The sequence below is a fragment of the Zingiber officinale genome, chromosome 7B, assembly GCF_018446385.1.
Source record: "Zingiber officinale cultivar Zhangliang chromosome 7B, Zo_v1.1, whole genome shotgun sequence".
NCBI lineage: Eukaryota > Viridiplantae > Streptophyta > Magnoliopsida > Zingiberales > Zingiberaceae > Zingiber > Zingiber officinale.
The window spans coordinates 103,153,501-103,297,679 of NC_055999.1; the positions used below are offsets into that span (position 1 = coordinate 103,153,501).

Consider the following 144,179-nt stretch of genomic DNA (forward strand, 5'->3'; position numbering starts at 1 on the left):
CGCGACACCAGGACTTTCCACCTAAGGTTACCCCCCCCCCCCCTTGGACTTTTGCTTGAAGCACTCGACCCAGCAAGACTTTCCGCATAGGGTTACCATCCCCTATGACCTAGGGTTACCACCCCCTAGGGTTTTCATTTGCCTAACCATAGCTAGGACTTTTCCTGAAACACTTAAACAGACTTGTTAGATCACAATATAACCATAACTTTGAATCTTTTGCCATTATCAAAACTTAGGTTCGATCGTCGGATGCTTCCCGCACCAACAATATGATAGCAATTGTTGGATCGAAAGCGCTAGAGGGGGAGGGGTGAATAGCGCTCGTGGCTTTCACTGTTTCGAATTCGTAAAATTATCGAGTTATAAAGCAGCGGAAATAAAAATGCACAAACACACAAAAGACACGAGAGGTTACTTCGTTCGGAGCCTATCTCGACTCCTACTCGAAGGCCCGCGGTCGTTGACCGCTTTCGGTGGGCAAAAACTATAAGTTCGAAAATACTACAGATTAAGTACAATAATCAGAAGTTAAAGTATACCGACAACACTTAAAAATAGCGAATTTGGAGTTCCGGGTCGTCGGGATGTTGCTACAGCACTTCGGGGTCGTTGAGTTTGCAGCTTGTCGTAAGAGAATCGCTTAGGAGCCGTTGTTATGAGCTGCTGGTCGAGTGCTGCTTATAAAGGGTGTTCAAGGCGCCTTGAAAGTCATCCAAGGCGCCTCTAGGATGGCCGAGTCGTCCGCATGGATCAAGCCTGAACTGGTCTTGACTTATCCCTTCAAGGCGCCTTCTGTGCTCTCCAAGGCGCCTTTAAAGCCCGGTCCAAGGCGCCTTCAAAGCCCGGTCCAAGGCGCCTCCGGTTTGGACCAAGGTGCCTCCACTGAGCTGCACTGGCAGAAGCTGGCTCGCACCCGAGGCGCCTCCAAGCCCCATGGAGGCGACTCGGACACTGTACATCCGAGCTTAGCTTGTGTTTTTTGGTACTTGCAAAATGCGTTAGTCCAGAGTACCTACAACACAGAGTTAGTGCACTATAATAATAATGAATTAAAGTTTGACAGTCTCCTGACTGTCCGAGTCTGACTTCAAATTGCCGACCGGAAACCCTAGGTCGACCCGACGCCTACTGTTCCCTCTACGGGGAACGCGTCCTCACCTACTCCACTCAGGAGATTTACCTGTTGCCAGTGCGATCCTCCAAATCGACTGGACTTTTGCTCGGTGCTCGATGCTTCCGGACTTTCTGCTAGACTTCCGCTTCCCGGCTGGTCCAGTCTTTCACCTGGTCCGCGACACCAGGACTTTCCACCTAGGGTTACCCCCTAGGACTTTTACCTAACTTTTGAAACGCGGCCACACTTCATCAGTACATCGATGGAGTGAAGTGTCGGGTATTTCTCACTACACTCTTCGGGTCGACACAACATTGGTTCGATAGATTGTCAATCGGCTCAATCCACAACTTCAAAGACTTCCGAGTGTCATTTCTACACCACTACGCCAGCAACCATCACCATCAGAAGGCGGGCGTGAACTTGTTCTCGCTGAAGCAGGAGGTCAGGGAAGCATTGAGAACCTACATCCAGCGCTTCAATCAGGTAGTCATGGATATCCCAACGGTCTCCTCAGATGTATTAGTGAACGCCTTCACTCAGGGTCTCACCGAAGGAAAGTTCTTCTGATTGCTCATTTGGAAGCCGCCGAGAGACTTCGACCACTTGTAGAGGAAGGCAATAGAATATATAAATTCGGAGGAAGCCCAAGTAGCCAGAAGAAGGGAGGGACCGATCGAAGCCGCAGCATAACCTGAGCGGCGACTGCTGAGCGGCCATCAGCTACCCAAGGGGCCTCGATCGGGGGGAGCCTAGCCACACCACGAGCCTAGGACGCATGTCGTACAACATGTGGCAGCCGGTCGCCCAAAGGCTACTAAAGGCAAGGTGTGGACACCAATGTAATACCCCGGTTCTGAGATTCTGGTTAAATATGACTTAAAAGGTTAGATGATACTATCCATATCACCAAGGTGCACCTTCCTTTTCGGGAGCCCAAACTTAAGAACTCCAAAGTTAAGCGTGCTTGGCTTGGAGAAATATGAGGATGGGTGACCTCCTGGGAAGTTTTCCAGGGTGCGTGCGAGTGAGGACAAAACACGCTGAAAGGACCTTCGGTGGTCTGTGGAGCTAGTCATCAACCCGATGAGTAATTATGGTGGCGTTCCCAGTTCAGTTTGGGTGGAGCCGCTTGGGCCGGGGCGTTACAGATGGTATCAGAGCAGGTATACGATACTTGCTATGTTTTTTGGATTTTCGAGATTTATTCTGATACCAATTTGATGGTATCAGAGCAACCTTGCGACCGTGAGTGCGCCTGTGGCAGGAGCACCAAGGGCACCACCTAGAGAGGGAGATTCTGGGATTTGTCTGTGGTGTGATTTGTGGTTACACAACGAGGACGTTGTGTCTTTAAGTAGGGGTGATTGTAATACCCCGGTTCTGAGATTCTGGTTAAGTATGACTTAAAAGGTTAGATGATACTATCCATATCACCAAGGTGCACCTTCCTTTTCGGGAGTCCAAACTTAAGAACTCCAAAGTTAAGCGTGCTAGGCTTGGAGAAATATGAGGATGGGTGACCTCCTGGGAAGTTTTCCAGGGTGCGTGCGAGTGAGGACAAAACACGCTGAAAGGACCTCCGGTGGTCTGTGGAGCTAGTCATCAACCCGATGAGTAATTATGGTGGCGTTCCCAGTTCAGTTTGGGTGGAGCCGCTTGGGCCGGGGCGTTACATCAATGTTTTGCTCTTTCCACCAGTCACCAACACACAACATCCGAGACTGCTACGACGTGACGCCGCTAGATAGTCGGTCAGGCCAAAGAGGATGTCATTGCCGATTACCATCTCCTGATCAGCAACGCAGGCACCGATCAGCCGGGTGAAGGGAGGAAGAAAGTGATAGGATCGTTCGTACTCGGCTAGAGAGGGGGGGTGTGAATAGCCGCCCCAAATTCTCGCGTTCTTCCTACAGTTAGGGTTAGTCGCAGCGGAAATACAAGGAAGAAACTAAGGAGAAGAAAAATAAACCGATGTAACGAGGTTCGGAGATGAACTCTTACTCCTCGGCGTGTCCGTAAGGTGGACGAAGCCTACCAATCCGTCGGTGGATGAGTCCCCGGAGAACCGGCTAAATATAAGCTCCTTATGGGTGGAGAAACCTCGCCACAACTACTTCTTGCAACAGCAAGATAAGGAGTACAAATACAAGAGAAGCAAGAAGTAAATACACAGCAAATGTAAACAACCCTTGCCTTCTCGTCGACTGTTGAAGAAGCAACAGCTTCTCAGACGCCAACCACAGCAGCAGCTCAGTCGGAGTCCCAGCCGAAGGAAGAAGCTCACGCGAAGCTTGCGAAGAAGAGCTCAACAAAGCTCAAGCACCAGAACAGCAGCTCTGTAGCAGAAGAGATGAGGAAGAAGCAGGTAGCACAGAAGATGCCCTCGTATCCTTTATACCTGCGAAGAAGAAACAGCGAAGAAACTAGCCGTTGCGTTGCAACGGCTAGAACCCTGATCGATGCGTGGACCGATCGGGCCCTACGCGATCGGTCCCGACCGATCGGTCGATAGAAACATTCATGCGTACTCGATCGATGCGTGGACCGATCGAGCCTGGATCGGTCGCCCACGGCCGTCGAAACTCTGATCGGTCCACGGCCGATCGGGCATCTTTCTCGCGACTCGATCACCTTCGATCGGTGCGGACCGATCGATGCACCTTGATCGATTCTTGATCGGTCACGGACCGATCGGATAACTAATGACTTGGTTTTGCCCAAACCAAGTCCCAAGCCTTCCAAACCAACATTCGGTCAACCTCGACTGTTGGTACTTCATTCCTAGCATCCGGTCACTCCCTTGACTGCTAGAATTCCCCGCTGTCGGTCAATCCCTTTGACCTACTTGGACTTTCCTCAACACCGATGTCCGATCACTCGATCCATCTGGATTTTCCTTGCCCGGCTTCACTCACCGGACTTTCACCGGCACTAGGATTTCCACACTACCTAACATCCCGTTAGGACTTTCACTACCAGCTTCACTCACGGGACTTTCCAAGCCTAACATCCAGTTAGGACTTTCCCACCGCCTTCACTCACCGGGACTTTCCACACCGCCTAACATCCAGTTAGGACTTTCCCACTACAGGCTCACCAGGACTTTCCACCTAACATCCAGTTAGGACTTTTCCTGCGAGCTCCCTACTTGGACTTCTCCGTGCCAAGTCTCCATACTTGGACTTTTCCAGTGCCAAGTCTCCACACTTGGACTTTTCGCGTGCCAAGCTCCCTGCTTGGACTTTTCCAGTGCCAAGTTCCCTGCTTGGACTTTTCCATTGTCAAGTCTCCATACTTGGACTCTTTCCCGAATCAGGTCAACCAGGTCAACCTTGACCTACGGTTGCACCAATAATCTCCCAAACATCTATTCTTGTCCCATATCAAGAATACAACTCTTCCACGAGTGTCAAACATCAAAATACAACTCAACTAGGTCAACCTTGACCTAAGGTTGCACCAACAATCTTCCTAAGTCAAACATCAAAATACAACTCGAGTCAGGTCAACTCGAGTCAGGTCAACCAGGTCAACCTTGACCTAAGGTTACACCAACAGAAAGGACGATGGCTGAGCCACGCCCTCATCACTCTCTAGGGAGGGACGACCAGGCCTATCCCCGAGCCTCTATCGAACGGAGCAGACCTTCGGCTCGAGAGGAGAACAGGAGTAACGCGGCTCAGGGAGAGATAAGAATGATCACCAGTGGGCAGACCGGCGGCAATTCCAACCGAGTGAGAAAGTCACACGCTCAGTGACTTGGGATCCATGTCGTTGGCTGCAGCAAGGAGAGGGACGAAGGACCCGAGATCAGTTTCGATATGAGAGACTTAGAGGGGGTGGAGATCCCTCATGACGACGCGCTAATCATCTGAGCGTTAATCACTAATTACACTATTCACCGAACCTTTGTTGATATAGAGAGTTTAGTGAATATCATATTCAAGAAGACATTCGATCAGTTGCAAATCGACCGGAGCGAGTTGCTACCTATGACGCCTCCGCTCTACGGATTCACAGGCAACGAAGAGTTGCTAATCGGCCAAGCACGACTAGCTATTTTGTTCAGAGAGGAACCGCTTAAGAGGACTAGGACGATGAACTTCATTATGGTAGACGCGCCATCTGCCTACAACGTTATACTAGGAAGACCAGCCCTCAATGAATTCTGAGCGATGGTGTCCACCTTCTGCTAGAAGATTAAGTTTCCGGTGGACAACGAGGTAGGCATTGCCAAAGGTGACTAGTTGGCAGTTCAGCGATGCTACGTTGAAATGGTCAAATCCGAAGCAAGGGTCGCTCGGAAGAACCAGCGCTTAGAGGTGAATGCTATCCTAAAAGAAAGCTAGATTAGCCCTGGAGCATGAACCATCTTCGGCCCTATAGGGTCGGGTAAGAGGTGCGTGGGTAAATATAGATATACCTGTATAAGTGCATGTATGTCTTTTGGATGCATGAAGAATATGAATAAAAATCCCAAGTGTTCCAGACTCTTTTGCCGAGCGGCCAAGTTAAAAGTCGAGTGACGACTATAAACCCTAGTCTTCATTGATGATCGAGCGACGACCTTAAACCCACATTTACGTCAACGGTCGAGCGACGACCTTAAACCCTTATCGTCATCAACGGTCAAGCGGCGACCTTAAACCCTCACCTACGTCAGCAGTCAAGCGACGACCTTAAACCTTTGTCATCATCAGCGGTCGAGCGACGACCATAAACTCTTATCGTCATCAGTGGTCAAACGGCGACCTTAAACCATCGTCTGCGTCAGTGGTCAAGCGGCGATCTTAAACTCCCGTCTTCACCGACGGTCGAGCGACGACCTTAAATCCTTCTCGTCATCAGCGGTTGAGCGACAACCTTAAGCCCTTGTCTTCACCGACGGTCGAGCGGCGACCTTAAACCCTTGTCGTTATCAGTGGTCGAGCAGCGACCTTAAACCCTTGTCGTCATTAGCAGTCAAACGGTGATCTTAAACCCTTGTCTTCACCGACAATCGAGCAGCGACCTTAAACCCTTGTCATCATAAGGAGTCGAGCGATGACCTTAAACCCTTATCGTCATCAGTGGCAGACAATGCAACAATAGATTGTATCATATATTTTCAACAAACAGGTCCTCCTGTCACAGTGAATACGTATCCTGTAGTAGACCTCCTGTTATCTAAATCTCCCGTATAGTCTGCATCTATGTACCCAGCAACTGAAGGATCTTCCGATTGTCTACTGAATATGATGTCATAATCAGTTGTATTTCTCAAGTATCTGAAAATCTATTTCACTACATCCAATATGGTCGACCAAGATTTGAGAGAAGCTTGCTCACCATACTAACTGCTTGCGCCAAATCTAGTCTCGTGTAAACCATGACATACATCAGACAACCAACTGCACTGGCATAAGGAACCTTTGACATCTCTTGGATCTCATTATCCGTCTTTGGACACTGTGTACTGGATAACTTGAAGTGATGCGCCAGGGGTGTGTTCACCAAATTTACATTCTTCATGTTGAACATATCCAACACCTTCTCCACATACCTACATTGAGACAACCATAATCTCCCTGCAGCTCTATCTCTGTGAATCTCCATCCTAAGAATCATCTTGGCCTCTCCCAAATCTTTCATGTCAAATTCCTTGCTCAGTAGTCTCTTCAATTTGTCAACTTCTTTTATCTTTCTCACAATAATGAGCATGTCATCTACGTATAGTAGTAAGAAAACCAGTGATTCATCTTCAAGGCTCTTCACATATATGCAGCAGTCATATTCACATTTCCTATATCTGTTTTGAATCATGTATAAATCAAAATGTTTATACTATTACCTAGGAGATTATTTCAATCCATAGAGTGATTTCTTCATCTTGCAAACCAACCGCTCTTATCCGGGCTGACTAAATCCCTCGGGTTGTAACATAAAAAACTGCTCCTCCAAATTTCCATGAATCATAGTCAATCGTGATATACCACTAAAGCCAACATCACTCTAATTGACATATGTCTTACCACCGGAGAGAAAATTTCATCATAGTCAATCCCCTTTCTCTGTGAATACCCTTTTGCTACCAACCGAGCCTTGAAATTCACTTCTTCTCCCTTTGACATTGCTTCTTTCTTCTTGAATATTCAATTTCACCCTATAGCTTTCTCTCTTTTAGAAAGTTCCACTAGATCCCACGTTTGGTTCTTATGCAATGACTCCATCTCCTCTGCCATAGTGCCTGCCCACCTGTCCTTCTCGGAGTTGTGTATCGCCTCTTAAAAAGATATAGAGTCTCCACTACTAGTGATAAGTGCATAGATATCAAGTCTTCGAATCCGTATCTAGTGGGTTGTTTTATGACTCGTCTCGTTCTACCACCAGCTATAGTGTGATGCTCTGTGTGCTTTGAGATAGAATCGAAGTCATGAGTCTCTAGCTCCACCTGCATAACATCTTTCTCCATGTTGCTTTATGGTGTTTCCTTTCTTTCTTCCTGAGTACGTTGTAACATAGTTTTCTGGTCAAACACCACATCTCTGCTGATCACCACCTTGTTTGCCTTAGGATCCCACAGCTTGAAGTCTTTAACTCCTTTCTGATACCCAAAAAAAATGCACTGATTTGACTTCATATCCAGCTTTGATCTTTCCATACTAGATATGTGCATATAGGCTGGGCATCCAAAAACTCGAAGATGAGAGTAATCTACTTGATTCCTTGTCCATACTTCCTCTGATACTTTGCCTTCTACTGTTGCCCTTGGTGATCTATTAATGAGATAACATGTCATGTTAACCGCTTTTGCCTAAAAATTCTTTGTAAGCCCTGCATTCAGCCTGAGACATCTTGCCTTCTCAATAATTGTCATGTTCAACCTTTCTGCTATCCCGTTCTGCTGAGGTGTCATGCGAACCGAGAAATGTCTCATTATCCCATGTTGCTCACAAAATTCCTAAAACTTTAAATCTGTTTACTCAGTTCCATTATCTGACCTAAGGCATTTGATCTTTCTTTCGGTCTGGTTCTCCACTTTAGTTTTCCACAGTTTAAACTTTGTAAAAGTTTTTGGCTTATGACATATAAAGTATACTCAGACATTTCGTGAGAAATCATCAGTAAAACTCACAAAATACAAGTGCCCTCCACGTGATGCTACACTGGTTGGTCCCTAGAGATCCGTGTGTACGTAGTCTAGAATCTCCTCCGTCTTATTTGTTGCCGTCTTGAATTGCACTTTGCTCTGTTTCCCAAGAACACCGAATTTATAGAATTCATGCTTACACGTCTTGACACCCTTCAACAAATCTCTCTTGTGAAGTTCTAGCATCCCATGTTCATCCATATGTCCTACCCGCATATGCCACAAGATTCAGACTCCACTGAGGCGGCTCCACCTACAACTGCAGTCCCTATCAACTTGTAGATGTTTCCTGCTACCTTTTGTCCTTTCATTACCGTCAGAGCTCCCTTACTGACCTTCATCACCCCGCTCACTGATTTTGTAATTACAATCAATATCATCCAGTGTGCCTAGTAAGATCAAGTTCTTCCTTAGCTCTGGAATATATCTGACATCACATAAAGTTCTGATCACACCATCAAACATCTTGATTCTGGCGTTCCCTATGCCGATAACTTTGTATAACTCATCATTTCCCATTAACACTGAACCAGAATCCACTGCCCTATAGGTGTCAAACCACTCCTTGTTTAGAGTCATGTGATATGAACATGCTGAGTCTAAGATCCATACATCTATCAGCTGCTCTGAACTCGACATAACTGATAGCATATCTCCATCATTGCTCTCTGAATTTTCTTCTTCAACTATGTTTGCAGATTTTGCATAACTATCATTGTTCTCTGCAATATATTTCTTTATCTCTGGACAATCTCTCTTGATATGACCTTTGTCTCCACATTTGTAGCACGTGATCACCTTCTTCCTTCTCAATTTAGAATGAGCCTTGTTGTTGTTACCCAATCCATGTCGAGATTTACTCCTACCGGACTCTTGGTTGCTATTTACCACAAGTCCTTCTCCCTGAGAAACTTTATCGCTTGTTTTCTTCCTTTGGTGAAAACCTAGCAACGCACCTGTGATCTCCTCCAATTTGAGAGTTTCCTTACCCCACATCAAAGTAGTAACCAAATTCTCGTATGTAGGAGATGAAGGTAAAGAATTCAATAACAGCAGCGCCTTGTCCTCGTCTTCGATCTTCACATCAACCCGCTTAAGATCGCTCACAATCTGATTGAATACATTGATGTGCTGGCTCAGATCGGTTCCTTCTGTCATCTTCAGGCCGAATAATTACTGCTTAAGATACAGCTTGTTTGTCAATGACTTTGACATGTACCGACTTTCCAGCTTTTGCCAAACTGCCACCGGTGACTCGTCGTCCATGACATGGAACATCACACTATCCATAAGACAATGCCTGATTGTTGCTACTGCCTTCACCTAAAGTTCTTCCCAATCTGATCTCTCAATGCTTTCGGGTCTTCTTTCTCCTAGTGCCTTCACCATGCCTTGTTGCACCAACAAGTCCTTGACCTTTCTCTGCCATAATCCAAAGTTTTCGGTTCCGTGAAACTTCACCATATCAAACTTCACAGAAGTTGTCCCCGACATATTGAAGAAATCCGTTAAAACCTGTATCTTTGATACCAATTGTTGCGCAAAGAGAGGGCAACACCTCTCAACCTCTAAAACGCGGAAGAAGAGGAAGAGATAAAAGAGAACGCGTGGAGCAACAAGACAAAGACGTACAAAAAGAGAGCAAACACGAAGAAGAGAAAGAAGAAGAGTTATCGTGGTTCGGCGATGTGCCTATTCCACAAAACGGCCGAAGTTTTATTAGAATTCTCTATACAAGAGAATCATATTACATGATTCTTGTGATTGTTGTTGTATAATAGGTTTACAATGATCTCTATAAATAATGCTAAACCCCAGACCTGGTAAAATCGTAATAAAATTTTGTCATGAAAAATCACAATTAAATTCTGTTATATAAAATCTTAACAGAATTTTATTACAAAAAATCTTAACAGATTTTTCTTTCTTAACATCCTCATATTAACCTTCATCCAAATTTGAACCACCCGTCAACACAACTCATAACATGTCATTTATCCTTAAACAACAACTGGAACGTAGATGAAATACATGGCCAAATATAAACCACATGAACTATACAAATTAGAAGAATAGAAGAAATTCAAGGCATGTGAACGGATGGACATGTAAAGGATTTATTGAGCATAGAAGTGAAATGCGCATTCATTATCTTTGATTCAAAATTTAAGAGCAAGATAATTTTTGTAAAATGAATAATAAGATAAGCACAATGCTAGTAAGATCATATAAGTGCAAATCATTTAGAGAGTAAAAATATATATATAACATTACCTTTTCACATAACAGGAAAGAAGCAGAGGAAAACCTGAACTGGGTCAAAGTAGGAGTCACCGGAGCCGGAAAGAAGGAGATTTCGCCAAAACAAGGAAGATTCGTGGTGGCGTCGGAGTAAAAGAAGAGATCGCACACCCTAAACCCTAAAACTTGATCGTGGCAGCGTCAGAGGAGAAGCAGAGAGCACACGAAGAAGAAGGAGGAGGATCGCGACAGCGTCGAAGGAGAAGCAAAGAGCTCACGGAGAAGAAGAGAGCGCACAGAGGAGAAGAAGGAGGATTGCGGCAGCGTCAGAGGAGAAGCAGAGAGCGTACGAAGGAGAAGAAGAGGATCGCGACAGTTTTAGCTTTGGGAAATAGGGCACAGATTAACGACGAATTTGGACCTTTGGCCACTAATACTTATTATTTGCAACGACAATAGGAAACTTGCCGCTAATATATTAGCGGCGAATATTCCGATTCCAATTTCGCCGCTAATAATAAGGATTAGCGGTAAATTATTTAATTTCATCGCAAATAAATAAGGGTTAGTGGTGAATTTCTAATTTCACCGCTAACCCTTATTAAATAACATACCCATCTAATAAACAGCGATTAGCTTAATTCACCGCTAATACTAAACTTTTAGTGACAAATATGCTAAACTCGTCGCAAATTTTAATGACATTATGAAAAATTAAATTTTTAATATTATTATTAGTGACGAACTTGTATTTCGCCACTATTAATCTGATTTAGCTACAAAATACAATTTCGTCTCTAATATTTCGTCGCTATTTTATTATTTTCTTGTAGTGTACCTTCATATACTCAGCCACATGGACTGTTTCGATAGTTGTGCAAAATACTTATCCAATTAGTCAGCTTACACCATCCTTCGACTATATTTAAAAGGGATGTTTGTGATGTGAATGATAATTATGGGTCAAGGTGGTAGGCCCTTGATCCAATCAAATTGAGAGTGTGGGTGGCATCCTCCAGGATTTGGTCAACATAAGAGTTATGTCGCAGTATCTGATCTTTCGAGCCGATTTGATCTTTTGAGTTGGTTCGATCATCCGATCGAGTTATCAACTCTTCAACTTGTTGACTCAGCTAAGTTCCCGACCTTCAGACCTCTCGAGCTCCCGGCATTTAGTGGTTAATAATATTAAAGGATACAAAAATTACAAAGAGGACCCTTGAATGAGGTATTAAAAGGGCATTAATGAGGTCTTCTTCTTCATCCTACATAAGGGGGCTCTCTATCTCAATTGTCATCTTTTTTTTTTTTTTTACTTGTCCCCTCTATTATGAAAATACTAGACTAATTTAGATATCGGAGTGGATTTACCGGTACTATACCCAACAAACCCTTTGATATTTGTTATTCTCCCCATAAAATCACCGTGCTACATAAGGAAATCTAAAAGAATATCTTAACGTTCTTTATATATATATCGAAATGAATTTCTACTACTTCGTTAACCTGGTGAGCTCTTCAAACCATAATAACCTGAATTATTAAAAAAAATTAGTAGAGTGAAGGAAGTAAACTACAATGGTTAGATATCAAGCTTAAATAATGTCTTCTTGAAAGAAACAACTTTCACATTTTGACAACAAATGATGACATTTCATATTTATTTTTTTCCTGCAGTCTATACAAAATTGAGAATTTATTCAGAAAAAAATGTGCCTTTTAGAGAGTGTGTATTTTAGTGAATTATGTTTAATATATTTACTTATAATTTAGTAGAGAAATGGCTTCGCGATCGGTGCATTGAACCTGGACGCTTTTCTGTGTGTTCGACGCACCTAGCTGATAATTTAAAATACTAATTATTTAAATTTGTTTACTATTTTTTTAATTGATACTTAATCGACATAATAATTGTAGCTAAAAAACTTGCCATTTATTAAATTTTCTATAAGCATCACCTGTGTATATATATATATATATATATATTAAAAAAACTTTGTAATAAAGATATATGATATCAATTTCGATATGAGATTGATACATTTAGTACATAAATTATTAAAAATAATAATAACAAAATTTAATACGTGTCTCTATATATGAATTAACATAGTTCATACTTGTATATAGTGTTATTGTCACGATATCAATTGTCAGCAAAATGTATTACAGATCCTCAGGTAAAAGATCACTGTGCTAGATAAATCCTCAGTAATTTAATACGCGTGAAAAATAAATTATAAACATGAAACTCCGAGCATCATGCTTGTGCCGGAGAATATGCCATCGCAGTACGGAATACAGATTGCATCCGGACTAGAACATTAGCATATTCGTCCTGTGGGTCGGTCTTTCCACTAATTTCGTTTTTTTTTTTTTTTTGCTTTTTTAAAATTTATATATCAATTGAATTTAACTTTATTTTAAGTTTGGTATCAACATTAAAAAAGAAAAGAGAAAAACCGCATTAATCCTCGAATATTCTTCTTTCTGCACCATTTCTCGTTTATTAGTTATCCTTCTTATCTTCATAATTTTAATTATTATGTCTTAAATGCATTTGCTAATCGTGACGACATGCCTTCCCTTTTCGTGTCTATTTAGCACCTTCACGATCTCTTCCTTCGATCCCAAATCAAGAGCTCCAGCCATGGCGGTCATCGTCCGGGCCAAGCGAGCCACCGCCGCCCTCGGCGAAGACGCTAAGGCCCGCCTCGTCGCCGGATACGCCTGCAGCAGCACCAGCAGCAGCGGCAGCGAGCACGAGGCCGCCCTCTCCTCTCTCGTTCATGCCTTCTTCGACTGCGACTCCCATGACGACCGTGACTCCGACTCCTCGTCGCCGTTGGATGAAACCGACGACCCAGTTGATGACGGATCCGACCACCGAGATCGCTCGTACCTCCGCGCAGCCGCTGAGGTAGCGGATCGCGTCCGTGGGTGGACTAACGGGGATGACCCGTTCCGCCTCCGCCTCCTCTGCGACGTCTCTGTTTCCGCAGAGGAACTGGCCGCCCTCCGCCCACTCGGCGCCGCCTACCGACGCGCCGTGATGGCTCGGCTGAGAGAGATGGGCTACAATGCTGGCGTCTGCAAGGTGCGGTGGGAGAGCTCCAGGAATCTCGCCGCCGGAAGTTACGAGTACCTCGATGTGGTGACGGAGGAGGATCAACGGCGTTACATAGTGGAATTGAGCTTCGCGGAGGAATTCGAGGTGGCGCGGGCGGAGAAGGGGGGCTACAAGGAGGTGATCGCGGCGCTTCCGGAGGTCGTGGTGGCGCGGCCGGAGGAGTTTCGGCAGGTCGTTCGGGTGGTGGGGAAGGCGGCGCGGCGATCCCTAAAGGCGCAGGGCCTTCACGTGCCGCCGTGGCGGAAGGAGCGGTACATGGTAGCCAAGTGGCTGGGACCTTACCGGAGGACTACGAACGACACCCCGCTAAACGCCAGGGGACCACCGGTGTTGGACGTTGGCGAGGCGAAGTGCCGGGCGGTCGGATTCGCGGCCGCCGCCGCCGCCGCTACGAGCGTGCAAGGGATAGAATACGCGGCGGACAGGCGACAGCGTATAGCTGTCAGTGAACTCCAAGACAGCAACGTGGCACATTCTGTGTGGATACTGTGATGTATTGTAGCAGGGCCTGTTATTTGACTGTAACATTATCGATCGCATAAGATTTCTTTTGTAGTTTTGTCTTATAATATTCGGAAAGTGTAATAAAATAAAATTTTCCAATCATTATTTTTTTTGGTTCAGTGATAATCAATTAAATTCGGATCATTTTTCTAGAAAAATAAATTTTAAATTAATATAATGATGCTATTAGAAAATTATTTAACTTATTTACTTCCGCTAGATTATTCCATAGTCAAAGATAAAGAAATAACTTCTTGCAATTTTTAAAAAAAAAAATGGTAAAAGTAAATCTATTCACGAAAAGATTCTTGTTTTCAACTTTATCATATTTTAAACAAAGTATTATTGCTACAAAAATTTATATAAAAAAAGTGAAGATAAGAGTTTTGTTAGAATGAAGTGACTTAATTTAGATTACCAAAAACAATAGAATTTGTCTTGAAAAGAATAAATTAAATAAATAAATATTTTGAAAAACTGCTACTTAAAATAAAAATATATTTTTGTTTTAAAAAATGAGTTAGATAGCTGAGGTTTACTTAATCAACTAAACATCTAATTTATAAATTAATTAAATTATAAAATTCACTTTTTTTCTTTTTGACTTATTAGATTACATAAAAAGGATAGAATTTGTCTTTAAAAGGTTAAATTAAGTAAATAATTAAATAAATAAATCTGTTACTTAAAACTAAATATATATTTTTCAAAAAACAACAAAGAGTTCGGTCGAGTTGGGTCAGATAGTTCAGTCTTTTCTTTTTATTTTGCCTCAGCCAATTATATTATACCATGGGATGATCTAAATAATCAACTAATTAACATCTATCATCTATGCAATCTAATTTATCCCCACGGAGGTCCCCGGAGCCATGATACAACGATAGAATATCTAGATTATTATCCAGATATCTACGATTCTAACTTCAGTTATAGCGTATTTATAGGAATTTTTCCTCTAAATGGGGAGCGTAATCAAAGGATGTTGGGCTTCTGGGTTAGTCGTTGCGTGCGCTTCACGATTTATCCTGGTGACCGGTGGAAAACTTCCGTGGACCAGACCGATCACCCCCAAGGATAGACAATAAAGCTAACTGGGATTATCATTTTTAGCCCCCGAGACTATGGTGCAGTGGTAGGGCATCCAGGTTGTCACCCAGACACCCGCGGTTCGAGCCCCAGCTATGGTGAATTTGTAGGAATTTTTCCTCCAAATGAGGCACGTAACTAAAAGGATGCTGAGCTCCTGGGCTACCCACTATGAGCGCTTTCCGATTTACCCTGATGGCCGGTGGAAAACTTCCGTGGGGCTGGGCCGATCACCCTAGGGTCGACGTTACCCAACCTAGTTAATCATTTTTTTAGTTTGTCCCCACGGAGTGCCAAGTTAATTAAAGAGTGTTAACTTAATTATAATAGGACAAAGAGCTAATTTTTCGATAGACGCATATCCTCGGAGAAAAAAAATATCCTCCTTTCATATAATCTAAGGATAGGATGTGAGATGGTAAGTGATGGCATGCTTGCTACATGAGGTCGCGGGGTCAAATCGCAGGGTTGTCGGTGCGTAAATCCTCGGACCTTGTGCAACTCACCTCATCACCACTTTCCCTCTCGTTTGTTGTGATTTACCTCTCTTGTGATGACCTGGGGTCGGGTGCGGCGGGGGCGCTGGGGGCAAGCGATTTCGCCTTTTGCCACATAAGGATAGGATGTGCAAGACGCATAGAGTGAGCATAATCACCTTTGATATAATCTTTATAATCTAATTAAAAGAACATGAAGGAAGGGTGCAAAGTTGTTTCCCAAACATCCATGGTTCGATCCCTAGTTATGACGTATTTACAGAGATCTTTTTTCAAATGGGGCGTAATCACAGGATGCTGGGTTTTTATGTTGTCTACCATGAGTGTTTATTGATTTACCTTGGCTGTCGTTGAGAAACTTTCGTGAGACTAGGTCAATTAGTCCAGGTTCGATGTTACTTGTTTAGAATGTATACTAAAAGTCTAGCTTTTGTATAAATATTTATTTAGAAATAAGAATTACATTGGTCAAATGTCTACATTTATATGCTAAGTGTAGTTGTTCAATTAATTTATATTGTAGATAACATGGTGTGTGGTGTCACACACATAAGATCATGTTATCAGTGCTTTTTAAATTATAAACAGTTGCTTACGACTAAGATGGATAGGAACAAACCATTGGAGTAGTCGTAGTGTAATTTGGTATTAGTTTATCTTGACTAAAAAATTACACTAGTACACTTTGAGTGTATTGAGCAGGATCATTTAAGGTAAGTTCTTTTTATACTGACTATATAAAAGAACAAGACCTTTGTTATTATGGAAGTGTGTGCTCTTAATCATGATATAATAATAAGCACATATACTTAATATTCTTTTCTTTAATTTATTAAAGGGTGTGATTTAGTTCGATAAATCAAAATGCCCGATAAGTTGGGAAATGATATTATTTATATGGTGTGTTGTTGATTATAGAATGAAATTGTGTTCTAGTGATCTAGGTTGATAATGTCCCCAAGAGGATCTCATAAGGATTGTCATGTATGTTGGTTGCTATGCGGAATATCATACCGGTTCCCATATACAAAAATTTTGTACAAGTCCTGAACTTTTACTAACAACCTATTGTGTTCTTTAGAAACTAAATTAGGAATCGCAAACGGAACTTAACATTATTGATTCCAAATTTAACTTATCTGTTCTTAATGGTTTAAACTTAGATCGCAAACGATGCTTAACATTATTGATCCAAATCCACCCATATTATAAATTCAATTAAATATTAATTTCTAAAAGCAGCTTCCAGGTTAAACATGGCAAGGCACTAGGCATTCTTGGGTATGGGAGCATCCACCACTTCCTAGACAAAGTCTTTCAAAGAAATCTAATATTTAATTTCCTTATACAACCCTAGGTTTAACCAAAAGGAACAATCGAATCACAAATTCGAAAAACAAAAAAAAACACAAACTCAAATCACAAATTCGAAACCTAGAATCATATGCCTCTTGTGTTTGGTATTTCAAAATCTATACAAAGAAAACTAGTTGATGCGGAAAACAATTACTAGTTATACCTTTCTTTGTAAGCAACAACCTCTTGATCTTCTATCGTATTCCTCTTCTTATCTCGGACGTTGTGTGGGCAACAATCTACCAAGATGAGAACCACCAAGACAACTTCCTTCTTCTATATTTCAGCCACCAACCTTCAAGCTCCAAGGGATGCAAGAGCAAAGCCTCCTTTCTCTGCTTCTCCAAGCAAAATCCGGCCACCACAAGAGCTCCAAGAGATGTTGAGGTTCGACCACAAGAAGAAGAAAGGAGAAGAGAATAGGGCCGACCACACCAAGGAAGAAAAGAGAGAGGAATAATAGAATATGTGTTGTAAGGTGAGACACCTCTACCTTCTCTTTTATATTACTTGGTCTTGGTAAATAACGAAATTTAATTATAATTAAAATCTCCTTATATTCATTGCCATAGGTTAATAAGGAAAATTTAATTAAAAATTCCTTTTAACCCATGCTATGGCCGACCACATCACATGCTCCAAATAAGGCAAGTTTTAAACACAAAATTAAAAGTTCCTTATTTGTTTCCGAAAATTTTTAAAATAAAAATTTCTCTTCATTGTTGGTTATAAAAGGAAATTTTATAAATTAAAATCTCTCTATTAAAATATGTGGATGATTTCTAAAAAGGAAAGTTATCTTTAAAATTAAAATCTTTCTCTCAATCTACAAATAAGGAAAGATATCAAATCTTTTCTTAATCTTTTGTAGAAACTATAATAGGAAAGATTTAATTTTAAAACTCTCTTTTAAATTATTAAGATGGTTACAAAAAAGGAAAGTTTTATCAAAAATTAAAATCTTCCTTTTAACTACAAATAAGGAAAGATAACAAACCTTTACTTAATCTTTTGTAGAAAGCTATTGATCCAACGGTTAGAACAGGAGACCCCCATTCTGAGGGGTCAATGCCATGTGACAGTCAAAAGGCCAGGCGGCCGACCGGAGAAGGATGGGCCGACCTCCCGGGCGGCCGACCGGTGAATAACTGACAGCAAAAGGCGCCCCGACAGAAGTCGGGGTTCCGACGCTCAATTGAACAGTAGCGAAGAGCCGAGCGGGAGGCCGAATACAAGGTGACATACTGCTAGCAGTCCCCACAGCACCTTACCGAGGATCTACCCAGCATACTGAGGCATACGAAGAGCCGGACGGGGTGTGATTAGTTTTGGTGTGGAGTAAGATGAGTGCCGGCCGGACGGCCACCTCGTCATGGGGTAGGGAAAGGACAATTTATATCTTATGACAGCGGTCAAGTCCTATGACTAGGCCATACTCCTAATCTGGCAACGAGGTGTTCTGCTGTCCCATCGAGAGCGTGCTTGGACTGTAGCAGCATGGTGTCAGGTAAGCTCTCTGACAAACACATACCGAAGTATGGGCTAAGAACACGTGTTTACCTCGATTGGTGTGCATGAGTTTCTTTCGGCCCTATATAAGAAGCCTTATGCTTCGCCGGAGAGGGGGTTTTTTTCAACACCTTTGGAGCCACTTTTTTTACTACTTGCTTGCCTGACTTGAGCGTCGGAGGGTCGCCGCCGGGAACCTCTTCCCGGCCCGACTTCTGTGCAGGTTCGCCGGAGGTTCGTGCAACCAGTCGAAGATCCACGTCAGCAGCCGGGGAGCGCCACGTGCCCAGCGTCCGTTGATTCATCATTCGGACAGGATCAGCTATAAAGGAAAATTTTAAACTCTCTTTTAAAACCATGATATCCACATAAGAAAAGATTTTTTAAAAAATAAAATCCTTTTCTTGTGGTCGGCCCACCTAGCTTGAGTTTCAAGCATTGGCCGGCCACCACAATGGCTCAACCCTTTGTCTTTAGCCGACCCAAGCTTGGACTCCAAGCTTGGCTTGGCCGGCCACCTAAGGGTGGGTAGGAAGTAGGTATTTGGTGGATATAATTCTCTATATATAAAAGGCTATGATAGGGACCAAGAGGAGGAATTGGTTTTGGTTGCCCGATGAAATTAAGCTTCCCGTGTTCGCACTGAACACCCAACTTAATTTCATCAATAATAATTCATACCACTAAAGAATTATTAGTGAACTACCGCACCAATCTCAAATTACATTTTGGGCTCCTTCTTATTATGAGTGTGTTAGTCTCCCTGTATTTAAAATATCGAATGTCCACTAATTAAATGAGTTACTGACAACTCACTTAATTAATATCTAGCTCCAAGAGTAGTACCACTCAACCTTATCGTCATGTCGGACTAAGTCCACCTGCAGGGTTTACATGACAATCCTTATGAGCTCCTCTTAGGGACATTATCAACCTAGATTACTAGGACACAGTTTCCTTCTATAATCAACAACACACACTATAAATAATATCATTTCTCAACTTATCGGGCCTCTTGATTTATCGAATTAAATCTCACCCATTGATAAGTTAAAGAAATAAATACTAGATATATGTGTTTGTTATTATATCAGGATTAAGAGCACATACTTCTATAATAACAAAGGTCTTGTTCTTTTATTCAATCAATATAAAAAGAACTTACCTTAATTGGTCCTGCTCAATACACTTAGAGTGTACTAGTGTAATCCTATAGTTAAGATAAACTGATATCAAATTACACTACAACTATTCCAATGGTTTGTTCCTTTCCATCTTAGTCGTGAGCTACTGTTTATAATTTATAAGGAATTGATAATATGATCTTCTGTGTGTGACACCACACACCATGTTATCTACAATATAAATTAATTGAACAACTACACTTAGCATATAAATGTAGACATTTGAACAATGTGAATCTTTATTTCAAAATAAAATTTTACAAAAGGCTAGGCTTTTAGTATACACTCTAACAATATAAATCCTGCAGGTGGGCTTAGTCCGATATGACGATAAGGTTGAGTGGTACTACTCTTGGAGCTAGATATTAATTAAGTGAGTTGTTAGTAACTTATTTAATTAGTGGACATTCGATATCTTAAACACAGGGAGATTAACACACTCATGATAAGAAGGAGCTCATATAATAATATGGGATTGGTGCGGTAGTTCAATAATAACTCTTTAGTGTAATGAGATATTATTGATGAACTCGAGTAGGGTATTCGGGACGAACACGGGAAGCTCAAGTTCATCGGGAGACCAAAATCAATTCCTCCTCTCGGTCACTATCGTAACCTCTTAGTTATAAAGTATTATACCTACCTATACTCACCTTCTTACCCACCTTAAGGTGGCCGACCAAGCCTAGCTTGGAGCCCAAGCTAGGGTCGGCCAAACCAAGGTGAGTTGGTTTAAAGAGGTGGTCGGCCCTAGCTTGAACCCAAGCTTAGGTGGCCAGCCACAATAAATTAAAAGGATTTTATTTTTTTTTTAAAAATCTTTCATTATGTGGAAGCTATGGTTTTAAAAGAGAGTTTAAAATTTAAAATTTTCCTTTTATAGTTTTCTACAAAGGATTAAAAGAAAGGTTTGATATCTTTCCTTATTTGTAGCTAAAAGGAAGATTTTAATTTTTGATAAAACTTTCCTTTTTTGTAACCATCCTCGCGATTTTAAAAGAGAGTTTTAAAATTAAATCTTTCCTTTTATAGTTTCTACAAAAGATTAAGAGAAAGGTTTGATATATTTCCTTATTTATAGATTAAAAGGAAGATTTTAATTTTGAAGAAAACTTTTCTTTTGGAAATCATCCACATGTTTTAATAGAGAGATTTTAATTTATAAAAGTTTCCTTTTATAACCAACCATGAAGGAAATTTTTTAAAAGAGAAATTTTTATTTTAAAAATGTCCGGAAACAAATTAGGAAGTTTTAATTGTGTGTTTAAAACTTTCCTTGTTTGGAGGAGATGATGTGGCCGGCCAATAGAAACAAGAAAAGGAAATTTTAATTAAATTTTCATTTCATTGGCAAGGAAATTAAGGAAGTTTTAATTAAACTTTCCTTATTTGCCAAGACCAAGGAATATAAAAGAGAGGGTAGCGGTGCCTCACCTCATAACATAACAATCTATCTTCTATTATTCCTCTCTTCCTTGTGGTGGCCGACCCTAATCTTCTTCCTCTCCTCCTTTTCTTCTTCTTTGGTGGCCGGCAACATCATCTCTCAAGGAGCTTGTTGGTGGCCGAACTTTGCTTGGAGAAGAAGTAAAGAAAGGAGACTTTGTTTCTTAGCATCCCTTGGAACCTGGTTGGTGGCCAAAAGTTCTTCATCTCTTGAAGATTGGTGGTGGCCGAAACTTGCTTGGAGAAGAAGGAAACTTGGGTGGATTCTTGTCTCGGTAGATCGTCGCCCACATGACATCCGAGATAAGAAGAGGAATACGGCAGAAGGTCGTGAGGTCTATAAGCTATAAAATGTATAACTAGTTATTAGTTTCCGCATCATAACTAGTTCATCCTTTTATTTAGATCTTGAAATACCAAACACAAGAGGCTAATGGATCTAGGTTATCGAATTTATGTTTTCAATTTTGTGTTTCTTTTGTTTTTTGAATTTGTGATTCGATTGTTCTTTTTGGTTAAACCTAGAGTTACTATGAGGAAATTAAATATTGGTTTTCTTTGTAAGGCTTTGTCTAGGTAGTGATGGATGATCTCATACCCAAGAAGGTCTAGTGCCTCGCCACGTTTGACCTGGAAGCCGAACTTTGAAATAAATATTTAATTGAATTTGTAACATGGGTGGATTTAGATTAATAATGTTAAGCATTGTTTGCGATCCAAGTCTAAACCTTTAAGAACAGATAAGTTGAATTTGGAATCAATAATGTTAAGTTCTATTTGCGATTTCAAATTTAATTTCTAAAGAACACAATAGGTTGTTAGGAATGGTTCATGACTTGTACAAAATTTTTGTACAAGGGAACCGGTACGATATTTCATATAGCAACCAACAATTTGTATCAGAGTTAGGGTTTACCTCTGTGTGTTTGGTTTTCAGTTTAATTATGCATATGTCATATATATTTTAGGCAGGATAATAGTAGGATATGCTAACTCTGTGGTTGCAGGCTCCAACTATTATGGCTTAATGAGATTGTGTGTGATTGGACCATTGGACATGTCAAGGGCATTTTATGTGTGTGCATGATTATATTTATTAAATACAACAGGAGCTGTATTAGCCCTAGGATTTTACTTTTTTGATCGATCTAGACTTCATGTACATTCCCTTGTGGAATATATGATCGATATATGTAAAATTCTATTTTTGTCGCGGATCGTATCCTTGCAAGGCGTGTTACTATTGGAGGACCTGAAGCGCAGCAGAAAAGGAAGCTCGATAGACCTGACGACATGAACCCTAGGGCTGGCAGCACACGGAGGACAGTGATGGAAGAAGCCATAATAGTTGGAAAATTAATTTCCATATTTATTGCTTTTATTTACTGTGATGTGTGTGTGCATGTGATGTGTGCTTGCATGAAAAATTCCTCACCTTAAATAACTAAGTGGGAGAGTGATTTTAAATAAATTCTACGATCTCCATTACTGGTTTGTAAGTGATGCAACAAACTTGCGTGTTGGCTCTGAGTGCCTCCCTCCACAACGGATGAGTTTGTTTGCGGATCACTAGATCAAACTTCCTTTATGGATGATTATAGAAAATTATTTAGGATGTGTGTGATCTTCTCCAACTGAAGGGGCACAATTCTATTTAATGGACTAAGTATCAAGTAATGGTGTACACTTAGGCGCATTTAATAGTATCCTCCCCAACGGAGTCACTGCTATTATTTGTGTGACCAAAGGAAAACCAACTATTAATTTTATTTGTCATAAATTTAGGATGATAAGATAATAAAATTAATGGGTAAAACCTCCTCTTACAAATGTTGAATTTGTATACGTCCACACTAACGTGACATGTAAAATTCACGATGTTTTGAGGTGTTGGTAAATTTAAATAATATTGTTTGAGGAATCAATATTATTCTAAATTTAGAGTCTTGACCAAAAGTTTATTTTGTGATTCTTAGGATGTCTTTCAACCCACTGGCTATTATACTGAAAGAGAATAAATTTATTGGTCCCAATTACAAAGATTGGAAAAGAAACCTGGACATTGTCCTAACTGCTGAAGGCTATAAGTTTGTACTGATGGAGGTCTGCCCTAATGTGCCTAATAACGATTCTAGTGAAGAGGAGATTGAGTATCATAGGAAATGGGTCTAGGCAAATGAGATGGTGCGGAGTTATATTTGGCTTTTATATCAAATGTGCTACAACATCAGCATCAGACCATGCCTACTAGCCATGACATGATGTACAATCTCAAGGAACTCTTCGGACACTAAATCGGGCTGACAGACAAGACTGTATGATCTTTAGGTATTGGACTAAAAGCAGGAATGAAGAAGCCGAAAGACAAGTGCTTCATTTGCAAGTAGTCTGGACATTTGTAGGCGGACTATCTTCGTAGGAAGAGAACAATATAGGTATATCTTATTCTTTAGTAGTTGAAACATGTTTAGTAGTGTTATATACCGGTACCTGGCGTATAGATACGAGAACCACTGATCATATCTACAAATCATTGCAGGGGTTCCAGGAAACCCGACAACTACACGAAGGAGAAATCACTGTTTACATGGGCAATGCTACAGAAGTAGCAACTATTGCAGTGGGAGATGATTATAGGAATAAATATTGGTTTTGAGAAATTGTCTTTACGTACTAAGTTTTAGAAAGAACTTGATTTCAGTTTCTAAACAATACAAGGATGGATATTTTGTCTATTTTAATAACAAAGGTGTTATCAAGAAAAATAAGGAAGTTATCTGTTCTGGTATGTTGGTTGGCAATTTGTATACTCTAAATCCAATAACTCCCACGATACAACAAATAGAAATTAATAACACATCTTCTAATTCTAATAAGAGAAAGTAACCTTCGGATATGAACCAAACATATCTTTGGCATCTAAGGCTTGGTCATATAATTTTAGTAGGATTCAAAGGCTAAAAGCTGATGGACTCTTGGGGTTCATTAGTGTTGGAAAACTTTCTAACTTATGAATCTTGCTTGGAAGGTAAAATGACCAAGAAACCTTTTAAGGCCAAGGGGTATAGAGTCAAAGATGTGTTAGAACTGGTTCATTCTGATTTGTTTGGTCCTATGTCTATCCAAGCAAGAGGTGGTTTCGAATATTTTGTCTCTTTTATAGACGATTATTAGATATACGAGTACATTTACTTGATACACCGCAAGTCTGAGTGCTTTGATAAGTTCAAAGAGTACAGGGTTGATGTGGAGAAATGTCGTGGTAAAAGTATCAAGACACTACGGTCTGATCGTGGTGGCGAATACCTCTTTGGAGAGTTTAGGAATTACTTATCAAAGACCGGGATTCAATCCTAATTGTCTGCACCTGGTACACCCCAACAGAATAGTGTGGCAGAACAAAGAAATAGGACTCTTATGAAAATGGTTAGATCGATGATGAGTTATTCAGAATTACCAAATTCGTTTTAGGGATATGCTCTAGAAACAGCAGTATACATTCTGAATATAGTACCTTCTAAATTAGTACCCTTTACTCCCATCGAATAGTGGAATGGGCGTAAGCCTAGTCTGAGTCATATTCGGATATGGGGTAGTCCAGCACATGTGCTGAAGGGAGACACTGACTGTTAGGATCCTTCGTACGGAGGCTAGAGAGGGGGGGTGTGAATAGCCGACCCCAAATCGTCGTTTCTTTCTACAAAACGTGTTAGCGCAACGGAAAATAAACACAGAAACGAAAGGGAAAGAAGACAAACCTCAAACAAACCGATGTAACGAGGTTCGGAGATAAACTCCTACTCCTCGGCGTGTCCGTAAGGTGGACGAAGCCTATCAATCCGTCGGTGGATGAGTCCCCGGAGAACCGGCTAATAAATGCTCCTTGTGGGTGGAGAAACCTCGCCACAATACTTGTAACAACAAGAAAGGAGTACAAGGAAAGCAAGAACCAAATACAAACAACAATATGAATGCAACACTCGCTTGCCTTCTCTGTCGACCGGAGGCGATGAAGCAACAACTTCACAACCCAACTGCAGCAGCTGATCGACGACTGGAAGCTCACGCGAAGCTCAAAAAGCTCAGAACCTCGAGCACGGAGCAGAAGCTTCAATCCAAGGAAGAAGAAGAAAACTAGAATGTAGAAGCTCTCGGCCTCCTTTTATACTGCGGAGAAAGAAGCACGAAGAAATCTGGCCGTTGCGTCGCAGCGGCTAGTTCCCGGCCTACGGACCGATCTCTCCACCCGTCGTGAAATCTGATCGGTGCGGGGACCGATCAGGCTTTGTGTGATCGGTCCCCAGATCAGCCCCTCTGCGCCTCGCTCTGTTCGGCTCGATCGACTCACGATCGGTCACCGACCGATCGGTTATCACTGATATACTGATGTGTTCGATCGATCACCGGCCGATCGAATATTATTGTATCCTTGGATCGATCACCAGATCGATCCAGCTCATGGTTTTCGCCCAAACCAAGTCCAAACCAACATCCGGTCAATCTTGACCTGTTGGTACATTGCGCCTAGCATCCAGTCACTCCCTTGACCTGTTAGGACTCCCCGCTAAGTGTTCGGTCAATCCCTTTGACCCACTTAGACTTTTCTCTCCGTACCAAGTAATCGGTCACTCCTATGACCTACTTGGACTTCCCATCACCAGATGTCCGATCACCCTTGATCCATCTGGATTTTCCCTTGCCCGGCTTCACTCACCAGGACTTTCACCTAGCTTCACTCACTAGGGTTTTCACCTGGCTTCACTCACCAGGATTTCCAATCTGCCTGGCTTCACTCACCAGGACTTCCCACATCCGGTCCAGAGAACGAGCTACCGAGCCCTCTCTGACCATAGTCCGGAGAACGAGCTACCGAGCCCTCTCCGTCTTTCCATGTGCCAAGCTTCCATACTTGGACTTCTCCGTGCCAAGTCTCCATACTTGGACTTTCTCCCGTGCCAAGCTCCCTGCTTGGACTTTTCCGAGTCAGGTCAACTCACCTCGGGTCAACCAGGTCAACCTTGACCACGAGTTGCACCCACAATCTCCCAAGCTTGTATCCTTGTCAAACATCAAGATACAACTTTTTTGTTCACGTCAAACATCGTCAAACATAACTCGTCAAACATCAAAACATAACTCGAGTCAAGTCAACTCGAGTCTGGTCAACCAGGTCAACTTTGACCTAAGGTTGCACCAACAATCTCCCCCTTTTTGATGTTTGACAAAACCCATAAACAAGTTAGGTTAACCCGATAACCTAACTTAGGTTTTCTAAAACATTCTCCTATTCTCCCCCTTGGGACATCTCTCCCCCTTTTTGACACACATCAAAAAGAGGGAATCAGGGTCAAGAGTTTCTTCCCAATGAAAGTCCCATACCTTTCATTGAAACCCTTAATTTCCCCCTTGATACTAAACTCAACACTCAACTTAGTGACAATTCCATATCACTAATCCTCAAAAGTCTTAAGGAGTAAAAACTCCCCCTTGACTAATAGGTAAAACTCCCCCTAAAGGCCAACTCCCCCTTGACCATTGCACCAACAATGTCTTGGAGAGTTTCAATCCTTTAGAGATCCGAAACTCAACTCCCAAAAACTGAAATTTCAGACACCTGCTGAAAATCAGAAATTCGGCACGCACTGATCGGTCCCCAGACCGATCAGGAACCCCTTGGATCGATTCCCAAATCGATCCTCGCTTTCTGGATCGTCACTGATCGGTCACCAGACCGATCAGGACTTCTCTGGATCGGTCCGGTGACCGATCCAGCCTCTGAAATCAGAGATTTCTGATTTTTCTCCCCGGGAGAAATTCAGAAACTCACAGAAAATTACAGAAAATTTCAAAAATCGTAAAATTTTGAGGATACATTCCTCATACCATATACTATCATGGAAAAATAATTTTAGATGAAAATAACTTCCATTTTCAAATCTTGATACAAAGTTCAAAAACTTTTGAAATAGTTCAAAGTTTAATTCATCTTTGTATCATCTTGCTCAATGATGAATGCTATCACTAGAAAAGCTTCATCAAGGTTTTTCAAATCAATTTTAAAATGATTTTAAACCCTTTAATTTATGACCATAATCTTAGGACTATATGTACATGACTTGTACACAAGTTTTCCCTATGATCCTCCAATCTCTTGAATTAGGCTCATCTAGGTACAAGAACTATGTACCTTGATCCTAACTCATGATCCTAATATCTCACACACATCTAAAGTGTATCAAACACATCCAAGTCAATTTTGATGTGAGATATGGGTTTAGGTTATCTTAGGCTAAGTTCTCATGCATTTTCTAAACACCAATTTGATCTCAATATCAAATTATGTTTTTATCCTTAAATCAATTTCATTGATTATTAATGCAAGAGATGATGACATGACATAAAGTATAAAACTTAAAATAAGCATGACATATAATTAGCCTAAGCATGATCATGACATTTCGAATGATAATAAGTTAAACATGATGTCATGGCATGGCATATGGCAAACAACCATGGTAAGTTAGCACAAATAAAATACCTAGATTACCTATCTAAGTATCCTTAACACCTTAGCTAACTTAAAATCTAAACCTAGATTGCTCAAAGTGCTTCAAGAAAATGTCCAAACCTAAGTTGGCATTCCTATTTTTCTTGATTAATTTATGCCACTTAACATTAAGTATATCCTCAAATATTGGCATATTTCATATTTCCTCAAGAATAGCACCTTTTTAATTAAGGCCTAGATTGTCTTAAATTCCTAAGAGAGTACCAAGACCCCAACTTGGTATTTCTCTAGGTTTTCCTAACTTGTGCCAATAAAGATTAAAGTCGATATAATTTTTTTTTCAAATATGGCACAATTTACTCTTCAAGGAGTAAATGATAAATCCATTTCATTTTCAAAGGTTTACAAAACCTTGAAAATGTTCCTTGAGTGTCAATTTCCTCAAAGTTGGGTTAACTACCCTTCTAATCGGAGTTGACACTTTCTAACCCATCTATGGGGTAGAGAAGATGCTCCTAGGAACCCAATACCTATTAGAGCTCATTGGGTTCACTAAATATTCACTAGGGATAACTTCCCTAGCAACCCTCCTAATGACCCTCTTAGGCTTTAAAGCCTTGGCCATTTGGGACTCATCAAGATCAACTCTAGGGGTGACTCCCCTTGTAACCTTGGTGTTGGTCTTCCTAGCCCTAGGTTCTGTTCCATAATCGAATGGAACATTATGATAGGTGGGCTTGACCATTTGGGACTTAGGTTTGTGACCCAAACTTTTCTTGTCCTTGGGCTTTGAAATTTGACCCTTAGACCCTAGAGTTGACTTCTCTAAATTCTTTAGGGTCTTTTCTAGAGTGTCAAGTCTTGACCTCAAGACTTGATTTTCTTTCTCTAAAATCTCAAATTTTAATTTATCATTCTTTCTTGAGGTGTTCCTAGGCATATGTCTAGTTGTCTTGGGGTTTCTACCTAGGTTCTCCTTAGCCTTAGATGAGTTAATCCTAGGGTTGACATTTCTAGTATTATCCTTATCTAAGCTAACATGTTTAGCACCTAAGCACACATATGATTTTCTATTATTAACATGCTCATCATTATTTGCAATAGCAATAAAACTACTAGCATGTTTCTTATTTGAATTGCAATAGTGTACCTTAAAAGGTACCTTAGGGTTTGCCTTAGCTCCCCCTATCGATGTGCATCCCTTATCCTTATGAGGTTGCCTCCCCCTTGGACATTTACTCCGATAATGTCCCCTTCACTTGCATTGGAAGCATACCACGTGCTCCTTGCCTTTGCGTGTCGGGACTCCGGCTCCCTTGACCTTTGGTGTCGGTGGAGTCTTCCTAACCCTCCTTGGACACTTACTCTTGTAGTGCCCAAATTCCCTACACTCAAAGCATATTATATGTAACTTTTTTGAAATTACGATGCTTGAGTTACCTAGGGTTGAGGATGGATGAAGGCTCTCTTCCTCATCCCTTCCGGAGGTAGATGCTTCTTCTTGCTCCGATCTTGAAGAAGAGACCTCCTCCTCTTCTTCCTTAGACGTTGAGTGACTCTCAACTTCTAATTCGCTCCCTCCAGGATGTGAGCTACTTGGCTCACTTGACTCCTCTTCATGGCTTGAAGTGGAGCTCTCCTCATGAAACTTGGCCAAGTTATTCCACAACTCCTTGGCGTTGTTGTAACCACCTATTCTACACAAAATGTCATTAGGTAAAGAAAATTCAATGATTTTCGTTACCTCATCATTGATGGTTGATTGGTGGATTTGCTCCTTGGTCCACTCCTTCTTCTCTAGGGTTTCTCCTTTCTTGTTTCTTTCTACAAAACGTGTTAGCGCAACGGAAAATAAACACAGAAACGAAAGGGAAAGAAGACAAACCTCAAACAAACCGATGTAACGAGGTTCGGAGATAAACTCCTACTCCTTGGCGTGTCCGTAAGGTGGACGAAGCCTATCAATCCGTCGGTGGATGAGTCCCCGGAGAACCGGCTAATAAATGCTCCTTGTGGGTGGAGAAACCTCGCCACAATACTTGTAACAACAAGAAAGGAGTACAAGGAAAGCAAGAAGCAAATACAAACAACAATATGAATGCAACACTCGCTTGCCTTCTCTGTCGACCGGAGGCGATGAAGCAGCAACTTCACAACCCAACTGCAGCAGCTGATCGACGACTGGAAGCTCACGCGAAGCTTCGGAAGCGAGCTCAACAAAGCTCAGAACCTCAGAGCACAGAAGCAGAAGCTTCAATCCAAGGAAGAAGAAGAAAACTAGAATGTAGAAGCTCTCAGCCTCCTTTTATACCTGCGGAGAAAGAAGCACAGAAGAAATCTAGCCGTTGCGACATCTAGCCGTTGCGTCGCAACGGCTAGTGCCCTGATCGGTCTGTGGACCGATCAGGGAACCTACTGATCGGTCCACAGACCGATCAGGGAACCTACTGATCGGTCCACAGACCGATCAGGGAACTTCCTGATCGGTCTGGGGACCGATCAGGCTTTGTGCTGATCGGTCCCCAGACCGATCAGCCCCTCTTGCGCCTCGCTCCTGTTCGGCTTCTGATCGACTCCTGATCGGTCACCAGACCGATCAGTTATCGATGTGTTACTGATCGGTCACCAGACCGATCAGAATATTCGCGGTATCACTGGATCGATCACCAGATCGATCCAGCTCATGGTTTTCGTCCAAACCAACATCCGGTCAATCTTGACCTGTTGGTACATTGCGCCTAGCATCCGGTCACTGCTAGGACTCCCCGCTAAGTGTCCGGTCAATCCCTTTGACCCACTTAGACTTTTCTCTCCGTACCAAGTATTCGGTCACTCCTATGACCTACTTGGACTTCCCATCACCAGATGTCCGATCACCCTTGATCCATCTGGATTTTCCCTTGCCCGACTTCACTCACCAGGACTTTCACCTAGCTTCACTCACTAGGGTTTTCACCTGGCTTCACTCACCAGGATTTCCAATCTGCCTGGCTTCACTCACCAGGACTTCCCACATCCAGTCCAAAGAACGAGCTACCGAGCCCTCTCTGACCATAGTCCGGAGAACGAGCTACCGAGCCCTCTCCGTCTTTCCATGTGCCAAGCTTCCATACTTGGACTTCTCCGTGCCAAGTCTCCATACTTGGACTTTCTCCCGTGCCAAGCTCCCTGCTTGGACTTTTCCGAGTCAGGTCAACTCACCTCGGGTCAACCAGGTCAACCTTGACCACGAGTTGCACCCACAATCTCCCAAGCTTGTATCCTTGTCAAACATCAAGATACAACTTTTCTGTTCACGTCAAACATCGTCAAACATAACTCGTCAAACATCAAAACATAACTCGAGTCAAGTCAACTCGAGTCTGGTCAACCAGGTCAACTTTGACCTAAGGTTGCACCAACACTGACAAGTTAGAATCACGTACAGAAGTTTGTCTATGGGATATCCTAAGGGAACGAAAGGTGGTTTGTTTTATAATCCTAAAAATCAGAAGATCATTGTTAGCACCAATGCTCGATTTTTAGAGGAAGTCATGAGTGAAATTGTTCTAGAAGAAATTTGAGAGAACACGTCTAGTCTAGTACCAACAGTACAAGATGAAATATCATAAGAAACTGCAACACGTATCACAAATGATACACAACCACTGATAGTGTCTCGTCGTAGTGGGAGGATTGTGAGACAACCTGAAAGATTCATGTTTTGGGAGAGTCTTCAAACTTGATCCCTGGTAAACATGAATCTGATCTCCGGACATATGACGAAACACTCTAAGATAAAGATGCAGTATCTTGGCAAAAAGCGATGAATTCTGAAATAGAATCTATGTATTCTAACAAAGTCTGGGAGCTTGTAGAACCATCAAATTGTGTAAAAGCTATTGGATGTAAATGGATCTACAAAAGGAAAAGAGGGACAGATGGGAAGGTAGAAACCTTCAAAGCAAGACTTGTTGCGAAGGAGTATACTCAAAGAGAGGGAATCAATTATGAGGAAACCTTTTCACCAGTAGCTATGCTTAAGTCTATCCGGATACTCTTATCTATTGCTGCTCATATGGATTATGAGGTTTGGCAAATGAATGTCAAGACAACTTTTCCTTAACAGAAGTCTTGAAGAAAACATCCATATGAAGTAGCCAGAGGGGTTCATTAAAAAAGGTAAAGAGCATCTAGTGTACAATCGGTCTATTTATGGACTGAAGCAAGTTTCAAGGTCTTGGAACATCTGGTATGGATTTATTCAATATCCGAATGAGTCTTGTGTATACAAGAAGTGTGATGGAAATGTGGTGGTATTTCTTGTACTATACGTAGATGACATTTTGTTAGTTGGAAATAATATCAAAGTGTTATCGGAAGTAAGGGTATGGTTGTCCAAACAATTCGATATAAAGGACTTAGAAGAATGCACACATATTCTTGAGATCAAAGTAATAAGGGATCGCAAGAATAGAATGTTGTGCTTATCCCAAGCTTCATAGATCGATACAATCCTTGCTCGTTTTAGCATGCAAAACTCCAAGAAAGGTTTTCTACCTTTTAGGCATAGAGTAGCTTTATCTAAAGAAATGTCTCCGAAGACATCAAAGGAGATAGAAGAAATGAAGGTAGTTCCTTATGCTGTTGGAAGCCTAATGTATACTATGCACTAGACCGGATATCTATTTTGCCAAGGGTATGGTTAGCAGATATCAAAGTAATCCTGGATCAGGACACTAGACTGCTGTAAAACATATATTAAAGTACCTGAGAGGGACTAGAAACTATATACTAGCTTACAAGGCAGATGATTTGCTCCCTGTGGGTTATACGGATTTAGACTTCCAATCGGATAGGGATAATAGTAAGTCAATCTCGGGGTTTGTGTTTACTTTAGGAGGTGAAGTTATAACTATGGAGGAGTGTTAAGTATAGATGTTTTTCAGACTCCACCATGGAAGCTGAGTATGTGGCAGCCTCAGAGGCAGCCATAGAAGCTGAATGGCTTAGTAACCTCATGATGGACTTAGATGTGATTTCGGGTTTGCCCAAAATTATTTGGTGCAGTAGCAAACTCGAAGGAACCATAAGCCCATAAGGCAAGTAAACACATAGAGCGCAAGTACCACCCAATACGAGACATCGTATAACGAGGAAAAGTTGTTGTCGCTTAGATTGCATCAGGAGATTGTTAGGATCCTTCGTACGGCTAGAGAGGGGGGGTGTGAATAGCCGACCCCAAATCGATCGCGTTTCTTCCTACAATTCGTTAGCGCAGCGGAAAAACAAACAAGGAAACGAAAACAAGAAGATCAAACCTCAACGCGTCGATGTAACGAGGTTCGGAGATGATACTCCTACTCCTCGGCGTGTCCGTAAGGTGGACGAAGCCTCTCAATCCGTCGGTGGATGAGTCCCCGGAGAACCGGCTAATAATATACTCCTTGTGGGTGGAGAAACCTCACCACAATCTTTTGCAACAGCAAACAAAGGAGTACAACAATAGAGACAACAAACAAGAACAATAGAAATTGTAAAACACTTGCTTGCCTCTTGTTGTCGATTGGAACCTTGATGAAGCAGCAGCTTCTCAGATCCAGCAGCTAGAACACCAGCAAACTCACGCGAAGCTTCAGTGGCGTAGGGAGCTCAGAAAGCTCAAACACACACCAAAGCTCAGCAAGAAGAAGAAGAAGAAGAGAGTTAGCCACTGAGAAGCCCTCAGCCCTTTATACCTGCGAAGGAGAAAGACAGGCAAACTAGCCGCGAAGTAGAACCCCGATCGGTCTACGGACCGATCGGTCAGCCTAGCACGCTACTGATCACTTTCTGGACCGATCGGGACCTGGATCAGACCGATCCCAACCTCAGCGACATCGTCTCTGATCGGTCCCAGGCCGTCGGGACATAACTGATCGATGCGTGGACCGATCGACTGCCTCTTTCGCCTCTGTTAAGCTGGCGATCGGTCACGGGCCGATCGATGCAACGAAAACTTCTGACCGATATCGATCGGTCACGGACCGATCGAGCAAACATATCCTGGATCGGTCCGGTGACCGATCCGAGCTTTTTTGCCCAAACCAAGTCCCAAGACTTCAAACCAATATCCGGTCAACCTTGACCTATTGGTTCATCATGCTTAGCATCCGGTCACTCCTTGACTGCTAAGACTCCCCACCAGTGTCCGGTCAATCCTTTGACCTACTTGGACTTTCCAACACCGAAGTCATCCCCGATCCATCTGGATTTTCCAACACAGTCCGATCATCACCCGATCCATCCGGATTTTCCTTGCTGGTTTCACTCACGGGACTTTCCAACCGCCTAACATCCAGTTAGGACTTTCCCAGCTTCACTCACGGGACTTTCACATTGCCTAACATCCATTAGGACTTTCTCATTGCCTAACATCCCGTTAGGACTTTCTCATTCGCCTAGCTTCACTTTCTTTCCGCCTAACATCCCGCTTAGGACTTTTCCTCGTGCCAAGCTCCCTGCTTGGACTTCTCCGTGCCAAGTCTCCATACTTGGACTTCTCCAGTGCCAAGTCTCCATACTTGGACTTTTCCCGTGCCAAGTCTCCATACTTGGACTTTTCCAGTGCCAAGCTCCCTGCTTGGACTTTTCCGTTGCCAAGTCTCCATACTTGGACTTTTTCCCGAATCAGGTCAACCAGGTCAACCTTGACCTACGGTTGCACCAATAATCTCCCAAACATCTATTCTTGTCCCATATCAAGAATAGAACTCTCTCACAAGAGTCAAACATCAACATGCAACTCAACTAGGTCAATCTTGACCTAAGGTTGCATCAACAATCTTCCCAAGTCAAACATCAAAATACAACTCGAGTCAAGTCAACTCGAGTCGGGTCAACCAGGTCAACCTTGACCTAAGGTTGCACCAACAATCTCCCCCTTTTTGATGTTTGACAAAACCATAATCAAGTTAGGTTAACCCGATAACCTAACTTAGGTTTTCAACCATCTTCCAATGTCCAATGTTCTTTCCTTGAACATTCTCTGGACATTCTCCCCTTAGGTTAACCCGATAACCTAACTTGGGTTCTCCAATAATTCTCCCCTTTTTGACACACATCAAAAAGAATTCCAATGTTCTTCCTTGAACATTCCTTGACATTCTTCCCCTAGCTTAGGTTAACCCGATAACCTAACTTGGGTTCTCCAATAATTCTCCAATGAACACTCTCCCCTTTTTGACACACATCAAAAAGAAAAAGGAGAGTATCAAGATCAAGAGTTTCTTCCTAATGAAAGTCCCATACCTTTCATTGAAACTCTTAATTTCCCCCTTGATACTAAACTCAACAATCAACTTAGTGATAATCCCATATCACTAATCCTCAAAAAGTCTTAAGGAGTAAAAAACTCCCCCTAAAAGTCAACTCCCCCTTGACAATTAGATAAAACTCCCCCTAAAGGTCAACTCCCCCTTGACCATTGCACCAACAATGTCTTGGAGAGTTTCAAACCTTTAAAAAATCCACAAAACCCAATTTTCAGCTGAAATTTCAGACCAACAGTCGAAAATCAACGGGCACGCACTGATCGGTCCCCAGACCGATCAGAATCCCCCTGGATCGGTCCCCAGACCGATCCACGCTTCACTGATCGCACTGGATCGTCACTGATCGGTCACCAGACCGATCAGAACTTCCCTGGATCGGTCCGGTGACCGATCCACACTCTGAAATCAGAGATTTCTGATTTCCCTTCCCGGAAATTCAGAAACTCCTAATAAATTCCAGAAAATTCCAAAAATCGTAAAATTTTGAGGATACACTCCTCATACTATATACTATCACGGAAAAATAGTTTTCTATGAGAATAATTTCTATTTTCAAATCTTGATACAAAATTCGAAAACTTTGAAATAGTTCAAAGTTAAGTCAATTTTGTATCACAATGTCCAATGATGAATGCTATCACTAGGAAAGCTTCATCAAGGTTTTTCAAATCAATTTTAAAATGTTTTTAAAACCATTTGAATTTAGGACCATAATCTTAGGGCTAAATGTACATGACTTGTACACAAGCTTTCCCTATGATCCTCCTTTCTTGAATTAGGCTCATCTAGGTACAAGAACTATGCACCTTGATCCTAACTCATGATCCTAATATCTCACACACATCTAAGGTGTATCAAACCACATCCATGTCAATTTTGATGTGAGATATGGGTTTAGGTATCTTAGACTAAGGTCTCATGCATTTTCTAAACACAACTTTGATCTCAATATCAAAATGTGTTTTTCATCCTTAAATCAATTCAATTGATTATTAATGCAAGAGATGATGACATGACATAAAATGGTATCATAAATGAAAACATGTGCCAATGTCATGATGTCATGGCATAAAGTTTGAAACTTAAATAAACATGACATAAAAACTAGCCTAAGCATTATCATGACATTTCAAATGATCATAAATTAAATATGATGTCATGACATGGCATATGGCAAACAACCATGGTAAGTTAACACAAATAAAATACCTAGATTACCTATCTAAGTATCCTTAATCACTTAGCTAACTTAAATTCTAATCCTAGATTGCCCATATATCCTTAAGAGAAAACCAAAATCCCAATTATGGTATTTCTCTAGGTTTTCTTAAATTTTGCCAAATAAGATTAAAATCGATATTTTTCAAATATGGCACAATTTACTCTTCAAGGAGTAAACGATAATTCCTTTTCATTTTCAAAGGTTCACAAAACCTTGAAAATGCTCCTTGAGTGTCAATTTCCTCAAAGTTGGGTTAACTACCCTTCTTATTGGAGTTGACACTCTCTAACCCATCTATGGGATAGAGAAGATGCTCCTAGGAACCCAATACCTACTTGAGCTCATTGGGTTCACTAAAAATTCACTAGGGATGACTTCCCTAGCAACCCTCCTAATGACCCTCTTAGGCTTTAAAGCCTTGGTCATTTGGGACTCATCAAGATCAACTCTAGGGGTGACTCCCCTTGTGACCTTGGTGTTGGTCTTCCTAGCCCTAGGTTTTGTTCCATAATCGAATGGAACATTATGATAGGTGGGCTTGACCATTTGGGACTTAGGTTTGTGACCCAAACCTTTCTTGTCCTTGGACATTGGTTTTTGACCCTTAAACCCTAGAGATGACTTTCCTATGTTTTTAAGAGCCTTTTCCAAATTATCAAGTCTTGACCTCAAGACTTGATTTTCTCTCTCTAATACCTCAAGTTTTAATTTGTCATTTTCTCTTGAGATATTCCTAGGCATGTGTCTGGTCTTCTTGGGATTTCTACCTAGGTTTTCCTTAACTTTAGAAGCGTTAATCCTAGGGTTGGTATTTCTAGTGTTAACCTTACCTAGGCTAACATGTTTAGCTCCTAAGCACATGTATTGGTTCCTAAAGTTAACATGCTTATCATTATTAACAATTGCAACAAAACTACTAGCATGAGTTTTATTAGAATTGCAATAATGAACTTTAGAGGTTACCTTAGGGTTTGCCTTAGCTCCCCCTATCGTTGTGCCCGGTCTCTTGCCCTTGTGAGGTTGCCTCCCCCTCGGACAATGGCTCCTATAGTGTCCCCTTTGCTTGCATTGGAAGCACACGATGTGCTCCTTGCCCTTGCGTTTTGGGACTCCGGCTTCCTTGAACTTTGGCGCCGGTGGAGTCTTTCTTACCCTCTTTGGACACTTACTCTTGTAATGTCCATGTTCCCTACACTCAAAGCATATTATATGTAACTTATTTGAAATTGAAATGCTTGAGTTACCTAGGTTTGGGGATGGGTGTGAGCTCTCTTCCTCATCCCTTCCGGAGGTAGATGTCTCTTCTTCTTGCTCCGAACTTGAACAAGAGGAACTCTCCTCCTCTTCTTCCTTGGATGTTGAGTAGCCCTCAACTCCCAATTCGCTCCCTCCATGATATGAGCTACTTGACTCACTTAGCTCCTCTTCATGGCTTGAATTTGAGCTCTCCTCATGGAACTTTGCCAAGTTGTTCCACAATTCCTTGGCATCGTTGTATCTACCTATCTTATGCAAGATATCACTAGGTAATGAAAATTCAAGAATTTTCGTTACCTCGTCGTTGATTGTGGATTGGTGGATTTGCTCTTTCGTCCACTCCTTCTTCTTGATAGGTTTTCCTTCCTCATCCATCGGTGGGGAAAACCCTTCTTGTACACAAAACCAATTTAACATATTAGTCCTAAGAAAATACATCATCCTTACCTTCCAATATGTGAAGTTGTCGTGAGACTCGTAGAAGGGTTGAATCGTGACATCTTCTCCATAGAGATCCATCTCTAGCTTGTGCTCCCCCGGGTGTTGATCCGATGAAGAGGTGACCGTGATACCACTGTTAGGATCCTTCGACGGCTAGAGAGGGGGTGTGAATAGCCGACCCCAAATCGATCGCGTTTCTTCCTACAATTCGTTAGCGCAATGGAAAAACAAACAAGGAAACGAAAACAAGAAGATCAAACCTCAACGCGTCGATGTAACGAGGTTCGGAGATGATACTCCTACTCCTCGGCGTGTCCGTAAGGTGGACGAAGCCCTCTCAATCCGTCGGTGGATGAGTCCCGGAGAACCGGCTAATAATATACTCCTTGTGGGTGGAGAAACCTCACCACAATCTTTTGCAACAGCAAACAAAGGAGTACAACAATAGAGACAACAAACAAGAACAATAGAAATTGTAAAACACTTGCTTGCCTCTTGTTGTCGATGGAACCTTGATGAAGCAGCAGCTTCTCGGATCCAAGCTAGAACACCAGCAGGAAACTCACGCGAAGCTTCGGAGCTCAGGAAAGCTCAAGAGCACACCAGCAGCTCAGTCGAAGAGCGAAGCTCAAGAAGAAAAGAAGAGTTCGCCTGTAGAAGCCCTCGCCCCTTTATACCGCGAAGGAGAAGCGAAGAAGATAGTGGCAAACTAGCAGCGAAGAGAACCCGATCGGTCTACGGACCGATCGATCGATCTACGAGCCTCATGCGTACTACGTCGATGCGTGGACCGATCGGAACCGTTGGATCGGTCCACGCACCGATCCCAACTCCGTGCTTCCGCGACATCGTCTCTCGATCGGTCCCGGACCGATCGAGGACATAACTGATCGGCGTGGACCGATCAGCTGCTCTTTCGCCTCTGTTTCGGTCACGGACCGATCGATAAGAACGAAACTTCGATATCGATCGGTCACGGACCGTCGGAGCAAACAAGATCCCGGATCGGTCCGGTGACCGATCCGAGCTTTTTTGCCCAAACCAAGTCCCAAGACTTCAAACCAATATCCGGTCAACCTTGACCTATTGGTTCATCATGCTTAGCATCCGGTCACTCCCTTGACTGCTAGAATTCCCCATCCATCCAATCCTTTGACCTACTTGGACTTTCAACACCAGAAGTCCGATCATCGATCCATCGGATTTTCCAACACCGGAAGTCCGATCATCCCCGATCCATCTGGATTTTCCTTGCTGGTTTCACTCACCGGACTTTCCAACGCCTAACATCCCGTTAGGACTTTCCCATTCGGCTCACTCACCAGGACTTTCCACATTGCCTAACATCCCAGTTAGGACTTTCTCTTACCTAACATCCCAGTTAGGACTTTCTCATTGCCTGGCTTTACTCACCAGGACTTTCCACACTGCCTAACATCCCAGTTAGGACTTTTCCTCGTGCCAAGCTCCCTGCTTGGACTTCTCCGTGCCAAGTCTCCATACTTGGACTTTTCCAGTGCCAAGTCTCCATACTTGGACTTTTCCCGTGCCAAGTCTCCATACTTGGACTTTTCGCGTGCCAAGCTCCCTGCTTGGACTTTTCCGTTGCCAAGTCTCCATACTTGGACTTTTTCCCGAATCAGGTCAACCAGGTCAACCTTGACCTACGGTTGCACCAATAATCTCCCAAACATCTATTCTTGTCCCATATCAAGAATAGAACTCTCTCACGAGTGTCAAACATCAACATGCAACTCAACTAGGTCAATCTTGACCTAAAGTTGCATCAACAATCTTCCCAAGTCAAACATCAAAATACAACTCGAGTCAAGTCAACTCGAGTCGGGTCAACCAGGTCAACCTTGACCTAAGGTTGCACCAACAATCTCCCCCTTTTTGATGTTTGACAAAACCCATAATCAAGTTAGGTTAACCCGATAACCTAACTTAGGTTTTCCAACCATCTTCCAATGTCCAATGTTCTTTCCTTGAACATTCTCTGGACATTCTCCCCTTAGGTTAACCCGATAACCTAACTTGGGTTCTCCAATAATTCTCCCCCTTTTTGACACACATCAAAAAGAATTCCAATGTTCTTCCTTGAACATTCCTTGACATTCTTCCCCTAGCTTAGGTTAACCCGATAACCTAACTTGGGTTCTCCAATAATTCTCCAATGAACACTCTCCCCTTTTTGACACACATCAAAAAAGAAAAAGGAGAGTATCAAGATCAAGAGTTTCTTCCTAATGAAAGTCCCATACCTTTCATTGAAACTCTTAATTTCCCCCTTGATACTAAACTCAACAATCAACTTAGTGATAATCCCATATCACTAATCCTCAAAAAGTCTTAAGGAGTAAAAAACTCCCCCTAAAAGTCAACTCCCCCTTGACAATTAGATAAAACTCCCCCTAAAGGTCAACTCCCCCTTGACCATTGCACCAACAATGTCTTGGAGAGTTTCAAACCTTTAAAAATCCACAAAACCCAATTTTCAGCTGAAATTTCAGACCAACAGTCGAAATTCAGCTTCTGGCACGCCCTGATCGGTCCCCGGACCGATCAGGATCGGTCCCCGGACCGATCCACGCTTCACTGATCGCACTGGATCGTCACTGATCGGTCACCAGACCGATCAGAACTTCCCTGGATCGGTCCGGTGACCGATCCACACTCTGAAATCAGAGATTTCTGATTTCCCTTCCCGGAAATTCAGAAACTCCTAATAAATTCCAGAAAATTCCAAAAATCGTAAAATTTTGAGGATACACTCCTCATACTATATACTATCACGGAAAAATAGTTTTCTATGAGAATAATTTCTATTTTCAAATCTTGATACAAAATTCGAAAACTTTGAAATAGTTCAAAGTTAAGTCAATTTTGTATCACAATGTCCAATGATGAATGCTATCACTAGGAAAGCTTCATCAAGGTTTTTCAAATCAATTTTAAAATGTTTTTAAAACCATTTGAATTTAGGACCATAATCTTAGGGCTAAATGTACATGACTTGTACACAAGCTTTCCCTATGATCCTCCTTTCTTGAATTAGGCTCATCTAGGTACAAGAACTATGCACCTTGATCCTAACTCATGATCCTAATATCTCACACACATCTAAGGTGTATCAAACCACATCCATGTCAATTTTGATGTGAGATATGGGTTTAGGTATCTTAGACTAAGGTCTCATGCATTTTCTAAACACAACTTTGATCTCAATATCAAAATGTGTTTTTCAGCCTTAAATCAATTCAATTGATTATTAATGCAAGAGATGATGACATGACATAAAATGGTATCATAAATGAAAACATGTGCCAATGTCATGATGTCATGGCATAAAGTTTGAAACTTAAATAAACATGACATAAAAACTAGCCTAAGCATTATCATGACATTTCAAATGATCATAAATTAAATATGATGTCATGACATGGCATATGGCAAACAACCATGGTAAGTTAACACAAATAAAATACCTAGATTACCTATCTAAGTATCCTTAATCACTTAGCTAACTTAAATTCTAATCCTAGATTGCCCATATATCCCTAAGAGAAAACCAAAATCCCAATTATGGTATTTCTCTAGGTTTTCTTAAATTTTGCCAAATAAGATTAAAATCGATATTTTTCAAATATGGCACAATTTACTCTTCAAGGAGTAAACGATAATTCCTTTTCATTTTCAAAGGTTCACAAAACCTTGAAAATGCTCCTTGAGTGTCAATTTCCTCAAAGTTGGGTTAACTACCCTTCTTATTGGAGTTGACACTCTCTAACCCATCTATGGGATAGAGAAGATGCTCCTAGGAACCCAATACCTACTTGAGCTCATTGGGTTCACTAAAAATTCACTAGGGATGACTTCCCTAGCAACCCTCCTAATGACCCTCTTAGGCTTTAAAGCCTTGGTCATTTGGGACTCATCAAGATCAACTCTAGGGGTGACTCCCCTTGTGACCTTGGTGTTGGTCTTCCTAGCCCTAGGTTTTGTTCCATAATCGAATGGAACATTATGATAGGTGGGCTTGACCATTTGGGACTTAGGTTTGTGACCCAAACCTTTCTTGTCCTTGGACATTGGTTTTTGACCCTTAAACCCTAGAGATGACTTTCCTATGTTTTTAAGAGCCTTTTCCAAATTATCAAGTCTTGACCTCAAGACTTGATTTTCTCTCTCTAATACCTCAAGTTTTAATTTGTCATTTTCTCTTGAGATATTCCTAGGCATGTGTCTGGTCTTCTTGGGATTTCTACCTAGGTTTTCCTTAACTTTAGAAGCGTTAATCCTAGGGTTGGTATTTCTAGTGTTAACCTTACCTAGGCTAACATGTTTAGCTCCTAAGCACATGTATTGGTTCCTAAAGTTAACATGCTTATCATTATTAACAATTGCAACAAAACTACTAGCATGAGTTTTATTAGAATTGCAATAATGAACTTTAGAGGTTACCTTAGGGTTTGCCTTAGCTCCCCCTATCGTTGTGCCCGGTCTCTTGCCCTTGTGAGGTTGCCTCCCCCTCGGACAATGGCTCCTATAGTGTCCCCTTTGCTTGCATTGGAAGCACACGATGTGCTCCTTGCCCTTGCGTTTTGGGACTCCGGCTTCCTTGAACTTTGGCGCCGGTGGAGTCTTTCTTACCCTCTTTGGACACTTACTCTTGTAATGTCCATGTTCCCTACACTCAAAGCATATTATATGTAACTTATTTGAAATTGAAATGCTTGAGTTACCTAGGTTTGGGGATGGGTGTGAGCTCTCTTCCTCATCCCTTCCGGAGGTAGATGTCTCTTCTTCTTGCTCCGAACTTGAACAAGAGGAACTCTCCTCCTCTTCTTCCTTGGATGTTGAGTAGCCCTCAACTCCCAATTCGCTCCCTCCATGATATGAGCTACTTGACTCACTTAGCTCCTCTTCATGGCTTGAATTTGAGCTCTCCTCATGGAACTTTGCCAAGTTGTTCCACAATTCCTTGGCATCGTTGTATCTACCTATCTTATGCAAGATATCACTAGGTAATGAAAATTCAAGAATTTTCGTTACCTCGTCGTTGATTGTGAATTGGTGGATTTGCTCTTTCGTCCACTCCTTCTTCTTGATAGGTTTTCCTTCCTCATCCATCGGTGGGGAAAACCCTTCTTGTACACAAAACCAATTTAACATATTAGTCCTAAGAAAATACATCATCCTTACCTTCCAATATGTGAAGTTGTCGTGAGACTCGTAGAAGGGTTGAATCGTGACATCTTCTCCATAGAGATCCATCTCTAGCTTTGCTCCCACGGGTGTTGATCCGATGAAGAGCGGCCTCGCTCTGATACCACTTGTTAGGATCCTTCGTACGGCTAGAGAGGGGGGGTGTGAATAGCCGACCCCAAATCGATCGCGTTTCTTCCTACAATTCGTTAGCGCAGCGGAAAAACAAACAAGGAAACGAAAACAAGAAGATCAAACCTCAACGCGTCGATGTAACGAGGTTCGGAGATGATACTCCTACTCCTCGGCGTGTCCGTAAGGTGGACGAAGCCTCTCAATCCGTCGGTGGATGAGTCCCCGGAGAACCGGCTAATAATATACTCCTTGTGGGTGGAGAAACCTCACCACAATCTTTTGCAACAGCAAACAAAGGAGTACAACAATAGAGACAACAAACAAGAACAATAGAAATTGTAAAACACTTGCTTGCCTCTTGTTGTCGACTGGAACCTTGATGAAGCAGCAGCTTCTCAGATCCAGCAGCTAGAACACCAGCAGGAAACTCACGCAGAGCTTCAGCAGCGATGAGAGCTCAGCAAAGCTCAAGAGCACACCAGCAACTCAGTAGTCGAAGAGCAGAAGCTCAAGAAGAAAAGAAGAGTTCGCCCTGTAGAAGCCCTCAGCCCCTTTATACCTGCGAAGGAGAAACAGCGAAGAAACTAGCCGTTGCGTCGCAACGGCTAGAACTCTGATCGGTCTACGGACCGATCAGGACCTGTGCTGATCGGTCCCCAGACCGATCGACCAACTCTCTGTGAGTAGAACGGTCTGTGGACCGATCAGGGTGTACCTGGATCGGTCCACGGACCGATCCCAACTCTGGCTTCCGCGACATCGTCTCCGATCGGTCCCGGACCGATCAGGACCTTTGATCGATGCGTGGACCGATCGGCCGCTTCTTTCGCCTCTGTTGCGATCGGTCACCGTCGATGAATCAACAGAGCTTCGATCGATCGGTCACCGCGCCGATCGAGCAAACATATCACCGGATCGATGCGGTGACCGATCCGAGCTATTTTGCCCAAACCAAGTCCCAAGACTTCAAACCAATATCCGGTCAACCTTGACCTATTGGTTCATCATGCTTAGCATCTGGTCACTCCCTTGACCTGCTAAGACTCCCCACCAGTGTCCGGTCAATCCTTTGACCTACTTGGACTTTCCAACACCGAAGTCCGATCATCCCCGATCCATCTGGATTTTCCAACACCGTAAGTCCGATCATCTCGATCCATCTGGATTTTCCTTGCTGGTTTCACTCACCGGACTTTCCAACCGCCTAACATCCCGTTAGGACTTTCCCAGTCTGCTTCACTCACCGGGACTTTCCACATTGCCTAACATCCTTAGGACTTTCTCATTGCCTAACATCCAGTTAGGACTTTCTCATTACCTTTACTCACGGACTTTCCACATGCCTAACATCCCGTTAGGACTTTTCCTCGTCAAGCTCCTGCTTGGACTTCTCCGTCCAAGTCTCCATACTTGGACTTTTCCAGTGCCAAGTCTCCATACTTGGACTTTTCCCGTGCCAAGTCTCCATACTTGGACTTTTCGCGTGCCAAGCTCCCTGCTTGGACTTTTCCGTTGCCAAGTCTCCATACTTGGACTTTTTCCCGAATCAGGTCAACCAGGTCAACCTTGACCTACGGTTGCACCAATAATCTCCCAAACATCTATTCTTGTCCCATATCAAGAATAGAACTCTCTCACGAGTGTCAAACATCAACATGCAACTCAACTAGGTCAATCTTGACCTAAAGTTGCATCAACAATCTTCCCAAGTCAAACATCAAAATACAACTCGAGTCAAGTCAACTCGAGTCGGGTCAACCAGGTCAACCTTGACCTAAGGTTGCACCAACAGAGATAACATGGATCCTTTCACTAAGACCATTAAGGCAAGAGCTTTTGATGGGCAGGTTGAGGGGTTGGGAATCAGATGTATGGCGGGGTATATGGCAGCATAGTCTTTTAGTATAAGTGGGAGATTGTTGGAATGTATACTAAAAGCCTAGCTTTTTGTATAAACATTTATTTAGAAATGAGAATCACATTAGACAAATGTCTACATTTATATGCTAAGTGTAGTTGTTCAATTAATTTATATTGTACATAATATGATGTGTGGTGTCACACACAGAAGATCATGTTATCAGTGCTTTTAAAATTATAAACAGTTACTCACGACTTGGATAGGAACAAACCATTGGCGTAGTCGTAGTGTAATTTGGTATTAGTTTATCTTGACTAAAAAATTACACTAGTACACTCTGAGTGTATTGAGCAAGACCATTTAAGGTAAGTTCTTTTTATACTGACTGTATAAAAGAACAAGACCTTTGTTATCATGGAATTGTGTGCTCTTAATCATGATATAATAACAAGCACATATACTCAATATTCATTTCTTTAATTTATCAAAGGGTGCAATTTAGTTCGATAAATCCAAAGGCCCGATAAGTTGGGAAATGATATTATTTATATAGTGTGTTGTTGATTATAAAAAAAGTTGTGTCCTAGTGATCTAAGTTGATAATGTCCCCAAGAGGAGCTCATAAGGATTGTCATGTAAACTCTGCAGGTGGACTTAGTCCGACATGACGATAAGGTTGAGTGGTACTACTTTTGGAGCTAGATATTAATTAAGTGAGTTGTTAGTAACTCATTTAATTAGTAGACATTCGATATCTTAAACACATGGAGATTAACACACTCATGATAAGAAGGAACTCGTATAGTAATATGGGATTGGTGTGGTAGTTCAATAATAACTCTTTAGTGGAATGAGATATTATTGATAACTCGAGTAGGGTGTTCGGGGCGAACACGAGAAGCTCAAGTTCATCGGGAAACCAAAATCAATTCCTCATCTCGGCCCTTGTCGTAGCCTCTTAGTTATAAAGTATTATATCCACCTATACTCATCTTCTTACCCACCTTAAGGTGGTCGGCCAAGCCTAGCTTGGAGCCCAAGCTAGGGCCGGCCAAACCAAGGTAAGTGGGTTTAAAGAGGTGGTCGGCCCTAGCTTGAACCCAAGCTTAGGTGACCGACCACAATAAATTAAAAGGATTTTATTTTTTTAAAAAAATCTTTCATTATGTTGAAGTCATAGTTTTAAAAGAGAGTTTAAAATTTAAATCTTTCCTTTTATAGTTTTCTACAAAGGATTAAGAGAAAGGTTTGATATCTTTCCTTATTTGTAGTTAAAAAGAAGATTTTAATTTTTGATAAAACTTTCCTTTTTTTTAACCATCCTCATGATTTTAAAAGAGAGTTTTAAAATTAAATCTTTCCTTTTATAGTTTCTACAAAAGATTAAGAGAAAGGTTTGATATCTTTCCTTATTTATAGATTAAAATGAAGATTTTAATTTTGAAAAAAACTTTCCTTTTGGAAATTATCCACATATTTTAATAGAGAGATTTTAATTTATAAAAGTTTCCTTTTATAACCAACCTTTCCGGAAACAAAACAAATTAGGAAGTTTTAATTTTGTGTTTAAAACTTTCCTTATTTGGAGGAGATGATGTGGCCGACCAGAAAAGGAAATTTTAATTAAATTTTCCTTTCATTGGCAAGGAAATTAAGGAAGTTTTAATTAAACTTTCCTTATTTGCCAAGACCAAGGAATATAAAAGAGAGGGTAGAGGTGCATCAGCTCATAACATAACAATCTATCTTCCATTATTCCTCTCTTCCTTGTGGTGGCAGGCCCTAATCTTCTTCCTCTCCTCCTTTTCTTCATCTTTGGTGGCCAGCGAGATCAACTCTCAAGGAGCTTGTTGGTGGCCGGACTTTGCTTGGAGAAGAAGTAAAGAAAGGAGACTTTGTTTCTTTGCATCCCTTGGAGCTTGGTTGGTCGCCAAAAGTTCTTCATCTCTTGAAGATTGGTGGTGGTCGAAATTTGCTTGGAAAAGAAGGAAGCTTGGGTGGATTCTCGTCTCGGTAGATCGTCGCCCACATGACGTCCGAGATAAGAAGAGGAATACGGCAGAAGATCATGAGGTTTATAAGCTATAAAAGATATAACTAGTTATTAGTTTCCGCATCATAACTAGTTCATCCTTTTATTTAGATCTTGAAATACCAAACGCAAGAGACTAATGAATCTAGGTTATCGAATTTATGTTTTCGATTTTATGTTTCTTTTGTTTTTCGAATTTGTGATTTGATTGTTCTTTTTGGTTAAACTTAGGGTTACTATAAGAAAATTAAATATTGGTTTTCTTTGTAAGGCTTTGTCTAGGCAGTGGTGGATGATCCCATACCCAAGAAGGCCTAGTGCCTCACCACGTTTGACATGGAAGCCGAACTTTGAAATAAATATTTAATTGAATTTGTGACATGGGTGGATTTGGATCAATAATGTTAAGCATCGTTTGTGATCCAAGTCTAAACCTCTAAGAACAGATAAGTTGAATTTAGAATCAATAATGTTAAGTTCTATTTGCGATTTCAAATTTAATTTCTAAAGAACACAATAGGTTGTTAGGAATGGTTCAGGACTTGTACAAAATTTTTATACAGGGGAACCAGTACGATATTCCGGATAGCAACCAACAACTTGGTTTATCATTTTTTTAAATTTAAAGAATATGAAATATCATATTTGCCCCGATACGGTGTAGTGGTAAGGGGTGGAATGAACCCCAGGTAATAAAGGTTCAAATCTCGCTCGAGGCATATTAAGTCGAAAAAGTTGTAACGTTTGACCGTCCATCAGTGCTTTTTAATTTATTTTGATGACCAATAAAAAAAAATTATGGAATTGAATTGGCCATATTCAAAATTAATCATTTTATAAGAATCGGATACTCGTATTAGGGATGATAATTTTCCTCATAAACTCAAAATATCATAGGGAAAACTCGAAACGAGGATGGATTCGGAAAGTTTTTTCGAGTATGAGTTTGATTTGGAGATTTTTTAAATTCCTATAGTTGAACGGTGATAGATATGAGGATACTATATCTATCGTTGAATCCACCCTAATAATAATAATGATGAAATTTGATCTTTTGTGTTGATTAAATAACGAATTATTAATGTTATTATATATATATATATATATATATATATATATATATATATATAATGTTGAAAATTGAAAATCTGTTTATTTAACTCAATGGATAATGACCATTCAAAGTAGGGATAGAGATAGATATAAAAATTATGGAGATTGAGATTAGATCGAAATATCAAGCGTGGGAATTGGGATGATAAATCTGTCCTCTCTTATACCGCCCCCATTAATATCTCTAACCTGGATTATCAAGATGGTCTTAGGGTAGATCACTAAAATGACAAATTCTATTTTTTACTATCATATAATTTGAATTATCAAAAATAAATTAAATAAAATATCATATTTAATTAGAGCATCCACATTATTTACCTATCCAAAAATTTTACTTTAAATTTTAAATAGAGTAGGTAAAAAATTTTTTACATCAGTTAACTTATTCATTTCTTAATTTTTATATTTATGAATAATATTTTTCTGAATTTATAAAATAAATTTCATTATTTAAATATTATAAAAGAGAAAGAAAAAAAATAGAAAAACTAATATATATATATATATATATATATAGTGGAGCAAAAAGTAAATATTCAAATTTAATATGATAATTTTTTTATGATAAATTATATATTTTAAATAAGAAAACTAATATGATATACAGTCCTCTAATCCGCTTTTTACCTATCAGAAAAAGAACAATTTATATATATATTGATGGAGAATAATAATCCTACTTATCAAATAGATAGAATAATATATATGCAAGTGATCCGTGTTAGTCTGCAGGATCTGGTCTCTATGGTATGAATGCTCGAAGTATTGAATTATTTGCGAGGACGAAGATTTCTTTCGACACCTGTTGAGAATGACTGACAGCAATTTCCCTGGAACCTGTCTCGTCTCTCTGTTGACATGACTTAAAGAAATCAATTGCGTTGCAAACTACTCCACGTATCCTTTTCAGAAGCATGGAGGTACCCGATCATGGTTTTTGACGGTTCGACCATTTATAAAATCATCGATTCGCCGATTCTAAATCCTTAATCTGGAAAGTCATTCCAAGATACTTATGAGAGTAAAGGTGTTATCATTCTTCCTAGATTGATCTAATATTATTTGTGTAGATAAATCATGGGAGTTATTTAGGGGCATAATTTAAAATCGTTGATTACGATTGGATATACACGATTCTAAATTATTATTATTTATTAAAAAATAAAAATAATACATTTATTATTAAAAAAAAAAGAGAACGTGTACTCATTTAAATTGCTTAGTATCTTTTTAAAGTGGAAGGGAATCAAGACCTTAATTTGCATATATTTAAAATTTAAAAAAATGATGTGGTTACCCACTCCCATGTTTTTATCCCATAATATTTTATCCCATAATATTTGTTTCTTTGGTACCACATTGAAGACTTTTACTTACTCCTTGCTATAAGTTGCATTCTTTATATTCTTTTTTATGCTATTTATCCAATTAAGGATATCAATTTGGATAGGATGGGTTGGGTCAAGTTAGGTCGGATTCATAATTTTTTTAAAAATCTTAATTCTAATCCGAATTTAACTCGAAACTCTTCAATCTGAAAATAAATCCACTAATCTGAATTCGACCCGAATAATCCGAAAACCCTAAAAATCTTGATTCAAACTGAATTTTTTATTATTTTTTCTATAATTTTTTATTTTTATTTCAATATTTCATAATTATCATACTAACATTGATATTAATATATATAAAAATATCAAAAATTTTAAAATAAAATTTAATTTAATCCTGAAAAACTACTAAACTCTTAATTCGGATTAACCCAAACTCAATAAAAAAAATTTCAACCCTAAACTTTTAAACCTGAGCTCAATTTTTTTTTTTTTTATAGATTCAAGTCGAATCGTCAGGTCGGCTTATCTTTATCATCCCTATGTCTAGTTATCATGTACTATTGTGTTTTCAAAAAGTTTGGAGATTAAGTAATTATCTTTTATCTAATATATTATTTCGAGAACTAAATGTCTATTTTACAATAGCTATTTTATAATTACAGTCAATATGGGATAAATTAGAATTTCTTTTATTATGATAGAGAGGATAGGAGGATTGGAAAACTTAGTATTATGTGATTATCATCATGGAAATAGACTCAACTTAAGGCATAGGTCATTAAGGTTTATATCTAAGGCTCCAATAAAATTGAGACCCATTATTATTAAAAAAAAAATAGATTTAATAACTAAAATTTACCTCTCGACAGAACAACACAGTTACGCTTCGACTTCCACTCCAACACTCCTCATTTACCCATTCCAACAACTCCAATTAATTTCATATTAATAATAATTATTATATTCTTCTCCAATTCTATCTAAAGCTGCCACCTAATTTTAATTTTTTGTCACATTCAGTGATTAACCGATTGTCTCATATTCTCATCGATCTCTCATTCTTTATATGTTTTCTCCCTAGTCGATGATTCTCTTAGTCTCAAACGAAGTTCTTCGCCTCCCTCACCTGATAATATTTTTTCCGCTCTTTTCTTCTCCCTCAAAATATTCTTTATGGTTCTATATAGATAATAAATTATGGAAGTAATTGACCCAAACATCATTAGAAAATTTTAATTACTTAATATAAATAAGTATGATAGAAAATATGATTCTAGATATATAAAACGTATAAAAAAAGGTAGATCCGTTACCTTAGCGGCCCCCCTAGTGCCGGCCCCACGATATGGAGGGAGGTTCATGCAGGTACATAGGCCATAGGCGCATGGCGGGGTAAACCCCAGGTCGTCAGTTCCTGAGAATCGACCTATATAAAACGTATAAAAAAAATACAAGAATTTTGTCAATCTCAAACTGCACTTGATAAATATATTATTAATAATCAAAATCAAAATTTAGAAAATAATACAATTGTAAATTAAAAACAAAACTAATTAAATTTTCATGAAAAGATAATACTTACAAAAAGAAATCCGTCCAAAACTTTTTAATGATCACAACTATAATTCATCAAATATTAATATTAGCGAAGAAGATAATAGTAATTCAGAAGAAGATAATGAATTAATAGATTATGGAGATAATTTTTTTAATAATATTGATAAAATTATTATTCAAAAGATATATGATCCAACATAATGAAAAAATATAAATACAAATCTAATAGATTTATTAGTTGAAAAAGATCCAATTAGAGAAATAAATATTTATTTTCCAAATGAACACATTCGAAAACTACCAAATGGAGAAAAACATGATAAAAAATGGTTAATATATATATTCAAAAGAATTAGATAAAGTATTTTATTTTTGTTATAATTATTTAGTCAACACTGCAAGAAATTTGAGATTCAACAACGATTTTTCACCGTTATTGTAGGTCATAAAAAACTGTTATTAAAAATCATGTTGTTAATGGGAGTGCTCAAAGATATAGTGAAAAATCATTGTCGTTGATGAATGATAACAGTGAAAAACCGTTATCTTTTTACTTGATCGACAATAACTTAACAATGGTTTTAAACCATTGTCTTTGGGTGCTTTAGACAACATTTGGACAACGTGTTTAAACCGTTGTCTTTGGGTGCTTTAGACAATAGTTCGACAGCGTGTTTAAATAGTTGTCTTTAGGTGCTTTAGACAACAGTTTGATTATATGTTTAAACCGTTATCTTTGGATGCTTTATGATAAAAATAAAGAAAATTGAGAATAATTATTTTTGGATAGATTTATTGATGAATATAAAGGGCTTGTTATATAAATTATCTAACTAATAATGATAATATTAAATATGGCATGCAATAATAATAATAATAATAATAATAATAATAATCATAGTAGTGAATGTAATAAATTTAAAAATATTATATTTTGCTGTCGATGTTTGATTACAATACCAAGTATGATAAATCTCGATTGATTAAAATCAATTCGAGATTATTGTATAATTGTTTTCTTTGTTGTCATTACCTCCCAACAAACTCAATGGGAGTGCCTGAATGTTGAGTCTGACTACTAACTTATGTATGGTCCAACCAAACATTTATCTCTTGATCTAAGAATCTTATTCTTTAACTTGTTTTACATCCTTTAGAGACTCGTTAATGCGTGTGACCCAATAGGTTCCAGGTTTATTTTGGTCGTCCATAATTAACTACTTAATTATAGAACGATCATGAGTGATATCTAGTAATACATCTTGATCCCCAATTAGAGATAAAATCATAGTTGATCTTAGGGGGCGTTTGGTTCTTTTCTAGGAATAGGAATCGGAATGGGAATCATTGTATTGTGGAATGAGAATGAGTATGAGCATGAATATCACTCTTAAAAGTAATGTTTGGTTAGTTGCATATTTTCTATCGGAATAAATCAAAATTTCCTTTTTTTACCCTTAAAGGAAAATAAGAAAAAAAAATAGATGTGAGAGAAAGATGAATGTGAGAAAAAAAATGATGAAAGAGAATGATGAGAGAGAAAGTGTGATGAGAGAGAAAGTGTGATGAGAAAAAATTAAGAGAGAGAAAGTATGATGAGAGAAAATGAGAAAAGAGAGTGTGATAGGAGAGAGCATAATGAGAGAATATGAGAGAGAAAATATGATGTGAGAGAAAGTACGATGGGAGAGGATGAAGAGAGAGAAAATGTAATGAGAAAAAAATAAGGAGAGAGAGTGTGATGCGAGAGATTGAGGAGAGAAAGTATGATGAGAAAAAAAGAGAATAGTGAGTGTGATGAGAGAGAAAGTATGACGAGAGAGTGTGACAAGAGAGATTGAGGAGAGAGAAAGTGTGATGAGAGCGAAAGTGTGTTGAGAAAAAAAGAGAAAAGAGAGTGTGATGGGAGAGATTGAGGAGAGAGAAAGTATGATGAAAAAAAAAAAGGAGTGCGATGGAAGAGATTGAGGAGAGAGAAAGTATGATGAGAGATAAAGTGTAATGAGAAAAAAAAAAGGAAAGAGAGTGTGATAGGAGAGATTAAAGAGAGAGAAAATGTGTGATAAAATTGGCAAAAGGTGGAACCGCCAAATGTGTGATAAAATGATAAGAGAGAACAAGGAGAGAGAAGTGATATGAATGAAAAAATAAATAAATATATTTTGATATTTGATATTAAGGGAGAAAATTTTAGTTTTAGGTCAAGGATATTTTTGGAATAAGGGAATATTTTGATTGATGAAAATAGGGTAATGACTCATTGAAGGGGAGGTACATGGGAATGAGTTATTACCCAATTTCAAGGATTCATTCCCTTATTTGTATTTCCATTCCTATAATCCAAACATTAACAATGATAATCAATGATTCTCATTCCCATTCCCCACTCCTATTCCCCTAAACCAAACACCCCCTTAGAATTAATTCTAAACTCTTCAGCAATTACAATGAGTCGTGCCTCGTTTCTTTCACTCGTCTTATGCCCACTTGATTCAGGATATGGTCTATGTGTCTTGTCGCCACTAGACTGACCATGTCACACCTAACCCAAATAATACTTCCTCGTTTCGTGGATTCAAATTACTCATACATGTGTACAAGAGTCTTGCACTCTTAACATGTGATGCTTTGACCAAAGACTTTGAGTAATAATCCTAATGAGTGGTCATAGGGTATACGTCTCCTTGCGAGCAGTGATGAATCCTTTGTGGGCTATCCAAACACCTTCGGCCACTTCAACTTATACCCAATCATCTGGAGTGCACATCTCGATGAGATATTTGCTTAAGATGTCAAAGTATAAGTCTCAATGACCAATATGACTTATATACCTCAAGTCGAAGGAAACTTACACTCGTGCTGCAGTAAGAACTTCACAGACATATTTATATATATGTGGATAACCATATGAAGTCTTACAGCGAACTACTTCAATGAACTAGTTATCATAACCAGCATCCACGTTTAACTCTCGACATCCCAATGTCTCCAACCAATGAGAAAATAACTGCTTGGCCGAACCAAGGAGTATAACCCATGCTAGTCTTACAGAATTGATGGTGTCCAAATACATCAATTCGACGACTAGAAAAATTTCAATATATTCATAATTACACATGTAGAGATAATCAGTAGTTGCGATCCAATAAAAAATTCTCTCATGCTATGAATTATATTATGGGCATTTAATAAATGAGTTTAAGATAATCAAACATATAATATGTATTCAAATAGTGAATATATACTTATCAAATAAATATAAAAAAACGTAAGATAATTGCCTTAGGACATCCCTCAAATTATAACATTTTCGACCTCAAAATTTTAAATTTTGGGTTTGCTAAAGTTTTAGGAACTCCAAGTCATTATTGGTGCAATGACAAAAGTTTGGAGAATGTTTTGAGGGGGACCTACTTCTTAAAGACATGAAAACAATTTTTGAAACCACAAAAGATTGTAAAACCTTCGTTATAGTAAATGTTTAAGGTTGAGCATTGAAAAATAATGGAAGCGTGGATATCTTCATTGTTTGAATGTTAATGCTCAAGGATGAGCATTGGAAACAGTAAAGGGTATGAGACCTTCATTGTGGTATTGTGAATAAATGAGGTTGTGAACAACGAATGAGGTTGTGAACAACGAATGAACAACTTTTCAGGGGGAGAGTTTTTGATGTGTGCCAAAGGGGGAGAATGTAGGGTTTAAGTTAAACATTTATTACCCAAAGGGGGGAGTTTACCCTTTAGGAAAGGGAGAGAATTGAATGAAGGAAAACCCTGATTCATGCTTTGGCATGAAGAAGAAGTTGAGGCTATGGATTAGCCTAACTTAAATGTATTGTCAAATTTCAAAAAGGGGGAGATTGTTGGTGCAATTTTCCTAGGTCAAGGTTGGCCAAAGCTTGAATTGGCTCAAGCTTGAGTCGTAATGTGTGAATTTAGATATTTGACAATATATGAAGATTGTTTTGACAATGTATGGAGATTGCAGGAGCAATCGTCCATTGGGGAGATTGGTCACGGTTGACCAATTTAATGTGAAAAAGAGTTAAGTAGGTCAAGGTTGACCGAATACTTGACTGGAAAGTCCAACGGGAAGGTTGGCAGAAGATGAAAATCCAAGTGGGTCAGTTTTAGCTACACACTTGGTGTGAAAGTCCTGGTGAGTAAAGCCAGGCAGAAGGAAAGTCTTAGTGAGTGAAGCTAGGCAGAAGGGAAATCCTGGTGAGTGAAGCTAAGTGAATGACCTAGTGAGTGAAGTTAGGCAGATGAGAAATCCTGGTGAGTGAAGCCAGGTGAAAGCCCTAGTGAGTGAAGTTATGCAGATGGAAATGCTGGTGAGTAAAGTCAGGTGAAAACCCTAGTGAGTGAAGCTAGACAGTAAAAAAGTCCTGGTGAGAGAAACCAGACACGTGAAAATCCAGGTGAGTCCAGGGTGATCAGATACTTGGTGTTTGGAAGTCTAAGTGGGTCTTGATTGACCGGACACTTGGCACGAGGAGAAAAGTCCAAGTGGGTTAAAAGATTAACCAGACAATTGGTGATGAAGTCCCAATAGGTCAAGATTGACTGGATGTTGAGTTTGAGAACCCTAGACTTGAGTTAGGCAAGTTAGGGTTGGTCAAGTTGATCAGGAGATCAATCGAACCAGAGCCCAATCGATTAGTCAATCAATTGGGAGAATACTGCGAGAAAAAGTGGCACAATCGATCAACCGATCAATTGGGAGACTTTCTCGCGAGCACAGAGAGGTTTCCAATCGATCAGTTGATCAATTTGATTGGGAACCGCCAATCGATCAACCAATCGATTTGGGGTTGGATTTCTCGCAAGATTACGAGAAACCCTAAATTAATCGGTCAATCGATTCTGGGTATTTCTAGCGAAGAGCATAGAGGAGTTCTGAATCGATCGATTGATCGATTCAAGCCTCCCCAATCAATCAGTCAATTGATTGGGATATGACTGTTATATAGTTAGCGAGTTTTGGAAGGCTGGGATTGCACTGATCTGACGTTGCAATCGATTGGGAGCAGACCCAATCGATTAGGAGTCCTAGGAGCACAGAGTATAAAGCTGCTGGCGAGCTTTCTTCTCCGCAGACTTCTCCCAACATTCTCCACCGAGCTCATGATTTCTTCCGCCAATTCTTGAAGTATCTTGGAGACAAGTGTTGTTGCACTTCCAAGAGTCAAAAGACATCCTCAAGCTACACAAGATCAAGCAAGAAGAGGTTTTCTTTTGTATTTCTGTATTTACTTCTTGCTTCGAGTTGTATCTTGTCGCGTTAGTATTGTACGACTTTTCTCCACCTCCAGTTGTTCTGAGAAGGAATTATTTCTTAGTTGAGGGTGCGCTTGGTGTGTGGATCTTTGGATTAGTTACTTCTTCATGAGGTGAATATCAAGTAAATCCCTGTGTTAGCATTGTGAGTTTGCTGCGAGATTTTCCGCTATATATCATCATCTTCAACGCAAGCAAACAAGCGAAACGAACTATTCATCCCCTCCTCTAGCTCCCGAAGTGACCCAACACCTTCCACTCCGATTTCTCATCCCTCGGAATAGCTGTACGTTTTTTTCTCGTCCACTAACGTACTCTTTCGTAACGCCTCATCCTTCAAACGCACTGAGCCTGTCGGCTCTCTCTCGTGTTGTCCTTCTAGCTAGTTATGTTTTTCGCTCGACCTCTTGTTCTTCTAAGTTCTTGCATACTTAGATACAAGGATCAAATCACAACAGGACCGAACTTGACTTGACTGATCACATCAAAACTACTACGAGGTACTTACAAAAAGTACTCGACTTAGCTGACTCAGGAGTACTCAGGCTCGGCAGGAGTACTCAAACTCAATAGAAGCATTCAGCTTAGTTACTAGGCACCTGGAGCGCTTGGCCGACTTGACTCGGACTTGGCAACCCTCCGACTCAACTTCACTTTGGAGCACTAGGCCGACTTGGACTCGACGACTCGACTTCACTCAGGATCACTCGGCTGACTTAGACTCGACCATACAAGATAGCTTAGCTCTACCTTGGACAACTCAGTTCGGACTCGACCATCTTAGCTCGAACTTGGACAGCTCAACTCAGCCAAGTCATTCAAGCAACCCAGCTTTCTAAGCAGCTCTTCCTTCCTACTTGACAACCTGAGATTATCAATTTAGATCACTCAACAAATAAGTTAAATTTAAATTTTAAATATATTTTAATTCAATAACTCTCCTTGTAACCTCCGACCAACAATTCATTGTGGAAAATTGTTCAATAGAAGTTACTTTTGTTTATTATAGTTAAATTGAATGCCATCAAAGATCCATATCTAGAGTGACTATTTCCTTACCTTATCGAGAGACCCATTTGAATCTTTTTCCATTAAAATGAGTGAATTGAAATTGAAAATCACTGAGATTTCAATAATTCAAAGACGAGTAAAGAAAATGATGTAAAATTAATAAAATGAATTATCTATTTATATAGTTTAGAAAATAATAATAATTAAATCATAGTTAATAAAATAATTAATCAAATAATCTCAACCGTTAAATAAAATATAAAAAAATCTAATAATCGAAACTGCAGGTTAACCGATGACTCCAACTATTAGAATCATGGGTCATAATTGTGTTTCAACCTATTTTAATCGGGTCAACAGAATGAGATAATTATCCGATTGACTCAATTATAAATTCGAGTCAAATCCGATTCAATCGCATCCTATCCCATGATCAGGCCTTGGTAGATGGTAACAAGTGATATATGGGGCAGAGATCCTCTCGTCCGATCATTTTTGATCTCTTATTTATTCATTAGTTGGATGAACTGGATCTCATTTATTTGAATTGGATCTCACCTATTTGAACAGGATCCACCTGTTTAATAGGTGGGATTCAATTCATCTAACCAATAAATGGACAGGATCTTTTATGGTCTAAAATTTTCTAAATTAGAGGATCTGACCTCCTGATATATTTGACATGCGTGGAAAAGAGTTACCCATTGGAACATGTCCAATGAACAAAGTGGTAAATGTGCATGAAAAATATTTTCACTATCGATAAATACAAAGTGACCCTATCATATTGTATACAATTGTCTGTCTAAATAAACCCAACAACTCTAGGAATATTCCCTTTATTCGTTATAAGAACCAAACAGTATCAAAAGTAAATAATAACCACTCTCTTGTTTTTAAAAGATAATTAACTGTATTAGCATGTGTATTATATGAATGTGTGTGACTATTTAATTATTAATTTTTGGTCTTTTGTTATAAATTCAATCGTCAACGCTGAGCGCTTTGGCAACGGGAGATCATCTCGATCAGCTCCATCTCCGCTTGGCCGTCGTCCTCCCAGCACAGTTCCGCCGCCACGCCCATCTCCTCCCACGCCAAGCCCTCGCCGACTCCGAGCGGGAACTCGGAGAGGAACCCGCCAGCGTCACCTTCTCCCACCTTCATCTCCGGCTCGTCCAGCTCCTCCTCGCCGCCGTCGTCGAACAGAAGGCCTGTCAAGTCACTGAAGTCGTCAGCCACAGAGGAGTAGTCGTTTCCAGCGAAATCTCCGGCGCTCGCTTTGGAGTTCTCGTCCGTGGCCGGTGGTGCGGCGCCGTCCATCATCAAGCCTTGGATGTAGGTCTGGAGGAGGACGCCGGAGTTGGGGTTGTTCTTGTTCCTGATGGCCCGGCGTCGACACCGCGGGGCGATGTGCCTGCGCTTGGTGGCGTTCCAATGGTTCTTGATGGAGTTCTCCGTCCGGCCGGGGAGCCTCTTCGCGATCTCTGCCCATTTGTTGCCGACCTCCGAATGCGCCTCGATCAGAATCTTGTCCTCCTCCTCGCTCCACGTCTCCTTCTGCACTGCGTCTCAAAGGACTCATGAAAGAAAGAAAGAAACAAAAGTAAAATACAATCGACGACGACGACGACGACCGAAACCTTGATATTTGGCCTGAGATGGTTGTTCCATCTCTCCCTGCATTGCTTTCCAATTCTTCCATGCATCACTTTCGCAATCTGAGACCACTTCCTCAATCCATGCTTCTCCACCAGACCGATCAACAATCTGCAAAAACAGAGTAAATGACTACACCAAAACAGAAATAAAAAAAGAGGAGGAAACAGAGATTACCTGTCCTCTTCAGCTGTCCATTGCCCTTTCTTCCCCCTGCTTTTCTTCTGCGCCTTGCCGCCATTTCTCTTCGCAGACTTATTCTTCATCAGCACGTCGACGACTTCCATTTGAGGCTTATTGTTGACGACGGTGGAGAGCTCATCGAAAGCCATCGGGACCTGCTGCAGCGCCGGCCCCATCCCGCCGATCGATCTCTCTGTCAAATAATACGGCAGCTGGATGCCCTCGAATGGCACTCTGCTCTCCATTTCACTAAACGGGAATGGACCGTCGAAGCCGTTCAGTATCTCATCCAACGGGCCGATGAACTGCAGGAAATCTTGGTGCTGGAAGAGGTCGTCCCCCATGTCCACCTTGAAGCTTCCAAACTCCATGGCAGGGGAGAGAGATGTTCGAAAAGATTGGGGTGCCATAATTTGGTATATATGTTCTGAAACATACAGCATTATGTACACATGCATGCATGAATTAATATGTTTTAAACTATGGAAGTTACTCTTAAGACGATGCAATTAATTAGTGGTGGTGTGAATAGTAAGAAATGTATAGTTGTGGAGAATTAAGTGCAGCCTTAATTGCAGATCCCTCAGTTACTGGATGTTTAGAAGGGTATCAGTTGCTTTTAATGGACCCCTGAAGACGGGAAACTGAAGAACATGTGGCTAGCTATTTGATTAATTGGCTTAATTATTACTTCTTTTTCTTGTAGTTAGAACTTGTTGTTAGTGGTTAACAATCAAACTGAATAGAAATTGAACAAATCAATTTTTTTTTTAAAAAAATAACTGAACCATTGAAATTCCCATAAAAATTGAATAAATAATCAATTTTTTTCATCATTCAGTCGAGTCCTGTTAAATATTTTGAGTCACAGTTATAAAATATAAATTTTTGAATTAACTGGATTGAATTGACTTTGAATTTAGATCAGTTCGGCAATTAATTCAGTTTGATCGATATTTTTGCTCAATCTTACTTATCCTTGATTGACTCCTTTCATTAATTTTAATTTGTTTGTGAAATATATAGATAAGTGGGTGTTTGGTATACATGTTTTTTATTTTCATTTTCTAAAAAATATGTTTTATAGAAAACATACGATAATCATTTCAGAATAGGAATTATGCAATGTGATTCATCACTAAGAACATGTTTTTATGATTTAGCTCATTGTCTCCTTCGGCATAGTGCGAAAGGTTTTGACAGACCATTATGGTTCAAATCTCACCTATAACATACTGTAGGATATTTTTCTCTAATGAACAAATTAGAGGGAAGCCCGTCTCTAGAATTAATCGAGTCCAAGGCTTACATAGGTACATCATTAAAAAAAAAATGAGAGAATTTATAATTAACCCCTTGCATATCAATAAAATAGAAAATATTAGAGAGTAGTTTTGATAATTAATAAAATATTGAAGGGTACATTAAAACCTGGTTAAATATTGAGGGTCATTTTAAAATTTGCTCTATAGTGCTCATCCGTCATCCGTGGGCGGGTTTGGGCTTTAAGCGCCACAGACCAACCACAACCAGTCGGGGGCTCTAGTCCAGAACCTTCCCGGCTTCCTCCGCCCATTTCCAGTTCCACTCGCTGCCTTCTTTCACTCCGGCGACGAAACTCCCTAACCCTAGCTTTTCTCTCATCCCTCCGATGCGACCTTTCTCCTCCCTTGCTGCCCTACGCCTCCAGGCCCTCCCGCCGGCATCCGCCTTCCTCCGTCGAGTCCCCTCACGCGCAACAGCCGCCCTCTCCTCCTCCTTCTCCCGCGATACCTCCCGTAAGCCCGCCCCAGATAAGAACCTCCTCAAGGCCAGGGACACCGTTAAGGACATCCCCTCTACCTCCTCCACGCTCGATTCCAACGACGAGCGTCGCCACCACCTCCTCCCCTCCCAGGCCGTCGGCCTTGTGGCCGCCGCCCAGGCTAACTTCATGCGTGTCATCGTGGAGTCTGTTGGGGGAACCCCCGAGAACCCTGGCTTCTTCGGGGACGATCCGCGGATTGGGCGGGAGCTGCTCTGCGTCGTCAGGGCTCTGCTTAAAAAGATTAAGAGGCGGGTGCTCGTTGGTGACAAGGTGCTTGTCGGTTCCGTGGACTGGGTGGACAGCAGGGGGATGATCGAGGACGTGTTTCAGCGGAACTCAGAGATTTTAGATCCGCCGCTGGCCAATGTTGATCACCTATTGGTGCTTTTCTCGATGGATCAGCCAAAGCCTGAGCCCTTCACGCTAACTCGGTTCTTGGTTGAAGCAGAATCCACTGGATTGCCGCTCACGTTAGCCATGAATAAATTGGAGCTCGTTGACGACGAGGTTTGAGTGCAGCTAGCTTTGTTCGATGTTTGTTTTGATTTATTTTTTTTATTAACTGATCATCACATTTAGATTGTTTGTTTATGTGTTCACACTTCCATTTTAATAAATACTCAATCAGTCTGTCAAATTCACTGTTTATGGCCGAGGTTTATGCATTACTATAGTCTATTGCTCTGTGCAAAGTAGCGCTGCTTAACAACAGAACTAGCTTCTTGGTTCAATGCGTGTCCACTGATTCTTAGAATACTAGCATGATTATATTCAGAGTTAGCACTGAAACACACACATGAAAAACTGATGTGAAACAAATCCATGAAGCGAGTACAACATGGCCATATTTAATAGCCATGTGGTAATTTGTTGCACATTCTAGCTGGAGAGAACTTATAGTAGCACTTTCTCTATTAAAATGGACCTATTTATCTAGTATTTTATAATAAAAAATTGTCGGTCTTCCTGAGAAGAACAAGACCCATCACTATAAGTAGACTTAACAATGAGGATATTGCAAGATGGTTTATAATTTCTCCATCATCAAGGTGATCTGTGGAAAAGAATATCACGGATTTTCAGTAGATTTTATGAATGGTTTGGGCATTGATAAAGAGGTTGTGCTGGATTTGGTAGATGCATTTGCAGACAAATGTGCCTTGTTCCATGGATATGTTGACTAGATGTTGTAATGAAGACAGGAAGGATAATTGAATATTAGATGCTATTGAACATATTATATAACCATGATTACCTTTGTAGAAACATCCATCTTAAAGCTGAAATATGCTTTGCAGAAGGAATCAGTTGAAAATTGGCATCATGGTTGCCACATTTGCATTCTAGATCTTAGGATCTTACAATCCTATAATGCAAATAGCCTAATCAAATTCTCAAGTAGGATCTTAATTGTGCTAGGATTTCATGAACCTAGCATCCGATCCTTGGTAATATCTTGATCTGCAGAATCATTTATCCCATAACTTGATAAACCTTTTTAACTTACTGAGTAGAAAAGGTTTTGATCTTTATCATCAAGTTCATCAAATTTAGATAAATGAAAAATATTTTATGATACTGAAACAACACATTATAGTTAAATTTAAAAAAGTGTGAAACAGCTATATTCTACTTGAACAATGTACTTTGTGATATTCAAGTGATACATTCTAAATTTTGTATTTCAACATAATTTTTTTTTAAAAAAGGTTAGATTGTACTATTGTAGGATCTTACTCTTTCCAAAATGTACGTCACTAAGTCTTACCCAAGACCCTTCGCTTTCTGTTGATTATATTTTATTTTTATTTAAATTTGAAGATGAATTGTCATCCTTGAATGCAATATAATTGTATTATTTGTTATAGTCATAATAAACGATCTTTAGATTTAGTCAATAATGGCTTTGCACATATGATGCAGACTTTATCCGCCTGGAAAGAAAGGTTACATGGATGGGGCTACAAACCTTTATTTTGCAGTGTTGATCAGAAATCTGGATTGGCTGCTCTTGAGGACATATTGAAGGGACAAACAACTGTAATTGTTGGTCCAAGTGGTGTTGGGAAGTCCAGTCTTATCAACTCCTTGAGGCTTACTTCGGGAATTTCTGATGAAGATGAAATAAAGAAATTACTTGAGCATGTGGGTATTTTTTTCTTATTACTTATCATTCTTGCATATATTGTTTTTTGTGGTTGCTTCAAAATTGTTATGAATGACTCTTGCATGTTATTTCTTTTGTATATTACATGATGTGTAGACCTTGTTTGTCAAACAGGAAGGATATATGATAATATTGTGGTCTTGGTAGATTTATGTGAATTTTGTCGCTTGGTAGATTTATGTGGTCGTTTCATATTTGAGTGTGTTTGTCATAACTTTCACTCATCCATGTAAACAGATCAATTAATTAGAGTGTTATTACATGTAACTAATAATCAATTATTCTATAGTTCATAAATGATCTGATAGAGAACTTTACATAATTTTTCAGTATGAAAGAAGTAAGTGGCTGGGAGAACAACGTGTTGGCAATGTGTCTAAAGGTGGCAAAGGAAAGCACACTACAAGACATGTTTCTTTGCTCCCGCTTTCTGGTGGAGGCTACCTTGCTGACACTCCTGGTTTTAACCAGCCTAGTCTGATGAAAGTTACAAAGAGATCTCTTGCAGATACATTTCCAGAGGTTCTGTTTGAATATGGAATGTTGTCATGATGCTCTCTGCTGTTATTTTGGTTGATATTCATCATTATTTTGATGTATTCAGATCAGAACGATGCGCAAAGCTAGCGACCCCCTTAAATGTGCATTTAGCGACTGTTTACACCTTGGTGAACCTGGATGCATTATCAAGGCAGACTGGGAAAGATATCCATATTATTTACAATTACTTGATGAGATCAGAATCAGAGAGGAATTCCAATTACGAACGATAGGAACAAAGAGAGAAGGCGAAGTGAGGTAAGGATTGTAGAGAAAAAAAGGTTGGTCTGTACGACCAAGTTTATTCTAACACACAACTTTTGTAGCTCCATTGTTAGTCAGATAGTTGCTTTTTATTTACTAAATGAACTCTAGCTAAGCATCAAGTTAGATAGTTATATTATGGTTTTAAAACCTGTGCCATTATATCCATGCATGAATATAAAGTTTGTTGCCCCAGAAGTATTATAAAAGGGATAAATTCCATGTCTGGATGACTTTAATATCGTAGTTGCATTTAACACTTGAGTAAAATGAAATAAGTTGACAAGTTTTGCAGGTACAAGGTGCGTGAAATGGGTGTCAAGCAAGCAGAACCTCTTTTGGAACTTAAAAAACATAGGAGGGTATCAAGGAAGAGGCTGAACCAGTCTATTCTTGATGATATTGATGATCTTGAAGATCTAGAGGACTACTGGTCAGAGGAAAGTGCTAAGTGAGGTTGGATACCAGACATAACTCTCTAAGATGGAAGCTATTACATTGTTTTGTTATGTATATATAGTGAACGGCCAGGTATGAACACTACCTCCTATTATGACCTCATAGGAATAGGCTAATGTGCTTATTAGTTGTAGTACATGTTAGCTGATTCCACATAATGAGATAAAAGTTTGCTACTCCTATTACTCTCGACAACAACTCACTAGTATTTTCTTTTTACATGCCTCAGTATGTTTGCCAACATAATGGAATAAAAAACTGACTACCTGCCATGAAGGCACCCAACTAGTTCTATTAATATGTTCCTACAACCATATCAACCAAACAAACAATATCTATGCACAAAAACTTAAGATGATAAAATTATTCGTTGACCATGAGTGCAAATAGCTACTAAACATGTGTTCTTACAGTCAAATGAGCTCTGAGTGCATATACCCAATTACCAGCTTATCTATAGATGGTGTGCATCTTAAGCTCTTCTGCCTTTGTTTTTCTTTAATACATTGGTTTATGAAATAGAGTTAACTTTTGGAATCAAATTCCCAAGGAATGAAATAATAAAATAGTTGTTTTTGGAGAATAAAATAGAATAATGATATTACTTTGTTTGATTTCTTGGACATTAGCTTTAAACATCAATATCTCAAAACCTGACAAAAAAAGGAAACAAGTTTACAAGGGAACTATTATAATCAATATTTTAAATTTCATTTCCAATCGTTATTGTTTTTTTTAAAAAATAGGCATTCATGTGAATCAGATGTGTTATTAACACCTTTCAGGTTGACATAATTTATCATGCATTTACTTGGGTGGGTTCATGAAATGAATGAATAAAGATAGGGTTCTTTATCTAAAATGCAAATTCTATAAGGTTTTTTTTCATAAAATTTCCACATAGAAACGCTTTCTTAATTGACCGATAATGTTTTAAAAGTATCGAATGTGGATAGCCATTCTTTTATAAGTAATCATTAACAACTGGGAATAATTTTTGGATTATACGATCAAAAATGAATCTTTTATAGAAAATCTTTTAAAAAAAATATCCTTGTCTACGCTACCAGTTAAAAGGAACAAACTAAAATAATAATAATAATAATAAATATAATACATTATATCGTCATATGTAAAACGAACGAACCAGAGACGTTTGTTTCTAAATGGGCCGGGCCGTTGCATGATTTGATTAAGTTTTACCCGCGGCAGATGATAGAAAACTAAGCAAGGCGATCTCAGCTGTCAACGCCCCTTCTGCTTCTCTCACGCTTCGTTATAAACTCAAGGGCGGAAGTGAGGGGACGAGTTGGGACGAGATTTCACCGTCGTCGGCGGAAGCAATGGACCCAGATGCGGTAGCGAAGGCCTTCGTGGAGCACTACTACCGGACGTTCGACAGCAACAGGGTAGCGCTGGGGGGCCTTTACCAGGACGCCTCTATGCTCACCTTCGAGGGCGATAAGATCCAAGGCGCCGCGGCCATCGTCGCGAAGCTTACGTCTCTTCCCTTCCAACAGTGCGCCCACGCCATCACAACCGTCGACTGCCAGCCATCCGGCCCTGCCGGTGGCATGCTCGTCTTCGTCAGCGGCTCCCTCCAGGTCGGTGGCGAGTCGCACGCACTCAAATTTAGCCAGGTATGTTTTCTGCGGGATTTCCTATTTGATCCGATCAAGATCTACTAGACTCCCTGGGTTTTGCACCTTTAATAATCGGCTAAATTTTAGGTCGTCGATTAGGGACCCAAACTTCCCTTATTATAATTTCTAACCTATTGTTCTTTTCTGCAATGATCAAGTATTTTGAATGATCTAAGTTTATGAGAGGATGTCGAATTTATGATTCCCCTACGTGTGCTACTATCTAATCTAATTGTAGTGCTAGTTGCTCTTATAAAATTTTCTTCTTTATTCTTTTGTGGCGTTAGGTCGGACTGAGATTATTGTTTCTTACTTCGTCTATCCTTCTCTTAGTTTTTGTTCTTTTAGATCAAATAAAAACGTCTGGAGTTTTCTGGATTGCTATTGTTTCTTAATAAATGGCTACCCAAATTAACTTTGCTGTCATCAGTGAAAGGCATCTCATCATGTTTAGGAACCATCTATGATCAACACACAACTATAGAACAAAATTGCACTGTTCTTAATTCAGAGGCAGGAAATTTGCAAATTTTGCAACATATATCAATTTGCTGCCTAATTACCCTTCTATATAACTTATTTCTATGTTTTCTTGATCATAGACTCTGACTTTATAATTTGCACCATTAACGTTTGGAAATAGTTGAAGTAGCACTTGTTCTGGAAAACATTATATTGTTTTGAAATGTTCACTCTATTGTTACAGATTTGGGGAAATGATTAATTCAAGTCCAACTTTCTAAAACCTTAGTGTCTAATTGAAGTAGTACTTATTCTGGAACATTATATTGTCTTGAACTGTTCGCTCTATTGCTACAGATTTGGGGGAATGATTAATTTAATTCCCACTTTTTAAAACATTATATTGTCTTGGATTGCACTTCACATCTGCTTTTGTACATTGGTCAACTGTCAATAATTAGATAATTTGCCTGAAATTAATAAGGCAATATAACAAAATGTAGTTATGATATATTTTTTTCTTCTATCCTTAACAATTCTCAGACTATGCATCAGTCCAATTTATCATCAAACCTTTACTTCTTGTTCTTTAGCATCAGCAACTATTCTTCATGATGTATACACATTTGTATCTGAGACTCCTTTTACAAATGTCTCTCTTATTAATGCTTCCAGTTCATATTTTGAAACTAGTTGCTTTGTGCAGCTGGGTTTTCCATTTGACCACAGAATGTTAAACCGCAGAATTTTTTTTTGAAATTTTATTACATTATCAAAGTATAGAGATGATTTGGCTTTGTTTATGATCAATTTTTAATTTTCAAGAAATATATGTTTGTTTGTAACTGCTTTGGTTCTTCAGGACATAAAATGTCTTGGCTTCTTGCCTGAACTATTTATCTTAGCCGATTTTAACTTCATTTAATACATAAATATTCCATATCATATATGAAAATCTTTTTGAGGGAAGGAATTACCTTAGCTGAAACACTGTTATTTAACATAAACAGAATGCATCTTTAGTCTCCTAAATGAGCATTTGATCATCAATGTTGTAACAATTCGGAAATGGTGATTGTTGTATCAAAAACAAGCAAAATCTATCCCAAAATTCTTGGATGCCTCATACAATATGAATTAGATTTCTTTAGTCTTTCTTATTAGGCAAATGGATAGCAAGATAGATGAACTGCTGGAGTTGATTGATAGATAAAGGGGTGAAAGGAGTTTAGTTTGATTTTAATATTTTTGTCCATGTTTGCTTGATGATGGATGGATGTATAACTCAAACAAATTTTACCTATTCCTAATTCCAAATGCTAACCATACTATTTGATCATGTCCGAGCGCTAAGTCGATGAGGACGTGACGCCCTCTGCTGCCTTCGGGTGATCTCCTCAGTGACGTGGACCTCCGGGGAACCTGCAACAAAGCCGGGCCGGGAAGGGGTTCCCGGCGACGGCCCTCCGACGCTCAAGTCAAGCAACGATGAGACGAAGCAGAGGCAAAATAACGAGACTGTGGCTATAGTAGATGATAAAGCATACCTCCGTTGAAGTCCGGGGGTCTTTATATAGGACCCCGGAGAGGCGCGTGCATGCTTCCCGAGGCGTGCACGTTCCTCAAAGCATACCTCAGAATGGTTGTGTCAGAAAAGCGTGCCTGACGCCATATCGCAACTATCCGAGCATATCTCTGCCACGACAATGGAAACTTCCACCGTACGATCCTCGGTACGGCCCGGCCGCCGACCATGCTGTTTGTCGGCGGCAGGTGTCTCGAGAATGATATCCCTAGCTGCCCTTTTCGTCCTCTTCTAAGTCTTTTGTCTCTTACTGGGTTGGACGGAATCAGTGTTTTAAATCGCGTAGCGTTGGTTCATAGCGTTTTTGTCTTGTCATTGCGTAGCGTAAATAGCGTAGCGTATAGCGCAAGCTTTTCGTGCACGTCAATGTTTAAATTTTAAAAAATAAAATATACTTATATAAGTAAAATAAAAATAACATAACCTAAAATTAATCATAATAATTCATTACATGTCAAAATATCTCATACCAACAATTTAAAAAGTCTTATAATTAAAACAACATAACTTAAAAATAATCAGTATCATCCAACTCTATATCACTATCATCATCAATAGTGTCTATGGTTGGAAAATTTCCACTATCAAAAGTTGGAATTACTCCATAATTTTCAGCATCAAGATGATTATCTTCCACATCAACAAGACTCAACCTTGCTTGTTTGTCTTTGCTTCCACCTATTATATAAGAGATACAACATTTAAGAATCAATTATAGATGAAGTAGATATAAATAAATAATTTGCATATGCTTAGTGCTTACTTGAATTTTCAGCAACTCTTTTTTTTGAATTCGTAGGAGGAACTTCAACTATATCCTCAACATCTTCGACTCGCTTATCTGAGTCGAAAAGACTTTCAAAGGTAGCAGATGACACACTCACAATAGGATCACTTTCAAATAATTCATCATCTTCAGGCCATTTAGTAGTTACAGGGAGAACTGGACTTTCTTTCTCAGTTATCCATTCATCATCTGAATTAATTTCATCAACTACAATGGGATCAATCTTGTCTCTCCTCCTAATACTTCTCTCCCTGAGCTTGAAGTTATATTTCACAAACACCAACGCATTCAACTTTGCAGGTTCAAGCCTATTTCTCTTTTTTGTATGAATCTAATATTACAAAAAAGAAAACATATATATATATAAATAAACAATGATATGAAAATTATAAAACAATTAAAATTCAAGTAGAGTTAGAAACTTCGAATACTCACCGATTCAAAAGTGCTCCAATTTCTTTCACATCCCGAAGCACTACAAGTGAGACCAAGCACTCGAATTGCAAATGTAGTAAGCTCGGGTGTCTTACTTCCAAAACGTTCCCACCACGAGACTAATAAGTAATAACATTAAAAAAAATTACAAGAATGTATATAATTTTAAAATATGAATGCTAGTATAATTTTACAAGAACGGTTACAAGAAGAAAATTTTACCCGGAGTTCGCAACATTCTTGTTCGTTTTGCTATTGGAGTTCCAAATTCTCCTTCAGCTTTATTATATAAGTCCAATTGGATGTTTGCTTTAAGACGATCATCAGAAGACAACATCCTATCCATGCAAGTATACAATCCATCTCTAACTTCATCACAATAAGAAAATCTTTCTTCATAACGCAATTGCGGATTCAAATAGTACCCGACCGCGTGTAGAGGATGATGAAGTTGTGGAGTCCATCGTGAATCAATTTTTTTCCAAATGGGTTTGTATTTTCTGTCAACTCCCCCACAATTAAATTTTATTGTCTCTTTTGCCTTATCCATAAGTTCATAAATATATCCCATGGCCGATCTCTCCTCCGAATCAACTTCCCTTAACACACTTACAAGAGGAACAACACTCTTAACACAAAATGCAACATGTGGCCAAAAGTTGGGATCATTAATAACAATTCTCTTCACGACCTTCCCCTGAGTTGTTTGAGATAGTGGTGAACTAACCCAATCTTCGGAAGCAAACATTTGTTCAAGTGGCCTTTTAACCTTATACATACTCAAGAGTGAGAAATGAAGTAGCAAAGCGAGTAACAGCGGGACTGAGAATTTCTTTACCGTTTGTATACTTTCTCATCAAAGAAAGTATAGTCCCATGACCATAAAGGAACTTCACAACCATCTTAGCATGCTCAATTGTGTCAGAAAAAATCTTCAACTTTGCAATATCCTCCAACATTAGATCAATGCAATGCGCCGCACAAGGTGTCCACCAAATTCTATGTCTAGTCTCCATAATTTTTTTCCCCGCCTTAATGCAATTCGAAGCATTATCCGTGACAATTTGAATTACATTTTCCTCTCCCACCTCATCAACAACATCATTAAGATATTTAAAGATCAATTCCCCATTTTTAATAGAATCTGATGCATCAATAGATTTCAAAAAGAAAGTGCCGGCGGGACTATTTACTAAAAAATTGATCAAACTTCTATTCTTTCCATCCGTCCAACCATCGGACATAATAGTGCATCCATATTTTTTCCATGCCTTTTTATGCTCCTCATATATTAGGTTGATGCCATCAACGTCAGCTTTAAGTATCCAAGTTCTTAACTCATGCATTGAAGGAGGCTTGAACCCTCTTCCATATTCCGCAATGCCCTCAACCATATGTAGCCAATAAGGATCATTCACAACATTAAACGGAAGTGCGGCAGAGTAAATAAAACGACCAATTCTACGCTTCACATCAACCAACAAATCTTTTTTGTATGTCGAATTTAGGGTTGTTTGTCGAGGTTCGGAACTAACAAACCCATGAAGAGTACCTTTACCTTTTGATTCACCACTACCAGATCCAGAACATCCAATTGAATTTCCCCCTACACTTCCAACTTTTGATGATTGTGTACTCATACTTTGGGGACCTTCACCGATCTCTCGTAACAATTCAGTTTGTTTACTTTTAGATGCTCTAATTTTGTCAAGTGATTCTCTAATTTCTTTCTTAATATCATCCGGAACACTAACACAAGGTGCAACCCCTTTATGAGTTTGAGCTAAATGTTCCTTCAAGCGAGTAATCCCTCCATTCGATATATGATGACAAAATTTGCACCGAACAGCTTTTTCCCCTTCATTTTGATAACAATACTTCCAACCAATATCTTTTTTATCTTTTTTTGATAAATTCGTAGACATTGCAAATTCTAACTAGACAATCAAAATCCTAGAAAAACAAAAGAAAAAAATCAGAATAAATAATTAATTAATTAGAAACAAATCAGCAAAAAAAAAAAAAAATCAATCCAGGGCATCTGGATCGATCATTGCATCGATCCAAGGAATTGGATCGATCCAGCGATCGATCCAGGGTCGAACAGAAAGGATCTGGATCGGTCGCTGGATCGATCCAGACCCTGGATCGGTCGCTTGATCGATCCAGATCCTTCCAGGGTCGAACAGAAAGGATCTGGATCGATCCAGCGATCGATCCAGGGTCTGGATCGATCCAGCGACCGATCCAGATTTCGAACAGAAAGGATCTGGATCGGTCGCTGGATCGATCCGGGTCTGGATCGATCCAGCGATCGATCCGGATGCCCGACTTCTGGAAATCGCGAAATCGTTTTTGCTCCTTCGAGAAAAAAAACGAGAAGGAAAACCTAAACGAAGAAAACGAAAGGAAGGAGAAAAGCTTACCTCCAATCGCTGTCCCTCGCCACCACTCACAGGTCGCCGCTCGCTGCTCGCCAATCGCCGCCTGTCGCCTCTGCAGTTTGCCCTACCTTCGCCTCTGCCACAGTCACGATTCGACTCACCTTTGCCCTAGCTATTGGTAGGCAATTTGTAATTTTAGCGCCCGCTATGGGGCGCTAGGGCATGATAGCGCACGCTATGTGCGCTATCGACGCTTTTGTCCCGAATAGCGTGGGCTATTCGGGACAATCGCGATTCAGCGAACGCTCTGCAGCGTTCGCTGGTCGTAGCGCGCTATTCGCCGCTATTGAATACACTGGACGGAATGCACGCTCGGCCTCCAGGGCGCTTGGATGTGCATGCGCATCGGACCGGGCGAGAAGGCCGCTTGGTCAAATACTCGGACGGGAGTAGGATCTGGTTGATCCGCGGTTCGGCCGAGCGGATCGGCCGCTCGGCACGGCGGTTCCTTCATAAGGGAGCTTGTGAGCATCGGAAGCTCGACCCCAGGTCGAGCTATCTATGCGCCGGACCAGGATTTACTCCGGCCGGTCGCCCAGGCGACTTCCCCGCCCTGCTTAGCCGGGACTTTGACTCTCCTGTGTCATTGACCCCTTCCTATGTGGGCCCCCGATCCTTATCACCGGATCACTATTTTTTCAGCATTGAGATGTTTCACTCTATGTGATGCAGCACAAGCAGAGAAGCAGAGATTGAGGGGGTGGTTTGGAAGTTGAAATTCGGAATGAAGTGGTAAAGGGATTCTAGAAACTTAGGTATTACACCTAAGGGTTTTTAGGCATCACACCAAGGAGATTGTATAAAGAAATGTAGAAACTTAGGTATTACACTTAAGGGTTCCTAGGCTGCCGTAGGGAGATTGTATTACACAACCAAAGAGAAATCTCAAAACTTTGATATCTATTCTATATTCCAGCATTACGGCAGTACACATATTTATACTAAGACTCACAAAGAACTTAAACAACAAAAATGCTAGTAGATAAACTCATTAAAAACACAAAAGACTTCTAAAGACACATATGAAACTTAAAAGACTCAAACTTAAAAGATTCATAAATATGCTATAATTAGGGATGTAAACGAGCCGAACTGAGTCGAACAGTATTAGGCTTGAGCTCGGCTCGTTTAAGTTATATTCGGGCTCGAGCTTGGCTCGAGCTCGAATCGATCTTTTATCACAAGGCTCGAGCTCGGTTCATTTTAGAATTATCAAGCTCGCGAACAGTTCGAGCTCGGCTCGTTATTAGCTCGATTATCAAAGTTAACGAGCCTAACTCGTTAAGCGAGCTCGGGCTCGTTTAGACCCTGCAATGCGAACACTTGCATATTTAGCACTACATTCAAGTTTTGATGATGTAGCGGTCCTTGCCGAGATGTTACAGTTGAACCCTGCAATGCGTTCCTTCCGGGGAACAACAAAGCATTAACACAATAATTTAGGTGGTGTTTGATTCTCTCCTACGAATCGGAATGAGAATGAGAATGAGTATGAGCTTGGGTATCATTCTTAAAAATAATGTTTGGTTAGTTGGATATTTTCAATCAGAATGAACTTAAATTTCCTTTTTTACCCTTAGAGAAAAATAAGAGAAAAAATTAGATGGAAGATAAAGTTGAATGTGAGAGAAACATATGATGAAAGAAAATGATGAGAGAGAAAGTGATGGGAAAAAATAAAGAGAGGGAAAGTGTGATGAGAGAGAGTGTGATGGAAAAAAATGAAGAGAGAGAAAGTGTGATGAGAGAAAATGAGGAGAGAGAGCGTGATAGGAGAGATTGAGAAGAAAAAAAGTACGATGAGAGAGAACGTGTGTTGAGAAAGAGTGATGAGAAAAAATGAAGAGAGAGAAAGTGTGATGAGAGAAAATGAGAGATTGAGGAGAGAAAGTATGGTGAGAAAATGTGATGAGAGAGAAAGTGTGATGGGAAATGTGATGAGAGAGAAAGTGTGATGGGAAAAAATGAAGAGAGGGAAAGTGTGATGAGAGAAAATGAGGAGAGAGTGTGATGAGAGAAAATGAGGAGAGAGTGTGATGGAAGAGAATGAAGAGAGAGAAAGTGTGATGAGAGAAATATGGAGAGAGAGTATGGTAAGAGAGATTGAGGAGAGAGAAAGTATGATGAAAAAATAAGGAGAGAATGAAGAGAGAGAAAATAATGGAAGAGAGAGTGATGAGAGAGAATACAGAGAGAAAATGATAGAGAATGTGTGATGAGAGATAATAAGGAGAGAGAGTGTGATGGAAGAGAATGAAGAGAGAGAAAGTGTGATGAGATAAAATATGGAGAGAGAGCATGGTAAGAGAAATTGAGGAGAGAGAAAGAATGATGGAAAAATGAGGAGAGAATAAAGAGAGAGAAAATAATGAGAGAGAGTGTGTGATGAGAGAGAATACAGAGAGAAAACGATAGAGAATGTATGATGAGAGAGAAAATATGATGATAGAATGAGGAGAGAGAAAGTATGATGAGAGAGAACAAGGAGAGAGAGTGAAATGAAAGAAAAATTGAACAAATATACTAAGGGTATTTTCGTCCAAAACTGAATTCTTATTCCCATTGCATCAAAACCCAAGGGAGGGGGTGAGTTTCATCCATACTCAAATTTTTTGATTTCATTCCAAAATCTTGATTCCATTCCCATCAACCAAACACAAGGTTTGGGAATGAATCCATTCCCTCATTCCCAAACCTCTAAATCAAACACCATCTTAATGAATCCCTTCATTGAATATTTGTCATAGTTTTAACACCGGCGGACAACTTAACGCAACCCTCCTTTATCCGCATAACTGGTTCATTACGGGCGGAGTTATATCTCTAACAGCATCTTGGTTTATTTTTTGCTTCAAGAAATCCTCTAGCCCACTCAGAAAAAGGTTGATGCTATTGAGGTGTTAGAAACCCTTCTTGAATCAAGTTGTTTGCTTGAGATGTTTCTCCATGCTCTCCTTGGACTTGATCACTTTTAGATTGAGAAATCATAGCTTTAACACCATTTAGTCGAATTTGCATGCCATCAAGTTGCTCCATCACGCAAATAAGTATCTCATCAAGTTGATTATCAGCCAACTTTCCTCTAAAGCTGCTCTGGGATCTTGTAGACATATTAAAGCTCAAAGGCTCTGATACCAAAATGATGTAGCACAAACGGACATTAAGGATTGGGTGTTTTGGAAAGTAGAAATTTGGAATGAAGTGGTAAAGGGATTCCTAGGCATCACACCATAGGGAGATTGTATAAAAAAATGTAGAAATTTAGGTATCACACGTAAAGATTTCTAGTCATCACACCATAGGGAGTGTATCACACAACCAAAGAGAACTCTCAAACCTTTAATATCTATTCCATATTTCAGCATTATAATAATACACATATTTATGCTAGGACTCCAAAGGACTCGAGCAACATAAATGCTAGTAGATAGAATCATTGAAAACAAAAGACTCATAAAGACCCATAGGAAACTTAAAAGACTAACACATAGGAAACTTAAAAGACTCATAAATATGCTACAAGCTACAATTTTCTAAGCATGAGAAATTAAAGCATATTTGAATTGTTGGTCATTTAATACAGACTTTTGACCCTTAGGAAAAGATATACCCAAGTAGGTTTATCATCTTCCAAGACATACCAAATTAATAGTGGAGTTTTAAAATCTGTATGTCTACGCTTATATGTATTAATAGTGGAGTTTTAAAATCTGTATGTCTACGCTTATATATTTTTAATGGAGTTTGCCACATGTCTCCATCACTATGTTTTTGTTATTGCCCTCTTCTGTGTGACTACCAAAGCTTGTTCTTCACATTTTTATTGATGGTAGGTTTAGACGTTTTTTTTACATACTATGATAATCTGTTTGCATGTTTAGAATAGATGGTTAATTGTTGCGTGCATGATCAGGGAGTTTTTTTTTTGTGGCCTTGATGAAGGGGAGCATTGGTGCAACGGTAAAGTTATTAAGTGGAATTCAATAAAAATAAATTCGAAGAGTGATTTGGAAATAAAAATGTTAACCCTTCCATCCTTGAACTAGTAAGGGATGACAACGGCTTTTTGTTTGCCAACTTTTCCATCTGTCTTTATCTGTTCCATCCTCTCAAGTAAAGAAGGAAGAGATAAAATTATATCTGCCTTTGATCCATCTATTCATTTTCTTTTTCCAAATAACACTGCCTCATTGTACATGACTAGAAGTAGCGGTTATTGTTTCATTGAGGCTGAGTTAAATGTGAATGCTTCTCCAAATCCACGAAATTCTAAGCTCTATGGATGCTTCCCTTTGATGTGGTACTTCAATTTTACTGAAACTTTGGTTCAGTTAAAATTTCAATCCATGCAGGATATGTTTGATAATTTGGATATTATTAAGTCCAGTTGAAAGTAAATATATTTATTTATCAAATACATTCTATTTTCTGCAATTTTATGGCATTGTGTTTAGAAAATGAAAACGATTTTTTAGGTTTCATAAATCAATTATTGTGGTATATGGCTACAATTTCTGGAAGTATACATGAATTTCAACTTGTCTTGTACCTTATATGGTACTAATCTTGTTACATGGTAGAATGTGATGATTTATTACATCAATCATCTGCTGAATCATCTTCTAACATTCATGACGTGACCTAATCTTGTTAATCATTCAAAGCATGATCCTTATTTTAAACTTGGCTTCGGCTATAATATTTGAAAAGGGTAATTGGATTATTGAAATGCTTTTTCATAATGTTTTCTGATGCTGCATGTTATCTCTTGTCAATTTTATGAGTTAGACTTAAGCTATATGCTGTAAACTGTGCTGGCAAATAAGCTAATGGGGCACCTTTCAACTATATGAGAATCTACTTCGCATTGTTTATTTTCTTCCTCTCCATTGAATCTTTATTTATTATTTCTCCCCATTTTGCATTGTTTTCACCAACATTTTGATTATTATTTTTGTCGTTGTCATGTTTTACTTTCCTATAATAATAAAGCATGGGCATTCTTCTGCCTTTGGTTATCATGGTGAAGAATTTATTAGGCGCATGAATAGATTAAAATGCGAGGTTGATGATGCTAAAAGAAGACATTGGGTCATACCAGGAATTTCAACACATTAAATTAGATATTTGATTTACAATGTTGAAGATATTATTTAGAGGCAATTTGTTTACTACCTAAAATGTGGTGCCTGTGATAGTCTGTTGTTGCAAACGAACAGAATGGTGCCTGTAATAGTTTTTATTGTTGTAAGTGACCAGAGTGGTGCCTTTGAGTGGATTCACTTGCCTGCAAATGAGCCTTAGTCGACTAAAAGTGTTTTGTTGACTCTGGGTCAATCATGTGTCAATAAGGTTTTAACATTAGTTCAATTTGATTTTTGATCATTGTCACTTTTCCTAAATCTTTGATCTTTGGACAGTCGGGAATATAAGAAGCTCAATTGACCAGTTCCTGATCTGCTAAATTGTTGATCACATGATCCACCAATCAGTCAAAGTACTCCAGTGCCTCATTTTTTGGATATAGCCGTATACTAATTCTTGTTTATTTTTTGTTGGTAAAAGTCTTGGTATGACTTTATTTCTTACTGTTGTTTTTTCACAAGGTGCTATTGATCTTCTATTTTGGCTCAGTGCATGGAATTTGTGATAGCCATATATTGACAGCAGTCCTATTACTCATGCAAGTTAATTGGTTTGTATTTTTGTTGCAGATGTTTCAGCTTATGCCAACGCCACAAGGAAGCTTCTATGTATTGAATGACATATTCCGTCTAAACTATGCCTGAGCAATCTTTTGCACATGGACTAGATGGCAGTAGCTGAGCGACTTGTATGGATTTGGGATTGAACAAATATTGATTGTCCACTTGTGTTTAATTGCTTGTTCTGTAATATTGCTCTTTGGTCGTGTGGGGTTCAACCTCTTTAGGGTCTACAATGGTTTAGTCATGACCTTTATTTACCATGCATCTGTGAGTCTCTGCTTGTTAAGACGGATCATGTGCTATTTATTTGGAGGAGATTTTGCAGGTTCTTATTTGAATCTGGCAGATTTGGTTGCATAAAACAGTATTCTTGTTGATATGGTTTAAGAGAACGTCATGCCATGGTTTGATGCCAATGTCTCATGTCTGTCACTCTATAATCAATAACCAGTCTATTTTGTTATTTATTCTTTGTTTGGTTTCATATTTTTTTTCCCTGACCTTTCTTGTAGTGATCTGGATAAGCCGATTCTGTTTGCCAGTTGAAGCTTTCTAGAACTAGTTGCATGGTATCTGCATCAACAAGAAGCTGGTTTCTGGTGACTTTGGGTAAGCACTTTTGGAACTCGTTTCTGGATGATCTATCCAAAGTTTATGCTCGGTGAGACCGAAACCCTTGTCAGCACATAAGGTTGAAATAATTTACATAGGGCCTACTAAATCACCCTGCAATCTGTTCGTGGCAGAAAGAAATAAATCATTTTGTTCATTAGATACCAGCCTTTTAGTTATCTTGCCAGCACTTTTCAAGTCAATTCAAAATCCTTCAAAGTCGACTAGGAATAATAGCTAATCTTATATTTAAAGACTCGAAAAGGGGTTGACATTCATTTATTTTATTTGCTCTGCAGCTCTTAATTAACCCGTGTCTAGGACATATGCTCCCCACCGAGCTGAATCCATATACTATGTACCTCAAAGCGCATAGGCCAAGTCAAATGGAGTTCTCTCGAATAGAAGTGAAAGTCAACTAGCTTGAATTGTTTGGGGGTTCAGCCTGGTTGGACAAGTTTAGTCCTTAAGTGGCTTGGGATTCAGCCGTTGAGTAAACTGATTAATAACAAGTGGAATGCTTAATTACTGCGAAAGTAGATGTTTTATTTAAATTTAAAAGCGTAATGCGCTGCTTAATTATTTGGAACCATTAACTCTGTCTGCTGATAAAATCCCAGATACTTCAACAGGGACCGAAGCGACCTGTGGAGCAGCGTATCTGTTCCAAGGCTGATCGAAGGGGCCAGCAGCTGTCCAAAGAGATGTCACCTCAAATTTGGTAGGACGCAGGAGACACACACTGATTGAATGCATCACCCGCGACCACTGAGTGATGATGCATCTCACTTTGCAGCAGCAGCAGCTTGACGACGCCTGAATAAGACGGCCCTATCCATTACCACCCCCCACCAGTTGAATGACAGTGCTGTGCAGCGTCATAGTAATGTTTCTGTGAAAAAATGATGACGACAATTAAAAAGGGTGGTATTGGTGAATGAGCTGTTGCATTGGATTGGGGGCCGTGCATGCTTATCAGTGCCGATGTGTACCAGCGCTGATCGGATCCGATAGGATCGGGAGAGGAGGCAAAGATCTGCTTCCTTGGCTACAACATGTCGGCCATTTCTTGCTGTCTTCTCGCAGCAGCCACTGCTTGGATTTTGCCTGGATTCGCATGTCCACCTCGCCCACCGCACCTCGCCGATGATGGAGCCTACTGCTCGCCTCGGATTTTGTTCAGACATAAAAGCGACAGTCTTGTAAGCCCGCACTTGTCTTTCTGTTTTTCAATTCAAAAGTTTATAATTTAAATAAAATAATTTTTTTACCGTATACTTTAAGTAGATGCATCTTTATCTAACTATAAAAAATCACTTATTTTAAGACTGGTACTAAGAAATTCATATAGCATGGAATGTACTTAAAAGATTACCATTATATTAGTTTTATCCTTTAGAAAGTGTCGATTCACATTTAGATTTTCATTACAAATTCCACCGATTCAACTTAAAATTTAGATATCAAGTTCACCAATTAATTTCACTAGATCGATGGCACAAAGCTTCCGATCTAAGCGCTAGGTTTAACAGTAGGTAGACAATGGAAAATGTAGCTTTTCATTGCTTGAAACCCTCCTGAAACCTTAAAACGACAGTACGCATTTAGGATGAGGACAATCGGCACATGCATGCAGATCCAGATCCTGAATTGAATTCATGTACTAACAATGAGGGACTGTAATTGATCATGAAAAGTGCAGGCATCTATCGAGCTACTGCCATGGGAATGGAAGAGCTTGGGAGGCCTCGCCGGACGACCCTGCTCCACCCATCGCATTGAACACGCACTGGCACTGAAGGCCGGTCTCGGCCTCGCAAACGAACACATTGCCTTCTGGATCATCGAAACAAGAAAAGGCAACTGGTTGCACCGAAGCATAGCTCGAAGGTCGAGCAGCGGCGTAGGTGAGATCGGAAACCAGAGGCCGGTGCACGGGTATCCTTCCGGCAGGCAGCAGTTGGCCGACGCCGATGCCTCCCGATCCCTGAGCTGCTGACAGAAGAGAGAGAGCACAGTCGGAGTCGAGGATTTGCTCAGGCGGCACTCCTCCGGCGAGAACCTTGCTGCTGCTACTGCCGCTGCCACTCTCTGCTGTCGACGTCGCCTTGAACATGGCGTGGAATGTGGGCTGCGAGAAACGGCTGCTGTCGTCTTGCATAAAAGAGAACTGTTTTATGTTTTTGGTGCTCGATGAGGCAGAGAAGCATTGCTGGCTGTCGATCCCAGACCAGGTGCTGTGCCCTTGTGTTGGAGATGGGATCCCATGAGGAGGAGGAGGAGGGTACATCAAGAAGCTGCCTCCTGCGCACAGAATAGATTATAGCTAGCTGCATCCTGCACGAGCTCAGAGACAGAGTGCGTACGTACATTGTTCGAGATCATACCTTGAGTGTTTGGAAATAAGCTTCCAGGATTGATGGATTCGGGTTGAGGCTTCCTTCGGCGTCGATTGTGGCCGTCTAGGCGTTTTCGACAGCTACGTTTGACCTCGTCGAACTCCAACAGTTGGTGAAACCTGGACGGGATTATCGATATGTATGAAGAACAGCAACTAGAGCTCGATATGTATGATTTTGCAGGATGCCCTGTTCCATTACCTGCTGCACTGTTGGCAGAAGCGCTGCTCCTGGCCACCCACCATCACCATCGGCGTCTTGGAATGGACCTCGCAGACCTTGTGCCGCCGGTGATATTCACGGGAGTTGCTGAGGTCGGATTTGCACCCGTCGACTAAGCACGAGGCGCCGGCATTGCTTCCCGCACGGGCTCTCCTCGACGGAACGGCCGCCGCCGCCGCCGCCGCGGTCGATGCGGGTACGGGGAGCCACCTCTCCGGCGGCCCGAACTCACCCAACCCACCCAGCCTCAGATCGACCGAGCAATCCACCAACCCGCCGCTCTGGCTCCCCAGGACAAAGCTCGGACCCGCCAAAGCGCCCACGTTGAGCTCCGCCCCCTGCTCCAGCTCCGCCATGTCCCAATACGGCACCTTGGAGCTGCTCCACTCCATCAAACGCTGAGCAAATGAGGGAAGCAATCCAACAAGCTCGCAAAAGGCTTCCCGCAGTTGAAGAATCCAGTAAAAGTCTCCACTCGGCAAGATGAAAGGGGGATACGGGAAGGCAACAGAGGCAGACAAAGCGAGGAGGCTTACGAGCAGAGGAGCAGCAGCAGTACCGGCTGGCGCTTGGCCTTCCCCATCACCACTGCTCGATCTACTGACACCGGACTCAATTATTCAAGCATTGAATAGGAGGAGGTTAAAAGAGAGGTGGAGTTAAGCTCGAGTACAGTGGGAGCACAGCTCCTGAACGGGACATCATAGAACGCAGAGGTGCCCTATAAGTAGAGATGAGCCCCAGAGGAGACACACAAAAGGCTTTAGCCATAATTATTGCCAAAGTTACTGAGAGAAAGAGAGAGAGAACAGAGCAGCAAGCTGCAACTGTGGAAAAAGTCCAGCCAAATGTGACAGGGTGTGGTTGCTATCCATTGCAAGCTCCCAGCTCTGTGTGTGAGAGAGAGAGAGAGGGGAAAAGAAAGAAGACGTTGAGAGAGGGGGTGTCACCATGCTTCCACTCATCCTATCAGGCTGCTCTTGTCTCCCTCCTTACGCAAACACGTTGCAGAATCTCCATGTTTGCCATCTGCAGATTTCTTTCGCCATGTCCTCTTCTTAACCTTTAGAGCCAATCATAGCCTCCAACCGCCACGTGCATTTCACGTGACGACAGGGATCAATTTTTTTTTTTTACTATGTTTGCAGTAAGCCAGTAATCGTTATTTTTACTATATTTAATATAAATAAATAAATATTAAAAGTAATTTCAAAATAGACCTAATCATAAAGGACTTTTAAGTAATTTCATAATGATGTGATTTGGTAGAATCAGCAATACTAAAAATGTGATTTGATTAATATTTCCATTCTCCACGAGGAATTTAAGATAATTCTCAAATATTTTCATGTAAATATCACATTTTTTAATAAATATTTCATAAAACTATCACCGCTTTCTAAACACTCTTAGTCATTAATTAGTCGTGATAGATGGTCTACCCACCCTTAATAATTTAATTAAAGTGGTATGTACCTTTATTACCACGTGATTATTACGCGAATTTAACTCTCACATGTTACTAAAAGATTATGGGTTACGTTAAATAATTATTTGATATCATTGTTATTATATATATATATATATATATATATATATATATATATATAGCATCAAATTAATTTTAATTTAATCGCTCCATTTGGCTTGATTTAATTAAAGTGGCTAATTTTGTCGTCGCGTGCACTTGTGGAGACTGCACACGTTGTTGCTCCGGGAAGCGTGCCGACGTGGGAGCCCCAGCCCCCCGGGCCCCGTCATAGAATCTAGTGCTATATTTTAATGATATTTTGGGCCTATTGTTTCCTGGCGCACTGCTTTCCAAAGCGAAATTAAATAGGAAAGTGTCGGCATCGCAGGCTATTCTCCGCACGTGTTTCGAAGAATCTGGTGTCACGTGCGAGATGAGCCCCTCGACCCGACCGACGATTGCAGGTGGATTGCAGCCGACGCCCATTCCCGCCATCTCCTCGCCTGCTCCGCCCCGCGCTAATCGCACCGCCTCCGTCGCGCCTCCACCTGAAACTTCTGCCTCGCCGATTACCTCAGCGAGAAAAATTCCTCCTTTTTTTTTTTGACTTCATCTCTTCAAAAAATCATCTTTCCCCCTAGATTAACCGATCAAAATCCGATCTTTATGCAGTTTGCAACACGAACTCGAGCAATACTGTGATCCAGATCTTCGACGCCACCTTTTCGCCCTCTTCTACTCCTCCGCCGCCTCCGAACGCCGACCTGGCCCCTCCGCCGCTGGATGTAGCAGTGACCCCAACCACAGGCGGAGAAGGAAGGTCTACGGCCAGGCCTCAATCACTATCGGAAATGGCTGCGGCTGCCTCTGCTCTCCCCGGAGCTTTTGTAGACTTTGCCAAGCGGTAAAAATGGGCTAACTGCGCCCGAGCCATTTCCGGCTCAATTGAACCATTCTGACACTTCTAATCAAGACGACGAACCAAACTGGTCGGGCCAGACCCGATTCGACCATTCCGGCTCACAACCTAACGCTAATCAGCCCCCCACCGTCGTCCATAAACCCCGAACGCTAAGCCACTCGTTCCGACCTGGAAGAGGAATCTCGTAAATGGCGTGCAAGGCTGTGGCGATCTGGTCGATGCTGCTCTCGGAGCGGCCACGGCGCCTCTCCCACAGAACTGTTCTGGCTTCCTCTCCTCCGCTCCTTTGGCGCCGAGGTAAGGCTTGGTTTGGAGGCACCCAGATTCGGTGCTCTCACGGTGTCGCCCCATCGGCCGCCTCCCCTCAGGACGAGCAGGGCCCGCCCCAGGAGGCCGTCCTTAAGGCCATCTCGGGTTAGTCTGTCTCTAGTTTGTAATTTTGGTTTTCTATATCAGATCAGTTTTCTTTATTATTATTATTTCTTATGATTGGTTCTGACCTAGTTTTCCCTGTCTAAGGTGCGGAGAGGTTAGTTTGAATGTTGTTTGGAAATGAATGCAACTGTGTGTTATATTTAGTTGAACGTTAGGGAAGGATTTGTACTATCTTCCATGTGTTTAAAGATCATGGGAGCTTATCGATCTTTCTTTGCACGTTGTTCATGTTATTTTCATTGCGATTCTTGTGATTCCTTTTTATTATAATGTGAAGTTGGAAGCAGATTTAGTATCACTCAACCAATTTTGATTTGGGTTCAATTCGTTGTTTCCACTTTTTGTGGGAGGTTGGCAAGCCAAGTTTAACAGAGATGGTAGCGTCAAAAGGAGTTTTGTCTATATATGGTCTTAGTCTGAGCAAAAGAGTTTAATCTACATAATGCAATGCAGATATATATGTATAGTCTGCCTTGTAAAAAAATCAGGTGGATTTTTTCCGCAAATGCCTTTAAAACAACTTGTTTGAGTTGAAGACCAGTCTAAAATCGTTTGTTAGAATCTACCGCTTCTAACCACTGGTTGAAAAACCAAATTCAATGCTTATAGAATGTGGAATCACCTCCACCATAAGCCAATGTGTTGGGATTTTCATCTTCCATTGGGAGAAAAACACACACTCTCAAAGAAAGAAAGTAGAATCATCTTCTCCATATGTTGCTACATTGGGATCATCGTTATCCGTGGTAGGAGAACACAAAGAAAAAACAATAGAAAGTTTAGACATTTACTATAATCCAGTTCTATGGGGAGAATCAAAGTTTATCTAATAAAAGAGCAAAAATGCAATGAAAAACAGATAAATCATTGTTCACACCTCGTGCAAAAACCCTCACACTATACCTTAGACTCCTAATTCAATACTAATGCAGACAATATAAAACTTCACCGCCAACGCTTCTTGAATATAAAAAGTTATACCAAAGAAGTAAAATTCTCATTTCTACAAGCTTTCTAGTGTTTCACTATCACAAGTAGAGGCTTCGAAACAGCCCCATGATTAAAAGATTTGCATCGTTTTGTTTTATTGGTCATCACAATGTAAAAAGTCACCAGAAAACATGTTGTATCACACTAAACAACCTGAAAAAGGGTTACTACTTGCTTGAGCTGTAATTGGGCCTAAGTGCCTAGCACTATTGACAACGCTACTCATTAGGCCTCACTTGCCCAGCATTGAACCCCACATGTGCCGATAGTTGGTAAGACATGTGGTATCTGATTTTTGTCACCTGGCTCAATTTTTGCTTTAGTGAGCTATTTTTGTTAGTTCTAGCCTCTTGATTGTTGAACTCATATGCATTGGGTGGAACATTAAATCAAAGACAACTTAAAATAGAAATGCAACCATGAAGACAACTAGTAAGCTGTCAGCGTATATTATTGACAAATGTTTTTGTCCTCTGTTAGTGCTTGTTTACAAGAAGAAAAAGGAAAAGAGAAGAGAAGGAAGGGAAAGAGGCTGCGGAAAGGAGAAACATCTTCCTTTATTTAGGTACTAATTAGTAAGGTGAACTAAAGGGAGACAATATCCATCAACACTCCAATTCCTAATTCCTAAAATTCAGTGGATTTATGACATGTATAAATATAATGGAGGGAAAGGAAGGGAATTTTTGTTCCTTTGATTTTGTTCCTCTTCTTTAATGTGTTGCCCCTAGCTGAGGACTTTGAATCCCTCCCTTCCCTTTTTCTCATTTTGACTTTCTTCTCCTCGAAATAATTGTTTATGGTGAGATGCTTTCATGTATTCATTTGCTTATGGAGTAGTTTGGGCAGGAAGCTTAAATTGTGATCTGCTGAGACGGGCATATTATGCCACCAAAATGTTAAAAGTACTATTTTGTTTTATTGGCAAATGCTTTTGAATCTTTGTGTAATTTTTTTTTCCACATTTTCTCATTGCCTTCAATTTGTTAAATTTTGTTGTCATTGCATCCAGAAGTATCAAAAGCTGAGGGAAGGGTTACACAGACAACCAACCTTGTTATTGGTGGTACAGTGGTTAATGATTCTACTGATGAATGGCTTGTTTTAGATAAGAAGGTATGCTACTGATCTACTAGACCAACCTACCCTTAATTTTGATTTGAAGTCAATCTTGCTAAATTGCACGTGCAGGTTTTTCCATAGCCTTTTAGTTCCAGGACATTTGTAATCAGCTGATATTGATTTTTTTTTTTAAAAAAAAAAATACCTTTCCACTTTAGAGTTGTATATGGGGAAACATATTTGAACCCCAGAGTTCACTTCTTTTCAAAATTTTCTGCAAACTCTGAAACGCATTTTACACTACACCTCATGACCTATGCCCTAAATCTATCTACTAGGATGCCAGTTTAGACCAAATAATGTCATGAATAGCAGATGATGTTGCTGACTGCTTGCTTGACTAGATGAAGTTACATACAAGGGCTGCAGTGGCTTCGCAAACTTCAGAAGGTTGAAACATAATTTTTCACACCATGTTTAATTTGTGGAGTGGGATTGATCAGGAAGAGAATAGTTATTCTTGGTAGATGAACGCATGGAATTAAGTTTGTTTCTCAAATGGAATAGATGATTTGTTCTCATTTCTATTCCTATGTTTGATTTGCAAAAACTCTGTAAGCAATAGATAAGAAAAATCTCCAAAAGAAGAAGATATCCTTGCGAATAAAATATTTCCTTATCGCGTATTGCAAAATAAATCTGCATAATATCTTTTGCTTATCGTGATGGTGGGAGTAGCTAATTTGGATAAAAAGAATAATTATTTTATCATGATATTGTAGTTGGTCGTATTTTTTTAACCAAATATAGTTGTTCCATCGAAATTCATAAGGAATAGAACTATTCATGCAGACAAACATGTGATTACAGTTTTGGGGAAATCTGATAAAAGTCGGTAAAGGGAAGAGAAAAATGAAATTCCCGTGTATCCATATGAGGCCATGAGATTGACATGTCTTTATCTCATGGTAAAACCATTTATGGATAAAATATTATTTTTGACTTTGCCATTATTTGTGACCTCTAGTTCACAATATTGTATATTTACATTTGAGCCAATATGTATGTATACACCATACAGATAAGAACACGGTTCTCTAGTTCACAATTAGCTAGAGTCCTTATGCTGTTGTTTTTGGCTTTTCTTGGATGCTCAGATCAAGACCTACAACCAATCTTTTTGATACAATTTTATCAAATGTTGTATTCTTTTCATATTATCAACTCAAATTTTTACTTTATCCATTCTGGCATAATGACAAGTAGGATTTTTTCTTAGAAATTTTTCTTCAGGACCTTTATGAATTTTGATGATCTGTTTGTATAACTGTTGGCATATTTGCACATAAGCCAAAAGGATAATTTATCTAGCTTTGTTCTTGGCCATTTATTCCTTGTCAAATTGAAGGTGTAACCGAAGAAGTGGTGTCTGTTGCTGAAATGGATATCACGACGCTTTTGCTAGTTGTCAATTAGTGTAATGTGAGATATAGACAACTCAATGTTTATGGACTTACTAAATACTTTTATGGAACAAATGTTTCCTGTTCCACTTCAAATTTCAATTCTCTTAGCATTAAAGGAAAAATAAAATAACTATTTCTGGTTCTCAATTGAGAGTGTAGCTATTGACTAATGTATTTGTACAGGTTAATTCATATCCCATGGTCAGACATTTTACTGCAATTGGAATTGGGGGTGATGAATTTGTCCAAGCAATGGTTGTTGCTGTTGAATCTGTGATCCAGGAATCAATTCCTAAGGTTTGTGAATAATGCCATATAAACTAGTTATTCCTCGAGATAGTTACAAGTCCAATTATGCATGCAAATGTTTTACATTTTTACTGTTTCTCTCGTTGCAAGGCCAGGATCACTATTTTGCCCTTTTGATTGATGAACTTTCAAAAAATAGGAATACTGAACTTTTTTGAGAAAAGGGATCACGAATGAGAGATTTCAAAGTTAGAGGAACAAAATTCTATGGATTGTCGCTTGATTTAAAGTGAATGAACCTATTTTTAACTTGACAACTCTCTTTGCTTTCTTAGTCTTTCCTGCATATAGAGGATCAATAGAATTTATTCCGAAATACATAGATCATTTTTTGTTATTCTCGAAAAAGTGCATATTTTAGGGTATCTGTTGAAATGATCCAGAACAGTAGTACCTTTGGAGCAAATGACAGCTAAAAATGTGAGCGCTGGCATCTAGACTCAAGTAGTGCAAACATGTTGGAAAGTCACAAATGAATCTCATTTCTATTCCCATTCTCTTCCGCAAACCAAGCGCCCCCTTCGTAATGCTTAAATCCTCTATGACGAAAATTGAACTGCTGTTTAAGGCAGTTTGCAAGTTAAACAAATAGCAATCAGAATATATTTTCTTCCCGATATTGGTTTGAGACGAAGGTTCTTGAAGAAGATTTTAAGGGATTGCTCAGGCATATATGTACATGAACATAAATCTCTTCTACTGTGTATTCTTTTTGTGTACGAAATACTTCAGCTCGTGCTTTATAATATCCATTAGCTAAAGCAATGTTATCCTAACATGAATAAGTTTCTAGTATATGCTCATAATATCCTAATCTTTTTTGGATCAATATGGCTCGTGCAGGAATCACACTACTTACCTTTGCGTTACTTAATTAATTTTGATCAACAGGGTAGCGTCACTCGGAAAGTATCATCGAGGGGCAAGTATGTATCAGTAAATATCGGACCTATTCATGTCGTCTCTAGTGAACAGGTATGCTTCATTTCACCAAATGTGATGTCTTGCCATTAGGCACCATGCATAATTCATGCATTCGAACGACATTCTGCCCAGCTTTTAGCTTGCAATTTTCAGGTTCAAGCTGTATACAATGCCATGAAGAGCGACGATAGGATGAAGTATTTCTTATAAGCCATATGTTTCTGGCTCATCTTGGAGTGGATTATCAATGCCAATTCGCAGGGTTCTCTTGATGACCATATCGATTCTTCCTGATCGACTCGAGGCAACAAAAGCTCTGAAGCAGGTTTTCTGCCTCCTACTTATCCATTTTTTGAGCAAGTAGTGTGTTTCATTAAAATCTTTGCCAGATGAGTTTGTTAGAAAAATGTTATCAGGTACATGATAAATAAATTATATGATTAGTATGTATAATATTAATCGAGCTCCATGATCACATTTGTTAAAAAAAAATGTAATAGAGTTCATGATACATTATGTGTGTGATCAGTAATCCACATGCTGATATTAAAATACAGTCAATTATTGAATTGAAAAGATGATAGTTTATAATTTAATAAAGGTGCAATAATATGAGATGATATAATAAAATACTAAATGCGCCAATAATTATTTACTTATGCGGTTGCACATTTATAACTGATGTGGGCTCACATTTATTAATCTGCGCATAAAGACTTCTAAGCGACTCAGTCTTTTTAAGTATAGATCCCACCTGCTAGATTTGTATAGATTTGACCTGTTAAATAGATCGATAAATTTAGTTAGTTAGAATCTAATTAGTTAGAATTAAATTGTAATACATATATCTAATAATATATTAAATTATAATACATATATCTAATTAATATATAGAGATGATATTATTAAAATATTTTTAATAATGATTTAAGTATATTTTGACTGATCAAATTTTAATCATTTAGCATTGTCTTAAATAGATAGATCTATTAAATCAATTAATAAATTTTTTATGTATCATCCTGTTTGTGATTTAACCTGTTAAATTGAAACCGACACAAAACCCGATTTATTGGGAGGAGCAAATCGGGATTCGAAAAACCTGCTAAACCAATGACGTCATCTTCATATCAGTGCGTTTCTTTCATTTTGTTTCCTTCGATAAACTTAAAATGATAAAAATAAATTTCTAAGCATCTATTGATTATTAGGAATAAGACTTCAATCTAAAAAAATTAATGTCTTTATTTTTTAAAAAATAATGATTTTTAATCGTCTGCCGCCTTGACATATTAAAATTTTGGTGGTGTTTTTTTTCTTGAAAGAACGGCATTGACGGTCAATGAGTTATAAAAAGAATAATAAAGGTATTTTTTAAATTAAAAAAATAAGTATTTTATAAAATAAGAAAAATATCTTTATTTCAAAAATATTTTTCATATAAAAAATATCTTTATTTTAATAGTTTTAATAACTACTAAAAAGCTGATATAATATATAATAGCTAAGATATAACTGTTACAGCGTCTTAAAATAAAATTTAAAAATTCAACTTAATTAAAAAATTATATATATAACACTTTTAAACAAAAATTTATTTATTAATTTGACCAATATCATTTAAATTTAATGAATATCACTTAAAAACATCAAAATTATTATAAATTTATTTTAATAATTATTAAATGTTTGTTCTAATATTGTAATATAATTTTTTTTATAAGTAAAATGTATATAAAAAAATTAGAGTATTTAAGTAGTGTCTCGTGTTGGATAAATCAAAGATGGACTTACTATCTAATTGACCCTAAAAAAAAACTATTTCTAACCCTCTATACGAGATATATAGAAACAAATAAACTTTTACCATGGAAACGTCTAAATACTCATAACATCCTTCTTTAAATAGACATATCATGTTTCATATGTGGTCAATCGTTTATCCTTCTCTATAGGGCAGCAATGTATAGACACTTCAGTGGTCTTGTTTCACTATTGTTGGTGGGAAAATAACACTATTTGTTTTCCAATTAGTCCCATCTCTTTCTTATGCGAAGACATATCTATGTTATATATGTAGAAATTAAGAAAAAATAATAATTATTGAATCCAAAATTGAGGATCGGAAATATAAAGTATAAGACTTTTATATAGTTTAGTTAAGAAATCCTAAACTCTAAATATAAAAGGAAAAAAGATTAAATTACCCTAAAAGTTATAAACAAATAAATATATATAATCTAACGTCCCCCTCAAACTTATACAACTAGAAGCATTGAGAATTTGTCAAATAAAAAATAATACATATTCCAGTTGACCGAGCCTAATTCTAATTGTTTTGTTTCAAAGCATAGATATCCACGGAGGCCAATTCGTCCTATTCAGATATTCATGGCCAAGAGGTATTGGATTCTCTTTCGGATAGGCCCTGAAAGGAGAAGGAAGGTCGGAATGCCAATAGACGTCTGTCTATTCTCTAATCCACCTGCCCCGATCCGTTTTGGGAATGTCCAGTGCCAAAGTCACTGAATGGGTAAGTCGCCAATCCCTAAAATGGAAGTAGAATGTGACTTGGTAAATATCTCAGCAATCTGTAGCTTTGAAGGAACAAAAGACAATGTGATGGTGTCAATTTGAAGATGGTGATGAGTAACGTGATAATCAATTTCAATATATTTCGCCCGCTAATGAAAAATTGAATTACGTATAATTTGAATAGCACTATGATTATCACAATATAATGGAGTAGGTTGATGAAGAGAAATACTCATATCTGCAAGCAACCAATGCAATCAAACTATCTCACAAATAGTTGAGGTCATGACACGATACTCAGCTTCTGTGGAAAATCTAGAAATAATATCTTGCTTCTTATTTTTCCAAGAAATGACGAAATACCAAGAAAAATGCAGAAGCTAGTGGTAGATTTACGATCCGTAGGATCACCAGCCCAATCCGTATCAGAGTATGCACACAGTTCAAGAGATGAAGTAGAAAAAAATAAAAGACTTTGAAATTAAGTACCCCGAAGATATCTGAGAATACGAATAATAACAACCCAATGAATTGTAGTTGGTGCAACGACAAATTGGCTAACGACATGAACATCATACACAATATTTGGACGAGTCACAGTGAGATAAACCAAACTTCCAACAATAGTTCTATATAAACTAGGATCCGACAAAGGTGAGCCATCAGATAGAGAATATCGAACATTAGTCTCAATAGGAGTATCAACGACTCTATTATCAGTAAGACGAGCAAGCTCAAACAAAACAACCTCAATGCTCAGAAAGTAGCATAGTATACCCAAGTCTTTCATAGCAAAATGACGAGCCAACTCAGACTTCAGGGAAACAATTCCATCAGAATCATCATCAGTAATAATCATGTCATCAACATATAATGATAAAAGAATACGACCTGCACTCACTCATCTAACAAACAATGCTGAATAATGATTACGAGGATGAAAACCAAGCGAAGTAATCACTGTAGAGAACTTCTCAAACCAAACACAAGGTGCTTGTTTGAGACTATAAAGTGCTTTACAAAACCTGTAAACTTCACCAGGTTGGTGTGAAATACTAGGAGGAGGTGCCATATAAACTTCTTTATGAAGATCATCATTTAGAAATATATTCTTGACATCCATCTAAGATATTCTCCATCGACGAATAGAAGCAACAACAATCAAAGTACGAACAGTCGTCATTTTTGCAACAGAAGCAAATATTTCCTCATAACCCATGTCATACTCCTGAGAATAACCTTTAGCAATAAGACGAGCTTTGTATCGCTCGATAGATCCATCAGATTTAGTTTTGATCGTATATATACCCAACGAGAACCAATAGTGTGTTTTCTTGGTGGCAATGGAACCAAATCTCATGTATGAGTATGATGCAAAGCAGTTAGTTCTTCAGTCATAGTACTCTGCCAAAGTAGATTACAAACAACTTTTCTATAGGATACAGACTTAGAAAGACAATGAATAGATGCAACAAATGAAACAAAAGAATGAGAATAACAAGAATAAGCAAAATCTGGCAGTTTAGTAGACTTACGAACATGAGTGGACTGACGACGGTGGAAAGAATGATCATCCACAACCTCAGGAGATGATTGAGTAGTGGCAGAAGAAGGAGCATGTGAAGCGAATATCTTAGGAATCAAAGTACTAGATTTAATTGAGCTACTGCCAGTAGGAGATGTGGGTGAAACTTCCTCAGTATCTGTATTGAAAGGATCAATACAAAGTAGATATGACTTTGTTATATTATGCGAACTAGCTGGAATAGAAAAGAATGGAATATGCTTAAGAAACACAACATGACGAGAGACATACAATTTTTGACTAACTGGAACAAAGCAACGATATCCTTTTTGGGTAACAGTATAACTCAAAAAAACACAAAGAGCAGACTGAGAGGCTAATTTATTACTCTCAACATGTGGACGAAGGACAAGGCAAGTACAACAAAAAATACGTAAAGAGGAATAGAGAGGAGCATGCCCATACAATTTTTCAAAAGGTGACAAGCATAAATTGTGTGAGGTTGGAATCCTATTAATCACGTGAGAAGCGGTAAGGATTGCTTCCCTCAAAAGGTACTAGGAATACTGGCAGACAATAAAAATGAACGATTTGTTTCAACAAGATGTATATGTTTTCGTTTAGCCACACAATTTTGTTCAGGAGTATCTGTACAAGAGGTTTGATGAATAGTATCATCAGAAGCAAGTAATTGTGAAAAATGATTTGAAGTATATTCACCCCCAAATCACAACGAAGACACTTTATGACACTAGAACATTGAGTTTTCACAAGAGCTCTGAAGTTGTTAAAAATGATAAGATAATCAGACCTGTGTTTCATAAGATAGACCTAAGTGTAGCAAGTGCAATCATCAATAAACAAACCATAATACCTTGACCCCGGCCTTTTGTAGGAATAGGAGAGGATCCCCACACATCAAAATGGATAAAATCAAATGGAGCAGAAGAAAAAGAAAGACTTTTAGAAAATGATAAGGCAGAAAATCTGACTAGTTTACACCACTACAATCAGAAATATCAGAACTTTTTAAAGGTCATAATACTCCTGTAGAAGCTAAAAATTACAAATGAGATGTGAAACATGACCTAAACGAGAGTGTCATAAATAAAAATTAGAAGATGAATGATTCAGATGAAAAGATGATAAATCCACACTCGAAGCTATAACTTTTGGTACTTTGAGTTGATCTAAAACATAAAGTCCTCCTTGCCTACGACCTGTCCCAATCAGCCATTGAGATTGCGAGTCTTGAATATAACAATTAGATGAAGAAAAAGAGACTAGGTATCCAGACTCACATAATTGACTAACAGAAATAAGATTTAAAGTAAGACTCGAAATATAATAAACATCAGTAAGAGATAAACAAGATGTAACAATTGAACTGACACCTACTAATGACATAGGAGTATCATCAGCAATCACAAAAGATATAGATGAACAGAGAGAAAAAAAGAAACAAAAGATGATAAATTAGATGACATATGATGGGAGGCACCAGAGTACAAAATCCATAAGGATGAAGATATCTATAATACCAGATGATGACAAACCTATATGAGAGGAAGCTGACATGGCAGAGGGTTATGAAGCAAAGAACTGTTGAAACTGCTCCAACATATACGGATCAGATTTCCATGAAGCATCTGCACGACCAGACATGATGACAGAATGAATAATGCTCAAAATAACCAAACTGTAAGGATACACATCTGTACGATCCTTAAAAATTGGTGTAAGGACGATCCGTGGTTCACAGAGAATTTGAGGCAGAAAATGATGTCAAATGTAGACATCGGCAGCACAGGGCGTCGGTGTTGAAATTAGTAGAAAAGGATGTCAATACCAAAATCGGTAACACAGGGCATCGGCAACGAAATCAACAGAAAAGAGCATCGACGTCGAAATCAGCAACATAGGACGTCGGCGCCAAAAACGGAAGGGCAGGTCTGTTGGAACCCCAAGGTTATTTTGATGTGATCAACAAGTTAAGTTAAGTCCTGTGGTGTTTTAACCTTGTGTCTAAGTGTGCAGGAGCTTAGGAGCACAAGGAGTCGAGCAAAAGACGCAGCTAGCGAGAAGGACAGCACGGGAGAGAGCTGACGGGCTCGGTGCGTCTGAGGTACGAGGTGCTGCTGAAGAGTACGCGGGCGGACGAGAAGGAGGCACACAGCGTTTCTGAGGGACGAGAAGCCGGAGAGGAAGGTTGCTCGAGAAGGCCGAAATTGGGTTCGGGTGAGCCTGATTTCGGCTGGCTGAAATCACCCAAGCAAGCGGAGCCGGAGCGGAAGATACCGGACCGAGGAGTGCAACACCGGAGCAGAGGGCCCGGACCAGTCTGGGCGCTCGGAGTCATTTCGGGCGCTCGAAAGTGAGTTTTGACCGGATCGCGGTCAAACGCGATCCGTTGCGAAGGGGATAAAATTTTATCCCCTCTCAGGCACCTGGAACCCTTCCAGGCGCCCCCACCAAGGCTATAAATACAGTCTTGGTCCAGAAATTTTTAATCAATTCAATAATTGTGTACTCAACACTTGTGCTCTTACTTTTAGTAGTTTAGCTTCTATTTGTTTGTACGTCATTGCTGTAAGAGGCTTCTCCGCCTAAAGGAGATTCTAGTGCGACTCATTCCTTGGATTAACAACCTCCCCGGTTGTAACCAAGTAAAAATCCCTTTGCCTCTTCTTTCAGTTTTATTTGTTTACTTTATTTATGCAAATGTTATTTTGAAAGTTCGAGAAGAGTAGTTTTCTTTTTGTGCAGGCTATTCAACCCCCTTCTAGCCAGCCAACACGGTCTAACAAGTAGTATCAGAGCCAGGACGCTTCAGGAGGACTAACCACTAAACGAAACACCGAATTAATGGTCGGACCAAGCATCTACCTGCTAAAATTCGAAGGGGAATTCGCTAGCTGGAAAAAGCTAATGCATGTATTTTTTAAAACCGATTTCGATTTATTATTAATAATGAAGTTCGATTTTACAGCATCAGAAGGTAAAGAAAAATACAGTAGATGAAAAAGGAGCAGGCCGACTACATGGCAAACGACAAAGAAGAATTCCATCTGCTGAGTGTCCTTCTGCCACAAGAAGTCAACCGGATCGACAACTACGACTCAGCAAAGGAGCTATAGGAAAAGTTCTTTGAACTACATGAAGGGACGCCCGAAGCCAAGCTCGCAAGACGGGATTTACTTCGCAACCAGCTCACCAACCTATGACTTGAGAAGACAAAACAGTTGTGCATCTGCACTCAAGAATTAAGGAAATCATCACCGGACTTTCGAATCTCAGAGAAAAGGTAAGTAACCGAGATTTGCTAAGATACACACTTAATTCTTTTCCTAGAAATTCAAAATGGGCATCACTAGTAGATGTGTTTTATATTTCTAAGGATTTAGAAACTATTTCATTAGAGGAATTATTTTCCACATTTGAAGTGCATGAATCAAGATGTGCAGGTACGAAGGAGCCCAAGCACAACATTATCCTCAAAGCATCGAGAGACGAACCTGAGTCAGATTCTTCTCTCGACGATAAATAAATGGTTATGATGGTAAGACGTTTTAAGAAACTTTGTAAATCTAGAAAAACTAACCATCCGCAGGGTAGAAAGAAAAAGACAATTTGATGCTACCACTGCAACGAAGAAGGGCATGTCAAGGACGACTGCCCCAAGCTAAGGAACAAGGACAGAGACAAAGGAAAGAAATGATCTGTCTAAAAACACAAGATCTTAAAGGCGACGTGGGATGATACGTCATCCGAATCGGAAGTCGAGTCTTTCTCTGGACTTGGACTAATGGCATGTCATCAAGACGAGGACTACGATTCAAGCTCGTCCGAAATGAGCATCGATGAAGGGGGAGCTACGTTGGAAGAAAACAACAGTTCAGGGGGAGACTCGGATAACGAGATCGTCAAGGTAAGTCAGGTATGATCTCTTCCTCTCGATAAATTATTTAAATTTGTTAAATTATTAACTAAGGATTGCTGTAAATTTAAAAAATAAATTAAAAATTTTAAAGTAATTTTAGCTAAGTCTTTTCCATTAGAAGCGTTAGACAAATTAAAAATAGAAAATGAAAATTTGAAAAGACAAGTAAATAACTTGAAAATTCATGTATGTTCAAATAAAATAAATTTTAGAAAATTCAATAATTTAAATTGGTATTTTAGATATCATAAAGGACAGATCAGAAATATTTCAAAGAAATACGCCCCTAAGAAATTTTTAGTTAATCCAGTTAGCTAGAACCAATATTAGGTTCAAAAGTCGTGTCTAACTTAAAATTTAAAATTAGACTTAGCGCTTTCAGCGAGAAAAATTAAACGTTAAATTTTTTATGAGACTTTGTCTAAGAAAGTGGTTGTTACTCCAATAACCAAGAAGACCTAGTGCCTCGCCATTGCCTGGAAGCCAAAATATTGAAATGAAATGTTTAATTAACTTTATGATAAAGTATTAAAATTAGATAAATGCTTTAAAAATTTTTTAACATTGTGGAAATATCTCAAAAATAATTTTTTTTTTAAATTTGACTAAGGGTAGAATTTTTTTTTCCTGAACATAGAAATTTTGCTCATTTTTTTACTTATTTTCAAAAATAATTTTCTTGCAAAATTCTCCGACTTAGAATTTTTAACTTAGAATTTTTTTTTTTCAAAAGTTTTCAAAATTATTCCCTTAGAGTTTTCTTGGAACCCCATATTTTATGTGATCAAAGGGGAAGAAGGAAAAGTATAAGTCTAGGGGAAGGTAGACTATAATTTTATATCTTTTTGTACTTTATTGCAATATTAGTTATTTCATTTTTTTGTTTAATTACCCAAGCTTAACTTGGGTTGCTCACATCAAAAAAGGAGAGATTGTTGGAACCTCAAAGTTGTTTTGATGTGATCAATAAGTTAAGTTAGGTCCTGTGGTGTTTTAACCTTGTGTCTAAGTGTGCAGGAGCTTAGGAGCACAGGGAGTCGAGCAAAAGGCGCAACTAACGAGAAGGACGGCACGGTAGAGAGTCAACGGGCTCGGTGCGTCTGAGGTACGAGATGCTGAGGAAGAGTACGCGAGCGGACGAGAAGGAGGCACACGGCGTTTCCGAGGGACGAGAAGTCGGAGCGGAAGGTTGCTCGAGAAGGCCGAACTTGGGTTCGGGTGGGCTTTATTTTGGTTGGCTAAAATCACCCAAGCAAGCGGAGTCGGAGCGGAAGACCCCGGACCGAGGCGAGCAGCATCGGAGCAGAGGGCCCGAACGACTTTAGTGGTCCGGGCTCCCGGAACCATTCCTAGTGCCCGAACCAGTCCGACCGCCCGGAGTCATTTCGGGCGCCCGAAAGTGAGTTTTGATCGGATCGCGGTCAAATGCGATCCGTTGCGAAGGGGATAAAATTTTATCCCCTCCCAGGTGCCTTCCAGGCGCCTCGATCAAGACTATAAATACAACCTTAGTCTAGAAACTTTTAATCAATTCAAGAATTATGTACTCAACACTTGTGCTCTTACTTTTAGTAGTTTAGCTTCTATTTGTTTGTATGTTATTGCTGTAAGAGGCTTCTTCACCTGAAGGAGATTCTAGTGCGACTCATTCCTTGATTAACAACCTCCCCGGTTGTAACCAAGTAAAAATCTCTTTAATTTGCTTCTTATTTCAGTTTTATTTGTTTATTTTATTTATGCAACTGTTATTTTGAAAGTTCGAGAAGGGTAGTTTTCTTTTTGTGTAGACTGTTCAACCCCCTTCTAGCCGACCAACGCAGTATAACAAGGTTGTCAACATCAAAATCGACAGGATAGGACATCGGCGTCGAAATCGACAGCAGGAGGAGACAGTAGCGACAACAGTAAGCAATAATAGGGGGGCAAAAAAAAAAAAAATCATAGAAAGAGAACTTTACTCTGATACCATATAGAAATTAAGAAAAAAAAATAGTCATCTTATTTAATTTAAAATTGATAATCGAAAATATGGAGTATAAATGCCTAAAAAAATAATATAACAACCATTTAATCATTATTATAATAATTATAGCAGTTAATTAATGACCGGATGATTTTAAATAAATTTATATTTAAATGATTTTAATTAAATTTAAATATTTTATATTAAATTAAACGGTTAACAATAATAAATTTATAATAATTTAAATGATTTAAATTTATTATCCACCTAACAAAATTTATTTAATCTCACACTTAGGATTAACAATAATAACATTCGACGCTAATTAAATTATTTTTTAAAATAAGAATTTAAATTTATATAATGTTATTATTGAGATTAATTTAATTTTTAATAAAAAGTTAAACAATAAAAAAAGAAAGAAGAATACGTCTATTTATACGATGAGAATAAATATTTTTAGGAAGAAAGCCAAATCTTTGGCTGAGTCCTCAACCTGCCCACTCTCCACTAGTCGTTCTCGTTCCACACCAAAACGCCATTAAACAAACGCTTCCTCTCTTCGTCTTCGTCTTCGTCTTCATCTCTTTGCTTCCGATCGCGCCAACCGAATCCCAGTGGAGGCGATTTCAAGTTCGAGTCGATGCCCCGGGAGATTTTGCTGCGCTGATTGCTTCGAAAAGGACCAGAAATTGATCGATTTTCTCGGGAAGTTCCTGTTTCTGCGGCGATAATTGATTTAGGTTTGGATCTTCTCGGAAAAACATGGATTGCTTCCCTTGCTTCGATTCGAGGAATCGGGCGCCGCTCAGCCGGGATAACGCGAGCGATCGCAAGAGGGAGGAGCTGCCCATGGTGGCGCCTCGCGTCGAGAAGTTGTCCTCGGGTGAGTTTGAATATTCCCTGCACAGATCGCGTATGAAGCGGTTTGAAGAAACTTGAAGTTAGTTTCTCTTTCGTCTTCCTTTGGTTTGGTGTCGAGAATTGTAGACAGGCCTCGTTGTTGTCGTTGTCAGAGTGAAGATTTTTCTTCCATCAATTAGCTTAAAAGATTAAAGCAATAATTAGAACTTGGAAGTGTCCGGTTTATAGAGATGGACGCTTGAGCTTAATTTCATCCGACTTAAAATTTTAAACTAAAATTATTTTCCAAGTCGCCAACTTGCCCTTTTCATCTTATCAAGATCTTAGACGCTATCCAGAGCATAGAAGAAGTATAGATTTCAATTGATTTGTATGTCGTCCATTTTGAACTTTCATGAGTTTCATTAGATCAGATCTTTTGATATAACTCGGAGTTGCTTCATGAATTTGCAGGGAATGATAAGATGAGGATCAGAAACAATTTGCATACCGAGAAGGAATCACTGGACACGAAAAAGGAGCCTCTATTTGTTAATTCGGCACAGACGTTCACCCTTCGAGAGCTTGCCGCTGCGACTGGTAACTTTAGATCCGAGTGTTTCCTCGGAGAAGGAGGATTTGGACGAGTTTACAGAGGACGCCTGGAAAGTACTGGTCAGGTAACTTGATGATGGATGTGAGAACTGTTTGTTTGTGACTACAAGATTTTTTTTCTTCTTCGTGTTTGAGGACTGACCAACTTATACTATACAATGTCCCCCTGATTTCACGAAGTTGGAAATTGGAATTCTCGTGAAATAGAAAATAGAAGTGGTTTTTAGGTGTAATTATTTACTATTGATTCCTTCCTTTGTTTTTATTTATGGAATGGGTATCAATTTCTTCTGCTTGCAGTTAGTGGCTGTGAAAAAGCTCGACAAGAATGGACTGCAAGGAAATAGGGAGTTCCTAGTGGAAGTACTAATGCTCAGCTTATTGCATCATGCCAACCTTGTGAATCTGATTGGTTATTGTGCTGATGGTGATCAACGCCTCCTTGTGTACGAGTACATGCCTTTGGGATCATTAGAAGATCATTTGCACGGTATGATTGTCATAGTTGACTTAAAAGGACCTGATACAAAGCATTGTTCTTTGTTTGGAAGAAATTCCTCTTCCTAGTAGTACACCCATGCTCTTTCTTTGTTTATTTCTTGTTTAGCATTAAGTGAATTCCATGTCTAAATGCTGGAGTTGAACTGGGATTTGAAATGTGAAAAAAAAAATCATTTTTGGCGCATGTTAGTTTCTTTATGGTTAATTTATCTCAGACTTACCTTTTATGAAAAGTTCACCCATTAGAACAAAATTAAAGAACTTATAGAATTTAGGACTAGAAGTATGTTAATTCGATCCTAAGTCTAATGGCCTAGAAGAGGTAAATGTCGGAAAATATTGAGATTTGCACATACATGTATATAACCTAGCAAAACCTTGGAACATTCATATTTGTAATGGTCATTAGACTTAGCCACTTAGAAGAAGCCACTAAAACATTCACATCTGTAACTTTAGAAAAGTATTTAAAAATTGAATTTGAAGTATAAAATGCACTGTATATTGGCACACTTTTGAGAGTACCAATGAAGATAGAGCTTCTCTTGGCGAGCACTGTATGGAATCAATTGAGATAAGAAGATTCTCTTCGTGTAGCTCATTCATTGCTTTTGTTAGATGGCACTAAGGAGGAGATGAACACTATAAAAGAGAGGAGAGGAGTAGAGGGGAGGCACCTACTTGAACACCACCAACAACAGGAAGTAATGATGTCAAAATTAGAGAAATCAAAATAAATTCATATTTTATAACGGTGCCTATTTCAATTCTAATTATGGGATTCCAGTTCCAATTGTCAATCGTGTCAATGGTTAAACCAAATATCTTTATGAATGCAAAAAAATTATTTCCTATACTATATGGGTTGTGAGCATTATTTAATTTGGGTCTCAAGGAATTATGAGTGTGTTATATATTTATGAGTATGCTTATATTTAATGCAAAGAAATTATGGTCCTCCATGTTTGTTTGAGTACTCGGAGATACTTCTTTGTGAAATCAAATTATCGATCAGTTTCTGATTACTTATGCAACATTTATTTATTATTTATTTTGCTGAAAAATGTGATTCAATTTCATATTCTGTGAGTATATATTTCACTGCCGTTTTAGGAACTAATTGACTTGCAAGCTCAGTGGTTTTGTAAACAAGCAACTATACATTCAATCTCAGTTGTTCAAATAGGTTATTAGTATGTCTATCTGGTTACTTGATAATTCATTATACAGAGTTAATATAATCATTCTCCTATGTAATTTTCTAGGGTAAGTATTGTCCTTGCTAATAATAACTTATTTGTCTATATTACTAGACCTTCCACCTGAGAAGGAGCCACTCAACTGGATTACAAGGATGAAAATTGCAGCAGGTGCCGCTAAGGGATTGGAGTACCTTCATGACAAAGCTAGTCCACCAGTTATCTATAGGGACCTAAAAACTTCCAACATACTACTAGATAGGGGCTTCCACCCCAAACTCTCTGATTTTGGTCTTGCAAAGCTTGGTCCAGTTGGTGATCAATCTCATGTATCAACAAGAGTAATGGGAACCTATGGATATTGTGCTCCTGAATATGCTTTGACTGGGCAATTGACAGTTAAATCTGATGTGTATAGCTTTGGAGTTGTTCTCTTGGAGTTGATTACTGGAAGGAAGGCCATTGACAGTACCAAGCCACATGCTGAGCAAAATCTCGTTTCATGGGTAGGCTTTCTCTACTTTTTCTATGGCTTACCTGATTTTCATGGCTTAATGCCGTGACTGAATACTAAGTGGTAATAGATAGGCATTTAAACTTATCTTTCAACTCCCACAATTTGAGAGGCGTGAAATTTTGAATATGTTCTCCTTTTCATCTTTTTTGTTGGGAACCAGATCTTGTTACTCGTTGTGGGAGATAGTTTATAGTGTTTTTCCTTGTGAAACTCAAGGGCAAACACACCTTAAGAAATGGACTTAGAGATTTTCCATTGCACTGTGAGGCATCTGAAACTAAGTCTCGAGTTTTGCTTTAATCTTTCAAGAATGTACGAAGACTTGTTGTTTCTATTTAATTCCATGATCTCACATGCTTGTGGCAGGTTCGTCCCATCTTCAAAGACAGAAAGAGACTTCCAGGCTTGGCTGATCGAAAGCTAAGGGGTCGGTTTCCTATGCGTGGCCTTCATCAAGCTCTTGCGGTAGCATCCATGTGTATCCAAGAAGATGCTGCTGCCCGTCCTATAATTGCTGATGTTGTCACTGCCATGTCCTACTTGGCATCCCAAACATATGATTCAGGTGCAGTCGCTGCAAATAGCAATAGGCCTGGTAGTGAAAGTAGTAGTAGAAACACACATGAAGAAGGTGGAATAATACCGACCATCCTCAACAATGGAAAGCCTGGCCATATGCAGCAAATGGGTTATGAAGTCCTTCCTAAGGAGGTAGCTCCAATGTTGAGGCACAATGTGGACCGAGAACGAGCTTTAGCTGAGGCAAGGCAGTGGGGTGAGAATTGGCGGGAGAAGATGCAAACTTATTACCCTGATGCAGCTCCCACAACTAGTGATGCAACTGGTGCTGAAAGGAGCAAGGATATAAATGAGGGTGTAAGAACACCAACTCACTTCCAGAGTGGAGAGCCAAGGCTGATGCAACATACCAATTCTGACTCCCCAAAGGAGACAGTCCCCATTTTGAGCCGTAATTATGAAGACCTTCCTAAGGAGGTAGCTCCAATGTTGAGGCATAATGTGGAGCGAGAGCGAGCTTTAGCGGAGGCAAAGCAGTGGGGTGAGAACTGGCGAGAGAAGATGCAAACATATTACCCTGATGCAGCTCCCACAACTAGCAATGCCCCTGTTGCTGAAAGGGGCAAGAATGCAAATGAGGGTGGAAGAACACCAACCAACTCCCAGAGTGGAGAGCGGACCCAACATATGAATTCCGACTCCCATAAGGAGGCCGCTACCTTTCTGAGGCATAATTCTGACAGAGAACGAGCATTAGCAGAGGCCAAAATGTGGGGGCAGAATTGGCTGGAGAAGACGCGAGCTAAAGCCCTCACAGAGGGAGGTTTCGATGCCGCAAATGCAATCGGATAGAATAACCTGCTGGACTCCCTGTTCCCATTTTTGTTTAAGAGCTGAAGCCGGGTATTGTTTCCTTCTCTCTTCTCCATCACTTTGTTGGAAAAAGAAAAAGAAATGCCGGGAAGCATTGAGAAAAGTGATTGTAGATAATTAAATACAAATCGACTTTGCGCGTGGTTATAGAAAAAGGATAAGTTGCATGTTTTTTCCGCTTTGTAAACCGTCATTAATGATGCTCAGCTATCCCATTGTTTTGCTCAACCTTTTGTTACAAATGTGCCAAGTCCAAAACAATAGCTTCAGTCATTCCATTTAGTGCTAGTTAATTTTCCAAAAAGAAACATGAGAAGACATGGTACAGAACCAGAAGCTTAGGGTTGTGGCGAACATTTCACCAACTGAAAAAACAAGTCTCTCAAATGGCAAGAGCAGATCGATCTAACAAAAAATTATTGTTGCATTGACTGAAACTTCTTCTGGATGAGCATAGTCATATCCAGGTATCGTTGTGCACAATTTGTAAGGCAGGTAGATTCACTCGAGCTGAACTTGCTACCCGGAGTGCTAGTGATGCATTTGTCCCAACATTCGCTGGTAAGTTTTCCTACCATCTCAGCGATCATTGCTTTCTGCTTCTCTTCCTGAAGGAAACCAAAAATGTCTAGTAAACTATTTATTCAATGAAACCAGAGGAATATACACATTTCGGGAATAGCCAAATAGAAAGAGAAAGACTAGAAATAGAAAGTGAAAAGACTAGATTGGCATACTGTATAACACATAGAAACAAGATTTTCAACCCAGCAAAATTTTGAAGAAAAGCCATGAATTTGTTGAGAAAATACTAAAAATTAGCAATAGCCCATAGAAGATGGGAAAATCACTAGCTAAATTGTTCTACTTTCCTTTGATAAAACCACACTTGACAGATGTACTAATAAGAAAATCAGAACCAACTGTCTTGTATGGCTTTAAGCAATAAACACAATCTACCGGAGACAAATTGCTACTGAGCAAAGAATAGCAATTGAATATCATTTTACCATTTACAATAACACCGCATACAGAGAAACTATTGTGCTATTGAAATCTTCAGATGCAAATATCATTTCAACTCGTTCTAAAATGTGAAGCAATATCCTATATCATGTTTGTTATATCTTCATTAACATCTAAACCTTTTACTAACACAATTTCTCGTTGATCCAATTTCAATTACTCCAGTGCTTCTTTTCATATTATTGACATTACAGTTCATATAATCAAATTTTAGCTTGTTCTCCCTCCATAAATCAAACTTGAAGTTTAATGTATGTCTAATTGCCAATTGGCACAATATCATTGTCAAATAACAAAAGCCAAGAAATTTATCTTAGACAAATAAGTTCATCAAGTACTTCTAGAAAGATTGCATGTGATAGAAATACTAAAACAGCCCTCTCAAAAGGAAAAGAAAGAAGCCCAATCATCTATGCTTGCTAGTTAGAAAATTTATTATCCATAGTTGATGAAGAATGAATAAAGAGTATATAAAAACATAATAATTCCATGTGTACTTATTAAATGAATTGACACATAGCCGATGGCTCAAAAAGGGATCAGCTATAATTGATTAAGCAAAGCAAAAAAATAATATGCAACATAAAACGTTCAACAACGCATCCTAATCTTTAAGCCATATAAGAGTGACCAATAATTCCTCTGAGATAAGAAAGCCATGGGTACAAAATATTCATAAGACAGTCCGGCTTTAATGCATATGAAACTAGAGGAAGTTTCATTTTACATCAAAAATAAAAAAAGCGAGGCAATACCAGAGTGATCAGCAATCTTGTGTGAAATAAAATAATGCCATTGCATCAAAGGATGCTGCATGTTGAAAGATGTTCATCATTACATTCTGGTGTGCCTTCATGCATAAGGAAGCAGAACGGGGGAAAAAATCCATGAGCCACATTAAAAAGAGCATACATTCAAGCAAGGTTGCTTGTTTGGAACAAAATTCATTTGAAACACTTTCGTACTCCATAATTTTAGTGAATTCTTCAGAAACGCCATTATAAAACCTCACCAACGAAAAGCAAAAGTTTTTTACTAAAAAAAATCCAATCCAAAAATTGCTGCGCCATAAAAGTGGGGATAAATTCGCCGATTAGTCCGACTCTGAGAAAAAATCGTTTAGAATGTCTGTAACCAAACACATGGCGGAAATCAATACAAAACACTAAAAATCTCATCTTCCGACGTCCAAACTATATATCATCGACTACTGCGTATTCACCGACGAGAAGGATGAAACGCGAGTTAGAGATTAAATAGCAACGAAGAACCAGAAACAATCACCAAACTGAACTGAATAGGCGTAGAAGAACTAGCCCAAAATTTTTAACCTGCAAGAAACGCTGCAATTCCGGCGAGCTATCCATGACCAGCCGCAATCAACGATCGACCAAACCCTAAACCCAGATCAAAGAGCAAACTGATGGTGGTTTTATATAGTAGAACGTTGGGCTGGGTCTCGAAACTAAATATCAGGCCCAAGCCCACTATGAGGATTTAGTTAAAAATATAATAATTTCTGAAAAAATAAATAAATAAATATGTGGATGGATTGTAAGAGTCAATTTAAAGTCAAATATATTTTCAAAGTAAATAAGTGACTAAAAGAAATTAACCATATAATAATTTTTATTATCTATATGATATCGAATCTGTCATATAAACTATAAGTTTTAACCAAAATTATCAATCAAAATTTGCTAGATAAATATATTAAACATTTAGTAATTTTACTGTCACATATTATTTATTAAAAATTTAGTAATTTTAACCCCATGTCTAACAATTTTAATCAAAATTCTTAGGAGCTTGGTCACTTCTCATAATTTTGATTAATGTCTGTGTGATGTTCTATCATAGCATCATGATCCTGAGAATGTTCGGCATGACCAAGTATAATCTCTCTCATATCTTAGCCATTTTCACTAATGACTAGTAATCATCCGTGATTTACCTCCTCCGTGTTGGCCTAGGGATGGGTTGGCGGGGGGCGCTGGGGGCGAGTGAATCGCCTTATGCCACATGGTCATGGGAATGTAATCAAAGGATATTATCATACTGGGCTTCTGGACTTACCACCGCGTACGCTTCTCGATTTATCCTAGTGATCGATTGAAAACTTCTATGAAACCGGACCGATCATCTCAGAGATCATCAAGCTAACTGGAATTATCATTTTTTTAATTAAAATTTTTATATTAAAACTAATCCAATATCAATTTTGATTCAAACTAGCAATAATTTTTTAAATTTATATTTTAAATGTCTTTTATTTTTTTTAATTTATATAGTACTTTTTAAAATTTTACATAAGGATTTTATATTATTTTTCTTTTTATTATTTTAAAATATATATATTTTTATATTTCAAAAATTATAATTTATTTAATAATTTGTAATAAAATTGTCCGTTTGTTTTGATTAATGAGGTTGGACGGTTGGATTTACAGTACACCTTGTTATTTTTTTATAATTAAAAATAAACTCTCCTTTTGATAATTTTATAAAAATGAGTCCATTTTATTTATGCTTTTCAAATCTTAGTGGGTAAACGGAGGAAGAAAATTATTTGACAACAAAAAAAGTCTCATAAATTATGTAAATCGTACGATTTATGATTTAAAATTTAGATTTTAGCTATAATTATAGCAGCAGCTAGCCGCTTTTATCACTATTTTAAGTTCATCAATTAAGAATTTTTTTTATTAAATTGATAAAAAAAAATATTTTGATATAATAATATTTTTTATAATAATTTAAATTAAAAAAATAATTATCTAGCTACCAAGTTTTATTTTTGATATTTTTATAATAATTTAGAATGTCTTTTTAATTTTTGTCTAAATTTGGGCTCAAACAAACAAGTGCTTAATTCGTAAAAAGTAAAAGGACGCCTATCATCTGTGAAATCATCAAATGAATATCCTATTTCTAATTAAAGTTAAATAAGGATTTTATTTAACTTGAACTGTCCAAAATACCCTTATATTATATGATAACACAGTCATGTAGGAGTTAGCATGTACATTTAGTTGATTATCATCCAATAATGTTTATTTAAAATGTTATGAGTGTTATAAAATTTAATCAGGTTATCACTTAGAAAAGTAAAATTAAAATGATATAAAGTTAATTTGTAGAAGATAACAATTAGTTTTTAATATCTTTTACACGTGTACCAGCTACATGCTAATATTGTTAGAATGTGAAATATAAAAGGGGAAAATATATTTAGTTAGAATGTGGAATATAAAGAAGAAAAATAAAATTCAATCCAACAAGGATTCAAACTTGAGAAGCATGTTTGAAGAAAACATAATCTTACCATTAAACCAATCATACACAACTAAATCTAGTGTTTTTTTTTTGTTTTGGGGGAGGGGGTGCGTGGCCCCCTCGGGCCCTAATGTAAATCCGTCCTTAGTTGATTGTTTTGTTTTTTTAAATATTATTTTAATCAGATTATTACTCAACAAAAAGTAAAATCAAAATGATATAAAGTTACTGTTATAGAAGTTTCTACACGTTGTAAAAGCTAACATGTAGAAATTGGTTACTATCTTCTACACGCTCGAGCGATCTAAAAATGTAAGCATATTTTGGATGCTAACTTTTATATAGTGTAGAAGCTAACAATCATCTTCTACCCTTGTAGAAACTACATACTAACTTCTACACGGGCAAGTGATCAAATAATGTAAAATTATTTTGGACAATTTACATTAAATGAGATGTACATTTAATTTTAATTGAAAATAAAATATCTATTTGAGGAGACTTATAGAAAAATCCCCAACCATAAACATTTTTTTATGTCCACTCCCCATACGAGGAAATCTTAATTTACACTTCCTAAATTTTTTTTACTCCCTAATACATCAATTTACAAATTTACCCCATTAATTTCTTTCCCTCTCCCCCATTTCTTCTCTAGACACAATCTCCATCCCTACAAAGGAAAAGCCCTAATCAAACAAATTCATTGGTTTGCCAATCCCCATTGACGACAATGTAAAGTCTTAACCACCGAGATTCATTTGCTGACCAAATTTACCAACGAGGAGATTGAAGCAAGTGACGAAAGAGACATAGTCGAAGTCAGCCATTCATCTCGAAAAATAGTAAATTTCTTCACTTTCTGTAGTTTTTAATCAATTAGTCACATTTTGTTTGATTTCCACAATTCATTATTTGTTTGTTGTTGGTTATTGTCGAATTTTTCGGCTTCTCAATTTTCAATAGGTCATTGTGCTATTTGTGCAAAGATTTGCGCTATTTGACGATAATTTGTTACATTTTGATGCTCACTAAATTGATGATGACGTGTTTTGGATTAAGAATCTCCACAAACCACTTTGATTTGTTGTAATTTTTAATCATTGTTTAATGCTTTCTAGCGGGAAGGAATTTGCATGAGGATAACCACTTTCGGAGGTCGGGCAGAGGGATACTTAACAAGAATGTGATACTGCAATGGGTATAATTTTATTTGAGTTGAGAGATTGAAATGAGAAGATGAATTAGATGATTGATTATATTTTGATAATACTAAGAGTGAATGATGAACTAGAAAATGTAGGGTAGTTAGATGGAATTTGGCACAAATCAAACTAATAGCAATGATTTAAACCATGCAAATAATTAAGAATCTCTTTAATGTAATTTAGTGAAAAACATGAAGAAAAGATAAAAACAAGAGTATTTTTAGGATTTTAAAATTATGAAAGATTAATAAATAAGACTATTTTTAAAAATAACCCCTTAACATAAGATATATTAATTAAATTCTCATATTTAAAATGAATTATTTCAGATTTAAGCAAGAAAATTGAATTATTTATTCAATGGCAACATAAATTCTATATTTTTAAACCTATGGATTATTTTCCTTCTTTGTAAGGTTTCAATTTAAGAACTCCTTGATTATAGCTAAGTGGTGAGTGCAAGAAGTCATTTTAAATTTTACATGGACATTGTGATAGTCCATTTATTTATTTTTTTATCATGCTATCATAGTCCATTATAATAAATCACACTTAATTATTTAACAAATATTTTTTTAAAAAAAATCTCACTTATATCACCAATCTTTAATTTATTAAATGGATTATTTGTCCAGAATATGAAATACTGTGTTGGATATTTTTTTTAGAGAGAGCAAACACATAGAATCAACTAATAGAGGGTTATAGAATTTGAGAAATTATATTGTGTGTTTCACTACCTGAAGACAATTTTCTAATATTATATAAGAATAATGGCCAATAATATTTGAATATGAGTATATTGTTCTTTATTTATGATGTGTTATAAAATTGTATATCATTTCTCAATTTATTTTGCAATTGGTATTGTGTTATGATTTGATTATGAAATTGTATAATCTTTTCCAATGTCCTCAACCACTTAGGTGACGCAAGTTTTTGTTCAATTTCTTGGAGATATGGAATCTGGATTTGGATCTTCAAAATTTTCATTTCTGGGTAATTACAAGTATAAAGAAAATCTCTATATGTTTCTAATTTTTAATAGCTTCAGTCTAATGGAGTTGTTTCTTAATCTTAGGAGAAAATGTGAGGAGATTGCTCCACAAAATGTGATCTTGCAATATCTAGCCCCACATCATAATATGTATGTGACATTGAATGAAGACGATGACATCCGTATTATGACACATCTTTACACATCTATGAAATTGATAATAATTAATATGAGAGCGGTGAAAATAGATAAAATGGGTTCCCATAATCTCGAGAGGTAAAAAATTTCTGCCTTGATTTTTTTCTATAGAAATTGAGTTGATATTGATGATGATGAAATTTGTCCTTTTTTTTATTTTGCTTGTATGTCATTTGTAGAGTGTAATTGTTGATGATATATTGTTTAGTTATTTATCATTTTTTTATCATATGCTTCATGGAGATATGTTGTGGGTATGCTTCTTGTGAATCTTGATCATGTGTAAGTTTTAGTTTTGAAGGCATTGGATCATTTGAACTATTAAAAAGAACATGACTATATTTCATTTGTGTTGCATTTATTAAAAGGTAAAAAATGGGAGATCAACAAAATACTGCACTACTTAAAATAGTTGTGTATATATACATAAAGTACTAATAGGGTTAAATCATTCCATGCTAGAAAATGATGCCCTATTGTTTAGATTTCATAAGCATCCACATTTTAGACTGTACACATCTTTGATAATTATGTAAGAATTAAATGGTGTGTGTTTTGGTGTGTAGATAGTAGATAAACTAGAATTGTTTTATGCTTATAATGATATTATACTCATTGTTAAACTAATAAGGTTTGAAACTGAAGAAACACAACTTAGTAATGATGGCCATCTTGAAGTGAGTTTGATAAGAAATTCCATTCATGTTTGGAGTCATTGCATCTGTGGAGAGGGCCAAATATTCAAGGATGTTATAGAATTTCAAAAATGTGCTAAAAATTATGTAGTCGCTACAAGACAATAGTTTTTGTGTAACAAGAATGATAATAAGAAGGTTAATCTTATTTGTAGAGTAAAGGAGCATATATGCTTCAAGACATAAAGCTGGCAAACTTTTTAGCATTAGAAAATGCAATCTAATACATACTTATGAAGATGACAATCTTCATAGTAGAGGACATCCTAAAATTGATGTTGCTTGGTTTTCAAATATTGTGATGGATAAATTGAGGGGAGAACTTGCCCTCATATCGACTATATGCACAATGTTGAAAGATATTCACAAAGATTATGGAGTCGAGCTTAATTACACTAGGATTTGGAAAGGGAAGGAATTGACAATGCATGACATTTATGGTGAAGAGGAGGGGTCGTATGATGTAGTGCTACAAAAGAAACTAATCTTGGAAGTTTTATCGAGTGTGAAATTGATCATTGTAGTAGTAATAAATTTAAACCATTATTCATATGTTTCAATGCAAGTGCAACTAGTTTTATCAATGGGCATAGGCTCTTGGTTTTCTTAGACGACACTCATATAAAGAATAAATAAAGGGATGTATTTTGGTTGCTGTGGCAAAGAATACTAATGATGATTTGTTCATATTAGCATATTCAATTGTAGATGCTGAAAATGATAATAATTGGGGATGGTTTTATTTCCAACTTAAAAGTGCCCTGCTTTCACATCACTTTATTGGATTCCATAAGTTCACCTTTTTCTCTAAAAGACATTATGGGATAATCAAGGCTATTCAATTTGTCTCCCTAGGCAGTCATCATGCCTACTGTTTGAGGCATTTGGTAGATAATTTCACGAAACAAGTTTATCTAATGATATATTTATGCTAGGAAACATTGTTTTTTGAATATTACATTGTGTATATTGGTTTATATTTTTTTTTATTATTTGAATGTAGGTCATGCAAAGCTATCCACTTCCTAACAAAAAATATTGGTCATCTGTTTTCAAGAAAGCTACATATCCCTATCGAGACAGGAGTTTCAAGAATATGTTAATAATATAGTGGGGTCAATGTCACTTGCCAAAGACTTCATAGTATCTTCTTGTCTAAAAAGTTGGGTAAATGCATGTTTTCTAGGAAATTGATGGGGTGTCATGAATAATAACATAATAGAATCTTGGAATAATTGGGTTAAAGCAAAACATTTTATTCCTATTATAGCCATGGTGGACCACATACACATTCAAATTATGAACATGATGCCCAGATGACATGAAGCAACAATGGGGATGATTAAAAGATTGAGTCCATCAAAGGAGAGTGCTCTTGCAAAAACATATGCTGGATCTTGCAGTTTGAAAGTGCACAAAGCATGTGGCTGGAGTTTTGGGGTTGTGGATGGGGATAAATCATTTGCTGTTGATTTGTATGATATGACTTGCTTGTGCAAAGCATGATAGATTAATAGGTTTCCATGAAAACATACATATGCAATAATAGAGTCAAATTCATTGTCATTATATGATTTCTGTGACAAATACTTTAAGATAGAGTTGCATCATTAAAGATACAAAGGAATCTTAAATCTGATGCCTACATGTCACATGTATGAGTCTAATCTTGAGCATCCATTTGTAATCAATGCTCTTGATGTTCAAAACCAATTAGGTAGAAGAAGAACTCAAAGGAAACCTTCGTAAGTAGAAAAACATGTGACAAAGTGTGATTAGTATCATGAGTGAGGCCATAACCGGCGCAGTTGCAAAAAAGCCATTAATTAACTCTACTTTTGTTTTGTAAAAAAAGTGTGAAACTGTTTGATTTAAAAATAAACATTGTATACTAAAATTTCTTTTAACGAGCATGTACTCATATATTTGAACTAAAAAATTAGTATTGTTTAAAAACAACTAATATGTTTTCCAATATACAGGAAAAAGGAGATAATAGAACAAAGAAGAAGTTAGGATGCATCTACAAGAAGGTGTACTCGATCTAGTGGCAATACTCATGACGTGTTGTTGCTTTGATGGTCCTTTTATGTTATCGTATTATGTTAAGTTAGTGACTTTTATGTATTGTTTATGCAATGTAGCTTGTTACTAGTTGATGTTGTAGGATCAAGGCACATGAGAGGAGGAGGGGGGAGGGGAGTCAATCACGTGTATTTTAAATCTTTTCTTTTCTTTAAAATGGAGTGCGCAGCGGAAAGAAGCTAAGTATGACAAAGAAAATAGAAAAATAAAAACACACAGGTATTTACTTAGTTCAGAGTTTTTGACGACTCTTACTCTAAAATCGAGGCTCTTTGAACATTTTCAACGGGTAATCCACTAAGATCAAACACAATTGAATACAACGAAAAGACAGAAAAGTGTAGCATACCTACACTACCTTGTGCAAAATTAATTAGCTATAAATTAAATGTTACTCCAACCGAAGATAGAGAAATGATTAGCTTTGATGTTGGAGTTGGTCTGTTTGTAGTAGTCAGGTGTAGCAATGTCATAGTATAGCAGTAATAAGAAGTTGGAATAATCGGACGGTCAAGGAATCACGTAGAAAAGTTGTAGTACTTGATGTTTTGATGTTGTTGATCAAATTTTCTTTTATAGGCCTTTCTAAGCGCCTATATGATCCAGCTTCATCGCTGAGTTTATCCATCTCTGGGTGCCTGATCCCTTCCAGGCACTTGTACTGCTGACGTGGTTATACCTCAGTGAAGCCTTATCGGAGTCAGCTTTATCACTTCCTGGGTGCTTGGACCACCCCCAAGTGCTTGAAAGCTGACGTATGCTTGCCAACCAATGTCAACCAATTTATCTGCTCATCAAGTTGGATTCGAGCAATTCCATGCATTTGAATTCTCTTTGGTCGCTCAGATGTCCGGACTGCTGGATCCCTTCCGGGCATTTGGAATGCCCTAACTCTAATTTTGATTTTCTGCATCACAGAATTAACATAACAAACAAAACTTTATTGAATGTAATATAATTCTACTCAAATCAATTAATATCACATTCTATATTGTTCTAAACTAACAAAAATTTTCCCAACATTGTCCACAAAAATCTATTTCTCGTTTGATAAATATGTTTGCAATCCACTAAAAGTTTTAGATAAAACATGTACATTCTACTATATATGTTCTATAAAATAGATTTCTTAGCCTCGAAAACATTAACTGATTTTATACGTACAATTTTAGAAACTTGAAAACTATCAATTAGGGATTAACTTGCAATCTTGGCACAAGGCAACCAAATTCAGCGAAGGAAAAAGCAGAAAGAGGAGGAGAAGTGGAGGAAGGCTTACGATGAGGAATCGCTGGTTAGAACTGCCGCTTGCTTTGCTCTCCTTCGAATCCCATCGCCCACATGGAGCCTGTCCTACACTAGTTTGGGGAAAGCGAAGGGCATAACCAAAAGGAACTAGGAGAAAGTAGCCCTCTTGTGAGAGAAGGGTTCATGATCGGTTGCATGTATGTGGGGCATAGGGTTAACAATTGGGGAAATTTGGATATTAACAATAAGCAAAAGGCCCTAGGTTAAAAAAACATATGTGAGTTTGTACAAATGGTTTTGTTGACTGCTTTAAAAAGTCTAATAAACCACTGCCAAATATAAAATTGAATCGGTTTACAAAATCGCTCTTAAATTTCATGATGTTCAGAGCGGTTTTAAATAACCGATGTTGCAATTAATCAGTTGGAGTGGTTTTCGAACTGCTCATACTACTCTTACCTTTTACAAGCGGTGTCATTGAACCACTCTTGTTGCTACATGTATTTAGAGTACTTAATCAAACACTCCTGGAAGATCGGTCCTAAAACATTGCTTTTTTGTAGTGTTTCCGATATCGTCTCCGTTATTCCCCTCTTCGATCAGGTGATCGTCGCTTGATCAGAAGCAGGATTAGCCTGTTATCACTTTAGATGGTAGATCTTCGACTGCGCGAGGGTCATCTCTTCCTGAGTCACGATAAGAACTTCCTGAGAAGGGGCCGCGACTAACTGAGTCTCCAGTTCAACTAGCAGGCCTGTAACTCTCGTTTGCCCCTCCAGATCTCAGGATATCGCTGGCCGAATACCATTAGCTTGGACATATGCTTAGCCTCATTCAGCAAAAATTCCTCTCAAGATCTCAGGATATCGTTGTCTCTTCATCTAACGACTCTTGGACCATAGAGGGTGAGATCCAATCTATGCTCTTCTTGAACTTGTTCTTAAGATAGCTTAATGGCGACCGGAATGCGCTCTTTGCCTGGCAAATCCCCCCTTATAATCCACAGAGCCTGAATTTACAGGAATCCATGAAGGACCCACTGCCATACGGGAATCTCCCAACTCGATATGAGGCATGAAAGTCGTGGTCCTAGGAGACGGGAGGATGTGCACCAAGGGAAGATTGGCCATGACCAAGTGGCTCTCCAATCTGACTGGTGCACTTGGTGGTTGAACTGGTGAATGGATCAATGAACCTGGGGATCTGACTAGGACTCGTGTGGGGGCAGATGGGCCTGAGAGGCCAACTGAGGTCTAAACAGGCAACACCCCTTCCTTAAAATTCTAAGAGGGGCCTCCGACTCCACGAAGAAGTCGGTCTTGATGCATTAGATCGATGAACTAGATATCTCCTCGACTCCCTCGTCGAGCTTGGTGCTCTCGCCACCAGTTGAGGAATCACCTCCGTTGTAGTTGTAGTCGGAGTGAAAGGTGCTCTTTCCTCGGGTGCTGCCTCAGTGGGATCAACTATGGTCGCCCTATGTGCCTCCAGCTCGGCCGTAGTAAGTTTCATCACCTTGTTCAGCGATGCCCTCATCATCGTGTCGACTAGAAAATATAATATGATTTTAGTTAGATATCAAAACTTGTGATGATAAGAATTCTTATCAAATGAAGGGTTGAGGGGAGTCGGCCTAGGGCTAAGCCCAAACTATGCAACATTCCTTCCTTGATTAGGACATTACTACTAAACTGCAAGCCCAATAGCTTCTAGGACGCACTAGAGTAGCCCAACTCCAAGTGGTAGTTGAAGCAATGGAAGAAACTCTGGGGTGCGATGTTTGAATTAGAGGTTTGCAGAGAAAAATATAGAAAGATAATTCATAGACAAAGAGTAGTCGCCTCTAGGTTTAAACAAAAATAAATTTTATTCAAATCAAAACTAAACACAACATCAACCACCTCTTTTTATAAGAGCCCTGACCCTTGTTTAAATAACCTAAAAATAAGAAAAAGTCACAACTGAAAAGTCCCCAAAAAAATCAATCTATTGTGACTCACATAAACGCCCTTATAATATATTTATGGTGACACTAACGTTTTAGTGACATCTCCAAAAAATGTCCTATAAAATGATATCATCTTAGACCCTCCTCACATTCCTGACATTTTATAATATCGTTATACAATATCAATGCTAACATCAAAAGTGTCACAATTTAAAGATATAACGACACTATAAAATATTAGAAAAATACTTTTTTAAGGAAATTTATATATGCCATGTTATCATCATAATAAGGATAAAGTTAAATATCACAAAAACTCATTTTATAATATTTATTATGATCATTAATATTTATTTAGAATATATAATATGAATTTAATATTTATACATCATCATAATTCATCCACCATTTAGAATAGAAAAATATTATAAAATGCAATTCAAAGTGCAAATAGATAATTTAAATTCATCCAACAAATATTTTAGTTAAAGTTACAAATACAAACTAATGACAAGTCATTTACATCCAAAATTAACTACACACCACACTCAAAATATTAAGTTTAAAACTAACAAAGTCTTATATAAAAAAACTCAACTAAGCAAATTATCTTCAACCATCATATTGATGCACAAAAATCCAAGTACCTATCACCTACAAATAGAATGAATATATTTGTATAAGTGAAATAAAACAATGTAGATAAAAAATTAATAGAAATAATGATAAAGATTGAATATCATACCAAACAAAAAAAATATAAAGTATCATTTCATATTCACCTAATTATAATTTTCACTTATTGTTAATTGCAAATACAATTCATATTTATTTAAAATTATAATGATATAAAAAAGACAACCCGGTGCACGAAGCTCCCGCTATGCGGGGTCCCGGGGAAGGATACATTGTACGCAGCCTTACCCTGCTTTTTGCAAGAAGCTGTTTCCAAGATTCGAACCTATGACCTTTTGGTCACAAAGCAACAACTTTACCGTTGCGCCAAGGCTCCCCTTCTTAAAATTATAATGATTTGATAAATAAAAAAATATTCAATGAAAAGTTAAAATTATACCAGATGATAAGACTAAGCTATCATTCCTCTAAGTCTCAAACTTTTGTAAAAGATCATAAGGTCTAATTAAACTCTCTTTTGGTTGCCGGGGGGGGGGGGGGGGCTAATCCGGGGGAAGTATTCTTACTTCACACTAATTTAGTCCTAGTGATGTCTCCCTATTATAGTATTTGAATCCATGCTATAGAGCACTCCTTTTACCATAATTTTAGTTAAATCAAATAAATTTTTGATTAAAACAGAGCATCCAATCTATATAAAAGTATAAAAGAAATAAAAGTTTGAAGATGTATGAAATGGACAGTAAAATTGAAATTAAACAAACTTTACATGTAAAGATGGATGATGAAGAATAGAAATTTACGGATTACTATTTGGTAATGTGTGTTTTATTACTATTGTAATTTGAAAGAGGAACATAAATTTGTGGATTAATTCATCCATACACCCATTAAATTAATAACCTTATCAAACATACTACTTATTTTGATGAACACATTACTTTCAACTTAGAATATTTGTCCTAAAAGCGATGGAAAATGATGAATAAACCAAACTTGTTGCAAATACTTAATTCAATTAAGATGGGATGGGGTTAAGCGTAACATAAACTAGTTAAAAAAAAAAAGAATAATAAGGTGCACCTATGCAAATCTTCAATCATAAATTTGAACAACAAGTGCAACTACCCTCCACAATAGCAAATAGGTTGATCCAAAAACTTCTTATGACAAGTCAAAGTAGTATAAATTACAGATGTGGTGAGCAACTTATTATGAGAGGAAATTTTCATACTTCCAATTAGGTGACACTTTCTTTGGAGACTACACTGGCATAATATACATAAAGTACAGTTATAACTACTTAACAATAAATAGTATGACAAAATCCATTTATGTAATATTATCATAATGAGATCATGTATTAGTTTAACAATGAAATGGAAATTCACTCGAGAGATCTATTGTGTTGGCAAAAGAAAAAAGACTGATGTAGATATGGCATGCACATTTCTTATCTCATGAAGTTAATTGATGTGGATAGCTTACACATGCCATAATTATCATGGCAACCTAGAAAAACTTAAAGGATTAAAGGCCTTTGCCAACTAACAGCTAATTGCTTTTAGAAAGCCTGAAAAAAGTAATGAAATATAATTTATGGCAGGAAATATATATTTCTAGAAGCAAGAAGTATACATGCATCTATGAATGACCTGACATGAAAAAAATTAGAATTCAAATAAAAGGGTTGCTACTTGAAAGTGAGAATTGTTCAAACATCGAGCAATCTTGTAGAAAAGTGGAACCATGCATCGTTGAAAATCTACAGGCTGAGTAGCTTTCTAGAACCTTTTCTTACTCTCCCAAGAACATGACTTCTTTTGTACTGTTTGTAAGAGACTAGATTTCAATAAGCCCCTTATAACAGTATCAACAAGTTTGTAATCCTTCTCAATAAATTGAGTTATGCAATATGATAATTACTGATGGGACAAAAAGAGAAGACATCTATTTAGATGTGATTGAGAACAACTTATAATTCTATGGCTCAAAATGAGAGATAAAAAGGTGTTCAAGTGGAAACTTGTTGCTGCACTGTGCTATTTGGTGCACTACACAAATTTCCAGAGGTTAATTCACAAGGCGTGCAAGATAATTTCACTCTAGAATCATCAGAACTAATCAACTAGTTGAAAATGGAAAGAAAATAAAGTATGGCGTCCTCAGGTGACAAGGGAGATCTTAGTTAACATATGTAAGATCAAGGAATGTATCAACACCTGGCTTACTGCGAAGGTTGCTGCTATGAAGAGGGAGGTGTTTGGTGGAGGCGGTGGATGCGGTGCTGCAGGTGAAAGGAAGGAAAGGAGGTGCAATAGAGGAAAGGTCGTCTGTGATGCACAGGTGATGTGGCGAGGCAAAGAGCTAGCTGCGGAGAGATGTGAAGGCGATGCGATGAGGAGTCGATGTGGAGAGGAAAGGGCCGGCTGTGGAGAGATGCAGAGGCGATGCGCAGAAGAAAAGGGGAGGCTATGGAGAGCTGTGTGCGTAAAGGAATGCTTCACAACGAGTGGATGCGTACGGAAGAAAGAAAAAGGTGAAGGCAAGTAATTAAGTTTAGAGGTTCGTTTAATTATATTATTTTTATTAATAAATTAATATTGACATTTATCAAATATGTCCAGATAAAGGGTTTAATTTGATATTTATTTTTTTTAAAAAAAAATTGATAAGTGCCATTATAAGGTGTTTATCACAATACTATTGTCGTCAGGAAAATGTCGTAATAGACTAATTTTATTGTAATAGTTGCAACAGAAAAGTCGCAACAGAAAAAGAAAAAATAATTAAAAAGGACTAATTAAAAAAATAAAATCTAAACTAACTTTAAAAAATAAAATTAATTATAATTAATTTCAACTTTAAAAAACAAAATTAATTATAAAAAAGAAAGAGATAAAATTGTATATTAATTTTTAGAAAAGAAAACTAATTCTAAAAATTCAAAACAAATAAAGGAAAAGGTAAAAGATCAAATCTAGAGTTTTGATGACTTAGTTAGGATTCCATCTCGTTCGGACTTTGAATAGAGTGCAACCATGTCAGAAGGTCACGAATTCATCATCTTCCTTGTAAGTAGCCTCGATCGCCCTTCTTCTAGATCCAAAAGGGAGGTTGGTAGCCTCATTTTCTTTATGTAATAGTTCGAAGGGGAACATAGCCGTGTTAGATGATATGAGATGATTGTCCCTGGATGCTCCTGCATCAGACATCCTAGGTTAAAAATAACTCGTCCTCGAGTTTAAAATAATGTCTTCAACATCCATACTACAAGAAAATAGATCTATAGTGGCGAAAAATATTGTCGTTAAATGTTCAAAACCCGTCATCAAATAATTATAATGATGAGAATTTATCTGTCGTGGACCTTCATTACTGCCCTCCTAGGTAAAGGTAATTAATGACAGTAAAGTCGTCCCATCATTATTGTTGTAATATTTTTAGTAATGAGATTATACCGTCATTAAAATTAATTTTAATGACAAAAAAGGACGTCATTATTGTTGGAGTGTATACTAAAAGTCTAGCTTTTGTAAACATTTATTTATTGAAATAAAAGAATCACATTGGTCAATATCTACATTTATTTGTTAAATGTAATTGTTCAATTAATTTATATAGTAGACAACATGGTGTGTGGTGTCACACACAGAAGATCATGTTGTCGGTTCTTTATAAATTATAAACAGTTGCTCATGACTAAGATGGAAAGGAACAAACCATCGGAATAGTCGTAGTGTAATTAGGTATTAGTTTATCTTGATTAATAAATTACACTGGTACACTCTAAGTGTATTGAGTAGGACCATTTTAGGTAAGTTCTTTTTGTACTGACTTTATAAAAGAACTAGACCTTAGTTATTATGGAAGTGTGTGCTCTTAATCCTAATATAATAACAAGCATATATATTTAATATTTATTTCTTTGACTTATCAAAGGGTGAGGTTTAGCTCGATAAATCAATATGCCCGATAAGTTGGGAAATGATATTACTTATAGTGTGTGTTGTTGATTATAGAAGGAATCTGTGTCCTAGTTATCTAGGTTGAGAATGTCCCCAAGAGGAGCTCATAAAGATTGTCATGTTAAACCATGCAGGTGGACTTAGTCCGACATGACAATGAAGTTGAGTGGTACTACTCTTGGAGGTAGATATGAATTAAGTGAGTTGTCAGTAACTTACTTAATTAGTGGGCATTCGTTATCTTAAACACAGGGAGACTAACACACTCATGATAAGAAGGAGCCCATAATGTAATTTGGGATTGGTGCGGTAGTGCGATAATAACTCTTTAGTGGAATGAGTTATTATCGATGAACTTGAGTTGTGTGTTCGGAGCGAGCACAAGAAACTCAAGCTCATCAGAAGGTCAAAACCAATTTCTCCTCTAGGTCTCTGTCGTAGCCTCATTATAGCCTCAAGATCATCCAAATATAAGTCCATCTTGGTGTCCAAGAAGAAGGTCGGTCCAATACTTGGTGACCAAGCAAGGGCCGGCCACATCCTCTTCTATAGGGGCCGGCCCTTTGCTTGGTGATCAAGCATGTAGGGGTCGACCACAATAATTCAAATAAGGAGGGGTGTTTTGAATTTTTAAAATCTTCTCTTTGTAGAAAACTATAAGTTTTAAAAAAGAGATTTTAATTTCAAAAACTTTCCTTATTTGAATTACATGTTTTAAAAGAAAGTTTAAAAGATTTTAAAACTTTCCTTTTTTAACCATCCTCATGGTTTAGAAAAAAAAGGAAGATAAGTTTTAAAATTTAAATTTTCTATCACCATGTTAAAAAAGAAAATTTTATAAGAGAAGTTTTAAATTTTAAAACATGATTTTAATTTTTATAACTTTCCTTTTTTAACTCCTACTTTAGGAAAGAGAGCTTGTAAAATTTTATAAGAGTTTTTCTTCTTGTAAAATTTTATAAAAAAATTATTTCCTTCCTCTTATAGGGGTCGGCCACCCTTGCTTGGTGCCCAAGCAAGGTGGCTGGCCATGTTTAAAAAAATAAAATCATCAAATTTATTTTTGGTGATTGATTCAATCAAGAGGAAAGAAAAGGAAAATTAAAAGGGAAAAGGAAAAGCTAGAGGAAGATTTTAATTTTTGTAAAAATTCTTCCCTTATTTGCCTTGGGCAAGTATTATAAAAGAAGGGGTGAGGAGGCTTCATGAGACACAACAACTCTTATTCTCTTGCTTGGAGATCTCTTGGTGGCCGGCCCTCTCTCTTCTCCCTTTCCCTTTGCTCTCTTCTCCTTGGTGGTGGAGGTGGCCGGATTTTAGAGGAAGAGGAAGAAGACTTTTGGGTGGTGTTCATCTTGGAGGATCGTCGCCCACACGACGTCAAAGGCGAGGTGAGGAATACGGCAGAAGATCTCGAGGTCATTAGTTTACAAAGAGAAAGTATAATTAGCAATTGTTTTCCGCATCATGCTAGTTATTTCTTTTTGTAAGAATTCCAAACATAAGAGGCATTAGATCTAGTTTTTCGAATTAGTTTTTCGAGTTTGTGTTTTCTTCTTTTTCGAATTTGTGATTCGATTGTTCTTTTTGGTTAACCTAGAGTTATTTAAGGAAATTAAATATTAGCTTTCCTTAAAAGGCTTTGTCTAGGCGGTGGTGGTTGCTCCCATATCCAAGAAGGTCATATGTCTCGCCATGCAGTCCTAGAAGCCAATTTTAGAAATTAATATTTAATGAAATTAATAACATAGGTGGATTTGAATCAATAGTGTTAAGTTCCGCTTGTGATTCAAATCTAAACCATTAAGAACAGATAAGTTAAATTTGGAATCAATGATGTTAAGTTCTGTCTGTGATTCCTAATTTAACTTCTAAAGAACACAATAAGTTATTTAAGGAAATGTTTGACACTTGTATAAAATTTTTGTACAGTGGAACTGGTACGTTTTCCTAGGACTAACCAACAATTATACTACCATTTACTTCTCATTAAATAATATTTTAATGGCATTATATCTTCTCATTATATCATCATTTAGCCCTCACTAAAAATTGATCTAATAATAAAATTATCCCTCATTAAATCATTAATTACCATCATTAAATCATTAATTACCCTCATTAAAAAACATTTTTAATCGTGATCGAAATTAAAATAATTTTTATCTCAATTTGTCATAGATGATATTACTAATAAATAGAATTACTATTAACAAAATATTTTATATAAGCATGAGTTCCAAAATATACAAAATTGCAATTTGTTCTAAAATATGAGTTCCTTGGAGTACAAAAATATTTGAGGACCATAAATAGTGATGACTTGATAGTTGCTTCAAATTATCATGTACTATATAATTTCATAATTGATCCATGCTTGAATTCTTCTTTGGAGCACGACATCTGATTAAGGCAGCCTATTAATTAACTTCCATCAGGGCATCATCTATAAAATATAAATAGAAAAAATTAATTAAAATAAAGATATAGTCGAACAATTAAATGTCCAAGTCCAAAAATACAAGTATTAGATAACAATTGCAACACTAGTCATCTAAAAATGATGTCATTTATTAATCAACACTAGTCATCCAAAAATACATCACAAGTATTAAACTCACCTTCACCATACATTGCAGGTTCATTTGAAGTTGGTTGGTTTTCATTCTCGTTTTTGGCTAATCTACTTTCAATTCCATTCATGTGTCTCTTAAGGTTATTATTTTCTTCTTCCTTCTCATGGAGCTTAGCCTCAAGATCTTTTATATAAGCAGCTTGTAAATAATTAAAATGTTTTCTTTTCATTCCACCTCTGAAACCAAAGACATGGCTATATCGTTGTGGTCCAAAACACTTTTTAACAACCTCAATATGTGAAAGTGATGCAGTAGAATGAATAGTCTTCACAATCTCTTCCTACAAAGGTTCATCACTCAAACGTTATTTAAATAAATGTTAAACAACAAATTTAGGTTAAAAGGTTAAGTAGTGATAGTTACATATTTTTCTTGCGCTTTTGGCTCAACAAACTTTCCATTTTTATGTCGAGTCTCATAGAAAATTTTTGCAATATCAGGTGGGTTATTATCCTTGCCTCCCTTAAAGATATATAAAAATAAAGTAAAATAGATATGTTAATTAAATAAAACATCATAAATAATAAACATAAGAATTAATATAAATGCTTATGACCATGTCATATATCAGTTGTCTGTGCGACTTGCTTCTAGTTCGATGAGCCATTACTTCGTTTACCCGATTATTTAAATTCTAATTTCTAGTTTTCTACATAAATCACAAACCAATATTGCAATCAACAATTCCATTAGCACAATTTAACTGCAAAATGAAGATATTTCTTATAACACTTTGAACCAACATTATTATACCTGAAATTCGTCAGTTAAGAACTTATTAGTGACAAGTCATTCCCATTCTTTAGCATTAAACCCTTGTGGCACATTTTTTAAAACTTCATCTTTAGTTTTACAAGGTCTCACATAATTTACATTCAAGGATGACCTACATGCTATCCACAAAGCACCCATATGCTACAAATTATACTCACGATATAATTCTATGCTACGATTAAAAAAATATTCCTACAACATATTCATAATACACGATACTTCATTCAAGAGAAAAACCTCAAACTTCATTACTATAACGTTTACTAATCTATGAGCATGCAATAATGTAGTAATGTACGATTACCAATCAATAAATAAAAAAAGGAATTAAAAGAAATTAAAAAAGGAATGCACATTTACCAATCAATGATTAATGTAATTCACGTTTACAAATCTATGGGCATGCAGTAATGTAGTAATGTAATTCATGTTTACTAATAAAGTAATGTAATTCACCTACCTTCACCGCATCCCACATGTGTTGCTTGTCTAATTCAGTCAACTCCTTCCATGTTATCACTTGTATAGGGCAGATATGCTTGTCACGCACGATTTTCCCCAAGTGTCTCAACCAATAGCTATGATTTTTTCCCACTGCACAATTGTTCTAGAATTCGATCTCCATCTTTTCTCCACTTTTTAGAGCTGCAATTTTCTTATTCTTATTTTTTCCTCTAACTTTTCTCACCTTTTTAGGTGTCAAATCTATTCAATGAATTAAAGTAATAAATAATTGTATCAATAGTTCAATTTGAAATTAATAGAAAACTCATAATTCACTACATTTCAAATATATTTACCATCAACATATTTGTCTGTAATAGCAAACCTCGATTCACCACTTTCACCATCTTCAGTCATAGGTGTAAATTTAGCAACAAGATACTAACCGCCTCAATTGGTATTTGAAAATCCTAACTAAAGAAATCATATAATTACAATAATAAATGATGATTTATGGAATATTTAAATTATTATATAGCCAAACAACTTGCCTTGTTGATCGTACATTTACTGATAGCTTGCAAGCCAGTCTCGATATCAAAGTTCTTTGAAATAGTTATGAACCATTGAACTGTACTAGCTTGTTTAGTTCCGTTTACCACATCCCCTCGTACTATGACTTTCTCATTTGTCTTAAAATCACCCAATATCGTGACATCTCTCACTTTTGAAACTCTTGGGATAGAATCTGTACAAATTTAAAGAAAATAAATCACTGATAAAGAGAAACAAAAAAAAACTCAAAATAAATAACTCTTTATTAGCGCTACCAAAGGTTGGATTGTCTTGAGGCATTTTGAAGAGTAATGGTTGGGTAGTTTCATCCACATCTACATAAATCTCTATATTCTCCACGTCTTCATGTGCTTTCAGCATAGCCAATAAATCTTTATCATTTCTCAATGGCTTACCATCCCCATCCGTGACTTTGAACCCAACATAATGGATGCCAATGAACTTTTTACATATGTTCAAGATATCCAAGAAAGAACTATCTTCTGTAAAATCTCTTTCTTTCCATTCGTCTTCCTCAAAATGCACAATAAGAGTATAAGCTGAAATTCCACCTTTTGGTAGAAAAGGTACTTTTTATAAGCGTATCAATATATTTTCACTTAAGTTAGAGGATGTGACCTAAAAAATTGCAAGAGTCATAAATTACAATGTCTACATAAAGTTTAGAGGTTTACCAATTCTTCCTTGATTGTCGATGTATTATGCTTTTTGCTCTTCAACTTGTAGCCTTCGAGTTCCCCCTATGCTTTTGTAGGTGGATGCATCCCCCCCTATACTTTTGTAGGCTGATGCATTTCCTGGATAATTAAAGAATGATATAATTATATCAACCATTAAAACTCTAGAAAAAAAAAATCTAAGATATCAGGTTTGCAAAATTGAAAGTACCAATAGAATCTCCAACATGCCTCATTTTATGTCTATATCCACGCTCCTTGGCCAACTTATCAGGTGCTAAAAATTTTACAGCCTTTTGAATGTTGCCTACACTACTTTTTGCAAGCATTGGTTTCATCTGTTAAGAGAAGCAATGTAACATATTAGTACAAATAGTAAAAATATGAAATAAGCCAGAATAATAAACAACTCACACATACAAAAAAATAGAAATATTTATCAAATGAGCTATCAAATGAGAATATGTTACAATTCACGGATTACAAACACATCAACTCAATTGCTTGCCTATTACATTCAAATAAATGGACAAATCCATATTACAAATAAACAAATCATATGAGAATATGGTTCAAATTAATTATGAATAAACAATTCACATTCAAATCCAAAGATTACAATCCATGCACTCACATTCAAATCCACGGATTGTGCACTCACAATCCATGCACAAATAATTCACATTCAATCCATGCACTCACAATTACAAACACATCAACTTGCCTATCACATTCAAATGCTTCACACGGACAAATCACACAGTCAATACTTGCTATGTACAAATCCATGGATAACATGAAATAGTAAAAACATGAAATGAGTCACTCACACATAAAAAAAAAATAGACATATTTATCAAATGAGAATATTATAAAAAAATAAATATGATAGGTTGACACTACTTTTTTGTTTGTTTGATTGAGAAGACATGCAACCCACCAACAAAACCACAGAAAATATATCAAACGGACATAAATCCACCTACAGAACAATCTTCATCATACAAACTTCATCCATGGACATATATCTCAAATGGATATATGAGATGCAATCTTCATCATACGAATTTCATTCACAGACATTATTGCTTTCATCCTCTGTTGGTTGTGGCATCTCATATACATCTCGAGGTTGTGTCTTAACAACAACATGCCCACCTTTATTAATGTTATCAATAACATAAAACACTTGTGAAGCTTGATTGGCCAGAATAAAGGGTTCGTTTGTTTTCAAAATACGATGGCAATTAATGCTAGTGAATCCATATTTATCTATTTTGGCTCCTTTCTCATTATCATGCACATCAAATCATCTACATCGAAATAAAACTACTCGTTTTCCATCAAGATACTGCAGTTCAAGAATCTCTGTCAACACTCCATAATAGTCAATATAATTCTTCTCACTACCTATATCACCAATTACACACCCCCCAGATTTTTGTGTTATGCATCCGTTGTCATGAGCTTCAATTCGAAACCTATATCCATTGACAACATAACCACTAAAGCATGTAACATACATTAAAGGACCACGACACAAAGATAGGAGCTCGTCAGATTTAGTATGTTGGTCTTGCTTTTTCATTTTTTCAACCTACAAATAAATTACAATGTAAATAACCTGAACAAATTATCTTGTTCAACACTAAATAATTTATAACAATAGAATCACTTACTTTCTTTTTAACCCAACTAATAAAATTGTTATTCCAATCATCATCTGTTAGTTGTGTATCATTTTTCTAATTTGTAGAGTACTCTCTGCATTGCAACATTAATAATAAATGCATATATATATATATATATAAGAGAAATGGTTATTTAGAGGTATTTGAGCTTACTCGAGGAAAGGTTGTACTTCATCACAATTCTTTAAAATATATATGAGCTTTCTTCCATTCATCATCATCGAGAATACAACTTGTACCAGCTCCTAATGCTCATCCATAATGTGAAAATATGGATATTTCACCTTCATATTTATGAAAGTTATTGTCACAGTTTCGCTCAAGTCTATTAAATTTTGTCTTATTGTCTTTCAAGTATCTTGAGCAAAGAGTCATACACTCTTTTGCTATTGAGCCTTCCGGATTAGCCATGTTGTGAATCAGTTGTTTTAACTCATACAACATACACTCAATAGGGTGTACATCCATCGACATTGGACAGGTCAACCAATTTTAGCCTCATTAGTCAAATGAACAGAAAAATGCACCATACATCAAAAAAAGAAGGGAGAAAAGCTTGTTCCAACTTGCAAAGAGTAATCGAAATTTGGGATTCAATTTTTTGTAACTCATCTGCCTTCAATGTTTTAGCACACAAACTAGTAAAGAACAAAGACAACACAATGAGTGGTTCACACACTGGTTTAGGGAGGAGGCCACGTATCCCAAGAGGAAGTAGATGTTGTAAAAGGACATGAAAACCATGACTTTTCAAACCTGAGATTTTGTATTCTTTCATGTTAACACTTTGAGAAATATTAGATGAAAACTCATCTAAGACTCTTAATTGCTTAAAAAATAAGCAAAACAAGTGCTTCTCCTCTATAGATAAAGTGTAGGATGCAATGGGCAACTCAAGCTTATCCCCCTTACGAATTAGATGCAAATCTGGTCTAATTTTCATAGCTTCCAAATCAAGACAAGCTTGGACATTGTCCTTAGTCTTCCCCTTCGTATTCATAATTGTCTTGATTATATTCTCACATATGTTCTTTTCAATGTGCATCACATCCAGATTGTGTCTTAATAAAAGAGAACTCCAATACGGAAGTTCAAAGAAAATACTTTTCTTATTCCAATTATCACCTCTTTTTGTTGGTTGGTCCTAGGAAGATCATACCAGTTCCACTGTATAAAAATTTTGTACAAGTCCAGAACATTTCCTAACAACCTATTGTGTTCTTTAGAAATTAAATTCGAAATCACAAACAGAACTTAATATTATTGATTCCAAATTTAACTTATCTGTTCTTAATGGTTTAGACTTGGATCGCAAACGATGCTTAACATTATTGATCCAAATCCACCTATGTTATAAATTCAATTAAATATTAATTTCTACAATTGGCTTCCAGGACTGCATAGCGAGGCACTAAGCCTTCTTGGGTATGGGATCATCCACCACTGCCTAGACAAAGTCTTTTAAAGAAACCTAATATTTAATTTCCTTATATAACTCTAGGTTTAACCAAAAGGAACAATCGAATCATAAATTCAAAAAAACAAAACAAAAGAAACACAACTTCGAATATCTAATCCGAAAATCTAGAATCACTAGCCTCTTGTATTTGGAATTCATACAAAGAAAACTAGTATGATGCGGAAAATAATTACTAGTTATACCTTTCTTTGTAAGCAATAACCTCTTGATCTTCTACCATATTTCTCTTCTTATCTCGGACGTTGTGTGGGCAATGATCTATCGAGATGAGAACCACCAAGCCTCCTTTCTTCTAGTAAGATTCGACCACCAACCAATGAGCTCCAAGGGATTCAAGAGCAAAGCCTCCTTTCTCTCCTTCTCCAAGCTAGAACCGGCCACCAAGGACTCCTCTTGTGTTGATGCCGCCGGCCACTAAGGAGGAAGAGAAGGGAGAAGAGCAAGGAGCTTATGGCCGACCGCCACTAAGGAAGAGAGGAGAGGAAAATAGAATAGAGTTGTATCTGATGAAGGCACCTCCTCCCTCTCTTTTATAATCCTTGGTCTTGGCAAATAAGGAAAATTTAAATAAAACTTCCTTATTTTCTTTTCCATGAAAAGGAAAATTTAATTGATTAAAACTAATTTCCTTTTCTTAAAACATCATGGCCGGTCACCTCATAGCTCCAAGCAAGGAAAGTTTTAATAACACAAGAATTAAAACTTCCTAATTTGCTTTCGAAATTTTTAATAAAAATTTCTCTAATAATTTTTCCCTTCATGGTTGGTTATAAAAGGAAATTTTATAAATTAAAATTTCTCTATTAAAACATGTGGATGATTACCAAAAAGAAAAGTTTTCTTTAAAATTAAAATCTTACTTTCAATCTACAAATAAGGAAAGATATCAAATCTTTTCTTAATCTTTTGTAGAAACTTATAAAAGGAAATATTTAATTTTAAAACTCTCTTTTAAATCATGAACATGGTTACAAAGAAAGAAAGTTTTATTAAAATCTTCCTTTTAACTACAAATAAGGAAAGATATCAAATCTTTCACTTAATCTTTTGTAGAAAGAAAGATTTAAATTTTAAACTCTCTTTTAAAACCATGATATTCACATAAGAAAAGATTTTAAATAAAATCTCTTTTATTTTTCTAGTGGTCGGCCACCTAAGCTTGGGATCTAAGCTTTGGCCGACCACCTTAAATTGGCTCCACCCTTAGCTTTGGTCGGCCCTAGCTTGGGCTCTAAGCTAGCTTGGCTGGCCACCTCAAGGTGGGTAGAAAGGTGGGTATGTGGTGGGTATAATTCTCTATATACAAGAGGTTACAATAGGGATCGAGAGGAGGAATTGGTTTTGGTCTCCCGATGAAATTAAGCTTCCCGTGTTCGTCCCGAACACCCAACTTAATTTCATCAATAATAATTTATACCACTAAAGAATTATTATTGAACTACCGCATCAATCCCAAATTACATTTTGGGCTCCTTCTTATTATGTGTGTGTTAGTCTCCCTGTGTTTAAGATGTCAAATGCCCATTAATTAAATAAGTTACTGACAACTCTCTTTAATTAATATCTTAGTCCAAGAGTAGTATCACTCAATCTTATTGTCATGTCGGACTAAGTCCACCTGCAAGGTTTAATATGACAATCCTTATGAGCTTCTCTTGGGGGCATTATCAACCTAGATTTCTAGGACACAGTTTCCTTCTATAATCAACAACACACACTATAAGTAATATCATTTCCAACTTATCGGGCCTTTTGATTTATCAAGCTAAATCTCACCCATTGATAAGTTAAAGAAATTAATACTAAATATATATGTTTGTTATTGTATTAGGATTAAGAGCACACACTTCCATAATAACTAAGGTGTTGTTCTTTTATTAAGTCAACACAAAAAGAACTTACCCTATATGGTCCTGCTCAATACACTCAGAGTGTACTAGTGTAATTTATAGTTAAGATAAACTAATACCAAATTACACTACGACTATTCCAATGGCTTGTTCCTATCCATCTTAGTCGTGAGCTACTGTTTATAATTTATAAAGAACTGATAACATGATCTTTTGTGTGTGACACCACACACCATGTTATCTACAATATAAATTAATTGAACAACTACACTTAGCATATAAATGTAGACATTTTTGACCAATGTGATTCTTTATTTCAAAATAAATGTTTACAAAAGCTAGGCTTTTAGTATATACTCTAATACTTTTTTCATGTAATATTTTCACCTTTCTCTTAACATCTTTAGTCAAGATGATTCCTTCAAGGTCATTCACTTGAGCAAGCACGTCACCACCTGAAAGTGAAAGTGGTGGTTGTCTTACCTCTATAATTCCATCAAACAAACTTTTATTTTTTCTCCATTTGTGGTTGCTATGAAGATAATGTTGATGACCCATATAACATTGCTTTTTTACTATTAGCTAACCTCATAGAATAGCTGTCTTTGTTACAATAAGGACATGCCATCTTTCCTTTGGCACTCCAGCCAAACAGATTACCATATGCAGGAAAATCATTGATTGTCCACAATAAAGATGCATGTAATTTAAAATTTTGGTGAGTTGAAGCATCAAATATTTCGACGCCTAATTCCCACAACTCCTTATACTCTTTTATCAAAGGTTTAAGATAGACATCGATAGCATCTCCTGGACCCTCAGGACCTGGTATGAGACTTGAAAGAATAAAATTAGATTCTTCTATGCACATCCATGGAGGCAAATTGTATGGAATGAGTATTACTGGCCAAATGCTTATTGGGACCGATGTACCCGATAGAGGGGGATGACTAGCGGCTCGTCACACTCGCGTCGATTTGCTTTGTCTTGATAATGTGCAGAGGAATACAAAGACACAAACACTCACAATGCTAACAACTAGGATTTACTTGATATCCACCTCAATATGAGGTGACTAATCCAATGATCCACACACGACACGCTATCTCCACTATGAATAACTCCTTCTCGGTCGCAGCTGGAGGCAGAGAAGCCTTGTACAACCTCACACAACAATACATACAAAAATACAAGAAGAAGAAATACAAATACACGTAAAGACACTCTCTTCTTGCTTACTTATGCTTGTTGTTGCCTCTTGAACCTTGAGAGAACACTCCCAAGAGCCTTCAAGAACTGGTGGTGAAGATTAGAGAAAGTCGCTGAAGATCGCTGTAAGCTCGCGGGAAACAAATCGCAAAAGATCTCCGGAGAAAACGCTCCGCCAAGGCTTTAAACAGTGCTCCCAATCGATCCAATCCATCCCCAATCGATTGCCACGTCAGCACCGCTCCATCGCAGCCGTCCATCACCTGCATCCTGCCCAACGGCCGAATCCCAATTGATCGACCAATCGATTAGGAACATTTGAATCGATCGGTGGATCGATTCAGAAGTTTTCTGTGGTCTCGCGATCGCGCGAGAACTCCCCTGCCCAATCGATCGGTTGATCGATTGATAGCTTCCAATCGATCGTCTGATCGATTGGGAAGGTTTCTGTGCTCGTGAATTATGGTCTCAATCGATCGACCAATCGATTGGGCCATTCCTTCCTTCGCAGCACACTCCAATCGATCCACTGATCGATTGGACCCTGCTTCAATCGATCGCCCGATCGATTGACCAGCCTGAACTTGACTCAACCTCAAGTCCAAAATCTCCAACCCAACTCCTGGTCAACCATGACCTGTTGGGTCTCCATGCCTAGCATTTGGCTACACCCGACCAACCTCGAACTAGCCTTTTAGCCTCCTCCATCACCCTTGCGTCCCTCAGATATCTCCCTATCCTTCACGCCTTGCCTTCAAGAGCTTCCTTCGGCCTCATCCTAGTTGTCGAGTTCTCCTTGCCAAGTCACACTAGGACTTACCTTGCCAAGACCACATGCTTGGACTTACCAATTGTCTGGCTCCTCACCATGACTTTCTCCTTTGTCAAGATCACACTTGGACTTTCCAATTGCTTGACCAGGACTTTCTCCTTTGCCAAGATCACACTTGGACTTTCCAATTGCCTGGCTCCTCATCAGGACTTTCTCCTTTGCCAAGATCACACTGTTAGAGTGTATACTGAAAGCCTAAGCTTTTGTAAACATTTATTTTGAATAAAGAATCACATTTGGTCAAATTATCTACATTTATTTGTAGTTGTTCAATTAATTTATATTGTAGATAACATAGTATGTGGTGTCACATGCAGAAGATGATGTTATCAGTACCTTATAAATTATAAACAGTAGCTCACGACCAAAATGGAAAGGAACAAACCATTGGAAGGTCGTAGTGTAATTAGGAATTAGTTTATCTTAACTATATAATTACACTAGTACACTTAGAGTGTATTGAGTAGGACCATTAGAGGTCGTTTCTTTTATATTGACTTTATAAAGAAACAAAGACCTCAGTTATTATGGAAGTGTGTGCTCTTAATCCTAATATAATAACAAGCACATATATTTGATATTTATTTCTTTAATTTATCAATGGGTGAGATTTAGTTCGATGAATCAATAAGCCCGATAAGTTGGGAAATGATATCACTTATAGTGTGTGTTGTTGATTATAGAAGGAAACTGTGTCCTAGAGATACTAAGTTGATAATGTCCCCAAGAGAAGCTCATAAGGATTGTCATGTTAAACCCTGCAGGTGGACTTAGTCCGACATGATGATAAGGTTGAGTGGTACTACTCTTGGACTAAGATATTAATTAAATGAGTTTTCAGTAACTCACTTAATTAGTGGACATTCAATATCTTAAACACAAGGAGACTAACACACTCATAATAAGAAGGAGCCCAAAAATGTAATTTGGAATTGGTGCGATAGTTCAATAATAGTTCTCTAGTGGAATGAATTATTATTGATAAAATTAAGTTGTGTTCGAGGCGAACACGGGATGCTTAGTTTTATCGGGAGACCAAAACTAATTCCTCCTCTCGGTCCCTATCGTAGCCTCTTATTTATAGAGTATTATACTCACCTATACCCACCTTCTATACCCACCTAAAGGGGGTCGGCCAAGCTAGCTTGGGAATCAAGCTAGGGTCAGCCTAAGCTTGGTTTATGGGTGGCCGGCCCTAGCTTGAACCCAAGCTAGAGGGGGCTGGCCATAATAAAATTAAAAATAATTTTAATTTTAATTTTTATTATGTGGAAGATATAATTTATTAAATAAAATTAAAATTAAAATATCTCTCTTAAAAGGGTCTACAAAAGATTAAAGAAAGAGATTAGATCTCTTTCCTTATTTGTAGATTGGAAAGATATTTTATTTTCTCTTTGAAAATTATTCACATGTTAAAAAATTAAAATTATAGAAATTTCTTTTTATCAACCATAAAGGGATTTTTGAAGAGAAATTTTATTTTTAAAATTTCCGGAAACAAATTAGAAAGTTTTAATTTGTTGATTGAAACTTGTCTAATTTGTCTCTCTATGATGTGGCCGGCCATTATAAGTTTAATTGGGAAATTTAATTTTATTTTTCTCAAATAATTCATGTCAAGGAAAATTAAGGAAATTTTATTGTAATTAAATTTCCTAATTTGCCAAAGACAAGGAATATAAAAGAAGGGGTGGGGTGCCTTCAAATGGTACAACCTCTATTATTTTTCTCCCTCTCTTATTCCTTGGTGTGGCCGGCCATCTTCTTCCTTTCTTCCTCTTTGTGGTGGCCGAAACCTCTCTCTTGGCTTGGAGCTCTTGTGGTGGTCGGATACTACTTGGAGAAGAAGAAGAAAAAAAGAAGAAGAGAAAGCTTGCATCCCTTGGAGCTTGGTTGGTGATTTTCTTCATCCTTGGTAAAGCTCTTGTTTTGGCCGAACCTAGCTAGGAGAAGAAGAAGGTGCTTTGGTGGATTCTCATCTCGGAAGATCGTTGCCCACACAACGTCCGAGGTTAGAAGAGGAATACGGTAGAAGATCAAGAGGTCTTTCTAAAAGGTATAACTAGTAATTTTTCCTTTCCGCATCATACTTGTTATTTTTGGAAATAATACCAAATACAAGAGGCTTACGATTCTATTATTTCGAATATGTTTTTCGATGTTGTGTTCTTTTATTTTTTTTTCTTTTCCTTGTGATTTGATTGTTCTTTTCGGTTAACCTAAAGTTATTTTAGGAAATTAAATATTAGCTTTCCGTAAAAGGTTTTGTCTAGTCGGTGGTGGTTGTTCCTATATCCAAGAAGGTCATGTGCCTCGCCACGTCAGTACTGAGAACCAATTATGGAAATTAATATTTAATGAAATTAATAACTTAGGTGATTTAGATCGAACGTGTAAAGTTCCGCAGGAGATCCAAGTCAAAACCTAAAAGAACAAATAGATTAAGTTTTGGATCAAACGTGTTAAGTTCCGCAGGCGATCCAAAATTTAATTTAAAAGAACACATGGTAGCTAGGAAAAGGTTCAGACCTTTGTACAAAATTTTTGTACAGTGGAACCTCTAGGTTTTCCGAGTAGCAACCAACAATTGGTATCAGAGCTAGGGTTTTGCCTCTATGTATTTAGTATTAGTTTAATTATGCACATGTCATACATAATTTAGGCAGGTTAATAGTAGGATGTGCTAACTTTGTGGATGCAGGATCCAACTATTATGGCTTATAGTTTTCTTTATGTGTGTGATTGGACCCTTGGACATGTCAAGGGCAATTATATGTGTGTGCATGATTGTATTATAAAATACAGCAGGAGTTGTATTTAGTTTTTAATTAGGATTTTATTTTTGATCTAGTTACATGTACATTCCTTTTATGGAATATAGGATCGATGGATGTAAATTTTTATTTTATATTCGATCTAGTTCACATGTACATTCCTTCGAGGAATATAGGATCGAAAAATGTAAAATTCTATTTATGTCGCGGATCGAATCTTGCAAGGCGTGGAACCTTTTAAGGACCAGAGGCGCAGCAGAACAAGGAGCAAGATGGATGCGACAGCAAGACCTGGTGGCGGTGGCCAAATAAGGCAGCAGCTAGGGTTGGAGACACACGGAGGATAAAAATAGATAAAAGTCATAATAGTTGAAAATTAGTTTTTCATTTATTGCTTTTATATTGTGTTGTGTGTGCATGTTAGTAAACATGTCTAGTAGGCTAGCATAGTTAAAATTCCTCATTTATAAATAACTAAGTGGGAGAGGGATTTTAAATAAATTCCACGGTCTCCATTACTGATTTGTAAGTGATGCAAACAAGCTTGCGCGTTGGCTCTGAGTGCCTTCCTCCATATCGGATGAGCTTGTTCGTGGATCACTAGAACAAACTTCCATTTAGGATGACTATAGGAAATTAATTAAGAGCGTGTGATCTTTCCCATCGGAAGGGACACAATCTTATTAATGGACTTAGTGTCAAGTAATGGTATACACTTAGACACATCTAATAGTATCCTCCCCATCGGAGTCACTGCTATTATTTGTGTGACCAAAGGATACCAACTATTAATTTTATTTGTCAAAAAGTTAGGTTGACAAGATAATAAAATTAATGGGTTAAAACCCTCCTTTTACAAATACTGAATTTGTATACGTCCACACTATCGTGGCATACAATATTCGCGGTGTTTTGAGGTGTTGGTTAATTTAAAATGGTATTGTTTGAGGAATCAATATTATTCCTACGAAAGGAAATAACTACTCCTCGACGTGAATAGACGCCCCAAATTCTTCGTTTCTTCCTACGATTAGGGTTAGCGCAGCGGAAATAACTAAATAGAAACGTAAAGGAAAAAGACAAACCTCAAACTCGATGGATGTAACAATGTTCGGAGATGAAACTCCTACTCCTCGGCGTGTCCGTAAGGTGGACGAAGCCTATCAATCCGTCGGTGGATGAGTCCCGGGAAACCCGGCTAATAATCACTCCTTCTGGGTGGAGAAACCGCGCCACAATGTCTTGCAACAGCAAGATAAACAGGAGTACAAGAATACAGCAAGAAACTAAGTACAATACAAAAATGTAATAACCCTAGCTTGCCTTCTTGTCGACTGGATGAAGCAGCAGCTTCAAACGACGCCTACAACAGCAGGAACCCAGCCGATGAAGCTCACACGAAGCTTCAAGCAGAAGCGAGCTCAGCAAAGCTCAGATCACAGCAGTGAAGAAGAACAGCAGCTCAAGAGAGAAGAAGAAGAATTAAGAACAGTAGCTCCTCAACCCCTTTTATAACCTGCGAAGAAGACACAACAGAAACTAGTCGTTGCTACGCAACGGCTAGGATGTGGACCGATCAGGCTTCATCCTGATCGGTCCACAAGGGTCCTGATCGGTCACAAGACCGATCAGGCCCTCCCCTGATCGGTCATGGTGACCGATCAGGTCCTTCCCTGATCGGTCCCATGACCGATCAGGTCCTTTCCCTCCTTCTGATCGTCTCCTTCTGATCGTCTCCTGATCGGTCTGCTGACCGATCAGGAACTTCACTGTATGCTACTGATCGATCACTGATCGGTCTTCAGTCCGATCAGAAAACACACAGAAGCTCACTGTGTGGTTACTGATCGGTCACCAGACCGATCCAGATACCCAGTGTATCACTGGATCGATCCACTGATCGATCCAGAGCTTGGTTTTCGCCCAAACCAAATCCCAAGCCTTCCAAACCAACATCCGGTCAAGCTTGACCTGTTGGTACATCATGCTTAGCATCCGGTCACTCCCTTGACCTGCTAAGACTCCCCACCAAGTGTCCGATCAATCCCTTTGACCCACTTGGACTTTTCTCTTCGTGTCAAGTATCCGATCACTCCCTTGACCTACTTGACCTTCTCAACACCAGATGTCCGATTACCCTTGATCCATCTGGATTTTCCCTTGCCCGGCTTCACTCACCAGGACTTTCACCTAGCTTCACTCACTAGGGCTTTCACCTGGCTTCACTCACCAGGATTTCCAATCTGCCCGGCTTCACTCACCAGAACTTTCCAACTGCCTGGCTTCACTCACCAGGACTTTCCCACTGCCTGGCTTCACTCACCAGGACTTTCCCACTTCCGGTCCAGAGAACGAGCTACCGAGCCCTCTCTGACCACAGTCGGAGAACGAGCTACCGAGCCCTCTCCGACTTCCACTTGCCAAGTTCCCATACTTGGACTTCTCTGTGCCAAGTCTCCATACTTGGACTTTCTCCCGTGCCAAGCTCCCTGCTTGGACTTTTCCGAGTCAGGTCAACTCACCTTGGGTCAACCAGGTCAACTTTGACCAAAGGTTGCACCCACAATCTCCCATCAAAATACAACTCTTTTGTTCTTGTCAAACATCAAAATACAACTCGAGTCAGGTCAACTCGAGTCGGGCCAACCAGGTCAACCTTGACCTAAGGTTGCACCAACAATCTCCCCCTTTTTGATGTTTGACAATACCTTTAAGTTAGGCTAATCCAATAGCCTCAACTTTCCTCATGCCACTAGGTAATGAAACATACATTACAACCTTACATTCTCCTTCTAAGAAGGCAACCTCCTTCTTAGATAATGAAGGCCTAACTTAAACCCTTCATTCTCCCCCTATTGGCACACATCAACAAACTCTCCCCCTGAAGAGTAAGTTATCGTTGTTCACAACTTCACTCGTCGTGATCAACAAACTCTCCCACTAACTCCAATGTTCTTCCTTGAACATTCTCTAGACATTCTTCCCCTTTTTGACACACATCAAAAGGAGTGAATCAAGGTCAAGAGTTTCTTCCTAATGAAAGTCCCATACCTTTCATTGAAACCCTTAATTTTCCCCTTGATACTAAATTCAACAATCAACTCAGTGATAATCCCATATCACTCATCCTCAAAAATTTCGACGAGTAGAAACTCCCCCTAAAAGTCAACTCCTCCTTGACTAATAGGTAAAACTCCCCCTAATGGTCAAATCCCCCTTGACCATTGCACCAACAATGTCTTGGAGAGTTTCAAACCTTTAGAAATCCAAAACACCAACTCCCAGCTGAAATTTCAGACAAAACAGTCGAAAATCAGCAAGTTGGCACGCGCTGATCGGTCACCAGACCGATCAGCCTTCACTGGATCGGTCACCAGACCGATCCACACTCTCCTAGATCGGTCCTAGTGACCGATCCACACTGACCTGGACCGATCAGGGAACCTCCTGATCGGTCCACGACCTCTGATTTATGATTTTCTAAATTTTTCTTCTCCCGAAATTCAGAAACCTCTAGAAAATTACAGAAAATTCCAAAAATTGTGAAATTTTGAGGATACATTCCTCATAACATATACTATCATGGAAAAATAATTTTCTATGAAAATAACTTCCATTTTTCAATCTTGATACAAAGTTCAAAAGTCTTTGAAATAGCTCAAAGTTAACTTATCTTTGTATCAACTTGTTCAATGATGAATGCTATCACTAGAAAAGCTTCATCAAGGTTTTTCAAATCAATTTTGAAATAATTTTAAACCATTTAATTTAGGACCACAATCTTTGGGCTAAATGTACATGACTTGTACATAAGCTTTCCCTACGATCCCCAATTAGAATTAGGCTCATCTAGGTACAAGAACTATGCACCTTGATCCTAACTCACAATCCTAATATCTCACACACATCTAAGGTGTATCAAACACATCCAAGTCAATTTTGATGTGAGATATGAGTTTAGGTCATCTTAGGCTAAGGTCTCATGCATTTTCTAAACATCAATTTGATCTCCATATCAAATTGTGTTTTTAACCTTAGATCAATTTCATTGATTATACATGCAAGAGATAATGGCATGGCATATAATGATATCATAAGTAAAAACATGTGCCAATGTCATGATGTCATGGCATAAAGTATAAAACTTAAATAGAGCATGACATTTAACTAACCTAAGCATTATCATAACATTTTAAATGATCATAAAATAAATATGATGTCATGACATGGCATATGGCAAACAATACATGGCAAATAACATATAAAGGTATAGAAAATACCTAATTCTAGCCTTAGTTGCCATTTTTGATAATTTTGATCATTTTGCCATAAAATCCATATTCCTAAGTGTATTAGACCTAAAATCATATACTAAGGATTTTTAGATCACCATGTGCCAATTAAATTGACCTAAGAGAACTCCTCAAATGTGATTGGCACATCCTAATCACCTTAGGAATAATTTTTAATTTCATTTTCAAGGCTTGATTAGACCTTGAAAATTCCTAAAGTGCCACCTTTTGCCATGATTAGATTAACTACCTATTCAAGTAAGGTTGGCACACCCTAAACCATCTAGCGTGATGGAATCACGCTCTTAGGAACCCAATACCTATTGGAGCTCATTGGGTTCACTAAGTATTCACTAGGGATGACTTCCCTAGCAACCCTTCTAATGACCCTCCTAGGCTTTGAAGCCTTGGTCATTTGGGACTCATCAAGATCAACTCTAGGGGTGACTTCCCTTGTGACCTTGGTGATGGTCTTCCTTACCCTAGATTTTGTTCCATAATCTAATGGAACATTGTGATAAGTGACCTTGACCACTTGGGACTTAGGTTTGTGACCCAAACCTTTCATGTCCTTGAGCTTTAGTTTTTGCCCCTTAGACCCTATATTTGACTTTTCCAAATTTTTAAGGGTCTTTTCTAAAGAGTCAAGTCTTGACCTCAAGACTTGATTTTCCTTTTCTAAGGCCTCAAGTTTTAACTTGTCATTTGTCTTTGAGGTATTCCTAGGCATATGTCTAGTTGTTTTGGGATTTCTACCTAGGTTATCCTTAACCTTAGATGAGTTGATCCTAGGGTTGACTTTCCTAGTGTTATCCTTATCTAGGCTCACATGTTTGGCACCTAAGCATGTGTATCGATTTCTATAATTATCATGCTTATCATTATTGTCAATTGCAATCAAACTACTAGCATGCATCTTACTAGTATTGCAATAATGTGCCTTAGAGATTACCTTAGGGTTTGCCTTAGCTCCCCCTATCGATGTGCTCGGTCTCTTGTCCTTGTGAGATTGCCTCCCCCTTGGACATTGGCTCCGATAATGTCCCCTTCGCTTGCATTGGAAGCACACCACGTGCTCCTTGCTCTTGCGTATCGGGACTCCGGCTTCCTTGATCTTTGGCGCCGGTGGAGTCTTCCTAACCCTCTTTGGACATTTACTCTTGTAATGTCCAAATTCCCTACACTCAAAGCATAATATATGCAATTTACTAGAACTTAAATTGCTTAAGTTACCTAGGGTTGAGGTGGGATGTAAGCTCTCTCCTTCATCCCTTCCGGAGGTAGAAGCTTCTTCTCCTTGCTCCGAACTTGAAGAGGAACTCTCCTCCTCTTCTTCTTTAGATGTTGAGTAGCCCTCAACTTCAAAATCCATGCCTCCATGATGTGAGCTACTCGGCTCACTTGACTCCTCTTCATGGCTTGAATTGGAGCTCTCCTCATGGAACTTAGCCAAGTTGTTACACAACTCCTTGGCATTGTTGTATCTATCTATCCTACACAAAATATCATTAGGTAAAGAAAATTCCAAAACTTTCGTTACCTCATCGTTGATTGTGAATTGGTGGATTTGTTCCTTCGTCCACTTCTTCTTCTTGAGAGGTTTTCCTTCTTCATCCTCCGGAGGAGTGAAACCTACTTGCACACACCTCCAATTCTCAAGATTAGTCATAAGAAAATATTTCATTCTTACCTTCCAATACGCGAAGTCGTCGCGATCGTAGAATGGTGGAATCGTGATGTCCTCTCTAAATCGTTCCATTCTCTAGCTCGTGCTCCCCCGGGTGTCAATCCAACGAAGAGCGACCTCGCTCTGATACCACTTGTTAGGATCGATGATCGCGGCTAGAGAGGGGGGGTGTGAATAGACGCCCCAAATTCTTCGTTTCTTCCTACGATTAGGGTTAGCGCAGCGGAAATAACTAAATAGAAACGTAAAGGAAAAAGACAAACCTCAAACTCGATGGATGTAACGAGGTTCGGAGATGAAACTCCTACTCCTCGGCGTGTCTGTAAGGTGGACGAAGCCTATCAATCCGTCGGTGGATGAGTCCCGGGAAACCCGGCTAATAATCACTCCTTCTGGGTGGAGAAACCTCGCCACAATGTCTTGCAACAGCAAGATAAACAGGAGTACAAGAATACAGCAAGAAACTAAGTACAATACAAAAATGTAATAACCCTAGCTTGCCTTCTTGTCGACTGGATGAAGCAGCAGCTTCAAACGACGCCTACAACAGCAGGAACCCAGCCGATGAAGCTCACACGAAGCTTCAAGCAGAAGCGAGCTCAGCAAAGCTCAGATCACAGCAGTGAAGAAGAACAGCAGCTCGAGAAGGAAGAAGAAGAAGAAGAAAGAACAGTAGCTCCTCAACCCCTTTTATAACCTGCGAAGAAGACACAACAGAAACTAGCCGTTGCTACGCAACGGCTAGGATGTGGACCGATCAGGCTTCATCCTGATCGGTCCACAAGGGTCCTGATCGGTCACAAGACCGATCAGGCCCTCCCCTGATTGGTCATGGTGACCGATCAGGTCCTTCCCTGATCGGTCTCATGACCGATCAGGTCCTTTCCCTCCTTCTGATCGTCTCCTTCTGATCGTCTCCTGATCGGTCTGCTGACCGATCAAGAACTTCACTGTATGCTACTGATCGATCACTGATCGGTTTTCAGTCCGATCAGACTGATCGGTCACCAGACCGATCCAGATACCCAGTGTATCGCTGGATCGATCCACTGATCGATCCAGAGCTTGGTTTTCGCCCAAACCAAATCCCAAGCCTTCCAAACCAACATCCGGTCAACCTTGACCTGTTGGTACATCATGCTTAGCATCCGGTCACTCCCTTGACCTGCTAAGACTCCCCACCAAGTGTCCGGTCAATCTTTTGATTGTTGGGGTTGCAAGGTTGCAAACATAGTCCCATATTGGAAACACATGGGAAAGATCATGGGTTTATAAGAGAAAAAGATATCTCCATTGGCATGAGGCCTTTTGGGTAGAGCCCAAGAGCAAAACCATGAGGGCTTAGGCCCAAAGTGGACAATATCATGTCATTGTGGAGATATCTAAATTCTTTTCGATCCTACAATTGGTATTAGAGCCCGGACTGCCAGAAGGTTTAACCACCGACTGTGCACAAGAGCTATGGTCTGATTGAACCATGTGAGTACAATATTGACCTCGAACAAAGAAAGTAGGGGCTCCTATGTTCAGATCAAGAGGACCAGACACCAGGCAAGAAGTCCTAGTTGCGGCTAGGCAAGGAAGTCCTAGTAGGTCGGGTGGACCGAGGGGCAGGAAGTCCTAGTTGCGGCTAGGCAAGGAAATCCTAGTAGGTTGGGTGGACCGAGGGGCAGGAAGACCTAGTGGGTCGAGGATCGGACGTGGGAAGCCTATGGTCCTTTGTTTGAGGGGGGGATTGTTGGGGTTGCTGTAACGACCACCCTTCTTACTACTACTATACTCTAAGGATGACCGTTACTTAACTACTAACTCTACTTAACCGGTATGATTAAAAATCACATGGAAACCCTACCGAAAAATTTCGACAGAATCTCCCCTGTACCGGTGACCTTAAACTGACATACATAACATAATATACACAGCCACAAGCGGCTGGAACACATATCAAACACACAAAAGGAATAACATCACCACGCAGTTTAATGAAATCAAATCATGCAAGTAATGAATAGCGGAAACAAAATAAAAACATACAATTAACTAACAGCGGAAGACTAAATGACTCATCTAATACATTCTTAATAAATGGCAATCTTAATAAATTCTTAAACTAAGTCCCAAGGCTTCCATAGTCCTGGCATCACACACCATCCGCGCCACCTTGTCGCCTTCCTTGCTAAATCTTTTCCTTTCCTTTATCTGCAGTAAGAGGAAGTGTAGTCTATAAGCAAAATTTGCTTAGTAAGCGCTATCTAACTCACAAAATCACGAATGTGCATGTATACGAAAAGAACTAGAAACTATATGCTCTAAAAATTCCTAAAAATCTCTAGAATTTTTCTATAGCATTTCTAGATTTTAATAAGGTCTTTTGGGACTCCAAATCATGAAATTTGGGGTGTTACAGTTGCAAGGTTGCAAACATAGTCCCATATTGGAAACACATGGGAAAGATCATGGGTTTATACTATTTTACTAGTGGTACCTTTCTGTGTCTTAATCTCTTAACTTCTCAGTCTTCTA

The 144,179-nt window shown here is 38.4% G+C and overlaps 8 protein-coding genes across 9 annotated transcripts; 5 read left to right on the plus strand and 3 right to left on the minus strand.

The window, feature by feature from the left end:
• The first annotated feature begins 13,140 nt into the window (after window positions 1-13,140).
• LOC122004629 lies at window positions 13,141-14,192 on the plus strand. The gene has a single exon (XM_042559485.1). The coding sequence runs from the start codon at window positions 13,141-13,143 to the stop codon at window positions 14,110-14,112; it is 972 nt and encodes a 323-aa protein (XP_042415419.1). The 3' UTR covers window positions 14,113-14,192.
• A 44,259-nt stretch (window positions 14,193-58,451) lies between these two features.
• LOC122004630 (transcription factor MYB119-like) lies at window positions 58,452-59,674 on the minus strand. Its single transcript, XM_042559486.1, has 3 exons — window positions 59,298-59,674; window positions 59,105-59,231; window positions 58,452-59,021 (listed from the first exon to the last, which is right to left on the minus strand). Exons 1-3 carry the CDS (start codon window positions 59,672-59,674, stop codon window positions 58,452-58,454), a joined length of 1,074 nt encoding a protein of 357 aa, XP_042415420.1.
• A 1,128-nt stretch (window positions 59,675-60,802) lies between these two features.
• On the plus strand, window positions 60,803-64,735 carry LOC122006623 (small ribosomal subunit biogenesis GTPase RsgA 1, mitochondrial-like). The gene is made up of 5 exons (XM_042562190.1): window positions 60,803-61,617; window positions 63,034-63,255; window positions 63,608-63,799; window positions 63,882-64,075; window positions 64,377-64,735. Exons 1-5 carry the CDS (start codon window positions 60,955-60,957, stop codon window positions 64,534-64,536), a joined length of 1,431 nt encoding a protein of 476 aa, XP_042418124.1. The 5' UTR covers window positions 60,803-60,954; the 3' UTR covers window positions 64,537-64,735.
• A 1,028-nt stretch (window positions 64,736-65,763) lies between these two features.
• On the plus strand, window positions 65,764-77,983 carry LOC122006625 (nuclear transport factor 2B). The gene is made up of 2 exons (XM_042562192.1): window positions 65,764-66,180; window positions 77,611-77,983. Exons 1-2 carry the CDS (start codon window positions 65,884-65,886, stop codon window positions 77,683-77,685), a joined length of 372 nt encoding a protein of 123 aa, XP_042418126.1. The 5' UTR covers window positions 65,764-65,883; the 3' UTR covers window positions 77,686-77,983.
• Window positions 77,984-79,274: 1,291 nt separating this feature from the next.
• LOC122006624 (squamosa promoter-binding-like protein 16) lies at window positions 79,275-81,868 on the minus strand. The gene is made up of 3 exons (XM_042562191.1): window positions 80,817-81,868; window positions 80,604-80,734; window positions 79,275-80,520 (listed from the first exon to the last, which is right to left on the minus strand). The coding sequence occupies exons 1-3, from the start codon at window positions 81,227-81,229 to the stop codon at window positions 79,931-79,933; spliced, it is 1,134 nt and encodes a 377-aa protein (XP_042418125.1). The 5' UTR covers window positions 81,230-81,868; the 3' UTR covers window positions 79,275-79,930.
• Window positions 81,869-82,688: 820 nt separating this feature from the next.
• On the plus strand, window positions 82,689-89,012 carry LOC122006626. 2 transcript variants are annotated; one of them, XM_042562194.1, is made up of 5 exons: window positions 82,689-83,644; window positions 85,671-85,771; window positions 87,367-87,480; window positions 88,384-88,467; window positions 88,570-89,012. In XM_042562194.1, exons 1-5 carry the CDS (start codon window positions 83,419-83,421, stop codon window positions 88,624-88,626), a joined length of 582 nt encoding a protein of 193 aa, XP_042418128.1. In that variant the 5' UTR covers window positions 82,689-83,418; the 3' UTR covers window positions 88,627-89,012. The 2 variants fall into 2 exon arrangements, with proteins under 2 accessions (XP_042418128.1, XP_042418127.1); XM_042562193.1 differs by having other exon boundaries at window positions 82,692-83,644; window positions 85,668-85,771.
• A 9,835-nt stretch (window positions 89,013-98,847) lies between these two features.
• On the plus strand, window positions 98,848-103,674 carry LOC122006627 (probable serine/threonine-protein kinase PBL7). The gene is made up of 5 exons (XM_042562195.1): window positions 98,848-99,265; window positions 99,697-99,902; window positions 100,138-100,327; window positions 101,652-102,043; window positions 102,421-103,674. The coding sequence occupies exons 1-5, from the start codon at window positions 99,145-99,147 to the stop codon at window positions 103,423-103,425; spliced, it is 1,914 nt and encodes a 637-aa protein (XP_042418129.1). The 5' UTR covers window positions 98,848-99,144; the 3' UTR covers window positions 103,426-103,674.
• A 23-nt stretch (window positions 103,675-103,697) lies between these two features.
• On the minus strand, window positions 103,698-105,896 carry LOC122006628 (mitochondrial import inner membrane translocase subunit TIM8-like). Its single transcript, XM_042562196.1, has 2 exons — window positions 105,804-105,896; window positions 103,698-104,054 (listed from the first exon to the last, which is right to left on the minus strand). Exons 1-2 carry the CDS (start codon window positions 105,837-105,839, stop codon window positions 103,863-103,865), a joined length of 228 nt encoding a protein of 75 aa, XP_042418130.1. The 5' UTR covers window positions 105,840-105,896; the 3' UTR covers window positions 103,698-103,862.
• Between the last annotated feature and the right edge of the window lie 38,283 nt (window positions 105,897-144,179).

Bases quoted from the DNA above. Each gene is read 5' to 3' on its own strand.
- LOC122006623 (XM_042562190.1), top strand. From the start codon at position 60,955: ATGCGACCTTTCTCCTCCCTTGCTGCCCTACGCCTCCAGGCCCTCCCG. The intron at 63,800-63,881 runs GTTCTGTTTGAA...TGATGTATTCAG, and splicing joins TTGCAGATACATTTCCAGAG to ATCAGAACGATGCGCAAAGC. The intron at 64,076-64,376 runs GTAAGGATTGTA...CAAGTTTTGCAG, and splicing joins AAGAGAGAAGGCGAAGTGAG to GTACAAGGTGCGTGAAATGG.
- LOC122004630 (XM_042559486.1), bottom strand. From the start codon at position 59,674: ATGGAGTTTGGAAGCTTCAAGGTGGACATGGGGGACGACCTCTTCCAG. The intron at 59,232-59,297 runs GTAATCTCTGTT...CTGTTTTTGCAG, and splicing joins TGGACAGCTGAAGAGGACAG to ATTGTTGATCGGTCTGGTGG. The intron at 59,022-59,104 runs GTTTCGGTCGTC...GACGCAGTGCAG, and splicing joins ATCTCAGGCCAAATATCAAG to AAGGAGACGTGGAGCGAGGA.
- LOC122006624 (XM_042562191.1), bottom strand. From the start codon at position 81,229: ATGGAGTGGAGCAGCTCCAAGGTGCCGTATTGGGACATGGCGGAGCTG. The intron at 80,735-80,816 runs GTAATGGAACAG...AATCCCGTCCAG, and splicing joins TTCTGCCAACAGTGCAGCAG to GTTTCACCAACTGTTGGAGT. The intron at 80,521-80,603 runs GTATGATCTCGA...TTCTGTGCGCAG, and splicing joins CTTATTTCCAAACACTCAAG to GAGGCAGCTTCTTGATGTAC.
- LOC122004629 (XM_042559485.1), top strand. From the start codon at position 13,141: ATGGCGGTCATCGTCCGGGCCAAGCGAGCCACCGCCGCCCTCGGCGAA.
- LOC122006626 (XM_042562193.1), top strand. From the start codon at position 83,419: ATGGCGTGCAAGGCTGTGGCGATCTGGTCGATGCTGCTCTCGGAGCGG. The intron at 85,772-87,366 runs GTATGCTACTGA...GTATTTGTACAG, and splicing joins GGCTTGTTTTAGATAAGAAG to GTTAATTCATATCCCATGGT. The intron at 88,468-88,569 runs GTATGCTTCATT...TGCAATTTTCAG, and splicing joins ATGTCGTCTCTAGTGAACAG to GTTCAAGCTGTATACAATGC.
- LOC122006625 (XM_042562192.1), top strand. From the start codon at position 65,884: ATGGACCCAGATGCGGTAGCGAAGGCCTTCGTGGAGCACTACTACCGG. The intron at 66,181-77,610 runs GTATGTTTTCTG...TTTTTGTTGCAG, and splicing joins ACGCACTCAAATTTAGCCAG to ATGTTTCAGCTTATGCCAAC.
- LOC122006628 (XM_042562196.1), bottom strand. From the start codon at position 105,839: ATGGATAGCTCGCCGGAATTGCAGCGTTTCTTGCAG. The intron at 104,055-105,803 runs GTTAAAAATTTT...GGTTTCCTTCAG, and splicing joins AATTGCAGCGTTTCTTGCAG to GAAGAGAAGCAGAAAGCAAT.
- LOC122006627 (XM_042562195.1), top strand. From the start codon at position 99,145: ATGGATTGCTTCCCTTGCTTCGATTCGAGGAATCGGGCGCCGCTCAGC. The intron at 99,266-99,696 runs GTGAGTTTGAAT...ATGAATTTGCAG, and splicing joins CGTCGAGAAGTTGTCCTCGG to GGAATGATAAGATGAGGATC. The intron at 102,044-102,420 runs GTAGGCTTTCTC...TGCTTGTGGCAG, and splicing joins AGCAAAATCTCGTTTCATGG to GTTCGTCCCATCTTCAAAGA.